The sequence below is a fragment of the Puma concolor genome, chromosome A1, assembly GCF_028749965.1.
Source record: "Puma concolor isolate L17-30 chromosome A1, mPumCon1.1.hap2, whole genome shotgun sequence".
NCBI lineage: Eukaryota > Metazoa > Chordata > Mammalia > Carnivora > Felidae > Puma > Puma concolor.
Genome location: NC_141667.1, coordinates 161038355 through 161181806, shown reverse-complemented (window position 1 = coordinate 161181806; position 143452 = coordinate 161038355). Strand labels below are relative to the sequence as shown.

The 143452-nt window shown below is 49.2% G+C and overlaps 2 protein-coding genes and 1 long non-coding RNA gene across 3 annotated transcripts; 1 reads left to right on the top strand and 2 right to left on the bottom strand.

The window, feature by feature from the left end:
* Positions 1 to 78432: 78432 nt before the first annotated feature.
* On the bottom strand, positions 78433 to 112035 carry ANKRD10 (ankyrin repeat domain 10). The gene is made up of 6 exons (XM_086708371.1): positions 111807 to 112035; positions 108824 to 108976; positions 104549 to 104640; positions 93033 to 93268; positions 83355 to 83450; positions 78433 to 80006 (listed from the first exon to the last, which is right to left on the bottom strand). The coding sequence occupies exons 1-6, from the start codon at positions 112014 to 112016 to the stop codon at positions 79531 to 79533; spliced, it is 1263 nt and encodes a 420-aa protein (XP_086564497.1). The 5' UTR covers positions 112017 to 112035; the 3' UTR covers positions 78433 to 79530.
* An 82-nt stretch (positions 112036 to 112117) lies between these two features.
* LOC147584611 (uncharacterized) lies at positions 112118 to 120034 on the top strand. Its single transcript, XR_015251752.1, has 2 exons — positions 112118 to 112520; positions 117498 to 120034. It is a non-coding gene; the product is annotated as an uncharacterized LOC147584611 (long non-coding RNA).
* A 3679-nt stretch (positions 120035 to 123713) lies between these two features.
* LOC147584610 (uncharacterized) lies at positions 123714 to 142733 on the bottom strand. Its single transcript, XM_086708376.1, has 6 exons — positions 142570 to 142733; positions 139037 to 139099; positions 137595 to 137693; positions 136608 to 136703; positions 126384 to 126464; positions 123714 to 123935 (listed from the first exon to the last, which is right to left on the bottom strand). The coding sequence occupies exons 1-6, from the start codon at positions 142655 to 142657 to the stop codon at positions 123850 to 123852; spliced, it is 513 nt and encodes a 170-aa protein (XP_086564502.1). The 5' UTR covers positions 142658 to 142733; the 3' UTR covers positions 123714 to 123849.
* Positions 142734 to 143452: the final 719 nt, after the last annotated feature.

Here is a 143452-nt window from a genome sequence, read left to right as displayed (position 1 = left end):
GTGTCGATCGCTCTCTGATAAACCCCTTTCCCTACTGCTCTCCACCATCCCGGTCCCGATCACGCACAGAGGTCCTTTCCGAAGATTCTCTTCTCACGAACCTCCTACAACCCTTTTCTACATTCATTCAGATTTTGTCCTAAGTGTTCCCCCTTTAAATATCCAGCCTCGCTTTCCTCACATACAGAGTTGTTTCCACGATTATTTCCAGTAGTCTTAATGACATTTGTTAAAATTATCTACACCTGTGTGTTTGTTCTTAGCTTACCGGTAAAACTTCATGAGGCCTTAGAGTTGGAAAGTTCTGTTTCTTTCTGGACAAATTTTGCAACGGAGATAACACCAACTTAACTTTCAGTAAGTGTAAAAAAAGCCTCATATGTAATGCTGACAATTCTAAAGATGTGTCCAGGTTAATTAAAACGACTTTATATTAGCTTTAATAGCATATGTTTTCCCAGATCATGTGAACTTGTGAAACATTTGAGTTCGTTTCTGTGTTTCTGAGTTGCAGAATGCCCACTTCTTATAAGCGCTTACCTTTAAACCAACTAAACAGAGCTCTTTGCAAGTTAATTTTAGCAATGTCACTGGAGGTCGAGAAGATCTCACATTTACAACGTGTGTGGACGCACACCCAAATACGCAAAACAAGATGCGACAAAAAGGCCCAATTTCCAGATGTCTCCCCTTTACAACACAAATCTCATTGCAAGTTGGTACCATAATTTATAGACCCATTCACTGGCCGTTTTTCTTCGGAGTCTAATGAATATTGTGGCCAAACAGTGTTGCAAAAAAAAAGATTGCTCAGTTTGGGAGAATATGGCCCAAAGGGCTGCCAGCAGAGATATGTGCTCATTTCCCATTTTCCACTTAGAACACGGCGGTTGTGTTCAGCTACCAAAAGCTGCCGCAAACGCACAAACCGACTGAAGCCAGAGCACCCCTGTGAGCGTTGGTTCCTCCCCCAAATGTGGGCCCTCAGCACTGAACCGAACGGCTCCCTGGTTTCTAGTTCCTCCCTCGAAGTCAGGGTTTCGCTGGCTGAACCGTCTGGCTTCCTCATCAGCCTTCTCTTCAGCAAGAAAAGGAGGCTATGAGACCCCGCACCCCTTGTTCGGAGGTAGCTGAATGAAGTCCAAGAGCCAAGGCCAGGAGGCGGGAGAAACCCGCCCAGGTGCCCTTGAGCACCGAGTGCCCACTGAGAGGTCTGCCCAAACTGAAACCAGAAACTCACCTCACCACCAGTTAACTCGAGCGCCCAAGTCAGCGGTGCCCAGGATGGGTGGAACCCGGTCGGTCCCCAGACGCAGAGCCCGGGCGTCAATGGGCTGCTTCACCAGCTGGGGACCGCCAGCCCTGCCAGCTGCCGGCTGGCTCGCCGAACCTGCCCCCGTGCCAGCAGAGACAGTCACTGGGACCACCAGTGTGCAGCTAGGAGAGTGCAGCTAGAAAGGTGGCCAGCAGGGAGCCTGACCCTCGCCAGGAGCACAGTCAGGGCAAGTCACAGGCACAGGAAAGGCCCAGGGGGTCAGCGGACGCGACTTCAGTAACGGAGCAGTCATGACAGCAGGGAGGTTCTGGTTCCTTACATCCGGGACCTCTACCTCTCCTTGATTCCATTTGACATTTCCTATACTCTCTAGTGCATTTCCCCTGAAAATCATCAGTTTCATCCAGGCTGTCACATGTATCCATCTGCTGCTGAAGGTATTGCCTACTTTTATCTCCTCGATGACTATGGTCGTGTAACCTCTCTCCTTTCTAGTGTTGTTTATTGGATGTTGTATTTTGTTTCTTACATCGGGTGGTCAAATAGTAGTCTTTCCAAAGTGACTGTATCTGGTTTTATTGATCAAATCTGTGATTATTTTCATTTTATTGATTTCTGATTAATAGAACTTTCTTCTTTTGTTGAGTTTATTTTGTTGTTTTTCATAGCTTTTGTTATTTATTTATGTTTTCCCCTCCAACTTTATTGAGGTATAATTGACAAATCAAATTCTATGTATTCACATTTTTTTTAAGTTTACTTATTTATTTTGGGGTGCCTGGGTGGCTCAGTTGAGTGTCTGACTTTGGCTCAGATCATGATCTTGTGGTTTGTGAGTTCGAGCCCCACGTCCAGCGCTCTGCTGTCAGCCTGTCAGTGCAGAGCCTGCTTTGGATCCTCTGTCCCTCCCTCCCCTGCTTGTGCTCTCCCCCCAAAAATAAATATTTTTTAAAAGTTTATTTATTTTAAGAGAGTATGAGCATGAGTGGGGGAGGGGCAGAGATTAGAGAGAGAGAGATAGAGAGAATCCCAAGCAGGCTCTGCACTGTCAGCACAGATCCTGATGCTGGGCTTCATCCCATGAACTGTGGGATCATGACCTGAGCTGAAATCAAGAGTCGGATGCTCTGGGCACCTGGGTGGCTCAGTCCGTTGGGCGTCTGACTTTGGCTCAGGTCATGATCTCAGGGTTTGTGGGTTCGCGCCCCGCGCCTGGGTCTATGCTGACAGCTCAGAGCCTGGAGCCTGCTTTGGATTCTGTGTCTCCCCCTCTCTCTGCCCTCCCCTGCTTGCACTCTGTCTGTCTCTCTCTCTCTCTCTGAAAAATAAATAAACATTAAAAAAAAAGTCAGATGCTCAACCAGTTGAGGCACCCAGGCGCTCCTAAATTTGTGTGTATTTAAAGCATACAACCTGATGATCTGACATATGTCCATTTTACAAAATGACCACAATCAGGCTAATTAACACATCTATTACTTCGCGCTTAGTTGTCTTGTGTGTGAGGCTGGAAATGCTTCAGGTCTACTCTCTGGGTGATTTCAAGTACATAACACAGTATTATTGGCTATAATCACCGTGCTGTTCATTAGATGCCCACAGCTTGTTCATCTATAACCTTTGACCAGCGTCTCCCCGTCCCCACCCCCACCCCCGGCCCCCAGCCCCTGGTCCTCACCATTCTGCTCTCCCTTTCTGTGAATTCAACATAAAAACAGTATTCCACATATAAGTAAGATCACACAGGGTCTTGCTCTGCCCCATTTCACTTCACATAATGTCTTCTAGATTCATCCGTGTTGTTGCAGACAGCAGGATTTCCTTCTTGCTTGCGGCCGAGTAATATTCCACTGTGTATAAATACCGCGTCTTCTTTCCCTGTTCATCTGTCGGCAGATGGGTTATTTCCGTATCTTGACGATTGTGAGTAATGCTGCGATGATCATGGGGCCGCAGATGTCTCTTCACGATCCTGGCTTCATTTTTCCTTCAGGTGAATCCCCAGCAGTGGGACTGCTGGTCCACTTCTCGTCCTTCGAGGCCCCTCCACACGAGGGTCCCCTCTGCACATCCGTGCCAGCATTGCCCTCTTGTCTTTGAGATCGTCGCATCCTAAAGGTGTGAGGGTGATCTCTCATGGTGGCTTTGGTTTGCATTTCCCTGATGCTGGTAGGCCTCTGCTAGAAGACATATCTTCTTTGGAAAAATGTCTATCAGATCCTTTGCCCATTAAAAAAAATTTTTTTTTTTTTGCTTTTGAGTTGCCCAAGTTCCTTATATATTTTAATATTACCCCCTTATGAGATATATGGTTTGCAAATATTTCCTCCCATCCTGTAGGTGGCCTTTTCATTTTGTTGATTTCCTTTGTGACACAAGAAGCTTTTTAGTTTGATGTCCTCTCGTGTGTTTCTCTTTGCTTTTGTCGCCTGTGCTTTTGGTGTCGTATCCCCCCAAATAACTGCCAAGACCGACATTGAGGAGTGATACACCCTCTGTATGCCTTTAGTCCTTACTCTGGACCTTGTCCTATATCCCCAGCAAGGCCTGAGGTTAATTCACACCCGTGCCTCCTCTGTAACAATATAAACACCCATGTAGATACACCGTTGCCCGGGATGGCACCATTATTGTCACAAATCAGACATTATCGCTGTTTCGTACGGCCAATATTGTCCAGATCTGCCCTTGCTCCTTCATGCCTTTGCTCACCACAGCTCCCGCGCCTCAGAAGTTCCCCGGGAGGTTTTCTTCCGCCTTAAGTTCTGGCTTTGGGGTTTCCTTTAGCAAAAATCTGTTGGTGGTTTACTCCTTCAGATTCTCTCCGTCTTAGCCATCTGGAGCTCTGATCACACAGGAATCCAAATTCTCATTCTCTTCATGTCTCTACTAAATGCGTTTTCTACCTTGGTCTACGCACATTACATCCCAGATAACTCCTTTGGCTCTATCGTCCAGGTCACGAATTCCCTTGACAGTAATATTGAATCTGATATTTATTCTACATTATTATTATTTAAGTAGGTTCCGTGCCCAGCATGGAGCCCGGCGCGGGGCCTGAAGTCACGACCCCGAGATCAAGACCTGAGCCAAGATCGACAGCCAGACACATCACCAACTGAACCGCCCACGTGCCCCATCCCTATTCTACATTAAATTTTAAATTTCGGGGCGCCTGGGTGGCGCAGTCAGTTAAGCGTCCGACTTCAGCCAGGTCACGATCTCGCGGTCCGTGAGTTCGAGCCCCGCGTCAGGCTCTGGGCTGATGGCTCGGAGCCTGGAGCCTGTTTCCGATTCTGTGTTTCCCTCTCTCTCTGCCCCTCTCCCGTTCATGCTCTGTCTTTCTCTGTCCCAAAAAAAAAAAAAACGTTGAAAAAAAATAAATTTTAAATTTCAATTATAGTTTTCATTTCTGAAACTTCTACTTGGTTATTTGAAAAACTTCCTTGCTCTTTAATCATATCATTAAGCTTTTATTTCGAAATCATTTTAAACATAGTCATTCTATGATGGATAATTCTACATTGTATATAACTCATAGTGCAATACTTGTAGTATCTGAAGTCTTCGAGGATTTTATGCTGCTGTCTGTCATTCTCAGCTGTAGGACCTCGTTCCCTTGTTGTTTTTAAAATTAATTAATGAGCTCATTTCCTTCCGTGACGCAGCTGGTCTCTTTGGGATTTCATCAATAGGAGTCGAGGCTGTGGTTGAAGGTGACGTCTTCCACTGGAAAGTTCGTTTCTTCTGCTGACCCCCAGCAACCTGGAAACCAAGGCCAACAAAAATCTCAGTGTGGGGTTTTTCAAACCATAAAGCTGGTTAAATCCACACCACAAACACACGAGAAAGGGAGGGCATTTTTGCATTTCCGACCACAGTTGACAAAGATAGTTCTCCTTGCTGTCCTGTTCTGCATGGCAAATCTATCCTTGTTCTAGCTTCTGAGCATGGATGATGCTACACTTGCAGCTGGGGTGGGCTCTGGACCAGGGAGACCTGAGAGAGGTGAGGGTCCACTCTGTGCCTTGGGCCCCCCCCCCCCACAGCAAGTAGCCCCAGGCCAGAGCGTTTAGCCTAAGGGGAAAGACATTTGGGGCACCAACAAGGCTTTCTGCTTTCATTTCGGTTTTGGCCTCTGTGGAATTGTTTTAACTTCATGCCATGTCGGCATGCATTTAAAAAGTATTTTCTAACATAGGAATCACTTCAACCTCAGGGCTTTCCAGGAGATCCAGCCTGCCCTATGACTGGAAACAGGCCTTATCAACTCCCTCTGCCCATTAAACCTTGAGTTCCAAGAGACCAGGAATCTTGATTGATTCACTTCCACATCTTGGGCCCTGGCACACATTAGCGTGTGCACAGGAAATACTACTGGAACAAATGCCAGAAACAACCCTTGCAAGTTCAAGTAATTGGTTTGAAATTCGAAGTACAATCCAAGCAATTTCCTTTCTGAAAACCCTTGAGGCTGTAACTCAACACCACAGTGTGGATGAGACAGGACCCTGGGAAGCTGACTATTCACGTGAACTTTGTTTTAATTGAATTAGCTGGGAAGTTGCCCCGTTGTACTTTAATTGGAATCACACGGGTTGGATACAATAGGACAGCAGAGAAGTTTACGTTGCAGACAAATTGCATAGAGGAATCAGATTCCAAAGGTTTAGAAAAATATTCTCAGCCTAAGAATTTTGCAACTTCTGCTGCTTCCCGGTGGTATTCCTCATTTTCTCATTGGTATTTTTTTAAAGTTTATTTATTTATTTTGGGGTGGGGAGAGAGAGAGAGAGAGAGAGAGAATCCCAAGTAGGCTCTGCACTGTCAGCACAGAGCTGGACATGGGGCTCAAACTCACAAACCATGAGATCGTGACCTGAGCCAAAACCAAGAGTCATATGTTTGACTGAGCCACCCAGGCACCCCCCACCCCCACCCCACCACTGGTATCGACATTAGCCACAATCATTGGATTGTCTCACCAAACCACTCTTTCAAATTCAGCCTTCATTCTTCAATTGGCTTTGATGGATTCTGTGTTATCTGTTCTGCGGTTAACATGGGTTCTAAAGAAGGCATATTCCTGACTCAGGAGGCTAATGTTAGTAATTGCAGCATAGTGAAAAGTACGCAGCAATAGAAATCCGTACTGGTCACAGCGGTGGCACAAGGCAGACAGTGGCCACTGAGTTTGGAGCAGCCGGGAGGGTTTCATTGGAGGCTGCAGTGTCGACACTGGGATGGAGCGAGATATGAAAGGTGCAGCCCGGGTCAGGGGGCAGCGTCTGGTGCCCCATCCAGTGTCCCCGCCTCCCTGTCCAGTGTCCCCATCTAGTGTCCCCATCCAGTGTCCCCTGCCTGTAAAGCACCAGGTCCTTACTGCTCATGTGTCCTCAGATTTTAATGGCCCCCAAAGACTCTCAGTTTGCTGTGCCCATCCTCCAGGGCAGTGTTCACCGGCTCTTCCCAGGTGACACTCACCCAGTTGACTGTGTCTCCATTCCTCACTCTTCCTGGATAACCTGGACATTTTTAAGTTCTCTCAATAGTCTCAACGCCCTTCCTCCTATCCTCCTCCCTTCCCTGCTTTCTTAAAGTCCTACAGGGTTTTAATCTGCTCCTTGCTATAGTTCTGTTCTTACAAGAGCAAAGTTAAAACCTAACATTCTGAATGAATGCAAACTCAAAGTGCCATGTCTCTGTTTAGAAATGTGAGTGATACAACTTAATACAAACCGAGAGAAAAGACAACCAAAATACCCAGAACATGTTCCTTTTCCCTCATGAACATGCTTCTTCTCTTTTATCTATCCATCCTCTTTCTTCAACTTGCCTTTGTTATATTCTGAATTAAAATACAGGCTGCATGTTTCCATGAATTCCTTTATCATTTCAGTAGACTCCAAAGTGCATGGTGACCTCCCCAGCACCAGAATTCTACTCTGGGGAGCAGGAAGGAAATATTCGAATACTTATGATTTACTTTTTTTACCAAAAAAAAAATAGCAATTTACAATTGCTATTTTGGGGGATGCGTGGGTGGACCATTTGGTTAAGCATCCGACTTTGGCTCAGGTCATGATCTCACCTTCGTGGGTTTGAGCCCCATATTGGGCTCTGTGCTGATAGGAGCCTGCTTCGGCTTCTGTGTCTCCCTCTCTCTCTGTCCCTCCCCTGCTTGTGCTCTGTCCCTGTCTCTCAAAAATAAATAAAATGTTAAAAAATTAAAGAAAATTGCTGTTTTTCCAGTATCTTTCATGCATGTAACTTATAAATATGCATAGACTAGGGGCACAGGTGCAAACACTGTGTACCGATGGGTGAACAGTGGAGACTGTGTGGAGAACACTGGTTGATTTAATTCTTTTCCCAAGCAAAGATGCTTCTAGCCTTAAAGGTATTCCTCCAGGCATCTGCCTCTGTTTCCTCTGTCACTCCTGCCTAACATAGGTTAGGGTGGAAAATCTGAATCACGAACACAGCCTTATCTTGCTAATATTTTGTTCAGCAATAAACATCTTGCTGTCTTTTTCACTTTATTGTCCAATGCCAAGAATTTCCGGGCTGCTTTGTAAGGATGGATGTTCCTGGTAGGTGGTGGGGAGATGATGTGAGAAAAGCATGAATCGGCAGTTCCTCCCTCAATGGACCGAGGTGGACTCCAAGTGGCCATGGAGACCGGGAGTCTTTCCTGCCTGCCAGTAGTTGGGGCGGGGCCCCCTCCACTTTGCTAACTGGTTCTGTCCAGCCACCACTCATTTGAAAACCTCATAAATGCCTCCATGATTGTTTCAGAGACCAGAGGGTTTAAAATCCCACGTCTACTTTAAAAAGAAGCTTCAACAATTTCAAAGCCCAGTTCTGTTCTCCTTTGCCAGCCCAGTGGGAAATGCACGACTGCATTTTACTTGTTTAATATCAAGTTTGATTTTTTTTATTATGCCTCCTTTTTTCATAATTCAAAATGAATCTCACGCCCCTTCTATTATATAATCTAGAGTTGGTATTCTAGGTTTCTCACTTCATTTGAAGAGTAGTGTGATTGTGATAAAGTTCTGTGAAGGGTTAATGAAACTGCCTTACCCAATTAAGAAAGCTGAATTCCTTAGGTGCGTTTCTAACACAAGTGGATTCTAAATGAGTTGTTTGGTCTTTCAAACAGCTTGAATGTTGCCAAGTTTTATTGGACGAGGAGCAAGCGTGGCCACCCAAGACACGACACACAGATGTGGCAAACTCTAGGGCATATGTGACCCTTAGGGGTCCCTGCCCCCGGCCCCCTCCTCTTCTGGCCCTCACTCCTCCTCCCCCTTGCTGCCACCTACAGGGGAGCCTCTGGGAAACTGTTGTTCTGTCTCCCACTCTCTGTGAATCTCTCTGTTCTCCTCCTACCATTTTGTAAGTCTTCCTTCGATGAAGTTTGTACAGTTTTCAGTCAACCAGTAGACACTTTTCATGACCCACCCACAGGGCCCAGTGCTTGAGGTGTGTGAGTCCTGACAGCGGGGCTCTGGCACCTGGAAGCTGTCTCCATGGGTGCCCCAAGTAGCCAGGCCATGAGTCCCCAGTCTGAGCCACTCAGGCAAGGGTTTTCTGGGGCAACCGCCCTTCTGTGAGGAATTACAGCATGGCGTCTGAAGCCACCCAATGGGGCTGGACCTCCGCCATTTCCCATCTGGATTCCTCACCAAAGACTTAGTGTCTTAACTGAAAATTGGGAGAATGAACAGTAAGATTGTTCATTGGACAAGTTGTCTGCTTAATCTTTTTTTTTTATAGTAGAATGCATAATGTTTATTTTTTTGAAGAAGAAATACGAGTAACAAAAACACACGTGATTGACCTTGGCCATTATTGTTCTAGATCTGACGGCAAACTACAACGCGAATAGTAAAAATAGGAATAGAAATGTATCAAAAATCACTATTCCGTTATTTAAAGGTTTATATATATTTATAATTTTCATTCAAAAGAGCAATGGAATGTTATTTTATTTTGTAAGTTCCCAAGACGTTTGAACTTTTTGCTGGTCTAATGAGTTAAATAGTAAGGAGCAGATTGATATAGTTTTCTTAAAGCAATAAGAGGAAGGGCCTATCCTTGAAGGTCATATATAGTTATTTTGTGGAATATGACTATGTTTGATTTCTATGACCTTGGAGTTTCAAAACAGAGAGTCTCTGATCTCTCGTGTACGTCATAGCAGCCTCTTTCCGATCACACAGGAAGTCCTCCATGTTGCAGGAGTGGAAATGCAGTTAACGGCTGTGGTGTCGTTCCAGACCATTCTACAGGAAGAATCAGTGTCAGTTCATACATATGCCCGCTCCTTCTTCCAAGTGGTTCTGCCACATCTGGAGCACAGGGGTGCAGGTCACAGCCTGGCTTGCTTAGTTCTTGGAACTAAGTTCTTGTTTCTTGGAAGTGGCCATGAGGTCTTTGGAATCTTGTTAGCCTGATGAGCAGAACCGAATGAGTCTGCCCTGCCCAAGAGTTGGTCATGAGTGTGACTAAAAATAGCCACGGCTGTTTCCTTGCAAACCCTGAGAAGTCCAGTATCTTTTAAAGCTGAAGATGCGTTAATTCATCTGATGATCTGTACTTTCTTCTTAGAATTTTTGATTTTTATATTTACGTTTATAGTATTATTAAAAAAAATTTTTTTAATGTTTACTTTTGAGAGAGAGGGAGAGACAGAGCATGAGCGGGGGAGGGGCAGAGAGAGACGGGGACACAGAATCCAAAGCAGGCTCCAGGCTCCGAGCTGTCAGCACAGAGCCCGACGCGGGGCTCAAACCCACAAACTGCGAGATTGTGACCTGAGCTGAGGTCGGATACTTAACCAACTGAGCCATCCAGTTGAAAAAAACGTTGAAAAACGTTGAAAAAACGTTGAAAAACGTTGAAAAAAAAATTAAAAAAAAATTTTTTTTAACATTCATTCATTTTTGAGAGACAGAGAGAGACAGAGTGTGAGCAGCGGAGGGGCAGAGAAAGAGGGAGACACAGTATCAGAAGCAGGCTCTGGGCTCTGAGCTGTCAGCACAGAGCCTGACACGGGGCTCAAACTCATGAACCAGGAGATCATGACCTGAGCTGAAGTCAGATGCTCAACTGACTGAGCCACCCAGGCGCCCCTCCCCCACATTATTTTTAAAGACACAAATGTTTTCTAGATGTCAGCTCTGCTTAATCTAACAGGAGACCATAGCATCTGGTCTTGGTTCTATGAGGCTTGCCCACCCAAGGGCTTCCACTTCCTCACTACTGGTTCTTCTAGGTGTCCAGAGCAGGGAATTCTAGGTTCATGGCCACCATGGGGGAGTGCACCTGCACCTATCTTCTGGGGAGGCACGAATGCACCCCATGGCCCCCCTCCTAAGCCCCCACCTCCAAGAAACTTCTCATCCTCCCTATCTTTTCCTTATGGTCTTACTTTCAGATTTTTTCACCCAAAGAGCACATTTAAATGCAATGAATTTCTGGATCGGGGAAGAGATACCTTTGAGTACGTCGGGGAGAGGATATGACCTTTTACTAGCCTTCAAATGACCTTGCATCGGCTTCTTCAGCCTTGGGTTCCAAGAAGCTCAGGGTCTGCTGGATCCATAGTCAGCTAAGTCCTCTTTAGCTAGAACCTATTTCAGATTTAGTGACCTAACATCTAGCTAGCTAAGTGTAGCTGGCTAGAATTTTATTTTAACCCGCTCAGGGACACTTTCAAGTTACTTCCCCGAAGTCACCCTCTGATGGGGGAGTGGTGAGTGGATACAATCAGTACAGAGGGTGGTTTGCCACTTTCAGGTGCACTTCCCGATTGTCCTACGACATCACTTTCAAAAATCCCCTTGAAATAATCAGAGAGGTCTGGAAAGGTTTACATATAAAGATATGCCTTACAGTTTTAGTTGTAATGTATGTTACTATTTATAATCCGTTAAACAAAAAGTTAGAGGGTGGGTGCCTGATTGGCTCTGTCAGTGGAGCGTGTGACTCTTGATCTTGGGGTTGTGAGTTTGAGCCCCACATTGGATGCAGAGATTACTTAAAAATACGATCTTTATATAAAAAGACCCAAAAACTAAACTAAAAAATAATGTATAGCAGAATCTAATATTACACTGTATCTTAACCAACTGGAGTGAAAATAAAAACGTAAAAATAAAATAAAAGAAACAGACAAAATATTTAAAAATAGTAAAATGATGTAAAAATGTATGCTTCACTGGACAACGGGACTACTCCCCAGCCATTGAGAATTTCTACTTGGAGAAAACTTGAAGATACGGAGAAGTGTACATAATCTAGAATTTTAAAAGATGACAAAACAATATGTAAACATTCACCTCCAGGTGTGTTCTGTACTGAAGCTGTTGTGTGTGACTTGTGCATTTCTGCCCAGAGCCGCACATACGCAATCACAGGGGGGTTTACTTGGCTTGTGCTCCGTATCTGGCCTCGGGATCAGAACTGACCCTTCTGTTCCTGACACCAAGGGGGATTATCATGCCTCACCTCCCGGAGCCGGACCGGGCTGGGCCCCTGGAATGGATCAGGGAGGGAAGAGAAAAACGCGGATGCCAGGTTCCTAAGATCCTAATACAATTAGAGAAACAGAGAAAAACCAGCTTGCTCGGGACTGCACTTAGGTAAACTTCATGACTCAGCATAGATCACACACGGGCGGGTGGTGCACCTGTTGCGCTGGCGGGAAGAGCTAGCTGAACTCTCACCTGAGGGGAGGACAGTCCGCCCAGGACCCTTAATCAGGACTCCAAGTGGGCTGCTCACCACGGGCCTTCCCCCGCCAGAAGGTGGGATGTTACGAGTACCCGATTTGCTGTGTTAACCTTCTTTGTTCTCTGTACTCTCTCCCTCTTGATCTTTACTATAATTGTTCAGTTCCTTATATTCCCTTTCCCTTGTAATTAATAAAATCTTCCTCCACGAAACAGAAAGTGCGGCTGTTGTGAATTACTTATTCAGAACAACGTGGAATGTTTGGTTTCTGCATTCATCTCTCTTTTCTCCTAAAGACCAACTTCAATGACCAAAAAGCAATGAGAATAACATTTTAACCTTCATATGTAAAAGTGTTCGTGACGACCACCTGCATATGTGAGATGATCCATCCGGGTTCATGGCCCCATGAAAGGAACGACTACAGCAGAGAATCTGTACGGGCGCTAATTAGTACTTTCAGACAAATCTGAGAAGACATTTTCCATGCTAAAACGACAAGAGGCCATAAGGAACGGCCACCACTGAAATCTGAGCCAGCAATTCTATCTCTGGGATTTTATCTTATGGATTTACACACTGCAGTCGCTGTGCAATAGCTGTTAAAAGGCCAGCAGCATATTTGCAGCCACAGAAGATTTGGTAGAATGTAAGTATCGACACATTGATAGAATACACAGGTATAATAACAAAAAGAATCACTCTATTGCTCAAATTGTTCTAGCTTGGCTCCCATATCCCTCCGATGCATCCCCGTTCTTTTGTTTTTTGAGCACTCCTTACTTGTTTGCACTACTAGATGCTCCAGGCCCATCCCAGAATCCATTATTTTCCAGGGAGTCTGATTCATTTCATCGGAGGATGATATTCAGACACCAAGAGCTGGTGGTAGCTGTGCCTGTCGCTCCCCGTTATCACTTCTTGTAGGACCTCGTAGCAGATGAAGCTAGGAGATGTATGTATGTACTCTAACCCAGGTATACACATATATCTGTGATGATTTCTGTATTCTGTATCTGTATGTATAGTAGACTGAGCATGAATCCATATTGCTATACAGAAACGATTGGAAGAGTAACTAAAGAGGGAAAGAAGACCCATGTTCCTTGGAGAATAATTCCAAATGATACAGGAAGGTACTCCCCTTCCAGGAGGCGGAGCCCAATCTCCCCCGGCCCCACCCACCCCTGGAGGATCGACTGGATTCAGCGACTTACTTCCCAAGAGTAGAGTCTGGAGACCAGAAAATGGTAGCTTCAATGCCGAGAGGTCTGCGACCCAGGTTAATGTCACCAGTGCCCATTTGTGCTGATGGCGCGTGCCTGATAGGATGTGGGGAGAAAGAAGGACACTTCACCTTCAGTGTCCTCCAGAACAACCCTACAACCCTAGTTTAAACATAGTGAAAACATCAGTCTATCACATACCTGCCAATGCTCCCCACACCGCCCAGGTCATGGAAAACAAGGACAGACTGATGAATTGCCACAGACACATGATGGCTGAACGCCATGGGGGGTCGTGGGTGGGGGTCTCTGCACGGAAGAAGGCCATTCACACAGCAACTGGTGACATCCAGACAAACTCTGGAGCTCGGCTAGTGGAAACATGCCAACTTTAATCTCTGAATGTTGACAAATGTACCGAATTGTGTGAGATGGAGACATGAGCAGATACTGGGGGAGGGGCAGATGGGGCTCTCCCATTTTGCGCCTTTTTCTATAACTCTAAAATTCCGGCAAAATAAAAACTTGTTTAAAAGATAGAAATCTTCATTTCAGACTACACTGAATTAAGAATAGGAATTAAACGAAGCAAAGCATGGTGATTTGTAATTCTTTTTTTAATGTTTATTTATTTGTTTTGAGAGAGAGAGAGATTGAGCACAGGGCAGGGGCAGAGAGAGAGAGAATCCCAAGCAGGCTGCACGCTGTCAGTGCTGACCCCCACGTGGGGCTCAAACCCACAAACCATGAGATCATGACAAGAGCCAAAATCAAGAGCCAGACACTTAACCGACTGAGTCACCCACGCACCCCCAGTGCTTTGTAATTCTAACAGGAACAATATCCAGTGAAGTTATGACAGTTACCAGTCTTAATGAATCATGAACGTACCGTCTCCCTTCCCCTCTCCTCGGTGGGGGATGTGGCGGGTGAGATTATGCATTCACTGGAGCTGGGAGCAGAGAATTCTGGAGGGCCACTCGAGAGTTTGTTAGAGCCACCCAGGGGGGAACATCTGTGAGGCTGCGTCTGCAGGCTTCAGCCAAATAGATGGTCTGGGGGGCCAGGAGGTTTGGTGCAGGGGACCTGAGCAAGTGTGTAATGCACCGAGGTTAATCAGAGCCATATTCCAAACCCGTAGAGGATTACAAATATGAAAAGGGGCAGACAGCTTCCGTTGTATTGAATTAGAGTTAATTCCATCAATACGAACTCATGTCAATTCAGATGTGCCTGCACACGTGCTTCCTAGTTCTGTGCACTCAGGGCTTCGAAGCGATGGGCCCCATGCAACCAAGGTCTCACGGCCAGATCGTGGTTTCTAATACCCTTCTCCGCTAAAAGGAAGCAGGGTTTCTTGAAAAAAGGCCGACTCCAGGCTGCACAGGGAAATGTGTTGTGCCTGGAACGTCTCTTGTGCCGGAAAGTGAGGAAACATCAAAGCTACCGGGAACACGTCAAACGACATGGGAGTCATCTTGAAGAAGCTTCTATGGGCCACATCTGAGTGTCACAATAGGGATGGTAATAGATTACGACCCACTGAGTAAAATAAAGATCTGTGGGTATCATCTGACAGGAACAAGTAAGTAAATACAGCAGAATCCCAACGAATACAAGTAGAAGGAGTGATGGAATTAGAAAACCACCATTTGGCAAAGTCATCATGGTAGCAATTCAGATAAGAATCCTCAGTGATAAAGAGCATACACGGTTTCCAGCACTCGCACGCAATTACCTGTACCGCGGACACAAAGGGACATCGTGCGTCTCCTGATACGCCACACGGAGAACACAGTGTCCTTTTTGCAGTATTCTTACCAAAAATGCACATTCTGAATATAATCAGGAGGAAATAGCAGACAAAGCCAAGTTTAGAAACAGTCCCCAAGTTAACTAGGCTGTTCTACGGCTCTCAAGGTTATTAAAGACCCGTGAAGACTGAGGAGCTGGCCCCGAGTGAGGGACGCTGAGGAGACAGTCACACGCAGTGTGTGGTCCAGGTGGACCGGGAACCTCCAACATTGTGCTGGAGAGTCACATTGACTCGGGTGCCGCAGAAGGGAGTCTGCGGATCAGACGGTGGCATTGCACTGGTGCTGGTTTTACCGTCACGTGGGAGAGTGACCTTATTTTTAGGAAAACACTTCTTAAGTTTTTAGGGGGAATAAGACATTGCATCTGCAACTTACTCTCAGATGGTTCAGAAAATAATAACAGATAAATAGAAGGAGAGAAAGGACGATAAGACAAAAACGGTAAAATGTTAATAACCGGGGAATCAAGGTGAAAGATATATGGGTATTGCCTTTTTTCATACATTTTATACTTTGGAGTCATTCCAAAATAAAATTAAAATTAAAAATTAAAATAGGGGCATCTGGGTGGCTCAGTCGGTTAAGCGTCTGACTCCTGGTTTTGGCTCAGGTCGTGATCCCAAGGTTCATGGGATTGAGCCCTGGGTCGGGCTCTGTGCTGACAGCTCGGAGCCTGCTTGGGATTCTCTCTCTTTCCGTCTTGCTCCATCCCTCCCCATCTCGCTCGCTCATGCTCTCCTTCTCAAATAAACATTTAAAAATTAAAATAGTTAAAATGAATAAAAAAGTTAAATAAAATAAAACTAGTTAAAGAATAGAATAAAAAGTTAAAAACAAAGTAGCTAAATAAAAATAGTTAAAAATAAGTTAAAAAATTAAAAATAAGATTTAAAAGTTTTAAAAAAGCATCACGTTTATAAGGTACAACTAAGAGACGCAAGAGGAAATTCAAATACAACAGGAGTCTTAACTTCACCTTTCATCCACGTGAGATCAAATGGACAGAAAAATGAGTTTTGGGGTATGACAGTCCTGGACAGCAGAATTAATGAGACCTGTTTCATCCTTATATGTTGAACTTTGTATCCTGAAGCAGAATACACCTTCTTTCTCATGTCTACTGACGAGTCACCAATTGGATTATCTTAGTTCTTAATACACCAAGAAGACCTCAATGATAAATCTAGTTCATGATGTTCATCTCCAAGCAGCTGCAGTTTCGTCCAAACAGCCCCAGGATCCTTTCTGCCAACCAGTGTGGGTTACTCACATGCACAGATTACAAACAATTTTTGCCTTTGCGCCATTTTGTCTCTGAAAAAATGCGGAGGTGGGTGGCCGCATGTTTATCCAGAAGTCATTTGATTTTAGGCTGCTGTGTGGATTTGCACCAGGGCAAGGCCAGACTGCTCTCTCAGGGAAATCCCACGTGAACGCCTCCACCATTATGCTGGAGGGTCACACTGTCGCTGGTTTTCATTTTCATTCATGTGTTGGTGTTTCCATTGTGGATGCTTTTTAGGAGTATTTTATTTTACTTTATTTATTTTTTAAATGTTTGTTTGTTTTGAGAAAGAGAGAGCATGAGCAGGGGGAGGGGCAGAGAGGGAGAGAGAGAGAGAATCCCAAGCGGGGTCCCAGCTGTCGGCACGGGGCCTGATGTGGGGCTCCATCCCACGGTTTGCAAGATCATGACCTGAGCTGAAATCAAGAGTTGGATGCTCAACCGACTGATCCCCCAGATGCCCCTTTTCTGAGTATTTTAAAAGGTGTGTTGTTGGTTCTGTCCCCTTAAATTGTAAAAATAAAATCTCTATAATTTCTTGATAAAATGTAAAAATCGACTCGTCATTTTCTATTCTTAGTTGCCTACAGAATAAATGTATGCGTGTATGTATACACATAATAAAAACAAATGCACGATTCTCACTTTTATACTAAGGGAAACTATAAGTGTTACATTAAAGTGCTTTCCCTTACCTTTTGGAAGTCCAGTAGTCATGAGGTGAGTCTGTGGATCCTTGAGGGGCAGGGATGTGAAATGGTTTGAAGAAATTTATTTACTAAGTATTTAAGCGATAAGATTTTGACGGAAGCAGTCTTTGTGACTCTTAGCGGCTGGAAGGTTTGCCATCACGCCACAGCTGTGGCCCTTGCTTTGTTGGGGACGTGCTCACTGACCTCCTACGAGGCTCATTCTGAGGCAGGGTCTACACTGCTTTGGTTACTCTTCTGGGAAGAGTTTAATAGGAATTTTAATGAAAAAATCGGCCTTTGACAGGATTGGAACTCAATGGCTTTTTTTTAAGTTTATTTATTTATTTTGAGAGAGAGAGAGAGAGAGAGAGAGAGAGAGAGAGAGAATCCCAAGCAGGCTCCACACTGTGCAGAATCCAATGCAGGGCTCAAACTCATGAACTGTGAGATCACGGCCTGAGCCTAACTCACGAGTCAGATGCTTAACTGCCTCCGTCCAGGATGCGCTGGGAGACGGCCGGCTCTTCCCCACACCTGGCTCAGCTCTCTTCCCATACCTCAGGGTATTCTCATGTGCACCTTGTTCAGGGGTCCTCGGGTTAATCTTAGGCTGTAGACCTGGGACCTCTAGTTTTTGAGAATGTGGCCGTAAGCTTGGCCACAGCATGGAAGCATTTTTTCTACTGTGAGAGGTTCAGGGGAGCAAGAAAGGCCAACAGGACTCAGGTGTCCAGTTAATGGGGTCCATGCGTGAAGGTAGAAAGGGGTTCGGGGACTCTGAGCAGGAGCGGGAAGGGCGGAGCACCCACGAAGGACAAAGGTGTGGGGAGTGGAGTTGGGGGCATCAATGGTGGGGCTCCCAGGAGAGCAGAGACATAGTCATGCTCTGCTTGAAGGTGACTGACCTCCTGAGGCTTTCCTGTCGACAGTAGAGCTGAGCAGAGAGCCGGGTGGTGGGGGTGGGGCATGGGGGTGAGGAGCCCTTGTGAGAGGAGGGGGTTTCGGTGAGCAGGTGTCAGGGAGGAGTCCCAAGCGTGGTGTGCCTACTCCAAGGTGGCAGAAGTGTTAGCGGGAGAACCTGCTCGGAAGTTGGGGGTGTCCCCTGAGGGGGATTATGTCCCCCACGCATGGAGTTAGTTGTGGACCCTGGCAGGATCCATGGAGCATTTCAAAGCCAGGCAATTCTTTGTATCTATCATCTATCTATCTATCTATCTATCAACTAATCTTGAGAGAGAGAGAGTGACAGCGGGGGAGGGACAGAGAGAGAGAGAGTCCCAAGCAGGCTCCATACTCAGTGCGGAGCCTGACGCGAGGCTCGATCCCACGACCCTGGGATCATGAGATCAAGAGTTGGACGCTCCACCGACTGAGCCCCCCAGGCATCTGTCCTACAGGCAATTCTAAACCGAGCGTCCCTCTTCCTTACAGGATCTGCAAACACGCCTACCTGCTGGGGTGTTGGAGGGAACAGCTGGCCCTGGCTTGTTTCCTTCAAATTCTTAAGCTGTCAAGCCATCAGTTTGCGCTGTGTTTGCCCGGCCTTCCTGCGGTGGTTCTCATGGGGTTCCCGCCATGCGCGGCTGCATCCAGAACTGTTTGGGTGTCTGGAGTGAGGCCAGAGTACTTTCCAAACATTCTCTTCTATGCCTATAGTTACAGGTGGATTCATCTCTTTGTTGCCTGCAGTCTTAGATCTTTGACCAATCAATTTTTTCCTCTAAATTTTATTTACTTATTTAGAGAGAGAGAGAGAGAGAGAGACGACAGAGAGAGAGAATGAGTGGGAGAGGGCAGAGAGAGAGGGGGACAGAGGATCTGAAGCAGACTTTGCACTGACAGCACAGAGCCCCACGTGGCGCTTGAACCCAGAAACCGTGAGATCATGACCTGAGCCAAAGTTGGACACTTAACCGACTGAAAGACCCAGGGGTCCCCAGCAATCACATTTTGAGGAAAGACAGTGGGAATGGAATCTCAGTCTCTGTCCTATGGTTTTAGGCTATAACCTCAGGGGTGTTCTGATTTCTGGAAGTTCCCTGTGAAGAGTGGCCCATTTAGCATTTGCAACCCCAGAAGTGGCATCTCCAAGGCCCACCGGAGGGTGGACAGGTTGGTTAAATCATGGAGCCCAGGAGACTATGCCCTGAGCTGCTGTCTGGGTGGATGGCTAACTTCCCTGTTCTCATGGGTCCAGAAACAATAGCAGGTACATCGCAGGGAGAGCAGGGCAGACAGGATGGGCACCTGAGTTATGGACCTTAGGTGCAGGCCAATAACGGGTTAGTACGAGCGCCAGGGCCCGGGAGGGCAAGAGGAAGGGCAGGGGCTGGTGCGGGCCGAACGGAAGAGATCGAATCAGTAGTGAAACAACGACTGAAAAAGAGAAGCCCACATGGCTTTGTCCCTGAATTCTACCACTCATTTACCAATTCTTCAAAAACTCTTCCAAAAGTTAGAAAAAAGGAAATACTGCCCCCTCCTGCGGCTAGCACTACTGGGACCCACATGCCGTCAGGAGCATGAACACGACGGACTCCCAGGACGCAAGGCCAGCCAACGCTGGCCCCATCGCTGCCCTCCCGGCTCTCTTCTCTGCACTGGATCTGTGTCCTCAGTTTGCTGACCCCACTGGTTTTCTCAGTAACTGAAGCACTGAAGCATTTTATACAAGCCTATTCCCTTCCGCTGTATAGCCCAGCATTGCCTCATTTATTCCATATAATCCTTTACTTTTTAATGTTCACTTATTTTGAGAGGAGGGGGAGGGGCAGAGAGAGGGAGACAGAGAACCCCAAGCAGGCTCCGAGCTGTCAGCACAGAGCCCGCGGCAGGGCTTGAACCCACCAACCGTGAGATCATGACTTGAGCTGAAATCAAGAATCGAGTGCTTAACTGACTGAGCCACTCAGGTGCCCCAATTCCATATAAATCCTTTGTTTTTTCAAGTTAAAAAAATTTGTCTTAATGTTCATTTATATATTGAGAGAGAGAGTGAGCAGGGGAGGGGCAGAGAAGGAGAGAGAGAATCCTAAGCAGGCTCCACACTGTCAGCACAGAGCCTGACTCGGGGCTTGAACTCATGGCCTGGGAGATCATGACCTGAGCTAAAGTCGGGTACTTAACTGAACCACCCAGGCACCCTGCCCTCAAGGTTTTTTTTTTTTTTTTTTTTTTTAATGTTTATTTATTTATTTTTGAAGAGAGAGAAAGAGGGAATCCCACACAGACCCTGTCAGCACAGAGCCCGACCCCTGCTCATCACAAGTGCCCTCCTTACCCATCACCTAGGTAACCCACTGTCCACCCACTTCCCCTATTTCCTCCCATTTTTAACTCTTTATAAAAAGGTGCCCAACTTCTATTTGTTTTATGTCAGAATGCACTTTTTCCTTCCTTTTATCTGGACTTTTCTGTCTCCTTTTTTTTTTAAACATTTTTTTTTTAATGTTTATTTACTTTTGAGAGACAGAGCATGAGCGGGGGAGGGTCAGAGAGAGAGGGAGACACAGAATCTGAAACAGGCTCCAGGCTCCCAGCTGTCGGCACAGAGCCCGACGTGGAGCTTGAACTCATGAACCACGAGATCATGACCTGAGCTGAAGTCCCACGCTTAACCGGCTAAGCCACCCAGGCACCCCCGTCTCCTTTTATAGTTAACTAAACTTGATTCCTTTCTCTCCTTTAATGAGATGCATTGTTCTAAGTTTAGAACTGCCAATTTTATCCTGATACACATTGTTATCTTCCTTTGTAGTAAATTTTTCTCTTTTACATGTGTTGTAAGGTTCTCTTAAACAAAGAGCCCTTTGGGGGTGCTTGTTTCTGCCCTTCTTTCACAGTTGAGGGGGTCCTGTCGGTGGTTAGGGGTGCTGTTCAGTGGTAGGGGGTGCTGCTGGGGGTTAGGGGGTGCTGTTGCTCAGTGGTTGGGGTGGATTTGGAGCTCTGCTCTCAAAGTGTATGAGTGCGGGGCGCGGGCGCAGGAGGGGCAGCGTGGTGGGCACGGTCAGAGCAACTACCTGAGTGGAAAGTGGGGTTTGCCCCAGGGGAGAGCGAAAGGATGACGTGACCCCGGGTCGGTCACACCAGACGGTCCTGCAGCCACAGAGACTAGGCCCTCCAGGAACAGGCAGAAGCACCTATTCAGAAAGGGGGTTGGGTTATGGCAAACAAACAGCATCAAAATACAGTAGAAAACCAAATTGCATCCGGGGGTGGGAGGCCAGCAGAAGATAATGGTGTAAAGGTCAAATTGGCAAATTAAAGCAAATGGAAATATCTGATATTGGCGGGGGCTCAGGTGAACAGGCCCTTTGAAAAACAAAACCCAAAACCCAAGAAAGGGCAAGTTGGTTTAAAATCTCTCCAGGAAAACTCGGCTATCCATCTGGGAAGCCTGAAGCGCTGTCCTATTTGATTCAGCAACTATTTGCCCTACAACCGGGAGCAGAAGCACCGTTGTGACAGCGTCACGTGCACTTGTTAATTTCCCGGCAACCCTGAGAAGGGGGAGTTGCTACCAAGCCCACTCCCCAGTGCACAGCGTGAAGCACAGGGCGGACAGACAGAAGGAGGTGGTCAGAGGGCGCCAAGGGCTGGGGGCCCCGAGCCCCCGGAGCTCCAACAGACCTGGAGTGGGGACAGTAGGAAACTCGGGGCCTCCAGCACCGAGCTGGCGGCAGCTGGGGCAGAGATGCAGGCGAGCAGGAGGCAGGGGCTGGTCACCTGCTGCCCCCACCCCTGCGCTGGGTCCTGCGGGCCCCCGGGAAGCACTGGGTGGTCCGGCCGAGGCCGGTGGTGAACCGTGAGGAGATCCAGACCGCCAGTGGCCGCCGCGAGTCCTGAACTGTCTTCTGGTCCTCCTGGCTTAGCAAGAGACGTTGGTCACACACAGGGGGTTTTCAGGGAAGTAACCGGCCCCAGGCTGTCAGTTATTAGTAGAGGGTTGAGGAATCAAAATCTCAAATCTGATTCTGAATGTTATGTTTTATTCACTGGAGAAATGATCTCTTTTTAAAAGTTTTCTTTTTTTAAGTTTATTTATTTTGAGAGTGAGAGCATGAGCAGGGGAGGGGCAGAGAGAGAGAGAGAATCCCAAGCAGGCTCTGTGCTGTCAGCCAGGAGCCTGACGCAGGGCTCGATCCCAAGACCCTGCGATCATGACCTGAGCTGAAACCAAGAGTCAGATGCTCAATCGACGGAGCCACCCAGGCGCCCCTTTTAATCACATTTTAAAGGTATGGTTGCATTTTGGGAGACTGGAACCAAACCTTGATGAGCCCTTCGATGTGGGGAAGATCGCGGGGAGAATTTCAAAACAAAATAAGCCAGTCAGTTTGCACTTTTGGGTTTGCTTCACCTCCTTTACGAGTTGTACGACGTGAGCCTGCTCCAGGGTTCCCAAACCTTCCTAGCTCGGGGCACTGTTGTAGCCCGTGGTCACCCTGCATGGTGCCCCTCGGCCAAAAGAAATCCCTAATGATTCTGTTTATCAGGGGTAGCGTCCAAACGACTTAGTAAATATTTGTAGCCTCACGACTGGGTAACCATTTGAAAAAATAAAACCCTACAAACCAAAATAAAGTCATTTCACTGAATCCTTAAATAGCCACTATTCCTTGCCTGGTTCTTGCTATTTGCCGAGGCAGCTGTGAGAAACCAGCTGCAGGGAGATCTGATGTCACCTTGGGCCTGTAGCCGCAATCTAGTGTGCGAGTTGTGAACTCCCCCAAGCCAGCAGTCCCTGGGAATATCACTGTGTATCCTTAAGGCACAAAGCACCCTGTGGCACACCAGCATTCCTCAGCGCACAGTTTGGGAACCACTGGAGCAAGCCGTCAAACTTGCAGCCACCGCCTTAGGAAATGTCGCCACTGCAAGGCCTCCTCATCCCTCATTCTGTGACTGTGAACCACTTGTGAATGTGAAAAACACTTCTCAGTGGCAGTGGAGGTCAATCAAAATCCCTCACGTTTTCATTGCTGTGAGTGCACTCGGGGCAAATTAATTTGCTAGGTCTTCCTCCGTGGGTGGAGGATGCCAAGGAACAGTGAAAAGAATATTCTGAGCTTCTCAGCCACGCTTTCCTGTGAGGCCCCATCCTGACGCTGGAGATCTGGCTTCCCCTTGAGAGGGAGCTGGGAAGGAGGGGGTTTTCGGAGGCTCGGAGGCTCAGCGTCTGGATTTGACAGACCCGGGGGGGGGGGGGGGCGGGGAAGCAGATGAACAGGACCCCCTCCCCCCCTCCAACTGAGGACGAGGACAGGTCAGTACTGCTTCCCTGTGACCCGGGATGGCTGTGCCAGACGCATGTGCATTCGCATGTGGTAAAGGGCACTGGGCTCTAGAGAGGGCCACGTTCGGATTTTTCCTGACCGAAAACCCCAGCGGGCCGCTGGGGGGAGGGGTGAAATGTCACGAGCAAGAGCACGATCTTGTGTAGAAGACGGTCTGTGCAAAAACAAAACAAAACAAACAAACAAACAAAACACCGAGTTCCTTGTTTGGGTTTTATTTTTACAAAAGGAGATTCAGTCAGATGGGGCTTTTCCTGTCACATACTCACTTTGAGAAAGAATTAATACTATTTAGATGACTTAAGCCTCAATTGACTACACATCTCTCTTGACCTATGTCCTGAATTTGAACTTTTTCTTATTGGCCAGACCTCTGAGTCCTTTTCAGGCTTGGAAACCCTTCCTCCGATCCCCAAATGTTCCACGATCGCAGGATAAATGTGCCGGCCCGTCTGCCCCAAGTTAGGAGGTAGGGGCTCACCACTGTGAGGGGAGGAGGGACGGCATCCTCGTGTAAGCGCGTCGAGAAAGCCTCCTACAAATTCATGCATTATGATGGCTCCCAGACGGGAGGTAATACATGGGCCACAACACCGGGGAAGGTGGAGAAAGAAAGGGAAGTATCTCTTCGAGTCAAACTGAGAGAGAACGGCCAATTACATACAGGTGGGTCCTTGCTAACCTTCAACGTAAACTATCTTTTTCAGTTTATGTATTTACTTTGAGCGAGAGCATCCCAGGCAGACCCCAAGCTGCCGGCACAGAGCGCGACGCGGGGCTCGAACCCACAAACCGCGAGATCAGCACCTGAGCTGAAGTCGAGGGCTCCACCAACTGAGCCCCCCAGGCGCCCCTATTGTGAACATCCACCTGCCTTTCAGGGAGCACCTGTGTGCACGTCTCTTGGGTGTAGCCCAGAGACACATTTGCTCGGTTTTGCCGATAATGCTGCGTGCGCTTCCTGGAAGTCGTTTTCCCAGCTCAGGCTTTCGCAGCAGTGTATGTGAGTTCCAGTTGCCCTGCTTCCTGGCCGACGCTTGGTGTGTGGCCAGTCGTTTCCCCGGTAGTGTCGCGTCTGTGTGGAAGCTCACGAGAAGAATCAGACGTTAGCCACGTTCGCCCGGCTCTCGCCCAGGGGAGCAAGAACCTCAGGAAGCTGACTTTGCACGTCTCCGTCCTGCTGGCAGGAGAGAAGCTTTGCCGGCAGGGCATGAATTCCGGGGGAAACTGCACTTCCAACCGCAAATGAGTAAGTTGGCATCACTGTTTTTTACACAGTTAGCTCATGAACTTGGCTAACACGAGCTCCTCTTGAGGGATCGGCTGGCCCATAGTGAGTGCCCGGCTCAGAAGAAACAATGTTTATGGACATCAGGATAGTGGTTGCTTCTGGGGGTGGGGTGGCTAATGGTCAGGGAGAGTGCGTGAGGTGAAATTCTTGGTGCTGAGAATGTTCCAGATCTTGACCTGGGAAAAAGTCATTGAATTGTATGCTTAAGATTTACGCACTTTTTATACTGTACTGGGTGTGCGTAGACCTCCATTAAAAAAAGTAACTTAAACTTGGTTTCCTCTTCTTCCCCTGTTGAACAAAGACCTCTTTCAGCTTGGCCAGTGCGATTCTGACCACACGGAGGAATGGGTGGGGCACCAGGACAGAGAAGAGACTGTGTCGTCAGCTCTGAGGGAGGGAGGGGCCCCTCTGGGCAAGAGCTTGAGAGCGCAGGTGGAAGGTGGCAGGTATGAGGTGGTGGGACGCCCTCCCCCCCAGGGCCGAGGGAACCTCCAGGGCCACGCGTGGAGGAACACGAGAGATTCTGTTTTCTGACGTGTCCGCAGAAGGAACAAGTTAAGAAAAAGCTGTTGGTGTCAAATTTACAAGCTGCCGTGTGGGCTTTGGCAGTAACAGAAAACCGTTGCTCAGCCAGACTTTGAAAAATATTCTTTGGTCCCTGAGTAGAAACAGACGTCGTTTGCCCATTACGGAATCAGCTATCCAACCTCCCACACACACTGGCAGCAAGGTGTTCGAACCTCACGAGAGTTTTCTCCCTCCCGGATCAGACCCACCGGCCCTCATCATCCTCTCTGTCATCTGCCTGGCGAGAAGCCTTCCTTCCCGCTGAGCTGTATTCTGTTGCTGGCCCCTTGCTCGCCTGCACCTGCTGGGGAAACGCAGCGGTTCCTCTCCGTGGGTGTCCGAGGGAGGCGCTCTTCACCGAAGGGTCTTTCTCGCTGGGGGTGGGGTTCGGGCTGCCCATCCATCGTTGGACTGCTTCCTCAGCTCCCACTGACCTGATTCCGTCCAGCCTCCTTGCCCAGGTAAACAACGCCTATGCTGGAAACACGCCGGTGTGATACTCTCGGTCACCTGAAAGACCTCGCCTGGGGCCAGCCCTTGGCTACATCGTAAAGCAGACAGAGGTTACCTGCTGGGGCTTCACCTTGGTTCTCGGGTCTTTTCCCCCAGAATGGCCCCTCATTTGCCCTCCCCCCACCCCATCTCTGGCTTGTGCCGGGCACATGCCGTCAGCCTTCCATCACGGGGATTCACTTCCACCTGCTAAAGGCTTTTCACCCGGAACTGTACTTCTTTGACATCTTAATAAGCTGTCTGATAACGAACCACAGGACAAATAATAACACTCTGTTTTGGCAGCTTGAGCTACTATTTTGCTTTGATTTGTGGGAACCGGACCCACAGTGGCTGTTGGTCTTTCCAGATGTTGCTGAGTGCACACCGACCCCCAGCTGGCGTCAAGAAGATGCTCGGACCGTGAGCCTGGCTCCCACGCACCCCGGCAGAGAGCTCACGGGGGCTTCCCAGGGTCTCCCTGGCTGCTCAAGAGCAAAGTCGCGAAAAGAACATGCCCGCGGAGGGGTGCAGGAGAGGGAGGGCCTTCTCATGCAGGCTCCCCAACCGTGGACTAGGGACATGGTCTGCGCTCACAGCTCGGGGCTCGTGATGAGCAGACCTCTAGGTCACGCCCGAGCTCACACCCAGCGGACCCTGGGCGCCGCTCTAGAGCTGCGAGCCACCAAGTGCAGCCCACGGGGTAACAGGGGAACGGTGCCTTCCAGTGCATCGTGATGAGGGAAACGCTGCGTCAGCCCCGGCCTGTGGAGACGTCAAGGTGGCTCATGAAAATGCATAACTAAATTTTAATTTTACTGATTTCCTTTAATCAATTTACAGTTTTATTTAAATAGCCACATGTGGCTGAGGCTACCTTATTGGACATTACAGCTTTGGAGAGTAGGGCAAGCATAATCTGAACTTCTACTAATATTTATTTTCATCTAAAACATAAACAGGGGCACCTGGGGGGCTCAGTCGGTTGAGCGTCCGACTTCAGCTCAGGTCATGAGCTCACAGTCTGTGGGTTCGAGCCCCATGTCGGGCTCTGTGCTGACAGCTCAGAGCCTGGAGCCTGTTTCGGATTCTATGTCTCCCTCTTTCTCTGTCTCTCCCCTGCTCTCACTCTCTCTCAAAAATAAACATTAAAAAATTTTAAAGAGAACATAAAGAAACCAACTTTGCCAGCATTTAATATTCAGAAAGACACTGGGGCCCTCACTGAGTTAGTCTCTCATGTGGTCACAGTCACACGAGTGAGTCTGTGTCCTGGCCAAAAGGTCCCACTCACAGAGGTGTCAGTGGCTCCTCAGCTGCTTTTGTTTGGAGTCTTACAAACAGCCTCCTTATGTCTGTTTAATTGGATTTACAAATCATCTGGTTTGAAGAAGGACTAATCTTGGCGACGTGGAACACTGACTTGCAAAGAATCCCACACAGAACTGCAGACTGGTGACCAGGCTGGTGAAGCAAACGGCAGGATGGCAAAGGTGGCCTCCCCCCCACCCGCCACAGCCCTGGTGGGCCCCTCATGACGCAAAACAATGACACCCACTCAAGCCTCACGAGGCCACAAGGTTCAGAATGGTCCAGAGAGTTTGACTTGTTGATACAGATTCATGCTCACCAAGGGGACCCCTCATCTAAGGGTGTGTCGCATTTTGAAATATCAGCTGATGAATGAACTATTGGGACCTCATCAAGATAAAAAACTTCTGCACTGCAAAGGAAACAATCAGCAAAACTAAAAGGCAACCGACGGAATGGGAAAAGATATTTGCAAATGACATATCAGATAAAGGCTTAATATCCAAAATCTATAAAAAAACTTATCACACTCAACACCCAAGAAGCAAATAATCCAGTGAAGAAATGGGCAAAAGACAAGAATAGACACTTCTCCAAGGAAGACATCCAGATGGCCAACTGACACATGAAAATATGCTCCACATCATTCATCATCAGGGAAATGCAAATCAAAACCACAATGAGACACCACCTCACACCTGTAAGAATGGCTAACATTAACAACTCAGGCAACAACAGATGTTGGTGAAGATGCAGAGAAAGAGGATCTCTTTTGCATTGTTGGTGGCAATGCAAGCTGGTGCAGCCAATCTGGAAAACAGTATGGAGGTTCCTCCAAAAATTAAAAAGAGAACAACCCTACGACCCAGCAATTGCACTACTAGGCATTTATCCACGGGATACAGGTGTGCTGTTTCGAAGGGACACATGCACCCCAATGTTTATAGCAGCACTATTGACAATAGCCAAAGTATGGAAAGAGTCCAAATGTCCATCGATGGATGAATGGATAAAGAAGATGTGGCCTATATATACAATGGAGTATTACTCGGCAATCAAAAAGAATGAAATCTTGCCATTTGCAACTACGTGGATGGAACTGGAGGGTATTATGCTAAGTGAAATTAGTCAGTGAAAGACAAAAATCATATGACTTCACTCATTTGAGGGCTTTAAGAGACAAAACAGATGCACATAAGGGAAGGGAAACAAAAGTAATACAAAAACAGGGAGGGGGACAAAACAGAAGACACTCTTAAATATGGAGAACAGAGGGTTGCTGGAGGGGTTGTGGGAGGGGGGATGGGCTAAATGGGTAACGGGCATTAAGGAATCTGCTCTTGAAACCATTGTTGCACTACATGCTAACTAACTTGGATGTAAATTAAAAAAAATAAAATATCTTAAAAAAAAGAAATATCAGCTGATAATAGTATGAAGTCATCGAAATGAGCAAAGTGCTTGGGGATGAAACGCTTAAAAAATGAAGACAAAATTTTACCATTTTAAAGATCCCACAGTACAGTATGAAATTTCACTAAATATTTGATACATTTCCAGAAGCCTCTTTTGAGATTTTGAACTTAGCAGCCATTTAAGCCAAATACCATTGAGGAAACACTTCCAACTGTGGTTCAAATAGCTGAAATACAAAGAAAATAATAGCGTGGCAAACTAAAATGCATTCCCTTTGTCATAAAACAGTGCTGGAGCGCATGTGGAAAACATCACTGAAGACGGAAAGAAATAGGTTAGACCACATTACACAGTGTGGGAGATTTGCTACACAGCTGGGCGAAAGCGTAGATGTTCCTTTTTTAACTTTTTATTTCAAAATAATCGGATTTACAGAAAAGATGCAAAGCTCTTACAGAGTTCCCACGTACCCTTCACCTCGTCCCTCCAGTGTTAACACTTACCCAGCCACAGTGCAATTGACCGAAACCAGGAAATTAACATGGACACATTCTATGAACCAATCTGCAGTCCTTGTTTGAATTTCTCCAATTTTCCCACCGCTGGCCTTTTCCCAGCGGGATTCCATCAGGATCCCAGCTGTGTTCAGTTGTGGGGTCTCCTCAGACTTATCCACGTGGGACTGTTCCACACTCTTTCTTTGATTTCTTTGCCTTCCATGACCTTGACACTTTTGAAGGATACAGGCTGATTAGATCTCAGATGTCTGCTGTTTTCTCATGAACAGCTGGAGGTCATGTGCCTTCGGCAGAAACGCCAAAGGCGATGCTGGGTTCTCAGCCGCTCATCTCAGGGCTGCACGGACCAGTTTTTCTCGTGGCTGGTGATGTTAACCTTGATCTCCTGGTCAGAGCCCTGGAAAGTTACTGTTGCTCCTCTGATAATTAATAAGTATCTTGTGGGGGAGACACTTTGAGACTCTGCGGATATCTTGTGTCTAAGCAAGGTCTTTGAGACTCTCCGGATATCTTGTGTCTAAGCAAGGTGTCTATGTATCCAGTGCGTCTCGATTCATGGTACCTGCTGTATTCTGTTTCAGCAATTAAATTTTAAAAAGATCTACTGTCTCCTTTGTATCCAAAGAAAGATGTGCTATGGAACATTCACTTTTCACAGTAAATAGCTTTTTATTAAAATAAATTTCAATGGAAAGCCTGTCACCAATCTCACCGACTGAAGTAGAACAGGGAAGGATGTGGGGTGAGGTCACGGTTACTCCAGCACATGGGGACTCGTCCACTGTGCCTGCCAGGGCGAGTTATAGAAACCAAACTCCTGCACCACAAGTCCTACATATGTCCCAGATGCCACCAACACAGCTCTGTTCATTTAGAAGCAAAAATATCAAAGGATATTTACAGTACTTTGTAATGAGGTGGGGAACGACCATGAAACCTTTTTGTACTACACAGAATTACTCTGATTAAATTGTAGCAAGGTAGGGGCACCTGGGCAGCTCAGGCACCACGGACTCTGGATTTTGGCTCAGGTCACAATCCCAGGGTCGTGGGATCAAGCCCAGTGTCAGGCTCTGCGTGGAGGGTGGAGCCTGCTTGGGATTCTCTTCCTCCCTCTGCCCCTCCCCCACTCATGCGCACCTGCGCCTGCTCCAGCTCTCTCTCTTTCTCTCTCTCTCTCAAAAATAAAAACAAAACAACAAAAATTGTAACAAGGTAACTTAAAGGCTGTTGGACTTAAAAATGGATGATATAGTTTTCTTTCACAAAACAACAGCAACGCAACTGCTCAAGACTGGTGAGCTTCCCAGCAGATATTTTTAAAAGGAAAATAAACACTCTTCATTTGAACCGTCAGGATACGGGTGACTTTTAACAATAAGGAGTCAGAATGTAACGGCTTTTTGAAGAAAAAAAAAACTTGACAGACCCTTTTGAAAACAGACGGACTAAATTTTTTATTGTTGCCAAAAATAATGTGTGTCATCTATTAAAATGCTCCTGTCTGCACACTTAAAAAAAATAGAGACATCTTTATCTTGTTTAATAATCTTCCCAACAATGGTGGGTTGTAATCCCCTTTGCTAAAAAATGTTAACTGTGTAGTGCCTTATGGTTAATTTGCATGAACGACTAATTGACATCAGGGAAGATGGAAATTTACTAGCTGAGTTTCAACAGCAACAAAAAAGGGTTCCATCATTGGTGGACAAGATTGAAAAATGAGTAAAACGATTTGGTAACTTCATTCTTTGTTCATCTTTGGATTTGTGCTGCTTTAAGGAGCGTTTTGTACAAGTTTGACAGCCATGAAAATCAAGTATCCAAATAAATAACTGAGAATCAGACCTGCAGATTCTAGGATCTAACATCAGAAGATGTGAAACTAAAAATCTTAGAAATAGTGGAGTGTGCGTTCAATCACATCGCTTCCACTGAAAATCTTATTGTGGGGAATAGGGCTACTTTTGTGAGCATAAAAGGTTTTCTGTACCATAAATAAATAAAGTAAACCAAAATTATTTGAGTGTATTTTGTGTTTAATTCTTAACAGATCCTTTAAATATTTTCATTGCTGCGTATGTTTTATAATACAAAGTCTACGTTAGCAGAGTCGTACTCATACATAGTTTACAAATGCGTATTGATGCATGAGGGAGGGGTGTGGAAATATTTTCACTCACGGGGGTGTGAGATCAACAATGTCAGTGGACCATTGCTCTGAATCTGAGGTGTGACTGTGCTCCGGATGGAACTTCTCACGGGTGTCATCTCATCTGGTTCCCACACCAAGAAGAGGCAAGTCTTACTTGGGAAGTCGTTCTCCCTGGTTGTTGGTTCAAGAAACCTGGGGCTGAGAGAAGGAAGACAGGAAACACACTTGTGTGGTAAAAGCTGTGAGGGATTTGCCAGAACTGAAAACCGGGTCCTGGGCCTGTTCTACCAGCTCCCTGGGTCTCACAGCGGACTCCATGTGACACGGTGTGTCCTAACATGGGGGCTGAAGTCCTCAAATCAGCGCTCATCCTGAAGGCAGCGTCGTGAATGCCTTCGTGGGCCCGGCGTCTAACACATAGACACGGACCCTGGCGTTTGTCTAACAGCACTTGTAAATATATACCAACAAACAGACAAACAAACAAAAAACCTGTCTGCCTTTCCCCAGAGGAGCAAAATCATCCTAATGTGTATACGAGTTATTTGCATATAGTTTGTTCCCTGTGCAAGCTAAAATTATTATTTTTTTTCTTTAAAGTTCATTTTTTATTTATTTTCAGAGAGAGAGAGAGAGCAAATGGGGGAGGGACAGGGAGAGAGGGAGAGAGGACCCCAAGCAGGCTCTGAGATGTCAGCACAGAGCCCAAACTCACGAACTGTGAGATCATGACCTGAGCCAAAATCAAGAGTCAGACGCTTAACCGACTGAGCCCCCCAGACGCCCCTAAGATTATTATGCGTAATAATCACTTTAATTTGCCGAGGACCTTCGCATCCTGGCTCATCCTGCTGCCACAGGCAAGTGTCATCTGGCCTCCACGTTAAGGACGAAGAGATATAGGCAGGCAGAGAGGGGGTGCCCGGCTCGGGGTCACAGCGGGAGGCCGCCAGGCCAGCACCCCCCAGATTTCAGCCTCTGGACCCAAGCTCTGTCCAGCGGAGCCCACGCGGCTCCTAACACTGCAGGGCCCTGGCTGCCCAACTCGATGCACGGCCACATTCAAGGCTCTGCCTTTGGGCGAGTGACGTTTGTCCCGGGGAACTCTCGGAAGGCACCAGTGCACTTGGGGGAGAGGAGTCTGTCACCCCCTGATTAGGCCGAGGTATTATTTATCCTAGTAGATTGCTTCCCAGATGGTGTAGAAAGTGGTCTAGTTTCATCCTTCCGCATGTCGCTGTCCGGTTCTCCCAGCACCACTTGCTGAAGAGACTGTCTTTTATCCATTGGATGCTCTTTGCTGCTTTGCCAAAGATTAGTTGGCCATACTTTTGTGGGTCCAATTCTGGAGGCTTCCCAGATGGTCAAATGAAAGAGATCTTGTGCCAGAGAAAACGGGACACCGTGGACCAGTTCCACACGGCATGGGCGGGGTGGGGAGAGGCAGGGAAGCCTGGGTGGGGCCATCTGTGGGGCTCAGGGGTTTCAAAAGCCATCTCATGAGTGCGGACGTGTTTGGTGTTTGCACCGACCAAAGTGAGGAAGGAAGACAGGTGATTCCGAACCCCCATTTTGTAGACGGATTGACTGAGGCTCAGGAGGGGGAATCAGAGAACTTGCTTGAAGTCACACAACTTGTGAGTGGTGCCTCCAAGACCTAGACCTCCAAGACCTATTCTGAATCGGCTTTTCCTTTTCATCTGTTACCAATACCTCATCTCCATGGTCCTGACGGGGGTGGGGGTGTTCTGCCTCCGAGGGGCTGTTGTGGATGCCTGTGGGGACACTTTGCTCATCTCAGTGGATGCCAGCACCTGGGTATTTAGCAGGCAAGGGCCAGGGATGGTAAGGGTTCCACAAAGTGCAGGCGCTCCCACATAATAAGTGCCTCCTGCACCTTCGTGGAAAATGGTCTTACTACGTGGTTGTCATTATCTGAGCCTAGAATGTAAGTGCTACCACACAGGTGCCGAGCCAGACCGCCGCAGAGATGTGTCACCCCTGCCCCTGTGGGTGGCAGTCGGTTCCCTGGGGCAGGACGCTGGGAAGGTGGATGGGGGGCTCAGCATACATTTCCCCTTTTCACGTTCTCGGGGGTCCTGGGAGCTGCCTCGGCATTGGAAGGACCCGCTCTTTGCCTCTCCGCCCACGTGCAAAAGTACTTTTTAAAAAGCTATCATGGTGTCTTGGGAACTTTTGTAATCAGACGTCCCTGGGCTCGAATCCTAGTTCCTCCCCTTTCTTGGGCAAGTTCCTGAACTTCTGGGCCTTGGTTTCTTTGTGTGTAAAATGGAAAACGCCTGCTTTACTTGGTCGTCCAGAAAGTCAAATGAGATAGTGCATGTGCATAAAGCACAGAGACCTGCTTCTGTCCCACTCTGTTCCCTTCCCTCCTCCCTCTTCTCCCTTCTTTCAGCTGAAGGAACATTCCAGTTTGCTTCCTGTAACTCCACCCTCATTTAAACAAGAGGAGTGTAGGGGCGCCTGGGTGGCTCAGTCGGTTAAGCGTCTGACTTCAGCTCAGGTCATGATCTCCCAGTTGGTGGGTTTGAGCCCTGCATCGGGCTCTGTGCTGACAGCTCGGAGCCTGGAACCTGCTTTGGATCCTGTGTCTCTTTCTCTCTGCCCATCTCCCGCTTGTGCTCTTTCTCAAATATAAATAAATAAATGTAAAAAAAAAATTTAAACGAAAGGAGTGTATTTCTTTTTTTAATTAAAAAATTTTTTAATGCTCATTTATTTTTCAGAGAGAGAGAGAGAGTGCACATGAGCAGGGGAGGGGCAGAGAGAGAGGGAGACACAGAATCCGAAGCAGGCTCCAGGCTCTGAGCTGTCAACACAGAGCCTGACACAGGCCTTGAACCCATGGGCTGAGTCACCCAGGTGTCCCAAGAGGAGTGTATTTAGTATCAAGAATCTCTTTCTTTCTGGAGCTGTCCTTGTCTGCAACAAACAAAAATCAGTAAGTGCATGCCTAGCTTTCTGAGCATCTCAGGGGCGTGGGCTGCTTTAAGATTCCAAGGCAAGCCTCTGCCAGGGGCACAGGCACAGACCACCCATGCGGTCTTACAGGTAAGGCTGGAAGGCGGGCAGACAGGGTGGCCGTGGCTCCAGAGGCCACGTGAAGCTCTATCCAGCCCTGGGAAGCCTGCCCGGCAGTGCTGAGCTGTGGCTGCCCCAGGACCTGGCGTGGAACCCCGGACCCCAGGCGCAGGCAGGGTGGGCAACGGGCTGACTGGCTGAGGGCACGTGGCCTGGAGAGGCAGGCTGCTGTCCAGGGGACCTGAGCACGCCTACTGTCACCTGGATTGCCAGGGCTGAACCCCACTGCCCTCCAGCTTCTGTTACTGAAGGCTGTCCTGAGGCTTCTTCTGGGACAAAGAAGAGAGTGGTGCCCAGAGAAGGAGGACCCTGTGTGGCCAGGGTGTGCAGGGAGCTGTCACCTCCACTGGGAGTCCTGTCACTAAGAGTCCCCGTCATTAAGTCAAGCTCTCGAGGGTGACCAGGCAGAATGATTTCCTCGGGGATGCCCGGCGGGGTCTGCGTCGACCACAACAAAAGAAAGTCGTGCCAACGACAAGCCCCACGCGGGAGTTTTCCCATTTAAACAATTACTTTTAGGCAGAAGTCGTGATGTTCTTTCCAAGGAATGGGCTGTACGACGTGGTCCAAACCACAGTAATTTTCCAAGGGAACACTGGACCGCGGTGCTGCCTCGTGGGCCGGGCCTGGCTCAGACAGAGAAAGAAGAGAAAATGTGCCGTCAAAGTTAAGCTCTGGCATAGCTCAGAAAAAGTAACCCCGAAGCATGGCTGAGCCTCCGTATTGATTTTCCAGGGTCTTTCCAGGGAAAGAAGTCGAGGATTGAGGTGTTTTCCCCCCAAACGAGTCAGAGTTCTTGTCTGTCTTTCACGTACTTGCTGCCATCACTGGTGGCCCGCGGCACAGGCTGCTGGACATCTCAGTGGAGCATGAGCTAAAGGAATCAGCGGGCAGGACCCATCAGGGTCACAGTCTGGCACAGTGTGTCTGAGAACACAGCTGGGACAGAGGGACATCCCAGTCAAGCACGCCGAGCATCCTCTCGCAACCAGAGTCCTGGAGACGCTGGGAGAAGTCCTCAGGTGGACAGATGTCAGCCTGCAAAGCTGGGGTGAGCACTGCCGACTCTCAGTCATGGTGGTGGAAACAGGACGGGGTGAGGGGGGAGCCAACCAAGCTCTGCTCTGCCGTCTTCCGAGGTCACAGCGTGGAAGCGGGTCACCTGACCCCATGCCCCCGGAAGCCAGGGGCAGTGGTGTCACTACGTTCTTGCCGCACGATTGTGGAGAGGGGTGAAGTGTTCCTCATCCAGGTGTGAGACCTCCGACATCTGAGCCTTCTCCTCTGCTTTCCTCTGGCCGGAAGCCGGCGTTGACCATCGGGTGACGGCCATGGCCAGAGCAGAGGGCTGAGCAGTGACTTCCTCCTGCACGGGGCAGAGGAAGGAAAGCTCCGTCCTGGACTGTCCACTTTGAGACTGTTCCACAAGCAGGTGGTGGATGCACATGGTCTCCAGGTCTTTTTGTTGCAATGGCTTAGCTCCACCCTTACCAAGACAGACATGGGTGTTCACTCTATTCCCTTATTGCTTAGCATGGTACTTTATTTTTAAATGTTTGCTTATTTATCTCAAGAGAGAGAGAATGAGCACACAAGCAGGGGAGGGGCAGAGAGAGACGGAGAGAGAGAGAGAATCTCAAGCAGCCTTCACACTGTCAGTGTAGAGCCCTATGTGGGGCTCGAAGTCATGAACCATGAGATCATGACCTGAGCCGAAATCAAGAGTCGGATGCTTAACCGACTGAGCCACCCAGGCACCTGGCATGGTACTTTAGATGTAATGAGAGAGGAAAGTCTTTTTCCTTTAAATTTATTTATTTATTTTGAGAGATAGAGAGCAAGCAGGGGAGAGGCAGAGAGAGAAGGAGAGAGAGAGAATCCCAAGCAGGCTCCACCCTATCAGCGCAGAGCCCGATGGGGGGCTTGAACCCACAAACTGTGAGTTCATGACCTGAGCTGAAACCAAGACTCAAGATGCTCAACTGACCAAGCCACCCAGGTGCCCCTGAGAGGGGAAAGTCTTAATTAATTATTAAGGGTGTGCAGAATCAACGCATTTCTGTGCTCTACCCAAGGAGAAACAAGAACTTACCAAAAAAACAGTCACATAACCAAGAAATTGTTTTGTGTGCAGCCAGTTGGTTCAGTTGAACCAGAAGAATGTCCCTTCACTCGGTACAGCAGGAAATCTCAGCAGACAATGCTCGTGATGAGGAAGATAGAGGATGACGTGGTTGGTCAGATGATAAATGCTTGTCCTGGAGAGACCTGCCACCAGTAGAGTTCTTTTTTAAATTTTTTTTTCTTTTTTTTTCAACGTTTTATTTATTTTTGGGACAGAGAGAGACAGAGCATGAACGGGGGAGGGGCAGAGAGAGAGGGAGACACAGAATCGGAAACAGGCTCCAGGCTCTGAGCCATCAGCCCAGAGCCTGACGCGGGGCTCGAACTCACTGACTGCGAGATCGTGACCTGGCTGAAGTCGGACGCTTAACCGACTGCGCCACCCAGGCGCCCCTGCCACCAGTAGAGTTCTCAGAGGGCCTCAGCTAGTGCTAACTGGAAACAGATGGTGCCACCCCCCGCCCCAAACCCTCCTGTGTCACAGATGAAGGCAGCAAAGACTGGCCACTCCCTCTGATAGTGAAATGACCAGAAGTGGTCATTCTTCCACCACTAGCAAACTGATAACTTATTAAACAGTATCCTCCTGCAGGATTAAAGATTTTGCTTCCAGATAATACCATGTAAACACATGATTGGATGTTTTAATTAATTACAAACCATTAATTCTGGGGGAAAAAAAACAACCTGAACACACCAGGGAATGACCACAAATAGGCCTGTTCTGGAGGGGAGCTGACGTGTGGGTAAAGGACACACCACTGGGAGAGTCTCCTGTTTTCATGGTTTCTAGCCTGAGGTCAGGACCCAGACTGTGCCATCTGGGGCAGCTGAAAGCTGAAAATTGGCAGCCTCTCTTGTTTGAAGAACCAAAGAAGAGTTTGGGACAACCACAGCCTCTGGAAAGAAAGGAAACGTTCTGGAAGGAGAGACACAGAGGGGGAGAAGCCCCAAGTTTTGTGCATAAACTCTGCTCCAATCTCTCACTGACCCCCAAACCAAGTACACACGGAACAAACACAAACAACTCAGATCAGAATAAAAGAACTGAATTGAGATTTGGGCCAATATCCAAGAGACAGCATCGGCAGTTTTAGTTCAACAGAGTGAATCTGTTATTAAAACATAAAGCAAAAAAAAAAAAAAAAAAAAAAAAAAAATCAACACTCTTCAGAGGAATATAACAGAACGCTGGGTCTCCTTGACAAAACATTCACAATTCCCAGGATCCAATCCCAAACTTTACTATTTGAATGGCTCTCATCTGGGGGGCGTTTTGCTGCCAATGGGGACATTTGGCATTCTGGAGAGATATCTGATTGCTGTGACAATGGGGGTTGCTACAGGCAAGGTAGAGACCAGGAATAAACATGGTATGAGGCACAGGACAGTCCCCATGACAAAGAATTAGCTGGTCCAAAGTGTCCATAAGGCTGATGTGTTTGAAATAAAAGGAAAATATGATCCATTCTCAAGAAAATAAAACAGGCACGGGGCGCCTGGGTGGCGCAGTCGGTTAAGCGTCTGACTTCAGCCAGGTCACGATCTCGCGGTCCGTGAGTTCGAGCCCCGCATCGAGCTCTGGGCTGATGGCTCAGAGCCTGGAGCCTGTTTCCGATTCTGTGTCTCCCTCTCTCTCTGCCCCTCCCCCATTCATGCTCTGTCTCTCTCTGTCCCAAAAATAAATAAACCTTGAAAAAAAAAATTAAAAAAAAAAAAAGAAAATAAAACAGGCAGTGAAGGCTCACCTCAAGATAACTGAGATGCTAGAATGAGCAGATAAGCATTTTAAACAGTTATTATAAATATTCTCAATGATATAAAGGGAAATATACTCATGATTAGTTTTTTAAATCTCAGCATAGAAAGAGAAAAAAAAAAGGAATCTAATGGAAATTCTAGAAAAGCAAAAGATAATATCAAAATTTCAGAATTTCTTCTTAAGCCTAGGGTCTTCCTACTCTGCCACCATCTTCCCTCTACCTTCAATTTCAGAATTTTTATCTGAAATTAAAAGTTTACTAAATGAGATTAACGGTAGGATGGCGATGACAGAAAGAAGAGACCGTAATCGCGAGGGCAGACTGATAGAAATTATGTGACGAATGGAGTCAGAAAGAGGCTTATAAATAAATAAATTAAAGTCTAAAGGCCCTGTGGACAAGAGCAAAAGGTCTAGTATATAAGTAATTGGAATCCCAGAAGGAAAAGAGAGAGAGGCACAGGCATATAATTGAAGAACTATGGCTGGATTTTTCTTATGCTTGCTAAAATCGCACGTGAACAAAGTGAAGAAACTCAGCAACCCCCAAGCAGGATAAATACAAAGAAAACCATGTCTGGACACATCCTAGTCAAGGCGGTGGAAACCTGATCCCCCAGGAGGGTGAGCAGGGCTCATCTGTGCACCAGAGGGGCTCTGTGATGCAAGGCCCCCAAGAGGACCTGTGATCTGTGTGGCACATGGCTTTTGGAGCAGACAGTCAGCAAGGTGCTGTCTTGTCCGGGAAGCGGTCACCCTTGTCTGTTTGCTCCTGCTCCCCAACACAGGAGGCATTAGATACCCGGAAGGGCAACTCGTTTTATTTAGAATTCCATGCAATTGGAGAATTGAATGAGGTGTGGACTGCCTCACTCATATACAGAAATTAATAACTTTCACTTATAAAGAAAAATCTGATGGAGTAAGGGATACATTTATGACAACAACAACTCTGCTTGCTGCCAGACACAGAAGAAAACATGTGGATGGAGACAGAGTGGATGTTCGTGGGAAAGAATTCACCTTCTCATAAAGACACCAATTCTCTAGTTTACTTATATAGTGAGCTCGATCCCATTTAAGATATTAGCAGCATTGGGGAATTTTTAAAAAATGGGACGAGTAGATTAAAAGGCTTATAAGGAACACACATGCGATGGGGGCGCCTGGGTGGCTCAGTCGGTTGAGCGTCCGACTTCAGCTCAGCTCATGATCTCGCGGTCCATGAGTTCGAGCCCCGCATTGGGCTCTGTGCTGATGGCTCAGAGCCTGGAGCCTGCTTCAGATTCTGTGTCTCCCTCTCTCTCTCTGCACCTCCCCCGCTCATGGTCTGTCTCCCTCTATCTCAAGTTTGGATAAAACATTAAAAAAAAAAAACAGAAACACATGTGAAACTGCTATGAACTGTTTCTGGAAAGAAAGTGATAACGCTGGTTGCCCCTGGGAGGAAGTGGTGCGCCTGGGTGCCAGAGGCTGACGACTCACTTCACTGTATCTCGCGATGTTTCTTTATCATTTTGAGCTACGTGAAAACAAAACTTTTGAAAAAAATAAAGTTATTTTAAACACTAGTTCGGGGAGATAGTACACCTCTAAGAAAGCCCAGGGAAATACTGAAAAAGAAAAATAATATAATTTCCCATATACTAAAACATGTTATAATGTGCTGTGTGTTCATGAACAGATTGATGGAATGACCTTTAAAGTCCAGAAAACAAATACAATATTATTACATAAGTAAGTAGTATTTCAAATCGGTGAGAAAGTGTGTAATCACCTGAAAAAAAAATTTCCAGCTACCCACCCAAATTTACCAGAGTAAATACCATACGGGTAGAAGATCTGAACATGACTAACGGAATATTATAAATAATAGAAGAAATGTGGGAGGATTATCAAACCATCTCTGATTCGGAAAGACATTTTTAACTCTGACACAAAGTCTGGAGGCCAGAAAAGATCGATACATTTGACCAACCCCGCTCCCCCACCAACCACGGTATATTAGCTGGCAAACACCGCCATAAACAAAGTTCGATGATAATCAATAAATTAGAAGAAATGCTTGTGCCTCAAATAACAGAAAAATGGCTAATATATTTCATGATACGAATTCCTAACAATCAGTCTTTCAAAAGGCCAGGGATTTAATCGGAAGGTGGGAAAAGCATACGAAGAGTTTACGGGGAAAAGCATGGCTGGTTCCTTCGTGCTCAGACTCCCTGCAAGAAGGTGCAAATTGAAACAACGCCGAATTGTGATTTCTTTATTTCGCGGGTTGGCAAGGATGATTACGAACAAGGTTTGCATTCACACCGCGTTCGTGAAAGTGAGGAGGAGACAGGCAGCTTGTACGCGGCTGCGGGGGGCGTGCATTGGAACAGCCGCTGGGAAGCAGTTTTTGAGGGTACCCGGCGCGGTTGAAAGCGCACGAATTGAAAAGCCCGCAGCAATACCCCCTCCGTGCGCAAAACCGCCCCTGCCCGAGCATATTTGGCACGGCATTGTTTGCCAATGAGAAACAATGGAAATGATTTGGTGTCTGTTGGCGGGGGGCCTGGTTAACTAAATAAATGTTGGTGCAGCCACGCGATAGAATACATAAAACCATTTCAAAGAACAGGGACACTCTCCGTGTACTGAAGCGAAACCGTCCCCAACATGCAAAGTAGGAGAATGAAAACCACGTGAGGAGGTGTGTGTCATGTGCCCTCATTTGCAGAAAATATGCTGTAAACGTGTATACGTACTGTGCATATCTACGCGAGTGTGTTTTTCACGCAGAATACGTCGTGTCGTCAGGAAGCCGCTCAGTCTCTGGGCAGAAGGAACAACAGCCTGACAGATGGAGGTGGTGTCAGCACACATGTGAGACATAGTCAAAGAATGACACAGAAATAAATGGAAGGGCAAAGTAAAAGAATTCTAAAATTTTCACTTACTCCTTGAGCGGTGTTTGCTTACCTTGTGTGAAGTGACCAAGTTAGAGAGCGAACATACCAGGCTTAGAGCAAAAGCAAGACCAGGAGACCCGAAATGGAGCCCCGGGTGGAAGTTTTACTGCGAAGCCCGGGGCCCAATCCAGCGCGGCCTGTGGCTCTGGGATGAGGTCCAGCAGAGGGGACGTGGGTGGCCCCCGAGAACCCAGAGACCATGCAGTTCTCTGTCCCAGGTCGGGAAGCTGTCTCTGACGTGTGGCAGATTGGTGGCTATCTCTGCACCCCTGCTGGGGGGCATAGGGCTGGCTGGGGGTCTCTACGCTTGCGGATTCACACCTCAGGATCCTGGCGTCCCTCTGGTCCACACCGCTGTCGGCAGGCCAGGCGCCCAGGGGAGTCCTGGCACCACATCTCTGCTTTCAGGGGGCTTGGGTGCTGGCACCCAGTTCAAGAGAAGCTGTTTTTCACAGCCCGGGAAGGACCAAAGGCCGAATGTGTCACTGGTCTGTTGGTCTCGTGTTTGTCTGTAATGAATGCAGGGTGACTAGGGGAAGGGGTCAGGCTGACTGGCAGAATATTCTAGTGAGGAGAAAGGTTTTCCTCGCATGCATTAATTGCCAATTTGCAAAGAATGTCATCTTGCTCTGATGATTCTGAAGGCACCTTAGGATATCATTAGAAACACGGTTTTATGGGGAGACAAAAGACTGAGTAACAAAACATTTGCCAGGAAGTGGGGTCTCCCGCTTCAGCGTCCTCCGTACGGACTGCGGGGAGTGGCCCCTGCCTGGGCTCACAGCGAGAAGGGGCAGACTTCCTTGTCTCAAAGTCTGTGCTGTGACCAACGCTCCCCAAGGCAGGCCAGCATCGGCCCATCAGTTTTATTTTTATTTTTTAAGTTTATTTATTTATTTAGAGAGAGAGAGATGGAAAGAGAGAGAACCCCAGGCAGGCTCTGTCTGCACTGTCGGCGTGGAGCCCGACTCGGGGCTCGAATCCAGGACGGAGAGATCATGACCTGAGTCGAAATCAAGAGTCTGATGTTTAACCAACTGAGCCACCCAGTCCCTCAATTGAAGGCACAGCATTGTGGATCCCTGGACTGGACGTGCGTGGACGGGCAGCGGTTGCCAAGCTCTGAAACAAAGGAAGCAGGGCTGTTCCTGGCCCTGCCCTGCGGGGGGCCCGGTGGCTCACAGGTGCGGCTCCAGGGCAGCAAGCTGAGTGGCCCTGGCGACAGGGGGCACTTAACAATCTGCTCCCCGAGAAGCTCAACATTCCCCTCTCTGAATCTATGGTATGCAGTTTTATTCATCGCATTTGCCTCACAGGAATTAGTTAATTAAGTGAAATGAGGTTGGAGGAAGTGCTCTGAGCACTGAGAATAACAAAAATACTACCCTGCCTTGGGCGGGTCTCCCCACTTAGCCCGGGCACTGGCCCCTGTGGGAAAGGTGACGATGTCTTCTTAGCGCTCCGCAAAATCCTCCACGTGATCCCTCAACGATTCCCCGAAGTGGGGGTTGGGGTCTCCTCCACGTGGCGGGGGGAAGACTATTTGGGAAGGTCGAGCCATTGTCTGAGCCTCACAGCTGGAGAGCAGTGGCACCCCCATTTGACCCAACACATCTGAGGCCCTTGGGAGTCTCACTGTGACGTTTATCGATAAACAGGGCCACGCACCTTAAGGTGATCAGAACACGCACATCCACTCTTTCCATGGCACTGGCGGTCATAGCCTGTCCCCCTGTGGCCTGGGACAGTGGCACAAACCCTGGGGCCTCCAACAAACACAGCAAAGCCCAGCTCCCTGGCCCTGGTTCTCAGACACAGCCATCTCCACTGAGCAGGGGCTCCGCATCCTCGGGCCTTCTGCTGGTCAGGGGCTGCCTCAGTTAAGAGTCAGCTCAGAGCCTCCAGGCCCATGTGTGGCCTGAGCACGGCCGGCCACCAGCCTTCATGGAGGTCCCTGAGCCTGTGCATTTAAACCCAGCTGGGAAAAACATCCCACGCTCATGGATTGGAAGAATAAATGTTAACATGTCAATACTACCCAAAGCAGTCTACACATTCAATGCAATCCCAATCAAAATTGCACTGGCATTCTTCTCGAAGCTAGAACAAGCAATCCTAAAATTTGTATGGAACCACAAAAGACCCCAAATAGCCAAAGTAATATTGAAGAAGAAGACCAAAGCGGGAGGCATCACAATCCCAGACTTTAGCCTCTACTACAAAGCTGTAATCAACAAGACAGCATGGTATTGGCACAAAAACAGACACATAGACCAATGGAATAGAATAGAGCCTCCAGAATTGGACCCACAAAAGTACGGCCAACTAATCTTTGACAAAGCAGGAAAGAGCATCCAGTGGAAAAAAGACAGTCTCTTCAGCAAGTGGTGTTGGAAGAACTGGACGGCAACATGCAGAAGAGTGAACCTGGACCACTTTCTTACACCTGACACAAAAATAAACTCAAAATGGATGAAAGACCTAAATGTGAGACAGGAAACCATCAAAACCCTAGGGGAGAAAACAGGCAACAACTTCTCTGACCTCAGCCACAGCAATTTCTTACTCAACACATCTCCAAAGGCAAGGGAATTAAAAGCAAAAATGAACTATTGGGATCTCATCAAAATAAAAAGGAAACAATCAACAAAACTAAAAGGCAACTGACAGAATGGGAAAGGATATTTGCAAATGACATATCAGATAAGGGTTAGTATCCAAAATCTATAAAGAACTCACCAAACTCCACACCCAAAAACAAATAATCCAGTGAAGAAATGGGCAGAAAACATGACTAGACACTTTTCCAAAGAAGACACCCAGATGGCCAATAGACACATGAAAAGATGCTCAATGTCACTCCTCATCAGGGAAATACAAATCAAAGCCACACTGAGATACCACCTCATACCAGTCAGAGTGGCTAAAATGAACAAGTCAGGAGACTATAGATGCTGGCGAGGATGTGGAGAAACGGGAACCCTCTTGCACTGTTGGTGGGAATGCAAACTGGTGCAGCTACTCTGGAAAACAGTGTGGAGGTTCCTCAAGAAATTAAAAATAGATCTACCCTATGACCCAGCAATAGCACTGCTAGGAATTTACCCAAGGGATACAGGAGTGCTGATGCATAGGGGCACTCGTACCCCAATGTTTATAGCAGCACTCTCAACGATAGCCAAATTATGGAAAGAGTCTAAGTGTCCATCAACTGATGAATGGATAAAGAATATGTGGTTTATATACACAATGGAATACTACTTGGCAATGAGAAAGAATGAAATCATGCCATTTTCTGCAACGTGGATGGAACTGGAGGGTATTATGCTGAGTGAAATAAGTCAGAGAAGGACTGATATCATATGTTTTCACGCATACGTGGATCTTGAGAAACTTAACAGAAGACCATGTGGGAAAGGGAAGGGGAAAAATAGTTTCAAACAGAAAGGGAGGCAAACCCTAAGAGACTCTTCAATACAGAGAAGAAAGTGAGGGTGGACGGAGGGGTGGGGGAGAGGGAAAGTGGGTGATGGGCATTGAAGAGGGCATTTGTTGGGATGAGCCCTGGGTGGTGTAAGCCAACTTGACAATGAATTATATTAAAAAAATAAACCCGGCTGGCTTTTTGAGGTGTTGATTCTTCTTTACCCAGAGTTCCCCTCCATGCTCACATTTACCCATTTTCCCTCATTCCAGGCCATTCCATTCCATTCCATTCCGTTCTATTCCATTCCATTCCACTTTATTCCATTCCATTCCGTTCGATTCTGTTACTTTCCCTTTCGTTCCATTCCATTCTGTTCCATTCCACTTTGTTCCATTCTGTTCTGTTCCACTCCCTTCCATTCCATTCCACTTTATTCCATCCCATCCCATCCCATCCCATTCCACCATGCTATGCTATTCTCATTCCTGTTTTGATAAGGACTGAGGTGAACAACCAACTAGTGAGATTTTCTTCCTCTGGTAGGGATGCTCTCAGCTCCCCTTTGTGCTCTGTTCTCTTGCCTCTGCCTCCTGGAGTTTGTTCTTCCACAGAGGCCACTGTGACAGTGCTCTTCCAGTAGCACACATTTGCTGTCCCCCCTGTCCTGCAGTTTAAGGGCAGATAAAGGGATCAGGCCCAGAGGAATATCCAGAATCTGAAACAAAATGGGCCCAGGGCCAATAGGGGAGGTGCAGTCACAGGTGGGGAGTAGGGGGGAGGCAAATTGGAAGCTAGGTAGGGGGAGGGTCAGCTGGGGGAGGCCAAGGCAGGCAGCTGGGGGGCAGCAGCGCAGAGGCAGGAAGAGCTGACAGTACAAGGGGGGGCTGAGAGCCGGGGAGCCCTGAGAGGCACCCCTCTTACAATAAGCCCCTCGGGGCAGGATTACCCCATGGCTCTCCAGGGTGTCTTCTCGGTGGTTCCTTCTCTTTAATTCTAAACACTCCTGCCTCTAGAGTAGAATATTCCCAGAAGCTCAAAGGACCAACTGTCTTACAGGTGTGGAAACTGAGGCTCAGAGAGATAAAGCAACCGTCCAGGGTCACCCAGCTTGGCACATCTGGGACTTGACGGCGGGTCTCCCAGCTCCTGGCACCCATGGGTTCCACCGCAGTGCCGGGCTGCCCCCCGCACAGAGGGATGGCTTCCATAGGGGTGGGACTCCTTTTCTTCCGCTGTGTGCAAAGTGCCACAGCTTGACGGCCTGAAAATAACACACCACTGGTCACAGTTTCTGTAGGTTGGAAGCCTGGGCACGGCTTTGGGGGTGCTGGCCACTCTGGCCACTATGTTTCCTTAGTTTCTCCTTTTTCCCCTTGCCGTCAGAGGTCTTTTGTTCCCAACCCCATGGGAAGTGGCTGCGGGCCCCTGGGCTCAGACAGCACCCCCGCTGCATTGCATGCCGGGACGGACTCCGGGAGGAAGTCCACAGGGTAACAAGTGCATTTTTACAACATCACTCAATAGCCCCCTTCCCATAGGGGACTTTCGATCAGTTCTTACTGGGAAGTCTTTAGGGCATGTCATAGTTAAGTAGCCAAGTGGCCGTCCAGAAAGGTCAAAGGACAGAAGGACTAGTAAATGTGCTGCTTGGCGGAACTTTTGTGGCCTTGCTGGTAAAAGGGAGGGGAGAGCTTTATTTCTGAGTGTTGTGTGTTCTTTCCCTGTGGCCACAACAGTGTGAACGCATCCATTTCGATTTACTTAAGGAACAGTACTGCTCGAGGAAATGACAGAATAACATTCCAAGCAACATTTTTCAATCTGTTTAACCTAGCACTTGAAATGAAATTCTCAAGGCAGAGGAGGGAACGATACAAAAACAAGAAAACTGGTCTATGCAGGAGCATTTCCATAATGCAGTCACACCAAAAACTGCCCGAGTGACAAAGCTTTGCAGTGTGGACAGCCCAGAATAAATGGCGGACTCGCCTGTCTCCTGAAGGAATCTTATTTGTGCTTGTTTTCCCCATTTATGTAGCCAGAGAAGTGACATCTGATTAAAAAGCAACAAAAAACCCCATACCTAAGCATGTCAGAAATAGCTGTTTTGACAAGTATAAAATAAAAATACTGAATGTTGGGGTGCCCGGGTGGCTCAGTCGGTTGAGTGACCAATTCTTGATCCCAGGGTCATGGGATCGAGCCCGAGTTGGGCTCCGCACTAAGCATGGAGACCAAGATTCTCTCTCTCCTTCCGCCCCTCTGCCCAACTCACGCTCTCATTGTCTCTCTTAAAAAAACAAAACAAAAACCCCACACCTAAATGTTGAGAGAACAAAGTTTTTGCATTTAATTGTAAACAATTTCGTTTTGTCTTTACTGGATCTAGAACAATGACACGTCTCCATTCTCTGAGTTGCCCGTTCAGGTGTCTGGGGATGGGTAGATCCGGGGACACAGGTTAGTGCTGACTAGCCCTGGGCGGGTGGGGGGGGGGGTGCTCCTGCTTTGGCGGAGGTGGTCCATTCCGATGGATTTCCTGGCTCACGGCAGGGGGAGGGGCGGGAAGCCCCTTCCTCTCCCCAGGGAATTGGGGACTGGCTGTGGTTTTGCTTTTAATTCTCACACAGAGTTATCAGTGACTTCCCCTAATTACCACACCCAGATTAATTGAAGTTTCATATTGTTTTAAGTAGCATATATATTCTTTTCTCAGGAATATCCCCAATGTTAATTCTGCATCCAATTCCCTTCCTTTGGGATGTGGGCTGCTGGGGGGCGGGGGTGGTCAGCGGGTGGCCAGGAAGGGGATAAGGACAGCATTGCTGCCCCCTGCTGGTGGAGGCAGACATCGTAAAGCCAGTGCAAAGACCACAGGGGTTCACATCCCAGGGGTACCTTCCCCACGCGCCACACAGCTCGTCACATGCAGATGCTGGGGTTTTTCTGGAGCACCTGACATTTGAAGTGAATACTTTCTGGATACACCACTCTAGAGCATTACCGCTAGATTCAGGCTGGTTTCAAGCAGGTTTTACTTTTTCCTTCCTGCATACCAGGTATCAAACATTTACTGAAAAGTTTGTTTTTCCTGGATACCTGACATTGTAACCATTCCAAATGTATTATTTTGTTCTTTCCCGCGTATTCATGTTTATTAGAGTATATTTATTTTTGAAGTTTACTTATTTATTTTGAGAGAGAGACAGAGAGAGAAGAGTGCAGGGGAGGGGCATAGAGAGAGGGAGAAAGAGAATCCCAAGCAGGCTGCACACTGTCGGCACAGAGCCTGATGCAGGGTTGGATCCCACAAACTGTGAGACAGTGACCTGAGCCGAAATCAAGAGTTGGACGTTTAACCAACGGAGCCACCCAGGCGCCCCTAGACTATACTTACTGATTAATCTGTTTAAAGCAAATCCTGAGGCTGGTTTAGGACGAGCTCCTGCAACAGATTGCCTATGATGAACAGGAGTGGAGATTTAATCTGACAGTCGTGGTGGTGAATGTGATTTTCTCCCTGTTGGGACTGGGCACGGTCACAGTGGTGAGGGATGGCGCTCGGACTGAGCAGCCCCGGCGAGCGCTGGAGCCCTGCAGCCTCTTTGGCAATTGTGCGGGATGTAAGCAGAGGTCCAGGCTTCTCAGATCTCAGCCCCGAAGGGGGGCTCCTGTCGGACCACGGCTCACCTTCTTCCCGGGGTGCCCTGGCTGACGTCAGTCACACTTGGAAGGAGATCTGCTTTCCAAGTGGTTGGTTTCTCCAAGCGAGTTTTCACGCCAATGGGGAAGAGCCCCCAGTCATTCATCCCTGTGACTGTCAGACCCCAGCAGGTACAGCTTCAGCTTTTTGGGATGGGGGGGGAGGAGGGCATGAGGGTTCACCCAGACGATAACGGCTTCCGATCCTTGGCAATAAGCCAACCACACACGTTAGCAGACGCCTCTTTATATTGTGTCCCCAGTGGAAGATGGGTGTGCAAAGGCTGATGGTGACTTTGACAATGTGGGGTCTGGGGATTCACCCATTCAGATGGGGACTCTCAAACCCCGAGGCTAGCTGGGACTAACGGAGGAGCCAGGCTCTGGCATCTCACTGCCACCTCTTGCAGGGGAGGGCCAGTTAAAGGCCATAAAGCCTATGAACGTGCCAAAAACATTAAAAAATAAAAATTTGATTTACATGAACATTATCTTCCTTCCTCCTTTACGTGGATAGTACTACAGACACTACTGAGACCAAATCTAAATGAGCAAACGTGAACCGGGAGGGAGTTTACGACCTGATGGAAAGAGGGGTGAGGTCGGGCCGAGGGGCGCTGCTGGCCTGTGACACGCCTGCACTGGCTCCCACTTTCCCGCGTGGGGCATCAGGAGGGTCAGGTCTAGGGACAGCGTCCTGCCCAAAGCAAGGCCGGGGTCCCACAACACCTTTGCCGCCAGCCAGCAGTTGCTCCGGGCTCAACACTGCCCTGCCCGCTTGGGGGGTGCACGTGCCCCCGGGGAGGCTCCCCAGCGAGGCCCTGGAGGCTCAAGTGTGGCCTCGCCAGCTCCACCCCTCCAGACCCAGGGGCCTGAGGGCAGAGGCCCCTCACCTGCAGAGGCACCCAGGCCTGGCCGGTCCTCTGTCTCTAGAACACCCCAGTCCCTCCGGGAGGCCTCGGGAGGGACATCAGCCCACAGTGCCCCCTCCTGCCAGACACCCTCCCCTGCTGCAGGGCTGCACGCACCCCGCTCCCCACTCCCCCCGGCAAGCCAGCCTCAGAGGAAGACACTGTAGCCCCTTCAGGCAAAGCGCTTGCGGCCCTGGTCAGAAGGTGCCCCTGTGCGCGAAGGGGACTTTTTCTAGACTGGAGGCTCCATGGGGGCCGGCACCGTGTCGCCTTGTGCGTTCTGGTGTCGCCAGCACGGGGACAGTGTGGACCCACGCCAGGTGCTGGCTGAATACTGAGGGTGCGCGCCCAGGTGGGGAGGGGTGGAGTCTGTGCGCCCTGGCGCTCCCTTTGCTCTGCCAGTTTCCAAGCCTGCAAAGCCCACCCCCTGCTCGCCCGGCCAGGGCTCCACACGGCGATGCTCAGAGGACCGCAGGGCCCCAAACCTTTGGGTTTCCGGCTGGCGATTGCCGGAAGGGAATTTTTCAGGTTGACAGAGACAAGGATCAGGTTTCATGGCTCGTGACTAATTGCGTGAAGGTATTTACGCTTCCAGCCGATTCGCTGATCCAACGGGAGTCTCACTCGACACCTCATTAGAAATGAAAACCAGTAGAAAATACACTCGGTCTGAGGATGGCAGCTTGGGACGGTGACGGGTCTCCGAGCTGTTATTTCTTACAGCTGCCACACCCACAAGGCCATCGCTGTGGGGCACCAGAGTCACCCCAGCGAGACGTCTCTGGCATGTCACCTGCCCTTTACTTCCCAGAGTCCAGACGCTGGTCTGTTGCTGATGCAAAGGAGCCTGCTCCTCCCCTGCCTCAGAGGCCTGATGGTCGGGCGAGCCTGCCGGCAGGGCCCGGGGGAACAAGGTGCCTCACGTCAGCTGGCAGGAGCCACCACAGGCTGTTGTCCCATCTGAGGACTGTGCCTGTGGTCCAGCGGTGGTAGTTGTCCAGCGTCAGGACACCAGGCCGTGGGTCCAAACCCATGCCCCCTCCCCCACCGAAAACAGTGACGTGGGACAAGTTACTTCTCTCTGCTCCCGATCTCTGAAACCACTGCTCGCGGTTGCGGTCAGGATGAAATGAGTTAGTATGGTAAGGCCGTGGAACGCAGTCTGCACAGAATGGCACGGAATAGGCAGTGGCCACTGGCTCATCCACCCCCTAGGTGAGCACACCGGGCTTTGACAGGGTCACAGATTCACCCAAGGCTACGCCTGCGTGCCAGGAGGCAGCATCGAGGCTCTAACTCTGTCTTCACATACCCCGTGGTCGGTCAGACCCCGCAGATCTCCCCACCCCGCCCAGTAGACATCCACAGGCGCAGCCTGGACGCGTCCTCTAATCTGCTGCACGTCCTGCGAGCGAAATGGCAGGGCTGGGGGAGCCAGGAGGTGCGGAGTCTTTAACACACAAGGCAACAGGTCCAGCTGGAATCTTAACAATATTTAGACCGGGAATTGGCTGGACTGCCTCGACCCAAAATTAGGTTGTTTTCAGATGAGTGCATCATTCTGGAATGTTTTCATAAAGGTCACAGGGACACAAAACAGAGAGAGGGCTTTTTTCTTTATATTTCTTCTATTTTTCTGTCTTCCAAGCTTTGTGACATCATCCACTATAGTGGATTCAATAGTGTCTCGCTCAAAGTCACGTCTACCCAGAATCTCAGGATGTGACTTTACAAGGAAACAGGGTTTTTACAGGTGAAATTAGTTAAGATGAGGTCATGCTGCATAGACTGGGCCCCACGTCCAATGACAGGTCCCTACCAGAGGAGAGGACGCAGAGGGAGATGGCCAGGGACAATGGAGGCAGGGATGGGAATGTGTCACAAGCCAAGGCCACCAAGAAGTACCGGGCCACCAGGAGCTGGAGAGGTAGGAAGGACCTCCCAGAGCCTTCAGAGGGAATTCGGCCCTGCAACACCGTGGTCTCAAGCTTCTGGCTGCAGGGCTGTGAGCCGCCAATCCGGTTGTTGGAGCGGCCTGGCGTGTGGCACTTTGCTCCGCGCTGGGCGCGCTCAGACCCGCACCAGGACTGCCAGAAGGTTGTGGAAGACCCAAGGTGCTTGCTGCTCAGAATTGTCTCCTCGGGCTGCCACTCACCGGGCTGGGTGAGACGGGACGGAGGCCACCGGCTTCTCAGCATTTCCCTCTCCCGTTCGTCAAACCCTGCGACGCCAGTTTTTTTTCGTTCAGAGAAAGGGCCAGAAAATCAAGTGTCAGAGCCCCCAGCTGACTCCTGCCAGGCAGACACCGGCCATGGGGCACCTCCACTGTAGGCAACGGTCATCTGGGGACGCGCACTCGGCATCCACTGGGAGTCGGGGACCCGGAGGCACACTGATGCAGGGCATTTGAGCCCGCCAGGCTCCCCGCCGTCCCGGGGCCTCGCTCATTCTCTCTGCTGCCCGTCACCGCGTCTCACGCTGAATGAGGCGCCTGGTAACCACCCACTGAGCTGAACACAGAAAGTTAGGTGAGTCCCGAACTACGCACGGCACACACACAGGGATAGTGTCCTGCTTCCTCACTTCCGGTGGGGCCCCAGTGCACCGCCCCACCCTCGTCCCCGGCCAGACCCCTTTTCAGGTCCTTCTCCCCATGCAGCCCTGCCCAACCCACCACCATCAGGGGCTCTGAGTCCCCTCCCCCCACCACTGTTGGGGTGAGAAGGGCTCCACGTCCCCTCCCCACACCGCCATGGGGTGGGGGGCTCCGTGTCCCCTCCACCCACCGCCATGGGGGCTCCAGGTCCCCTCTGCCCATCGCCATCAGGGGCTCCCTATCCCCTTCCCCCTAGGGGCAGTAGGTGCTACCAGACCCTGCCTGCAAGGGGCTCCCGGGACCCGTCCTCCTGGGCTGCAGCAATGGTTCATGGCTATGGACAAGAGCCTGGTGTCCTGGCCCTGCCACTGTGGGACCCCCTAAGCCCCAGGCTTCCCTGGCAGTTGGAGCCCCAGAAGGGCCACAGGACGGAAGCTGAGCTGCTGGGGACACAGTGAGGGAAGAGGGGGCAGCCTTCCCGAGGGGCTGTCCCACCCCAAAAGTGTGTCACCATTTCCTGTAACAACCCAGGTGGAGTTTGGCTCTGGGGCTTGAGTGACAGGGATGGGTGTGAGCGCATGGTCCCCTGACCCCGCGGAAAATGTGTCCAGCCACAGGGCCCAGGGTGCGGGGTGACAGAGGGCCGTGGCAGGCGGAACAGAGCACAGCATTCCCAGGACAAGCAAGACAGCACGGGGACAAGATCACAGAGTGCGTTGTGGGCAGAGGTGCTGGGTTCAGGGGAGAGAAGACAGGGTCTGAACGGACGAGCGTCTGCCGAGATGGCCAAAGAGCTCCCCTCGGGCGTGCTCAGGAGAGTCCCTCCCAGTGGTGCGGTGGCTGAGAGGACCTGGGTCCTCCGGGAACCACGGCAGCACTGGGTTTAGGGGGTCACACGTGCCACCTGCAAAGGCTGAGTTGGTTACGGGCGAACTGTGTCCCCCAAAGGGTATGTCAAAGCCCTACCCCCGGGACCCCATGGGCGTGACCTTTTGCGAAGACAGGCTCTTTGCACATGTGATGACGGGAACGTGGGGTCTGCATGAGGGGCTTGTGCAGTGCTGGTGTCCTTGGAAGAGGGGATGCCATGTGAAGACAGACCACGGGGAGAACGCCCGGGGAAGACCGAGGAAGATGCTGGGGTGATGCATCTACGAGCCAGGGAACAAGGCCCGCTGGCCACCCCAGAAGGCAGAGGAAGGACTCTGCGAGTCTCAGGGAGCGAGCCCCAAGACCATGGGTCACCCCGAAACCAGGGGTGTGCACCAGGTGCCCTGGGCAGACGCCAGGCCTCAAGGCTTCCGGGGGCCTGCAGCTCCTGCCACCCCCTCCCCCACCCGTCCTTCAGCTGAGCCCTCGGGGCCGAGGGGGGCTGGGGCGGGTCCCCGCCCGGAGGACGCTCTCTGTCCCTCCAGGATTCTTCCACTCACTCCCATCTAGTGTCTGCTTCGGGACGAGGCTCAAGGGCCAGGATTTTGCCACTTTTGTCTCCGGTTTAGGAGGGATCCCCCCCTCCACCGCTGCTCACATGTGGGACAATGGCATGAGGGACAGACAGCGGAAGGCACCAGTCCATGCCGGGTGCCACCGTCCTCCAACCTCCACACCATCTGGTGTCACTCAGGCAACTCAGAGCACCTGGCGCAGCTGGTGGAGCTGGGGTGCTCCGAAACCCCACTCACACTCCGGCACCTTCCACGGGAGTCTGGGGCCACTTTCAGAGACGCCGCCAACCCCTACTCCTCAGGTGTAAGCATAGCCCTGTGGCAGCCAAGCACCTGTCCTGCTGGGAGTCTAACCACACGGTGGGGGAGGGGCCCCAGCCCAGAACAGCCGGGTGGCGGGTCAGCTGAGGGCAGTGTGCCGCAGCCTAGGGAAGGCACCCACACCCGCACACGGGGGCTCACGCTGCTCAGGGTGTCCGTCACCAGGCCGGGGTTGGAGGGCGGGGTGACAGCATTCAACGTGGTGACATTCCCTCCCATGGTTGTCAGGCCCGTCCCCACGGATGGCACCAGAGCCCCAGGGAGGGACGAAGACCTGGGCTCCCCCGCACAGGTCCCACCAGAGGGCATTTTATTAGCACAGATCCTACAAGCTGTCAATAGTATTCCCCCTGGTAGTGTGACATGTGACAGATACGAAATAATGGTACATGGCGTCTGGAAGCAGTCTCGCAGAAAGTGGGCCATTTGGCTAAAATGACATATAATAGGAACAGAGACACCGCCATTTATCTACACGCTTTTGTCTACACCTACATAAGCTTCTTCAATTGTTTGATGAAGGATCCGAGAACCAAAATGATGGGGAAAAGGTAAAAACATTTATTTAAGCACAGATTTTCATCTCCGACCCAAGTGCAAATAAAATCGCTCCAGGGGCGCCTGGGTGGCTCAGTCAGTTAAGCATCCGACTTCGCCTCAGGTCATGACCTCGAGGTTCATGGGTTAGAGTCCTTCATGCTCTGTGCTGACAGCTCGGAGCCTGGAGCCTGCTTCAGATTCTGTGTCTCCATCGCTCTCTGCCCCTCCCCCTCTCACGCTGTGTGTGTGTGTGTGTGTGTGTGTGTGTGTGTGTGTGTGTCTCTCTCCAAAATAAATAAATGTTAAAAAATTAAAAGAAAATCACTCCAGCGACATCATGTTTCAGGGCCAAGCACCGCACGCGGTTCACCTTCTCTGTCACATCGAGTGCAAAGCATTTTGCCAGAAACGTCTGTAACCTAAGATCCAACGATGACAGCTCAATTACGTTATTAGCCTTGCAGTGAAAAACAGAAATAATGGTTCGGAGAAAGTGTTCCAAATTACAGACCCTCCGTGGTGGACCAAAGCTTATTAGGACATTTTCTTCTAAAGACAAGGTAGTTCGGGCGCCTGGGTGGCTCAGTCAGTTGAGCATCCGACTTCAGCTCAGGTCATGATCTCACAGTTGGTGGGTTTGAGCCCCACATCAGGCTGTGTGCTGACAGCTCTGAGCCTGGAACCTGCTTCAGATTCTGTGTCTCCCTCTCTCTCTGCCCCTTCCCCGCTCATGTTCTGTCTCTGTCTCTCAAAAATGAATAAACGTTAAAAAAACTAAAAAAAAAAAAAAAAAAAAAAAAAGACAAGGTAGTTCAAGACCGCCGTGGAGCTGTTTCAACCAATCAGGCTGGGGGCTCTTGGAAGTCTCCTGGCTGGCGGAGAGGAGGTGTGCAGCTGCCGGAAAACACTGCTTCTCTGGTGTGTGTGTGTGTTGTGCGGCTCTGTGTGTCTTATGCGTTGTGGGTCTTGTGTTCTACGTGTGTTGTGTATATGTGTGTTGCGCATATAGTATGTTGTATGTGTGTGTGCGTGTTTGGGTGGCTCCTGCGTGTCCGGGTGTGTGCTGTGTGTGTGTGTACATGTGTGTGCACGCATCTAAGCGAGGTGGGGACAGGCACACACGTGTCTTAGAAAGTTCGGTCAAGAATCGTTTCCAGAACCCAGGTCAGCTCCCCGCCCACTCTTTCAGCTTATGGACGTGTTGCCTAATTTACTCATCGCTGGGCAGAAAGGCAGAAATTTGAGAGTTTTAAAAAATGTTTACTTATTTTAGAGAGAGAGCAAGAGAGTGGGGGAAGGGGCAGAGAGAGAGGGAGAGGGAGAATCCTAACCCATGCTATCAGCTTGGAGCCCGACATGGAGCTCGACCCCACGGACCCTGAGATCGTAACCTGAGCTGAAATCAAGAGTTGGACGCTTAACCGACTGAGCCACCCGGGGGCCCCAGAAACCGGAGACTTTTAAATCCTCATAAAAGCGGTGCAGTCGTGGCTAACGAGGCAGTCAGTGTGCCCCGAGGGCAGAACGCTGCAGATGTGCCCACATGTTTGGGCGACCCCAAACATGGCCACCTTGGAGCTGTGGCCCTCCACCCCCAGCCTCCCGAAGGGCCCCCTCCTGGTGGAGGAGGGGCGGGGCAAGGAGGCTGAGCAGAGTGTGCTGACACCTACTTCCCTGGCACCAAGATTCAACCTTTGAGGAAAAGTCGTACATGATAAGACAGTTCCAAGGACAAAGAGCGCTGGAGCCCCGAGACTCGTCTTTGAACTGCAACTTTGGATTCTACAACCACAAGAGGCCCGATGTTGGTCCCAATCCCCCGCCCTCCTGCCGTCCCTGCTTCATGGACCTCTAGAGCAAGATGGGGTTTTAGTTATGAAGTATACAGCAAGTCCTATTTGGGGTCACCTCTGTAAATGTGTCCTGCTGCAGTCACATGGGAGCGAGCGTTTTCGAAGGATCCGTCAGGAGCTGGTGTCTGTTTCCCGGCCACTGGTCCCGGCACCAAGAATGTGTTCCCATCCTCCGCCCCGACACAAGACCTTTGGCTACCCCAGTGACCTGCCTCAAACTGATCACGACCAAAGTGACAGCTGAGCTGGCCTGTGGTCCGGCGTGGGTGATGGGCGGGGCTGCTGGCCGGTGCGGGTCCCGAATCTGGTCGCTCTGTGTACATCAACTTAGCTCCCTCCCTGGAAACTGGCCACCGCACTTCCATTTAGGTTTGATTTCCCTAGTCTCGAAGGCGTTCGGTCTGCAGGGTGTCCCTCGCGTCCCCTGTGGGTTGGAGTCTTTCCCCAGCTAATCTCTTTCCCCTCCAGATGTAAGCACGCCCTGCATCTCGAACCCCCCATGCACACACGCAGTACACATACGCAAGCATGCAGTGCACACAGACTCACAGGCACACACACACAGCACACCCACGTACACACTCACACCTGCACGCAGTGCACACACGGACACACACGCACACACACGTACACACACACATGCATACAGTGCACACACACATCCATGCAGTGCACACACTTACACACTCAGTGCAACACGCATACACCCACACATGCAGTGCACACACATGCATGCAGTGCACACACACGCACACACGCAGTGCACACACATACACATTCATGCACACACACGCAGTGCGCACACACACATATACACGTGTACACTCACACTCACACACACACACGCAGTGCACACACGTACACACTCATGCATGCACATACACACAGGCACCCCTCCCCATGTGATCTTTCTGGCCACCGTCCCACCCAGGTCCCGTGAGAGCTGACCATGACACCAGCAGCCTGAACTCACCCTTTTCCCTTCAGCTTGTGTTGTCAGCCTCAGCCTGCTGCCCCCCCGCTCCGCTACCCCACTGCTGTGAGCGTCCCCTTCGCTCCCAGGTTGGGTGGACGCTTTTCCACTTCTTACCCTCTTTCCTGGAACCCCTCTCGCGGGTCCCACGTGCTCCCACTCCCGGTTTCCACGGGACACGTCTGCTCGTGTGTCTTCCCACCAGACTCCCACCCGCTGCCCTTCCTCTGGCCGTCCTTCAGGGGAGGGATGCTTCTCTTCTCTTCTCTGTGTGCCCCACCCCGGGGGAGCGCACCCACGCCTCTACACCTGGCGCCGACAACACCTAAACCTAGTGCCTTCTCAGGTCTTCTCGGGTCCCAGACTAACGTTCTCACTCATTCACTCATCAACTGGACGTTTCCACGTGGATGTCCTGCTGTGGGTTCAACTGTGTCCCCCAGAGCCCCGGTTCCCACCATAGAGAGGGAGCAGGCTGCCTCAGCTTGGAGGGGACCCCACCAGCAGCCAGGGCCCTGGGTGCCCCACTGTCTCCACCCGGAGGAGTCGGGGAGGTGCCGTGGGAGGCGCCATGGACCAAGTGGGAGGTCCCGGGGAAGAGGCTTCCTGCGTGCGGGGTGATCAGTCTCGGGAGGCAGAACCAGGCAAGCTCCCCCCACACCCAGCCGGCTCCCGGCCCTGGTGTTCACGCCCTGCTCCACGGGGGCCCCCACTGGCCTCCTGGCAACTCCACCCCTCCCTGGGGGGAGGTGCAGGGGCGCTGGCACCCTCCTCGGACCCTCCCTGTGACCTGGCATTTCTTGAGGCCACAGGCTTCCACTGGACAGGACCTGTGGTCCAGGAAGGGTTCCCTGAGCACCAAGCACGGGGGGTGGTGGTGGTGCGGAGGCCGGGGGGGGGGGTGCTGGGCCACCGCAGGAGCCCAGAGGACGCAGGCTACTCCAGTCTACACCCCGGCAAACCACGAGGGCCTGTGGCTCCTCCAGGGAGTGACTCTGCACGTACTTGTCAAACACAGTCTGTACCTTTACGGCAGAAGGAACGGTCCTCCCGGGAGCCGTGGCCGGTCCTCCGCTGAGTAAACACCGGGACCCTCTCCTAACACTGGGAAGGATCCAGCTCCGTGTGCCCGGCTTGGGGGAACTGTCACACCACAGAGGCACTGCACCAGCTTTGCGCAGGCTTTACGTTTTCACGGGGTGGTGACCGCTTACTGGAAAATGCGCAAATCACCGGCGGTGGCTTGGGGAACGACCACAGAGTGAATACCTGTGAAACTACCGTCCTCGTCAGGAAACCGCATCACCCCAGAACACCCCGTCCTCCCTCTCAGTCACTCGGCTTAGATCAAAAAGGAAACAAAACGAAAAAGAATTATTTTATGAGACAGTCCGAAATATATGAAAGAAATAAGATAAAAATAAGACCAAACCAATACAAAAGAACAGGCAGGTGCAAACACCAAAGAAGCCGGCAAAGTGGACCTTAAGGCCCGAAGCAGAGGCAGCAGGGGATACACGCGCCCTCACAGCCCGAGGCTTGAGGGGGGCTCAGGAATAGGACTGCTCGTGAAGGTGGGGGGCGTCTCAGCCGCGGGCATGACAGTCGGGGGCTGGCGACCACAGGGCTGTTCCTTCCCCGAGTTTGGAAGGTGTCAGGGAGGGAGTGGCTCCTGACGCAGGAGGGAATCAGCCGAAGGGCTGCCACAAGAGGCAAAGCCACGGAAATGAGCAAGGGCATGAAGGTGGGGCCTCCACCCTCCAACGTGCCCGGCCCACCGCTGGCCGAGACTGACCCGAGGCCGTCCAGGGGAGCCGGCAGGGGCGGGGTCTGGGGGGAAACAAGGTAGCATCCGGGCATCGGCCGTGCAAAGGGGCGTGTAGCAAAGTTAAAAAGAACAGTCCACTTAAAAAGGTAAAACAGTCGATGTGCCAGAACACACGGAAGGCAAATGCATCAAAAATACAAGGCGAAAAGGGGCGCCTGGGGGGGCTTAGTCGGTTGAGTGTCCAACTTCCGCTCAGGTCATGATCTCACGGCTCGTGAGTTCGAGCCCCGCGTTGGGCTCTGTGCTGACGGCTCAGAGCCTGGAGCCTGCTTTGGATTCCATCTCCCTCTCTCTCTGCCCCTGCCCCGCTCGTGCTCTCTTTTTCTCTCAAAAATAAAAACATTAAAAAAATTTAAAAATAAATAAAAAATACAAGAAGAATTTGTTAGAATCGTAATCCCAGCAGGAAGCTTTGATACCCCTCTCTCAGAATCAGACCCTTCAAGGAGGGAATGAATGAACAGACATTCAGGATTCAAATAAGAATTAACTGTGTGTGTGTGTATGTGCGTGCGTGGATTACACATTCTTTTCTTAGGACAGTACAAATTTCCCCAAATTTCTTCCTGTTCTTGGTAGTCCCGGGGGCCAGGAGTTTTTTCATAAATTATGAAAAGTAGAGTTCTTACAGATAGTCCTCCCTGATCTGGAAATTAATAATATGAAACGAAGACACTCATCCCCTTGGAAATTTGAAAAACATTTTTAAAGATGATTCTCAGATCAAAAGACATGTGACTGGTAAGTGATTAGTTACGTAGAAATCAATAAAATAAGCACATTTCATCTAAAGATGAAGTTAAAGTCATAGCCAGAAGAAAACTTATAGTTTTACCCATAATTAGTCTTACTGTTGAACAAGAAAGTGTGAAAAGAACAAGTTAAGCATTCAACAGAAGAAACCAGAACAGAATAAGGATAAAATTAAAAGTGATAAAATTGAAATTAATGAAGTAGAATACAAAACAAATTAACTAATAAATAATACCAAAAGCTGGTTGTTTAAAAAATATATTTGGGGGGTCATCTGGGTGGCTTAGTTGGCTAAGCGTCCGATTTCGGCTCAGGTCATGATCTCACAGATTATGGGTTCAAGCCCTGCATCGGGCTCTATGCTGACAGCTCAGAGCCTGGAGCCTGCTTTGGATTCTGTATCTCCCTCTCTCTCTGCCCTTCCCCTGCTCGTGCTCCCTCTCTGTCTCAAAAATAAATAAACATTATAAAATACACACACACACACACACACACACACACAGACACAGACACACACACACACACACACAAGAAAGCCAGGCTCCTGGTGAGCCTTTAGGAAAAGTGATGGGCAACACAGACACCCGGATTTTGGAGGTAGACAGCAGACAAAGGAGACGGAAATGACCGTAAAAATTGTTTGCACAACTTCTGTTAATCAACTTTAAAGTATGGATGAAATCTGTGACTTTGTAGAAACATTCACCCACAAGGTGCGAGTGGCCTGAACAGGCCGATGGCCTCTGAGTCCTACAGTGAGAACAGCCAAGACGCGCCCCTAAAAAAAGATGCAAAGTTGCCAGAGCCAGACAGCTTTTCAAGTGATTTTACCAAATATCCAGGGAACACGTAATCCCTATTTACACAAACTGTTCTAGAACAGAGACAAATAGAGACAAACGACCCGTTGTTTCATAAAACCTTCACGAGGGCCCTAATAATGATGCTCCCCCCCCACCCCCTATGCTCCCAGTTACAGACATTCCTTCTGGATGAGCGCAGATGTGAGCACACCAAGCAGAAATACTGGCAACTGAGCTCGGCAGCATACTAGAAACATAAGCTGTGGTCAAGCTGGGCTTATCCCAAGAATATGGGGATGCTTCGTCATTAAGAGATCTGTGGACACGAGTCATTACACCCCGCATACCAAAGGAGAAAAATCACGTGATTTTATCATTATGGGACCAAAAGGCGCTTGATAAAATCCAGCCCATTTCCTAACCAGAAACTCGATGCAAACAGAAATTGAAGAGAGCTTTAAAAAATAGAACGATGGCTATTTTCCAGAAACCAACAACAGATATGATCTTAAGCGATGAAATACTGAAGGCATTAAGGACAGAAACAATTTAGAAATGCCATTGTGTAACATTGCCTCAGACAGTTCAATCAAAGCAATAAAGGAAGCAAACCGAGTACGTAGATTCTGCCCAAGAAAAGCCAAACTAGCATTAGTTTTACTTTTTTTTTAAGTGGCTAAAATTTAACACTGTTTTTTCCAGCTTTGTTGAGGTACAACTAGTACGTAAAAATGCACACAATTAACGTGTCTACAATCTGGTGAGTCTGGACATATGTATACACTCATGTTACTCTCACCGCAATCAAAGTGACAAACATATTCATTCTCTCAAAAAATTTCCTTGTGTATCTTCTTTGCTTCTTGTTTTGGTCATAACACTTAACCTGAAAGCTACCTTCGTAACCAATTTCTAGGACCACAGTATCTTCTCGCTAGCTATAGGTACGTAAAACAGCAGGTCTCTACTCTGTACTCTTGGAACCACTACCCCCCACCTTGCCCTTCCCCTGCCCCTTGCTAACCAGCCTTCTGGTGTCTACACCTGTACATCCGACTATTCTAGATGCCTCACGTAAGAGGAACAAGCAGTATTTGTTCTAGACGCCTTCTGTGTCTGGGTTATTTCCCTTAGGTAGCACCTTCCAGGTCCAGCCACATTGTTGCCAGTGGTAGGACCCTCCCCCCCGCCCCGCCCACCGCCTCTTATGCCAGGCTGAATAATATTCCAGTGCACATACATTCCACATTTTCTTTTTTTTTTTTTCAACGTTTTTTATTTATTTTTGGGACAGAGAGAGACAGAGCATGAACGGGGGAGGGGCAGAGAGAGAGGGAGACACAGAATCGGAAACAGGCTCCAGGCTCCGAGCCGTCAGCCCAGAGCCTGACGCGGGGCTCGAACCCACGGACCGCGAGATCGTGACCTGGCTGAAGTCGGACGCTTAACCGACTGCGCCACCCAGGCGCCCCCACATTTTCTTTATCCGCTCATTTGTCGATGGACACTGGGGCTGCTTCCATATCCTGGCTATTGCAAACAGCACTGGGTCGAGCATGAGAGTGAAGTATGTCTTTGAGAGATCCTTATCTCATTTCCTTTGCATATATACCCACAAGTGGGATAGGTGGATCGCGAGGCAGGTCCACTTTTAATTTTCTGAGGAGCCTCCATCCACGTTGTTTTCCGTGGTGGCTGCACCAGTTTCCAAGGGTTTCACTTTCTCCACATCTTTGCCAATGCCTTTTTTTTTTTTTTTTTTTTTTTTGGAAACATTGGTCATCCTAACAGTGTGAGGTGATATCTCACTGGAGTTTTGATTCGCATTTCTTGACGATTAATGGAAAACGTTAGGCATCTTTTCACCCACCTGTTGGAGACTTGTTTGTCTTCTCTGGAGAAACGTCTATTCAGGTCCTTTGCCCATTTTTTAATTGGGTTATTTGGCTTTTTGTTATTAAGTTGTAGCAGCTCCTTATGTATTTTGGAAATTAACCTCTCATCAGATATATGGTTTGCAAATACTTTCCTCCCATTCTGTATGTTGCCTTCTCCCTTGGAGTCTCCTCTGTGGTGCAGCTTTTTAGATGTGCCTTCACTCGTCCGTTTTTGCTTTGGGTGTCAGATCTCAGAAACCATCGCTGGAACATCAGGGAGCTTTTCCCCTTTTTTTCTTCTAGGAGCTTTATAGTTTTGGATCTTACATTCAAGCCTTTAATCCATTTTGAGTGCAAATTTTTGTGCCTGGTGTAAGATAAGGTATGAGTAGAAAACTGAAAAGCCTCACCAAAAAAGGGTTAGGAGAACTCAGCAAGCTGACTGGATAGGAGTCAAATTTATACAATAAAAAATGCTCTTGTATGGGCATTGTTAGAAAACGAAATGGAAGGGAAAAATCACATCATAATGGTAGAACAAATTGAGAAACATCCAGGAATGAGTATGGCACACATCTATGTCATGTGTGTATACAAAAAAACAGCATTACTTGGGGCGCCTGGGTGGCTCAGTCAGTTGTGTCCGACTTCGGCTTAGGGCATGATCTCACGGTCTGTGAGTTCGAGCCCCGCATTGGGCTCTGTGCTGACAGCTCGGAGCCTGGAGCCTGCTTCATATTCCGTGTCTCCCTCTCTCTCTGCCCCTCCCCCACTCACACTTTTTCCCTTTCTCAAAAGTAAATAAATATTTAAAAAAATAGCATTACCAAAGACCCAAATAAAACAGAACACAGTACCATGAAAATGCCAGTCCTTTTTAAATTAACACAGAAGTGCATCAATTCTAATGTTCAGCAGGAAGAATTAATGTACGGGGTAGTAAGAACATCACAGAAAACAGTGGGGAACTGCCACAAACACAGTGGAACAAACAGAGAGAGGAACAGAACAGAGCCCAGAGGCTTCTCCAAGCACACGCGGGAATTCACTAGATGAGCAGGTGGCTTCAAAACTGAAAAGAAGCTGTTCATACAAACTGGGGGGAGTAGTACCTACACATTCAGGTATATTTAGAAGAAAATACAAGTTGGGGTGCCTGGGTGGTTCAGCTGGTTGAGCGTCCGACTCTTGCTTTTGGCTCAGGTCATGATCTCAGGGTTCATGAGTTCAAGCCCCGTGTCGGGCTCTGTGCTGACAGTGTGGAGTCTGCTTGGGATTCTCTCTCTCTCTCTGCCCTTCATCTCTTCATGCTGTCCCTCTCTCTCTCTCTCTCTCTCTCTCATTCAAACTAACTAAACTTAAAAAAAAAAAGAAAGGATCATAAAAGAATTAAAAGGCTAACAGAATATTTTTGAAATTCTGTGGTTGGGAAAGCAATTTTACAGAAGAGATTAAATTCAGAAACCATCAAGGAGGAGAACAGATTTGACAAAAATGTTCTGTGGGTTAACGACACTAGAACAAAATTTAAGAACAAGGGACAGAAAGGCAAAACGATGGGGCATGCATTGACAAGTTCTGACCGTATACAAAAGGTTGTATCAACCGATAAAAACAGCAATCCAGCAGAAAAATGGACAGAGCATACAAAGAAGTCACAGGAAAATAATTTAGATGACAAATAAGCATATAAAGATCATAACTGAGGGCTACCTGGGTGGCCCAGTCGGTTAAGCGTCTGACTTTGGCTCAGGTCGTGATCTCACAGTTCGTGAGTTCGAGCCCCATGTCGGGCTCCATGCTGACGGCTCGGAGCCTGGAGCTGCTTCCAATTCTGTGTCTCCCTCTCTCTCTGCCCCTCCCCTGCTCATGCTCTCTCTCTCTCTGTCTCTCAAAAATAAATAAATGTTAAAAAATTTTTTTTTAAATAAAAGATTGTAACTGAAACGTCTCTGTATTGAGATTGGCTTAAAACTATCGTCAAACCCCTTGTTTAAATTATGTTGAAAATGTTTTGTCCCATAAAAAGATATTGAAACTTTAAGAAATTGATTCTGAAAACTCGGTCGGAAGCACTTCATGCTGTGGGGCAGCCACAGTCACTCACCCCTGATCCATGTTATCTCACTTTTCCTTTTTGGTCCAAGTCTGACGGGCACTAACCACCATTCTTATTTTTTAAAGTTTGCATATCTTTATTCAATATGCAGATGGGTCAGCTGAGTTGTCCTATATCTTTAAGGGTACACTTTTTTTTATATGTTTATTTATCTATTTTGAGAGACAAAGGGATAGAGGCACGAACGGAGGAGGGGCAGAAAGAGAGAGAATCCCAAGCAGGCTCCTTGCTGATGTGGCGCAGAGTCACAAACTGCGAGACCGTGACCTGAGCCGAAATCAAGAGTCGGACTGAGCCACCCAGGCCCCAGGGTACCCTCTCGATTTGGGGGGAAACACATGCTGTCATCTTTCACAAATAAAATAAGTTTCAGAGAAAACGCTCTGTTCTTTACGCACAGAAATTAGAAGCAGGGTTGGAGGAGTGGGCTGGAGACTTCCCGGGTGTCCCTGCACCAGATTGGATGGTCTGACCTACACTGCATTTTAAATTCTTTTTAAGTGTGTTTCTAGCTGTGCGCCCCCTGGGCTGCCTCTCTCAAGGTGAGATGAATTATTCCCTTTCCAGTTTCAAAAATAGCCACTAATATTTTAAACATCATCGTTGTTGCTCTAAAAAGCCACACACAGTCAGGGGGCCACCTTAATTAAAACTGGTTTCCAGGACTGATATCTGCAGTAATTTGAATAGAATGATGAAATCAAAGGCAGGCCGGGCTGTGGTGGGCACGGGATGGGGGTTGTCAGAGAAGCCTCAGCTTCCCCGAGGCCTTCTGGGCAGAGCCGTGGCCAGAGGGACACTCCCCACTGGTGGGTCTCGTCCTTGACTCCACTCCTGGAAGCAAAGTCTCCTGGCTCCATCCGGCCCCAGACTTCCTATGAAATGCTAATTCTTCCGTCATCCTGTTCCGCTCTCTATGTGCAGTTTTCAGTGTCTCTTTAAAAGAGATTGTTATAACTTGGCTGTATACACGTTTTTCATTAGACAGATGAGCCAACTGTGTCTGGGGAGGGATGAGGAATTCGCAGCCTCTTTGTCAGCCGTAAATATCTACGTTATGCCCATCAGCCCGTGTCACTCAGTTTCAACAACAAACGCCAGGCAGGTGTGGGGCAGGACGTGCCGCGTTCCCGGTATCTGAGAAAGGGAGATTCTGCTGTCACCTTCTCCGGGAACCCCACAGGCATAAACCTAAGCCTTCGCTTAAAACCGCCTTCTGCAGTCTGCACCAAAATTACCTCCCCCACGCCTCTGTGCCCAACCCCTCCCCTGCACAAACACTTAAGTAAAAAATCCTGTCTCCTTTTGGAGACTGAGTTGGCCAGGCGTGTCCAGAGCCCTGCAGATATTCATAAACCATGACCCAATTACTTTACTTCCAGGATTCTATCTTAAGGAGGTGATACTGAATCTGGAGAAAGCCACACACTCGAAGATATAAATGCGTCATCGTTTAGGCAGCAAGATGGGATTATCCGGCCTCCTCTCCCTTCTGAGGCAGGGCACACACTCACCCGTCTACTACGGATATGGGTCACACCAAACAAGGAAGACGGTCGGTCCCCAACTAATGACGGTTCTACTGTGTGATGATGCACACCGATCCCCGTCCAGGACAGGCCGTGCTGGGTGTGGGATTTGGGTCTTGTGCTGGGCTGCTGAGCCGCGGTTCTGTCCTTCCTGCTGATGCTGGGCACAGAGTCTCGAGGACAAGCAGCCCCCGTCTCCCCGTACGACCAGGCTGTGTGCCACTCCTGGTACAGACTTCAGTACCTTCCACCGGACGCCCCACCAGACATGTGACTTCCACCAGACTGTCACATAGGCTCTGGGCTGGATGATCTGCCCGACTGCCGGCTGACGGCAGCATGCTGAGCACGCACAGGCCGGGCCACGCTCTGCTGTTCCGCAGGGCAGGCGTGTGGAATGCATTTGCGACTTCCCGTTTTTCCCCACCAGGACGTAATGTCCACGGGAGACGGAACTGTCCCCAGTGCACTGACTCCATTTTACCACACGGTCTTCCTCGGCTTAGGATGGGGTGAATTCCAGTGTTTTGTGACGACAAACAATATCACCGTGGTCACTGCTGTTCGTACGTTTTGTGTGCGCGGGGGACTGTTTTCTGCCCAAAACTCCTCCCGCCAGGGGCCTGCGGTTGAAGGCTCCGAACACTTTAATTGGTAATAGATGCTGACACACTGTTCTCAAAGCAACAGTCTGCAGCCCTCACCTGCCGGACAGCAGCCCCTTGCCACACCTTCAGTGCCGTGCACCCAAACGTCTCAGCATGGATCTAACGGTTACACGCAACTCGTAACCAGGTAAAGAGCACAGAACCCTCCACACTTAGTTACGCTTTCCAGACACAAACATTCCTGCGTCTTACTTCCATAAACAACAATTTCTTTGTCTTCTATGATTTTTTTAAGTGTTTATTTTTGAGAGAGAGAGAGAGACAGAGAGACAGAGCATGAGGAGAGGAGGGGCAGAGGGAGAGGGAGACACGGAATCCGAAGCAGGCTCCAGGCTCTGAGCTGTCGGCACAGAGCCCGACGCGGGGCTCAAACTCACAAACTGTGAGATCGTGACCGGAGTCGAAGTCAGACGCTCAACCGGCTGAGCCACCCAGGCGCCCCGAAACACACATCTATTTTAAGTCACTCTGATTTGGTGGTTTTGGGTTATACACACCCCAATCTAATCCTACGTGATATACTGCCATTATAACCTCAAACAGTGTGCGTGAGTTTCTGTTGTTCTCTGCTCCGCTCCTCCTTCCCAAGGGGATACTGTTGGCTTCCCGTCAAGCACCTGCACCCCTCCCCATCACGCCCACGTGCCATTCTCTTTACAGCTACAGCTGAGCAGTCGATGCCTTGCCCACAAGCTGAGTCCAAAGACACATGGACACCAACGCACCACTACGAACTTTGTTTTTCGAGTAGTGTCTGGAGAGCAAGCATCCTTAGCCCCGCACCAGGTAAGAAAGTCAGTGCTTCTTTCCACTGTACCCCACACCCATCACCCGTTACGAGATAACCTGAGACTCTGGTCCCACAGTCAGATAATGATGTGTTGTATTGATACAAACAACAGCTATATGGACCACGTTAAACATTCCTTGTTTCCTCACTCATACTGTTGCTATCATGGATTCTTTGGGGGGTAAGGGATCTGGTGAAGTTAGGGTGACCGATTCACCCTGGTTTGGGATTGTCTTTGCTTTAGCATTAGAAGTCCTGTTACCTTGGTTGGTAACAGGGTTCTAGGTTCAACACCACTTTCCTTTCAAACCTTTGGAGTAATTTTTCATTAGTGGGAACGTCCATTACCTTACTGGAAGGCGTGCCTGGCCGTCCCCCACGTGACAGGGTCCCCAGGGCAGGTTCCTACACCTCACTCTCCTCGACCTGAGGGCCAGGTCCATGGCCACCTGAGGCACATCCTGCAAATGTTAGCAGTTTTTACAGAACCCACCTGATTTTTTGGAATAGTCTTACATTACAGGAAACTTGCAAAGATACTACAGACCCCATATGACACCTCTATTATTAACATCTTGTATTAGTGTGGTACGTCTGTTAGAATTAAGAAACCGACACTGACACAGAGTATAATGAAGTTCTCTACTTTATTCAAGATTTCCTTAGTTTTTTTAAAGTTTATTTACTTGAGAGAGAGGGAGCGCACATGAGCAGGGGAGGGGCAGAGAGAGAGAGAGAGAGAGAGAGAGAGAGAGAGAGAGAGAGGATCCCAAGCAGGCTCTGTGCCACCAGCACAGAGTTCCAGCTGGGGCTCGAACGCACAGACCGTGAGATCATGACCTGAGTCGTAATCCAGAGTGAGATGCTTAACCGACTGAGCCACTGAGGCGCCCCCAGATTTCCTTAACTTTTAGCGAATGCCCTTTTTCTGTTCCTGGGTCCCGCGTTACGTTACTTGTGTCCCCTTATGCTCCTGGCTGAGAGTTTCCCAGACTTTGCTCTGACCACATCGACAACCCTATGCCCACTGTGCACCTGCTGGCATGCCCTCCCGTTCGGCCAGTGAGGTCACGACTCTTGTGTCAACGAAACCGCAGAAGTGAGTGAACACCGGGGAGGTCTGTGAGCAAGCATGACTCACCGAGGTAAATTCTAGGTAAACAAACAAACAAACCTGTTTTGCCTGGTCGGGACAAAATACCCCCCCCCCCCCCCCCCCGGCCCAGTGCTTGTCCACGTCTACATCTGGCCCCTCTGCCTGTCGCACGGAGTACTGGCTGTCAGCCGCTGGGGCTGAACCCTTCGCGCTTTAAAACCATCGTCTGGTGCCACTCGTATGGTTCTGTCTTCTCCCTCTTCCCGCTGCTCTTGTCTGGAGCGTCAGGTGTGATGGTGTGACTTCCCCGTCCCCGTGGGCCCCAGAGAGCAGCGCCCAGGAGACGTCAGGTTCAGGGTCCCGTCCGCGGCCACGGAAGCCGTCACGCATCAGAGAGGCTCTCATCGACCGCGACTGCGCGTGGCAGACGTCACCTCGACAAATCCGCGTCTTGCTTCAAAGCCTCTATTCCGTCTGGAACTAAGAGTGGCTTGTTGTAGCCTGACAGGCTGGGAGGCTGGGGGGATTTCATGTTTCTGGAAGGCGGGCCTCCAGCGCAGGCGGGAGCGACCCCGCAGGGTCTGTCGGAAGAAATCACTGGACAGGACGGTCACCAGGTGGGAGCTGTCGGCTAGATTAGCAGTCAGCACCCGTCCCCAAGGCTCCGGTTAGGTGTCCCCCTGCCAGCCTGGCCACGGGCCTGTCTCCCCTCCACGAGCCAGGAGCCACCTCGGCCCCCTTGGTCACAGGATCTCGCCACCGCTACTCCCCGGGAGGCCCACGGGTGGCGGAGAGGGCAGTGGGCCCCGTGAGTGGCCTGCACACGGTCTGCTCTCCCCGTGAAGCCCCTCGAGAGCACGTCGAACGCTGCATTTTAATCCTGCTTCCCTGCCTGCTGGCACAGGCCCCTGCCGCCGGGACGGGACTGGTCTCTCCCACACTTCCCTCCTCCTTCCCTTCCGGAGACAATTTCAAATCTACTCAAACGAGGCAAGGGTCACTGTTGGGCACTGAAACTTAATGTGCTATTTGGTGTCACAGCCCGTGTTGTTTCGCCCACAAAACTGGCTTAGATTATTGTGAACGGTAGGAACTGTCAGAAGAGCCTCGGCGGCAAGCGGCAGAAACGAGGGATCTTGCAGCAGAGGGAGCAGGACCGGCTGCCGGTGCATCCCAGCTGCCCCTCTGGTGGCGTTTCTACAAACACGTTGATCAAATTCCCTGGTGGTGGCGCCGTGGCGGTCACAGGTGGTAGGGAGCGAGACCCGTCATTTTCCGAGTTGCGGGGACCCTGCTGCTCAGGGAGCGGGGAGAGGCCGAGCTGTTCCGACCCCACCTTCCTTACCTTGTCCTGAAAACGGGTTTCACCTGAATGTATTTGTTTCAGCTGTGCCCCCCAAACAGCAGGGGCAGGGGAGAAGTCCACGTCTCGGTGGCCCCCTCCCCTGTCCCTGACTCTCACGAAGGTGGTGTCCCACTCCTGTCCCCGCGGCTCCGTGCTCCTGCCACACCCACACTCGTGCCCACAGACAACACATGATCGTCGTGTTCTGAAGCTGGGATACCCGGACTCGTAGCGTGCACGCCACTCCGCGGCACGGGCCCCTCACACGGCTTCACGTTAGACACCGCCCCCCCCCCCCCCCCCCCCCCCCGCCGCACTCTGGCGCAGCCTTTCAGGCCCACACACTCGTTCGTGCAGCCTGCCCCCACAGCTGGGAGTTTATCTCGTGTCTGCTGGTACGCAGCGTCCAAGATGCCCGGGGACCCGAGTCCTTCCGTTCACACCCTTCCCCTTCGGGGTGGGCTCCACGTACCGACTTGCTTCCGAGTCTGGCAAACAGTCTCCCACACCCTCCTTTACCCACCTGGGGGGAAGGCGGCTGCTGTGACGTGAGAGGCCCACATGGCGGGGACGCAGTTAGGCCACGGCCCACGGCCCAGGGGGAGCCGGAGCACCCTGACCATGAGGGAGCCAGGAGGCGGAGCACGGATGCTCCATGTGGTTCCCACGCGGCCGCGCCGCCCTGGTGCCTGTTGCTCCAAGGCTCGGAGCTTTGGGACTGCGTGTTACACAGCAGCAGGCGACTGACACCACACACGGTGAGAACCCAGGGACGTCCCAGAGCACCGCCAGATCTGGGTTTCCATGTCGTCTTTACCGCAACTGTCAAGGAGTGGCGTGCGAACATCCTGCGTTAGAAACACGGCCGGCCAGGCATTAAGACTCCGCAGTGACTCTCATACCAGGAATTTTTCATCTGCGCAAGATTACCGTAACCCTGCCTGCATTCTCAGTGCCCCTCGCTGTTTCATTTCGTGAGCACCTGCCAGTCCTGAGCGCCACACTCTGGTTAGACGTTGACTCCTGCTCTCTGCAGTGGCCGGGCTCCAGAGCTGCAAACCCTGCGTCAGCACGTGCTGACCCGCTGCTCTAGGGGGGTGGGGGGGGCGGGGCGCGGGGGATGCGATCAGGTCCCTGCGAGCGTCTGGTCCCAACATCTTCCCCAACCATCAACTCGTAACCTTGTTTCACGTGTGTCTCTGTTTAAAGACACCCCGCTTGCCACACGTTGTTGGTGCGTAACCGCTGACCCCGCAGACACCAGCAGGGCACCTCACGCCCTGCTGAAGGAAGCATAATCTCTGCAAGGCGCAGCTCAGCCTCCCTGCACCAGGGGCGCTCGGCCCGACCCCTGTGGCCACTTCACAGTGAAGCCACCAGCCAAAAGCATAGACACGTGAAAAACGTGGCACAAAACGCACTGGGAAGAGGACCCCCGACCCCCCCCCCCCCCACAGAGTCTGAGCGCTGGGACACGGGGCGCAGAACACGGTCTCACGGTCTCTGCTGGCGCCGAGGGCGCTACGACGGGACTGGACGAAAGATCTGCACGGAGCCCCGAGGGCTGATTTGGGGTCTGGACACACTTCAGCAAGTAGGTGATTTCCCAAGTTGGGAGTCTGCAAACATGAGGGCCGGCTGCACAGACACCTGCCTGAGTCTGGGTCCCACGATAAGGCGGTGCCTCGATCGGCCGCTTCCCGGCTTGCCCCAACAGCACGTGTCCTCTTTCTGGCTCGTGGTCCAGACAGGGCACCGCACCAGCCCAGGCCCACCCTTCCACACCGTGGGGATAACCAACCGGACCCCAAGCATCTCCCCTGCACGGCGGGCACGGCCTGAGCTTTGCCTGTGCGGGCACTGGGGGAACATGGTGGGGAGGGTGGGGAGGGGGTCTCGCCCTGGCTGGGTGTGCATTTTTGCACATTCCAGCACCTGCCACACACCCGCGGTAGCGTGTGTGCGGAGGCTGTGGGCGCGTGCATGGGCGTCGTGCCCCACGTCAGTCCTCAGTGACACTGCTGCCTCGGCCAGGGCCTGGTGACCACCTTGCCACGACCCTCCTGGGGGCTGCGACCCCCTGGGGACCCCGCCAGCCTTGGCCGGCCCTCATCGGGCCCGGAACCGTCGTCACCCGGGGGGCTGTGACCACAGCTCCTGCCCACGAGGCCCGAACTGCAAAGCACCCCTTTGCGAATGCCTGCGGCCTGGGTCTCCTCCCTCAGCCCCGCGGGGCCCTGTCACAGCTCCCTTCCCGTCCCTGTAATTACCCTCCTGTCCTAGTTCAGGGGTTTTCAGAGCAAGCGTTGCTCTGAGTCTCTGTCCCTCCTGATCACCTGGGCGGCCTCTTTACCCCTTTCGACTTGGGGTGCTTCCCGATTTCCCATCTCAGTCTCCCTTCTGAATCACCCCCAGAATCTTGAATCCCTAACTTCAGAATTACCTGACAGAGAGGTTATACAAAGTCTGTTTCAGGACGGTTTCTAAGACCTAACCAAATCTTAGTTTCCCACCCTACGAAACCCCTGAACGAAGCCGCAGAGGCCTGCGTCACCGGTGACAGAGAAAAATAAGACGCTGTAAACATCCCACTGACCCGGGTCAGGTTCACTGGTCTGAGTTCTTTCTCAGCAGTGACCTCGGGGCCTCGCAGAGAGGAGGTCCGGCCAACACACCCCAGTAAGTCTTCACGTCTGTTCCCAACGTCTCCTGACTCATCCCAGCTCCCTCTCTGCACGCCCCCTGCCCTCACCCCCCTGGGCCCCGCCGGCTGTCCTCCTGAAGGCAGAGCTGCCAGTGAAGACCGTGGCCTCTGGACCCTTCTGTTTCCCTCAGCGCCCACACCGCGGCCTCCCTCCCACCACACGCCCTGTCCGTCTGACCCTTCGTGACTCAGTCACAGCTCGGACGGTGTCACCGTCTGCCCAGATTCTCGTCGCGGACCAAGTCTAACGCGAGCTCTCCCCCTGCCCGGTGTCACTTGGGCTCGTGGTCACCGAGTGGGGGAAACCAGGCCCGTGGAGCCGCACCACGTGTCCGGACACCCCCTGGCCCTCCTGCTCCCCCACACAGCCCCCCAGGGTGAAGGTCCCCACCCGCCTCCCGTCCTCACTCACAGAGCCCATCTGGAAGCATCCCCTCCTTCCTGTCTTCCCATCTGCAGACTCTCCAGGAGGCACGGCCCCTTCTTCCTGTGGACTCCTTCTTGGTTCTCCATTGCAGGAGAACTCTTCAGAAATTTCCTAGTTTCCGTCTCCAATTAATCTACTCCCATTCTCTGCCTCCTCATTATGAAAACATTCGCTCTACAGACAAGCTAGAGAATGCCCAGGCACACCTGTCTAGATTCCCAGTATCTATCATTTAGTCCCTGAGGTCTCACTGCCCCAAACATCAGGGCATCGTACACCCAACACGGGGCTCGAACTCATGACCCCGAGATCTGGTCGGAAGCTCTACCGACCGAGCCAGCCAGGTGCCCCTCTTCCAGCAGTTCTTAAACTGTGACCTGCAGGCCCTTGGGGACCCTGGGGCATTTCCGGGCACCCCAGATGTCATAACCGTACAACCAAGGAGGCAGGACTTCTTCCCGTGTTGACAAGTACGTTGATGGTTCACAAAAAATGCTACCAGTCTCAGCAACAATTTCCCAGCTACTATTCTATTTTTCAGCACTGCAGTTTTTAAAAAGCCAATTCCACTTAAGAATGTCCTTGACACAGTGAAAATAATTTTATTAAGCTCTCGACCGCCAAGTACGTATTCTGCGTGATGGAACAGAATAAAGGATTTCTGCCGCACGGTGGGGGCGGTCTCTAGGAAAAGCACGTATCTGTGTCACAGTGTAACTAGTTGCTTTTTTCTGGAAACATCGTTTTGACTTGAAAGCATGATTGAGAAACTCCAGTTACTAAGACCTGGGTGTCTGACAGATAACGTTCTGTGGAATTTCACCAGGTGACCCTAGCCACTTCAAGAGAAACGACTGAGTCTGAAGAGGAAGTTTGAGCTTTCGAGCAAAAATTAGAATTTCCAAACTTGTATCCACCACCGTGCACTTGACAGTTTCCAGCTGTGAACTTTTATGAGACTGTTATTGATATTAAGGTGATTTTTTTATAATAAATACAGTGTTTCAGCATTTGGAAGATCTGCAAAACTCAGTTAAAGAGTATTTTCCAGCCCCCTGGGTGGCTCAGTCAGTTGAGCATCTGACTTTGGCTCAGGTCGTGATCTCACGGTTCGTGGGTTTGAGCCGCGCATCAGGCTCTGTGCTGACAGCTCAGAGCCTGGAGCCTGCTTCGGATTCTGTGTCTCCCTCTCCCTCTCTGCGCCTCCCTGATTCACACTCTTGACTCTCTTAAAAATAAATGTAAAAAAAAAAAAAAAGAAAGAAAGAAAGAAATTCACTGATATGGTCTGATTCAACACTGCAACTAACCCTGAAGAAACGACCACTGTAGAGTTCTGGTGTATCAATTACCTGTTTGAGGCCATATTTTCTTTACATACTTCAACCAAAACATTTATTTAAACCTTTCTCTTTCAAATGTTTTATAGTTTTCAGTGTAGGGTTTTGAGTATCTTTTTCTTAAATACAATTAACGTACAGTGTTACATTAGTTTCAGGTGTACAATGGGATTCAGCAATTCTATACATTTCTCAGTGCTCATCAAGGTAAGTGTGCTCTTCATTCCCTTTATCCGTCTCGTCCATACCGATCCACCTCCCCTGTTAACCACCAGTTTGTTCTCTGTACTTAAGTCTGGTTTTGGTTGGTCTCTTTTGTTTTGCTTCTTAAATTCTACATACGAATGAGATCATATGGTATCTGTCTTTCTCTAACTTATTTCACCCAGCATTATACCCTCTAGGTCCATCCATGTCATGGCAAATGGCAAAACTTCATTCTATTTTATGACTGAACAATATTCCACTGTATATATATACATATACACACCACCTCTTCTCTATCCTTCATGTATCGATGGGCACTTGGGCTGCTTCCATATCTTGGCTGTTGCAAATAGTGCTGCAGTAAACACAGGGGGCATGTATCCTTTCGAATTAGTGGTTTCATTTTTTAGGGGGGTTAATAGTAGTGGAATTACTGGGTCATATGGTCATTCTGTTTTTAATTTTTGAAGAACCTTCATATTTTCATGGTGGCTGCAGCGATTTGCATTCCCACCAAGAAGTTCATTTTTTTCCACCTCCTCGCCAACACTTGTTTCTTGTGTTTATTTTAGCCATTCCAACAGGTGTGAGGTGATATCTCAGTGTGATTTGGATGTGTATCTCCCTGACGATGAGGGATGTTGAACATCTTTTCATGTGTCTGTTGGCCACCTATAGGCCTACTCTGACGCTCTATCCATTTTTTTTAAACTTGAAGTTTGTTTATTTGAGAGCGAGCGAGCACAGGAGTAGGGAAAGGACAGAGAGGAGAGAGAGAATTCCAAGCAGGCTCTGCACTGTCAGTGTGGAGCCCAATGCGAGACGCAAACTCATGAACCATGAGATCATGACCTGAGTGGAAATCAAGAGTCAGACACTTACCTGACTGAGCCACCCAGGTGCCCCTCCTCTGTCCATTTTTTAAAAAAAATTTTTTTTTCAACGTTTATTTATTTTTGGGACAGAGAGAGACAGAGCATGAACGGGGGAGGGGCAGAGAGAGAGGGAGACACAGAATGGGAAACAGGCTCCAGGCTCTGAGCCATCAGCCCAGAGCCCGACGCGGGGCTCGAACTCACGGACCGCGAGATCGTGACCTGGCTGAAGTCGGACGCTTAACCGACTGCGCCACCCAGGCGCCCCCTCCTCTGTCCATTTTTAACTAGGCTGTTTTGTTTTGTGTAGAGTTATGTAAGTTCTTTATATATTTTGGATACTAATCCCTTGCCAAATATATCAGTTGCAAATATCTTCTCCCAGCCAGCTGATTGCCTTGTTTTATGGTGGCTTCCTTTGCTGTGGTAAAGCTTTTTTTTTTTTTTTTTTTTTTCTTGGTGTAGTCCTAATAGTTTAACTTTGCTTTTATTTCCCTTGCCAGAGGAGACATATATAGAAAAATGTTTCCAAGGCTGATGTCAAAGAAATGACTGCCTTTGTTTTCTTCTAAGATTTTTATGGCTTCAGGTCTTACATTTAGCTCATTTTGAATTTATTTTTGTGTGTGGTGTGATAAAGTGGTCCATTTTCATTCTTTTGCACATAACGATGCAGTTTTCCCAACACCAGTATCTGAAGAGACTTTCCCCATCATACAGTCTTGCCTCTTTTGCTGTAGATAACTGACTATATAAGCATAGGTTTACTTTTGGGCTCTCTGTTCCGTTGATCTGTGTCTATTTTTGGGCCACTACCATACTGTTTTGATTACTATAGTTCTATGATAGAACTTGAAGTCCAGAATTTTGATGCCTCATTTTGTTCTTTTTTTCAAGATTGCTTTGGCTATTTGAAGTCCTTTGGGGTTCCAAACAAATTTTTAGTATTATTTGTTCTAGCCCTGTGAAAAATGCTGGTGGTATGTTGACAGGGATTGCATTAAATGTGTAGATTGCTTTGGGTAGTGCAGACATTTTAACAAGATTTGTTCTTCCAATCCATGAGCATGGGATGTTGTCCCATCTGTTTGTGTCTCCTTCAATTAGTTTCACCAGTATAGTTTTCAGAGTATAGAGCTTTCAAGTCCTTGGTTAAATGTTATTCCTAGGTATTTTATCATATTGGGTGCAATTGTAAGTGGGATTTTCTTAATGTCTCTTTTTTGCTATTTCATTAATGTATTTCATTATGTATAGATTTCTGCTTATTAATTTTGTATTCTGCAACCTTACTGAATTCATTCATCAGTGCTAGTTTTCTGGTGGAGTCTTTAGGGCTTTCTGTATATATATCATGTCATCTGCAAACAGATTTTCTTTCCATAGTTCAACCAAAACATTCACTTGAACCTTTTGTTTTTTCTCTGAAATGTTTTACAGTTTTCAGTGTGGAGGTCTTGAATATCTTTTAAGATATATCCCTAGGTATTTTATGGTTTTTGGTGTTACTGTAAATGGACTTTTTAAAGTCTAATTTACCGGGGCGCCTGGGTGGCTTGGGTCGGTTAAGCGTCCGACTTCGGCTCAGGTCATGATCTCACGGTCCGTGAGTTCAAGCCCCGCGTCAGGCTCTGTGCTGACAGCTCAAAGCCTGGAGCCTGTTTCGGATTCTGTGTCTCCCTCTCTCTCTGCCCCTCCCCTGTTCATGCTCTGTCTCTCTCTGTCTCAAAAATAAATAAACGTTAAAAAAAAATTAAAAAAAAAAAAGTCTAATTTACCAATTGTTTGCCACTAGTATTTAAGTATACAAGCACCTAACAGGGTCTTCAGACCAAAAAAAGTTAAGAACCAGTTAACTATTATAATAGTTTAGGATGCACTTAATTTTGGTGAGACATGCAGAGCAAAATTTAAGCTTATTCTTGGTCAATGTTAAAATGATGTCCATATGTTTTTAAAGTACTAGATCATTCTTTGTCTTCTTAAAGTCTTAATTTAAAAAAATTTCCTGGGAATGCAAGCTGGTGCAGCTACTCAGGAAAACAGTGTGGAGGTTCCTCAAAAAACTAAAAATAGAACTACCCTATGACCCAGCAATTGCACTACTAGGCATTTATCCACGGGATACAGATGTGCTGTTTCAAAGGGGCACATGCACCCCCATGTTTATAGCAGCACTATCAACAATAGCCAAAGTATGGAAAGAGCTCAAATGTCCATCAATGGATGAATGGATAAAGAAGATGTGGTCTATATATACAATGGAGTATTACTCGGCAATCAAAAAGAATGAAATCTTGCCATTTGCAACTACGTGGATAGAACTGGAGGGTACTATGCTAAGTGAAATTAGTCCGTGAAAGACAAAAATCATATGACTTCACTCATATGAGGACTTCAAGATCCAAACAGATGAACATAAGGGAAGGGAAGCAAAAATAATATAAAAACAGGGAGGGGAGGGATAAAACACAAGAGACTCATAAATATGGAGAACAAACTGAGGGTTGCTGGAGGGGTTGTGGGAGAGGGGAGGGCCTAAATGGGGGATGGGCACTAAGGAATCTACTCTTGAAATCATTGTTGCGCCATATGCTAACTTGGATGTAAATTATAAAAAACAATAAAATTAAAAATTAAAAAAAAATTCCCCCAAATATATACAAAGTACACAGAACAATGAACATTTACATACCCAGTGTCAATATCAGCTCACATCCAGGCTTGTTTGAGGTTTGTCTCCACTCACTTTACCACTCCTGTTTCAGTTTTTTTAATGTTTTATTTTATTTTTGAGACAGAGAGAAACAGATATGAATGAGGGAGGGTCAGAGAGAGAGGGAGACACAGAATCTGAAGCAGGCTCCAGGCTCTGGCTGTCAGCACAGAGCCCGACAGACGGCTTGAACTCGTGAACTGAGAGATCATGACCTGAGCTGAAGTCGGACACTTAACCGACTGAGCCGCCCAGGAGCCTCTTGGGTTGCTGTCTTTTATGAAAATAAGCACGCAGGGACATTACTGTTGGCTGACAGCAATTTAGACCCCTAAGAGCCACCTAGTGAGACCAAGTATCCATACAACTAGAGCACACATGTTAACAAATCAAACAGTGGTAAGAAATAGCTACATGGGCAGGATCAGGGGAGTCAAGTAAAATCTTACAAGCAAAATAAAAGGCAATACTGAACTTGAACCTCCCTTCCTGTTTCCTGCACAGATGCGCCCTACGGGCCCTCACACCTTGGAAAGAAAGAACACCCTAGGAACAACTCGAGTGTGAGAGTTTTTTATTCAATTTGTAAAGAACAGTTTAAAAACAACATGTTAGTTACACTCTTAGAACATTGGTTTGTTCATCTGACATTTTCTCGATCTTCACCAATTTTTATTACAAAAATCAGAAAAGTAAAAATTCATTACAATATTTGCACAGTGTGACCACTAGTTGCCTAAACAAAAGCTAATTTCTATAAAACCATAAACTTAGTGCAGTTTTATTAAGAGAGATCCGAAATTCTCTCAGTTGACTGGATATACATAGTGGTATACATTTTAAAGCAGAAAACCCCAAAAAACAAAAATGAGGAAAAAAGAAAATATAAGTCAAAAAGTCAGTTAAACATTCTGACCTGGCAGTTCCTACAAAGAGTAATTTCCACTACCTATAAAGGAAACCGTTATCTGTGGGAAAAGGTGTAGAGACAAAGCAAGAAATGTGGAATAATATCATAGGTCAGTCCCGGGCTGCATGTATTTTCAATGAAATCCAGGGCAGGGAGCCACGGCTTTAAAGAAGGGGCCGCTCACACCCCCGAACCACTACGTGTGGCTCTAAGCAAGACCTCGCCACACGGCAAGTCGCAAAGTTTCCATGAAAAGACTGAAAAATCAAACGTTCTCTTCAAGAAATCTTTGTAAGGCTATACTTTGCATAGGGAAAGAGTGGTCTTCTGTCACAAATTCTACAGGAAAGAGTAAAAGCAAGCTCTTCAAAATCACTATGTGCAAGGAGTTGAATCACCAGGCACCTCATTTTCTGGCCCCAATTTATGTTGATCAGATGTAATTTAATTTGACTGAAGGAATAATGGCAATTAAGGTGACGGTATTCAAAAGAAAACACTGCGGCTGGCGGGAGAAAAATTAGACTCCAGAAGAGGCTCACCATCCTGTGAAAGAAACAGCTATGCACTTAATAAGCCCTACGCGTGCATACAATAGGGACTCGGGAGGAGCTTTTCCAATAAAAGCTTATTTTTTCCAGAAAGCTAAAGTATAAAAAAATAGCACAAGTCGCAGCATTCCCTCAAATCGATGCCACTTCAGGACTGAGCTGGCTGCTGCAGGGGGGTGGGGGCGAGTGCGTCTCTAAGAGCCGTGGTACAGGTGCATGGCCCCCAGGGCGCCGCTGCCGTGTCTGTCTCCCCCCTTCGCGGAGCCGGGGCGCTCTGCCACGCTGTGGAGCTCGGGGATGCTTTCGGCAGTGTCCCCAAAGCCATGGTAGTGCCCATAGTGCAGACTCTCATCGATGTCCTCCACCCACGAAGGTCTATTAGCTACGCAGCTACTCGGACTCCCGTTCAGGTGCAGAGAGCCGCACATCTCCGCGTTAACGCTCACGGTCTTTTCCGGTTCCTCGGTCCCATTAATACAAACAGAACCCTGACTACTCGGAAAAGGCCGTCCTGGCACTAATCCGTTGCTAATTCCATTAGATCCTGTCAAGCACTGGTCATTCCTGCTTTCCATCCCACTGAGCTGTGTCGTGGAGGGGAAGTCCAAGTGTCCATTGATGGCACATCCGTTTGTCAATGTATTCGACACGGAGCTACTGTTTTTCACATCTGCATTAAGAAATACACCTGTCACCAAAATTCAGAACCAGGGGGGGAAGGAGAAAGTGCAAAAAATGTTTCACTGCTGCTACAATTGTAAAGGGTTTATTTAGCTTTTGTTTTTTCTCTCAAACAGACCGGTTCCTTCGCCGAAGTAGAAAACTGTGCACTGGCAGACTTAAAAATAGAACACAACAGTGCCACTTGCCTGGTAAGATAGGAAACATTTATGAATTTCAGTAGCATCGAGTAGCTGAGTTTAAAAACCTAAGCTGACAAATAACACGGCACGAAAAATACCAGCAGTACTGAAAAGCTGTCAAAAAAAAAAACCTGTTCTCATTTTAAGACTACTTTCAGAAAGAAGTTTTAAAAATCACCCGAGAAAAAAGTCCAGCAGAACTAAACGGAAGGATTTCCACGGAGCTAAAATAAAACCCCACACCTCTGCAGCTCTTAAGGGAAAAAGAGAAGGGTCCGTGAAGCCGGGCCTGGGGCAGCTCCTGGGACCAGGCGAGACAGTGGCGCAGAGCTCCGTGGAGGCCGCCCGCCTCTCAAGCCGGGGAGGTGGACGCAAGAGGTCACGTCTTAGCGCCACTCGCATCCACCTGGCACTTCTGCGAGATGCCACACGGCGGCGCAGGCACAGCGCAGAGTGGCGACGAGAGAACGAGTCGCTAAGTGTTTTCCCGCGTCCGCCCTGGGGCCAGCGGCACAGTGGCACTGACTGGCGGGCTCCTCCAAGTTCAGCATTTACAGGGACAACGGGGTCCAAGGCTTCACCTAATTGGACTGCTGTAAAAAATCACTTACGGTGGAAAAACGTTGATTGTTTAGACATCCATTAAGAGGAGGATGCCTTATGGGGGGAGGGGGGAAGAGTCAGTCACAACACGTGCGGACCCACGGGAAGAGCCAGTACGAGGTATTTTTCGGTACGAGGAGACTCAAGACTACCATTTGTGTTCGTGGGGATTCGCTCAACAGCACAGAGGATCATCTACGATCAGGTCTTGCTTGTGACACTGAATTTAATCTCAATGGCCTGGGCTATTAAAGAAAGGTATTAAATACAGAGGAGAGGAGTCCCACTGCCTTCCCAGCGAGGACGCGTCTCTGCCCCCCAGCAGGGCTTGCTGTCCGCTGCGCCACCTGCCATCTGTGAGCCTCTGACTGGCGTCTGGACACCAGGCTTCTGTGTGATCCACAAATCTTCCCGCCAACAAAAAGATCACGGCTTGTTCAGTGAACAAAAACACCTTCCAAACATTCCATTAACCATCCATTTTTTCTGGCAATTTAAGTGATAATCATAGTTTGGAAACTGCTATAATTCTTCAGAGGATAAGGGATTATTATTTTTTTTTTTTTCAAATTAAATGGCAGCTTTTCCATTTAGTAAACACTCAAGGCCAGAGAACAAGTGTCTCAAGAACCTAATAAAAAATGAAACAAGATATTCCCAGAGAAACATTTATATCAGTTATTTTTCAAAAATAAAGTATAGACAACATTTCCTGGGTGGTCAAACTCCCGACTATGATGGCAACCTTGACAGTGATTAGGACAAATAACGATGCACTTTTCACAAAGATGGATAGTACGTTTCCAGGTGACTGGACCTGAAAAGGTAAACGAGCATGACCTTGGAAATCCAAGTTACCCAGACGCACTGTTCCCATGTAGCGTTCCCCGTGTGTGTGTGTGTGTGTGTGTGTGTGTGTGTGTGTGTGTGTGTGTGTGTGTGTGTGTGTTGTTTCTCTTCGGTGCCTAGTTAGTGTAAATTAGCTCCATTAATGCAATCTCAAAATCGAGGCCAGTTGATAATCTCACGTCGTCACGGAGTATCTAATAAAACTGAGCCTGAAACTAGCAGGTATCCCAGAGACTGGCTGAGCTGTGACCCCCGCATGGCCGGGACTGTGTCCTCCTGGCCGTCCTCACTTGGCTCCAGGCGCCCCTTGGGGCCCGCGCTCCTGCTCCCCGTCTGCCCACCCACCGTGGGGGATCCCTGGCAGCCCAGTACCCTGTGTGTGTGCCGGCACACAGTGCCATAAGCTGAGGGGAAACGTGGCACCTGCTCCGTTGGATGAGCTGGGCTTGAAACGAAGCGTGGCCTTTTCAATCTACGCCCAAGCCTGGCATTAAGTTCAGCCCGAAAACCCAGGGAATTAGTGCGTGAAGAGTAAAGAGTGATTACTCCTGCCTTTTTGAAAGCATGTAGCAATGCCATTTATTTATTTACTTATTTTTTTGAAGAGCTTTGAGTTTTGTTTTTCGTCTTTGGCCAAGGTCTTTAAATGTGTTATCCAATCAAAATTCCCCTTAGAAAATCTACCCACTGAATTCTTTGGCAAAAAGGCGAATCCACCCGTAACAACCCTGTACGCTTCTAGAAAGATGTGCACATTTCCCTCTCATTTTAGTAAATAGAAATGATTTCTTCATGTACGTCTGGGAAACCGTACACATAATCTCCTACCCCGCTGAAGAATTTAGCACAGAGATACACTAACAAAGCCTTAAAAACCAACCAAGCAACCAACCAGTATCTCCTTCTAAACGTATCAACACAGGAGGAAACAGCTAACGTGTTTTCAGGGTCACCTGAAGAATGGCAGAGCAAAGTGTTAACTGAAAGGATGAATCTCGAGAGATTCCAAATGCTAAAAAGAAATGGAGCCTTCGACTTTTAAAAACTGAAAATGACTATCAACCGTTTGAACATGTTAACACTCTGGGCACGCAAAACGTGTTTCGTGAGGCGCGGTGTTCAGCGACGCCCCAGAAGCCAGAGCAACCGGGAGCGGCGAGCAGGAGAGTCCACAGCGGCATGACCGGTCACGAGTGAGAACCACGCGTCGGCTGGAGCTCCTTGTCTACAGCGGGTCACGCTCCCCGCCCTTTATCCCGCTGAGATTACCGGCAACGGACGCCCGTCCAGTGCATTCACCCAAAGGTCACATGTCAGAAAGGGACGCATGCAAAACCCAGGAGAATTAAACAAGGCACGTTAAGCAAAAGTTTCAAATCAAAATAGGAAGATTGCACTTAACAGCTTTCACAGCTATACAACGTGCACCCAAAACACTCGTATCCTTGTTGTCTACAAACTCGCCCAAGATATGCACACGGCAGAACATTCTTTAAAATGCTGGACAACAGAGTGCAAACGTTGTGAGAGAAACTCATGTTAGAAATAATATGCATACTGGTTCTTGCAACGACAAGGGGTCTGCATTGCGGACACAGTATATATTTCTATTTCTTTTGGTCCGACAGAACCACCCTCCTGCTGTGTGGTGTCTTCGACCATGGGGCTGTTGCCGCAGCTAACAGGAAACTGTCCACCCCCACCTGTTACAGCAGCACACTCTCTGTCGACGAGCATTCTGTCCGCATCGTCTTCTGTCTCGCCATTCTCCAGCGGCACGCAGTAGTCCGAGCTCTGAGCTGCACAGAACACAAAGGCGATTTTAGATCCCCGGACCTAAGAGCCTTCAAGATAATCCTGTTGCCTCAAGAGCACTAGCTGCTGTGAAACTGCCAACAACTTGGTGATCCACAGACGGCTGATAAATCAAGTACACTCCTGGGAAACCCCCTTTTCCATAATAAAGAACATCTCCTCAAGTGTGCGGTTTCAATGAAAAGTCACGGGATTCCAGGTACTCATTCTACGTATGCTCGATGGTACAAATTCTCCTTTAAGACTGTCACCTGGACAAAATACAACAGGTGTACAACCCAGAGATATTTCTAAATAGGTTTTTAAGGTCAGCATATTCTATTATGCCCCCAAATGTTCTTTCAGTTGTGTTTCATAAATACTAAGATAATTCTTGAATAGCATCAACCATTAAAACTATCTTCAAATTTCAAAACAAAAAGGGGCGCCTGGGTGGCGCAGTCGGTTAAGCATCCGACTTCATCCAGGTCACGATCTCGCGGTCAGTGAGTTCGAGCCCCGCATCGGGCTCTGGGCTGATGGCTCAGAGCCTGGAGCCTGTTTCCCATTCTGTGTCTCCCTCTCTCTCTGCCCCTCCCCCATTCATGCTCTCTCTCTGTCCCAAAAATGAATAAACGTTGGAAAAAAAAATTTCAAAACAAAAATCACTAATTTCAGTAGCAGAAAATGAGGTTAAAGTCAAGACTCAATAGTGTCCTGGTGAGGCACAGGCCTGTGCACCAACACACGATAAAACTGAAAACAAACCTTAAGAGTCTTAGTTTCAAGACATTTGAGAGGAAGTTACAAATGCACATTCCTCAGAAAATGATCATTCTCTGTGTCTTGGAGAAAAACTAGCGTGCACGTTCAATCGTGTCTCCTCCAAGTATCGCCTTTACGCACACTTCCCCTAGGAACCCCGTTGACAGGAACAGTCACGGTCACTGGACATTTGGCTTTCTAGTCTTCATAAGTATGTGCTGTTATAAAAATGGACCCCAAAGTCACTTTTATGCCTTGCCTTCTTATTCATTGACCATGGCATGAACGCATCTCATCAACTAAGTTCAAAAGAATTCATTAAAGTCGAATAGTCATCCACTGCATGGCGGTGTTATAATTCACCCACCACCAAATCCCCACCACTGTCTGGCTTTGCTTCAGCTTTCTTTCCTGTCATGAACACCATAATCAACATCCTTATAGACACAGCTCTGTGTCCATTTCTGGTTCTTTAGTCAGAGAAATACTGAGAATTATTGAGTCCAAGGATATACAACAAACAGTAACTTTCAGAACTAAATATTTCTTTCAAATAAACATTTAAAAACTGACACGAACTCTGCAGCTCTAATTACTACTAATTCTAGAGGCACATGAGTCATTTTCAATATACATAACAGGAATGAGCATCAGGGCACCTGGGGGGCTCAGTTGGTCAAGCATGTGACTTCGGCTCAGGTCATGATCTCGCGGTTCGTGGGTTTGAGCCCCGCGTCGGGCTCTATGCTGTCAGCTCGGAGCCTGGAGCCTGCTTTGGAATCTGTGTCTCCCTCTCTCTCTGGCCCTCCCCTGCTCATGCTCTCTCTCAAAAATGAACATTAAAAAAAAAAAAAAGAAAGAAAGAAATGAGCATCAAGGCCCCTGGGTGGCTCAGTCAGTTAGGTGTCTGACTTTGGCTCCGTCATGATCTTGCCATCTGTGGGTTGGAGCCCCATGTCAGACTCTGCTGACAGCTCAGAGCCTAGAGCCTGCTTGGGGTTCTCTCTCTCCCTCTGTTCTCTGCCTCTTCCCTGCTCACACTCTGTCTCTCAAAAATGAATAAACATTAAAAAAAAAAAAAAAAAACAGGAATGAGCATGCCACGTCTAGATTCTTACTAACCCTAACCCAAACTATGGAGACCAAAGATAATAATGTATGGTCTTCATGAAAGAGGCACACATTCTGAGTGGTGAGTATGTGGGCAAAACAGAAAGTGAACAGTGTGGTTTGTGTAGCTGGGCAAAAACCTGAGCGAATAGGCACGGGGCCAAGAGAACTCCACAAGAGAGGTGCTTGCAAACCAGAGGCGTTAAATGGTGGGTCTCAGTCTTTCCCACTGAGAGCTTTCCTTCCTCCTCTAAGGGCCTACGTCAGCGACAGGCAAGGCTCTACCTTCACTGTGAAACAAGGTACTTTCAGGAAATCAGCGGTAAACAGGCCACCTTCAAAAGCCGGGTGGGTGGCCCGGGCATCTGGGGTGCAAGTTGACGAAGTAAGTCCTCATGACCTTCAGGGAGACCTCAGCTAGTTACTTGGGGGATGAGGAGTGTGCAGTGGGCGGGCTCTGCCCCTTCCTCTCCTATGCCTGAGAAGTCAGGCAGGTGCTCAGGTGGCTGGAGGAGAACTGTGCGGGCCAGCACGGCAAAGCCACAAGTGTCCTTGCAAACAGGAAGGAAGATTCCACTGGGATACAACACAGCTTTTGGTATGCATACTTGTAACGTCCGCTCTTCAGAATGCAGGGGCCAGAGTCCCTCCAGAAAAGTGACAGCTAGGCTATCTGTACAATTTCAGGTTTCTGAAAAGCAGGTTTAAAAAAAAAAAAACAAAACTGACAGAGGACAAAAAAAAACAACAACAACAAAAAAAGAAAAAAACCCCCAAACAACGAAACAACAGTGCTTCATAAAAGCAGGGAAATTTGTCTCCTCATCCCCTAAGCCCAGGGCCTGGAAGAGCGCCCATCTCAGTGCATGAAGCCCACGGGCTAGCCTGGAATGGCTCCGACACAGCAATCCAACAAAAAGTCTCAATAGTAAGCAGAGTAGCTAGTAATGAAGCCGGGAGAATTCCCTCCGATGAGACCGGCTGTAAAGTGGAGTGGGACACGAGGGCACACCTGCCACTAGGGGGCCAGAAGGGCCGCTGGCAAAGGAGTCTGGGGACATCCGAGGGAAAACTGTGTCCAAGGGGAGGGGCCAGGGCCCGATGCCACCTCACAGCAAAAACGACTCCCTGAACCTGAGACCCAGGCTCCGCACTAGGGACTACTCGGCAACGGTCCCATCTCACAGGCGTCACTTTGTGAATGCTGATAGTACCTCATTAACACGGCAGGAGAAAAATGAAACAGACCAAGGGCTTGCGTATTTTAGTAGGCAAGGAACTCTTTAATGTGGGCAGCAGGTGCCGATGCAGCCAGCCTAGAATTTTCATTCTTTACAGACAATCTTTGTAGTGCATTGTTCCCGTAGAATGTCTGCAAGGATTTTTAACTCCTTGGCTGATAATCCGGCTGGTCCAGAACCCTGCGTAGTACTATTTTATACTTCATTTATTTCTAGCACCTCTAAGTAGGAAGTGCATTAAACTCAGAGTGCACTCAGAGGAAGTGCATTAAACTTGCAACTTGCTTTTTAAAACTGTATTTTAGAAACCATGATGTTAATATTGGACTCTCAGAATTTTAAGAGCACTGGATCTGACTTCACTCTTTTCTCCCACACGTACCCACTTTGTCTTTGCCAGAGGAACCGATGAAATATTCCACATTGTATCTGAGAAAGGTGGACTTACAGAAATTTCAGAAAAAACAAAATGTCTTTTTTCCAAGTTACCCATTTTGATCTTATTTACACTTTGGAAAAGAAGAGACTCCCTTCCATTTTCCTACTGACCTCCACAGTTAAAAGGAAAAAACTTACTGAACATTTTATTAAAAAATGTCCTTACCTTTTACTTGGTCAAAGCAGGCATTTGAGAAGATTCTAGAACACGTTAGATGTTGAATAGTTGTGATAGAAAACTGGCTAGGCTTCACTCAAAATAAACCCTCCCAGCTTCCTTCCTGCAGAAGCAAGTCCTAACCAAGTGTGACCATTGAACACAGAAATCTGCCTTTGTACTTCCATCTAAAATCCCTAAAGCCAGTTCTTAGCAAGGCTCTAAAACTACAGATTTATTTTATGACCAAGCCATTTGAAAACATGGGAAAGATACTATACTTTGCTTTTGGAAACCAGGCAACACCTATCTGTTGCATTACAGAAACCGTGCCATCGAGGAAGCTGGCTGCTGCGCTGGCTGTCAAGTCTGGAAGGTGCGCACTTACTGTGCAACCAGCATGCCACCTGTACAGACATGTAGGACATGTACACAAAAACTAGATTTATTTTTTATTATTTTTAAAAGTAAGCTCTATGCCCAACATGGGGCTCGAACCCAACGAGCCTGAGATCAAGTGTCCACGCTCCACTGACTGAGCCAGCTGGGCGCCACCAAAAACAAGATTTCAATTGCCAAGGGCACTGAAGGACTTACCCAGGGCTCACAAAAATAAGCCTAACCTGGCTTAACTTTAAAAGCAGAGAAATCTCTTAAAAGGCAAAAACCAATCTGTACAGTCACATACTTCTAAGATGTGAGGACTTCTAGAGGGGGCTCAGTCGGTTAAGCGTCTGATTTCAGCTGAGGTCATGATCAGGTCATGAGTTCGAGCCCTGCGTTGGGCTCTGTGCTGACAGCTCAGAGCCTGGAGCCTGCTTCAGATCCTGTGTCTCCCTCTCTCTCTGCCCCTCCCCTCCCCACACTCTCTCAAAAAAAAAAAAAAAGTGAGTGCCCCAGCTGGCTAGTGGGGTGCTAACCCCTCCCCCCGACACCTTCCACACAGGTGAGACCACCTGATGTGCAAATACTGCCAAGCTGTTCACACAACGGACTTCAGTGAGGTTGGGGGCAGGGCATGGACTAGTGATCTCCTTCCTCTGTGCATCTTTCAGGTGCCAGTGCTGGGGGGGTCCCAGGTCCACCTCACCCCCCTGCGGTCTTCCCCTTGGAACCAGGAGCTCTGACCACCAGGGAAGCCATCAGTGCCCCTTTAACAAAGCCAGGAAGGAAATGTCCCCTTGGTAGTTTCCCACCAGCCCTAATTAATCAGAACTATTCTTGATTCCACTACAGAGCACATTTTACTCAAATAATTACTTTTTAAAAGAAAGGTGCTATTAACATCAGAGCAGTACTAAGGCCAAAGTGAGGGTGGTTCTACTGTGAGGTGACCTTTCATAGGACTTTAGCTCCTGCCACGGCCCCAAGTCAGGCCCTGGGGGAAAGTCAGGAGGGCAGGGGAGCGGAGACATCAAGGGCACGGAGCAGCAGTGATGGTTCTGGAAACACTGAGGTGGGACTTGGGATTTTGTTAAAAGGACAGGGAAGGGAAGGTGCATGAGAAGAGACAGTTCTGAAGAAGGTGCGCCAGGACGGAGTCCCGCTGGTTCCTGCCACAGCCGTGGCTCGGGAGGTCTGAATTCGGGAGTGCGCATCACAGAAACCTCCTGGTGTCGAAGTGGGACTCATTCACATTGCAGGTACATGACACTAAGTCTTTAGGGACTAAGACGAAACAATCACCTGTTATTCAAACCAGTGTTCTCCTCCTCTGGTCAAACAACGGAAGACAAGTAGTCCTTTTCTGCAAACATGAGGACGCTTAGCACACCTGATGTCATGTGTATGTATAGGACAGACAGAATCAAATGAGGAAGCAAATTACAGATTTACTCCCGGGGAGGCATTTGATTTCCTGAATTTCAGGCTCAAATCACTTAGATGTATCATGTAACAAATCACACCCTCTCCTTTCCCCGCTGCCCCTCTTTAAGTGTGGTCCAGACAGATAATTAAAAGGTGGAGACTCTTCAATGTCAAATACACCCTGGGCACGAGTGTACTGAGAAACTTCTCATTGCTGATTTTTTTTTTAAACTAGGCTCCACACCCAGCACAGGCCTTGAACTCACGACCCTGAGATCAAGAGTCACATGCTCTGACTGACCCAGTGAAGGGACCCCCTCATTGCTAATTTTAAACTGAGTCATAGTACTGTAGACACTCTCCCTAAAAGGTATTTTTATAAACTACTTAATACATTGAGATTCTAAAATCAGTAATATATCTTTGATTAAAAAACAAAACCGTGAAGTCAATTTAACGAGAGATCTGGTATCACCACGGCCTACTTCCTATGGCAATGGTTTCCAATTATAGAACCCTGGGCTACTGGGCCAGTGTATAACTCACACCGCCTTGCCCAACTCAGACTCCGGGATTGCACCCAAAACACTTCCTGATTAAAACAACGTGGAAGCTTCTCTCCCGGATGGGACTGGCGTTCTTTTCCAACCAGTCTCCCTGGTAAGTTTGGCCGAGTTTCCGAGGACTACACACATCTGAGAAACTGTACTGAATGTTATTCCTGAAGATTAACAGAAAAGCTAACAAACCTGAACCGTTAGAGCAGCTGTAATTGAAGGCCATCTGCCACTCCATCTTGGGCGAATGGCTGATAAATGGGGCGGCGGGGACACCTCAAAACCCACTTACATACTGATGCTTCCTTAATACAACCCCAAATGAATAAAATCCCTTCTAAGGCCAAATACTTTTAATCGAAATCAGCTGTTTAAACGACTTTGGATTTTACTTCGCCCTCCATAGTTCACGGCCGCGTCCACCAGGTCTGTGCTCTGAGCAGTAGACACTGGCGTCAACGGTCGAAGCTGGGCACCTCCCCTGGGACCACCTTTGTCGTGCACTTGTTCCCACAGGGCAGTTTATGTGGCCACATGGAAAGGCTGAGGCATTCTTAACCCTTCAAGTCCTTTTCCATCGGTAATTTCCAAGGGAGAACCACACCAATAACCTTAAAATACTTGAAAATTGTTTATTGAAAGCAGAGACAGAGGCTACTTTCTGTGGAGAAAAGTAGAGAACTTTCAGACTCAGGATTCCAAAGTTAAAAAAAAAAGTTAAAAAATAAAATTTACAAGGCACATCTTTAAAAGCTGGCTGAGCCAGAAAAATTTCTGGAAGTACCTGCTTTTATGAACATAGATTGCACACCAAAACACAAGTATGTGTAATCCTTAAGTTGTAGAAAGACGGAATGGACTGAGTTTTATTAATAAGGTCCAAGCTATGCATTTATACAGAAAAGATATTCCTGGCACCTATTTAAAAAAAAAAGAAAAAAGAAAAATAAAAAAAGCAGCAGCCAAACTTATACTGAGGGTGGGAGGGGGGAGAGGGAGAGAGACAATTTTAAACTCTTTTAAATACTTTTACATGTGAAGTTATTCAAAAAGGCATTTTATATCATGTATTGCATATGGAAAAAAACACTTATTTTTACTCTGGCATGAAAATCAAAAACTTGTCTACAAAATGAATAATTCAGAGTGAGCAAAAATTTAAGCCCACACATTTAAAGAGCAAATCAAAACAAGACGCCAGAAATTAAATGAAAAGTAACTTGAACAGATCTTGAATTGCATAATAAAACCCAATCAAAGAATGGAAATGGCTATATAGCTACCGAAGGCAAAAAGAACCTCACTTAGAAAATCCAGGCAGCTGGGGAAACATCTTTAGTAGTGGAGACACCCCCGCTGACAGTGAGTATGTAAGAATAAAATGCAAAAAATCCCATCTCTTTCCTCAGAGGAAAGACGGGCAGGGGATGGCATGGGATGGAGGCACCTGCCTGTGCTCCGGACAGAAATCCATGCACACACATGCTCGAGTGACACGTGGGCCATCCTCAGGACCACCACCGCTTGCAGGGCTGCGGTGTCCCAAGCGCCAGGTGCACAGAACTGCGATACGGCTCAGCACACAGCTGAGCACACGCGAGAGGAGCGGCGAAGTCAGGGCATCTGGAGTCGAGCCGAGATTTCTCCTGTGGTGGTGACAGAACAGGACCACTCCGGGTGTGTGCAGCAGAGCCCGACCGTGGGGCTGTATCCCCGAAGCACCAGGCTCCGGCCGCGTCTGCCTCCGAGCTGGCACCCGGCTGAGCAGGAACGGGCAGTTCGGGAAAGCCGCACGGGGAGTTTGGTGGGCAAAATGTGAGCCCCTAACCCTGGTCAAGCAAAACAAGTCCGTGTCTGGAAGAGGGAAATAAAAGCCCCTGAACATCGCATGATTCTTCAAACCCAATCCGTGTTTGGAAACAAGGTTTAGGAAACTTAAATTCAAGTTCCAGGAATCCTGGAAAGTCTTTTCAGGATACTTCAACAATGAGATACTGGCCGATTCAACTGACCCAAAAACCCTGACACTGGTTTTACGAACTCCTCAGGTACATTTCTGAGCCTTATTAGAATGTTAAGTGATGTCCTTAGGTACTAAACAGAATTTAAGATTTATCCTACATGACTCTCGCTTGAGGGCACAATGAAGCTAACACTTTATATCATTCCAAAATATTAAACCAGGCATTTAATAGAATGAAAAGGACTATATTTAAAAAGCGGTTGCTCTTAAAGGGCCTTTAAAATACATTAGAAAGAATATTGGGACGTGGCACAAATGAATGACAATACTGGACAACACTTCACCATTAAAAACACCACTTCTCAAGTTTAGACACACCTTCCTGTTGTGCTTAGGACTGTTATAGCACCTTTCTAGAAAGCATGTATAATTATAAAAGTTACGAATTTGGTAAAACATTTAGGCTCATGCATTCATTCCTACAAAAAAAGTCACAGACTTCACGATAAGCATTTAAAAGTAGATAATACAACTTTATCAGCTTTATAGTAAAAAAAAACAAAAACAAAAACAAAAAAACCCAAAACCAAACCCGTTTTCATCTGGACACAGTCCAGTTCAACTAAAAAGGTGCAGGATCATATGCTGACCCACACCAAATTTAGTCAATGCAGACCTCCGGCCACTCAGGGTTCCTCATACTACCCTTGGAGAGGTGATCTGTTCTCAGTCAAAGGGCACAACTTTGCATTTCTGCTCAGCAAGTCTTATCTAAGTTCATAATTTCAAGATGACTACTTTTCGTTGCCATCTCTAAATCTCTAAGTTCATTAAATATTCTTACCAAGCTATGAATCTATCTTGTAAGATAGCTTATAGGCAGGAATCTACACACAATTTTGTTTCCTAGACCAAGGGGAGGGTTTTCATCTCCCAGGGACTGGGTGACTGCTTATTTGCAAACTCCACCAGAATTATCTGAAGACAAAAAGGTGGGAGAATACTTACAACTAAAATAACTTACCTTAGAGACTTCTCCTCACCGTCCACCTGACACCCCAGGTCTTGCTGTGACACACACACCACCCTGTGGGGCGTGGGGACCGGCTGTGGCCAGGGCACAGCACGGGTGAGGCAGGGGGGCAAACCTCTACCTGCTCAGATGTCAAACTGTGTTTTGCACCCAGACCAACAATGTCAGTCACAAGCTCAGGAACATTCACAGGAAATAAAAAAAAAAATCAGGCACAGTGGCAGATTTTTTTAATAGTTATATTTCAAACAGGTACAAGAAACGAGAAAAATCTTTCTAACTCATGGCAGGTGGGCCTGGGTGTGCAGAAAGTTACACCGGCACATCCACACCTGGGCTGTCGACATTCCCTCTCATCCGCTCCTGGGAAAATCACCACCACTGCACCAGGACCCTCGGGGCACACTGCCCCTCAAGTGAAGGTCTCATCTGGAAGGCGCTTCCAGCCGTAAAAAAGAAAACGTGTTACAGAAAGCAGGAGCGTCTGCCCCCCTCGCCCACCAAGGGGTCTCACCTTCGGTCCTAGCCTTCTTTACTCCAAAGGGTTCCGGGTCTTCCAAGCATCTCTTGCGATGTGCTCCCACACTAGTATGATTAGGAAATATGTTCTGCTGGCCCCCATTTAAGGTGCCATTATTATAGAAACGGTTCAGATGACAATTCTGCAGGTTCGAGAGAAACTGGGTGCACTCTTGGAAACCCTGGGTGTGGGCAATGTCTGCTGCAGTCAGGCCACTGGCGTTCCTCAGGCTGTGTGACACAAAACACCGAGTTACACCCCGTCGGCGTCCTCGCCTGCTCTCTGCCCCTGCCGACCTGACTACCTCACGGGGCAGCGAGAAAATACACGTTACGGCGAGGCTCCCTTACAGGGAGCTCCTCGCCCCAGCTGCGTAACTAACTTCTCTCTTAAGCACGTCTGATTATGAAGCACGATTTGGGAGATAGGCATTTCAAAATCAATACGCTAAACTTTAAAAAGGCATCTTCCTATTCAACTTCTCAAAATCATTTTTTATGTCAGTCTGAAGAACCTAAATTTATGCCAACTTCAGACTTACCCTGAAGCAGAATTCTATATTATCTGCACTTAAGTTTAATAATCCATTCCTTTAGCTTCAGTAAAATCATAACAAACAAACATGTACTGAAATTGTCCATGGCATTCTAACAATCGGCTCTCTCAAAAGAGTGCACTGACAAGCCAGATTTTATGCTAACGTGTGACACTGTAAGTGGAAGTTTAGAAGGCTGTCCTGACATTAAAATCACTTCTCCGCGTGGCCGGAGACGTGAAGTGCTAAGTTCCCGTGTGTTTCAGGTCGGTTTCTGGCCCTGCCTGGAGCACCCCACAACACGTGCACGGGCCTCCCGGCGGAAGGCCCTCCGAAGGGCCCGCGGCATCTCTCATGGCGGAGGGGGGATTTTCCACAGCAGCTCCCATCAGACTCAAGTACGAAGTGGTGGCAGAGCGTCATGTGAACAATCTCAATGACACAAACAGGAAGGAACCACCTGTGAAGCTCAATTAGGAAAGAATAAATATGAGAGGAACAAAAGCAACTCCCTGTTGAGGTTCCCCCGAAAGACCAGAAAAACACGCACTCTGTGAAGTCAACCTGTGAACGAGCGAAACAGGCCGACAAACCGAGAACAGAGGCCCCACACCGCCTACTCCTCCACAGAGCGAGGCCACGGGCCCGGTACAGGCGGACCGGATGCGTGAGGCTTGCTTCCCAGGCTAACGTCTGTGCAGAGACACCAGAGTGAAAACCACAGATCCGGGACGCACAGGGGTTCCCACCGAGCCTTGTACCCATACTTCCAGCCATCATACTCCCGGAGCTCCAACCTCAGGAATGAAAAAAATCTGTCTATTTTGGAATCATAACCTGTCTCCACTCTAAAGCATAAGATAAAGAAACGTGTTACAGTTTGAAGAAAGGAGAAAGCCCAAACTTGGGTTGAACACAAATAAAAGACACAAGACTCGAGAATCCCAGAACCAGCAATGTTTTCTTAAAAGTGTGTAAGGCAGTTGTGTGCAGGGCTAACGGGGACTAAAACTGACTTCTTGATTTCATGGCTGTAAATTCTGATGAGTGCTATTCTACAGTTTGGTATTATTTTTAATATATGAATTCAATAGAAAAGAAACGCCGAAGATTGGACAGTGTGGTTACGTTAATCTCACACACATAAAATGATCAGACGCTTGGTTTTTGAAATCACGTTATTGATGTAAAAAAGTTAAAATGAGTGTTTGGCTGGATGGTTTTCTGAAACGGTGTATTTCATCTCTAGGAGCTATCCCAAGTGCAGAGAGTCCGAAAAGGTCTACTCTATCAAAAATGTGAACAGAATAGGTAGCTACATGGAAGGAAACATCTAACTCCTCAAAATTTGAAAAAACGTAGCCCTAGAACATATGCCAAAGTTTATAAAATGATCACTCCTGTAAAGAAACACAGACTTGCTCTCCAAAATCATAAACGGAAATGAGAAGCTGCTGCCTGAAATCAGGACAGACGATGTCGGCAGGAAAGATCCGAGTGAGGAAGAAAAGCACACAAGTTTCTGGATGGTTCATTCGCCACCCAGGACTTCACCGAGGAAAGCGGAGACGCTTAAGGAGACTCCAGTTGCTGAAGAGAACAGTTTCCCAGACACGCTCAAGGGCTTCACTTTCCTCTCAGAAACACAACACCAGGCTGGACTGGGGTTAGAACAGAGAGCGTACTGCTTTCCCAGGAAACAACCTGAACACAAGTAAGCGGCAAATCAGCACCAACATCCAGAGAGGAGGCCACGGAGCCTGCAGACGCCTGAGAGCAGGAGCGCGCAGAGACCTGAGCAGGAAGGCACGATCTCCTCCCCCGCAAACGCAGTCACTCGCCCGCACACCACGTTTCCAGATGGCAGGAGGGATCACCTTCAAACCTCAAAAGGACCGTAGCCAACTCACGCCATGTGCTCCCCATGTGGGACCCCACGTGCGGACCAAGCAGGGAAGAACGAGCAGCCACGGGTCTGGACTGATGCTGGTTCCGCACACGCTTCTGTGGGGCCAGGAGTCAGAGTGATGTGAAAGGGAGAGAAGACGTGCTAGAAGATGTTAAGGACAGAACCTGGGACACACGGTGACTGTGGAAGAACTGACCGGGAGAGAACAACTTTGGCACGATCCCTATGGTATTACCAGAAATGGGGACGTTCACCATCTTTACTTTGTTCCCACTGAGCTACAGAAGATTCCAACTACAGCAGACCCTTGGACAATGAGGGGATGGGGTGCCTCCCGCCCACCCCCCCCACCCCCCGCCCGGGTGCAGTGGAAAACTCACACTAACTCTGACTCGCCCAGAATTTAACTACTGATAGCCTACTGTTGTCCAGAAGCCTTACTGAAAACACGAAGAGTTGAGGAACACCTATTTTGTATGTCATATGTATGATGTGTTGTATTCCTACCATAAAGCCAGAAAAAAACACATTAAGGAAATTGTAAGGAAAATACACGTACAGTATGTACTGTATTTATCAAAAACAAATCCACGTGTGAACGGCCGTGCACAGTTTGAGGGTCAACTGTATATTCCTTCTTCTGTTACCAAGGACTGAATGTATACAACACATGGTTTATTTAACAGCATTTATACTCCTCTTGGGCAAAAGGGTCCGTTTATACCTGAGTCTGGTACCCAACAGAATCCCGTTTATCTGCCTTCACTCTTCCATTCTGAACTCTGTCAAATGTTCAAGTCCCTAATCCTGCTCTGCTTACATTTAAGAGCGCGGCTTCTCCACGGCAGAGCACACATTACACAAACTGCCTGGGAAGGAACGCGGGCTCCCTGATGCTGGGCAGGTGCTTTCTCTAGAAATGGCTGGACGGTAAATACTGCAGGCTCCACAGGCCACACCCTTGCTCACAACCACTCAGGCCTGTCCTCGTGGCCTGAAAGCAGCCTTGAACAATACGTACACCGTAGAGCACGTCTACGTTCCAGTGAAATTTTCCTGATGGACATTAAAATGAGAATTTCATATAAATTTAACTTGTCACAGAATAATGGTTCTTCTCCTGATTTTTGTTCAACCATTTAAGAATGTAAAAATCATTCTTAGTTTACGGGCCATACAAAAACCAGCAGCACAGTAGACCCACTGAGTTAACATCTGACCAGTGGACGGTACTACTAACTAGTCCCCTATTTTTATAAAACACGTCTGACCATGCGTTCGTTCCTCAAAGCTGTCTTTCCAGTAATTTTATGTACTATCCAAGCAAACGAAAAAACTTTTTTTAAAAAAAGTTGTCAAATTGATTACACCACAAAATGTTAAAGGGAAACTTTAAAAGCATGTGAAAGCCCAAGAGAGCATGTGGAAAGAAGTAAGACCATCATTCCTACTCCATCTGAGTGTTTTGTTAGATGTTCTGGTGTCTTGCGATCAGGCAATATGCTTACTATGAAGGAGACGAAAACGGTCTCTGTAAGTCTGAATTCCACAACCATTTTTCATAGTTTCATAAAGAGGGAACTTTCACATGTCCTACAGAGGCTGGAACCCACATGGGGTTTCCATCAAAGACTAGAATAAATGATCACTAAACGGAAGAGTTCTCAAGGCCTGAAATTTTAACGAAAGAGGCTCATGTCTTCAAATCCTTTCTTCATATATGCTTTCCCACTTGTTCAAGCACGTTTCAAGTTTGATGTTTTAAGAGTTGAAACAGTAATCCTGGTTAAAATGTACCACCAATTCACCGAGCCTTTAAACCTCTGTGTTGCAAGGTCATGTAGGTACTCCACCTAAGCTCTCTCTGCTATGTTCCTGACTGTCAGTGCAAGCCAGGCATGGACCAGGACTGCATGCTGGCAGGTGGCTACTCTCACCTCCCAGTGCAGCACTGGGTCTGATCCCACGCTCTCTGAAAGCCAAGACTTCCCCCTCTGGTCCACAGGTGTTCAGGCCACGTGGGGCTATATAGCCATGTGCACTGCTGACCCCCTAACAAGTTCAAGTGAGGCACTGATACAGATGTTAATCAGAACTGCTGTCTACACACGCTAGTCCAGAGGGAAAGTACCACTATCTGGAAAATTATTTAAATATACTCTCAAAAGCTGTATTCTGCATGAAAACTGGGGTGGTCCTGAAAGCACACGTTACTGTTAGCCTCATCTTGAAAACAACACATACTCTCGGCATCTCCACGTTGATGCACTTGGGTGAACGTAGATGACGTGTGACCTAAAATTCACCTCTGTCCATTTCTGCAGACAAGAACCCCTGTGGACATGCTGTCATGTCATTCTAAAAGCTCTCCATTCACCCTCTGATTCCAGTTGAAAAATCTCCGAAAACGGGCAGAGATTTGAAAGATGAGACATCAATCAACTTGATGCTCAGGTCAGTTTGTTGAACTTTCAAAGTTAATTTCCTTTTAAAAAGAGTGGACAGGACCGGATTTTTAGGCTGGTGAGACCAGTCTGCTAAAATTTCTTACGGCAGCCACGCCGACAGTGCCTGAACCTGCAGATTCTGGTTCCTGTGACGCTCACCGCGACCGTGAAAAGCGATCTTTGAGCAGGCCACCGGCTTCCTCCCGGGAGGGCGGGGAGGGAGTCCTGGTACTCGTTTAAAATCGCAACACAGGGGCGCCTGGGTGGCTCAGTCGGTTAAACGTCTGACTTCAGCTCAGGTCATGATCTCACGGTCCGTGAATTCGAGCCCCGCGTCGGGCTCTGTGCTGACAGCTCAGAGCCTGGAGCCCGTTTCAGATTCTGTGTCTCCCTCTCTCTCTGACCCTCCCCTGTTCATGCTCTGTCTCACTCTGTCTCAAAAATAAATAAACGTTAAAAAAAAAAAATTTAAAATCGCAACACAGAAATACGAAAGACATCAAATCATCTTCACTGTGAATTATTTGTTCTGCTGAGTAACTGGCAAAATAAAGTGCTATTTTTTTTAAACTCTACTGAACTTAAGAGGTAAATGCTTGGAGACTGTATTTCCTGCAGTAAAGTTCTGAACGGAATATTAACACTTACTGTACTGAAGGATGTCTCCCCAAAGCATTTAAAAAAAAAACTCCACCCTGCTGCCAGCTGGTCCTCCGTCTATTTTCCACTTACAGTGTCACACCATGGGAATGTACGAGAAGCCGTTCTAGCAACAACAGTTTTCGCTTTAATTTGAAAAACCACGGATCAGGAAATCACTGAAATAGAATTTTTAGAATCTGAGCTGTCACATCACCTTTAGGATGTTTTCTTTTTGTTAATGCCATGTGACAATACAAAAATAACCACAATTTTTATATAAATAGTATTTCTGTTAAAATTCTGATCTCAACTTAACTATTGTTAGTTACAAATAAAAGGTAGGTATCATAAATTAGGGTAAGCAGAGCATGCAAATCTACAGAGTCTATGTCTGAGTTCCTAGATTAGCATGAAAACCAATCACCGCAACAAATACCTCAACATATGCCTCGTGTGGAGAGAGGAGGCCACACTGAGCGCTCACTGCCACAACCGTAAGGTTTTCGGAGAGGCCCCTGTGGCAGTTTCAGTGGTTTCTATATGGAGTGCTCCCCCTTTCTAGGGTTACTTGAAAAATCAAGTCAATTCGAATTACGTAGCTGGAAAACATTGACACGCGTAGTTTTTACAGATTCAGAACCTTCTTTGTGATTTAAAACGGGCAATGGTTCATAACACAGGAAACTTAAAATATTTGCAGGCAACATTTGGATTAAAAATACATATACATACATGAGGTGCAGAAGCACATGTACTGAGCGTAAGCCACTGGCGTGTGACCACCTTGATTGACCAAGAGCTGCCGCTCCCCAGCACTGCCTCCTGAATTACCGCTAGTAAGTACTGTGTAGCATGGAGCCAATTTAAATATGCCAACAGTTCAGCAAAAGTTTAACAGTACGGACTAAAACCGTTAACTCACGATTCTGGTTACTTTAAAATTTGGTATGCTGTATCTCAAATACATTAGTAACTATTCCTAGATGGAAATAAGCAAATACATGGAATCGTTAAAAAAAAAAAAAAAAAAAAGATAAAAAAAAGCATCACTAAATGTCCATTTGTACAGACAACATTAGCAAACATCTAAAATTTCTTCAGCAAAAGAAAAACATGTGTATTTTTAACCCTTTGGTATCCAAACTCTTAAATTTTGAAGACTTTCTTAAATACAGTCTTCAAGTAACAATAGGAAGAAACTTTTTTAAAGTATTTACCTGAATAAATTTGGTGCCAAGTTTTCATTTCAAGGTCAATATTACTGAGGATAGTTTTATACTGCAACTGAATCCCAATTATGTTTCCATACATTAAAGGATGAGAGCATCATTCAAAGAGTCAGATAAAATTAACTTAATATGCTCCCACTGTAATTTAGCAAAGGAAAAAGATCTCTGACTATAGAAATCATCAGTTATTTGAAAGCACTATTTATAAAGGCAGTAATTACACAATTATCAAAATCTAGGTGCTAGTCAAGGTATTATGAGATTAATCAAACTTCTAAACTAAGTCTGTCGACAACTCTACAATACTGTCAGTCCACCTCTGCTCCCGTCTGGCAGGAGCTATCTCAGGAAGGATTTCATCCACGGTGTCTGTAGCACCTCAGCAAAAGGGGAAAGAGCCAGCAGAGAGCAAGATCAGACCAGTTGACCGCAGGGACAATGAGCTAGGGGAGGCAAGAGCAGGAGGGGAGCAGGACTGGAATGCAGAGGATACAAAATCAGAAACTAATTCAGAGTTCCAATTCTGGTAAATTTCATAGACTGTTATTCTTTTTTTTTTTTTTTTCAACGTTTATTTATTTTTTGGGACAGAGAGAGACAGAGCATGAATGAGAGAGGGAGACACAGAATCGGAAACAGGCTCCAGGCTCTGAGCCATCAGCCCAGAGCCCGACGCGGGGCTCGAACTCACGGACCGCGAGATCGTGACCTGGCTGAAGTCGGACGCTTAACCGACTGCGCCACCCAGGCGCCCCCATAGACTGTTATTCTTAAGGGCAAATAAGTGAACAAATGAATAGAAACCACAAATTTCAAACATGAATGAATGGCTAATAAAATAATTCTGGGCAAGAGTTGCAAACAAACTTGCCACAAGGAACATCCAATCTGTTCATCACACGTAAATGCCCTAAGGGGAATTCTGCTTCCAGACAGGGCTCTACAGGCAAGGACGCAGGCTGGGTCACATAGATATGACCACCACTTAGGAGCCAAACTAAACCAACTGAATTTCAGTTAAGGACGTCTGGAAGTTCGGTAGTATGTATACAGTTTTTGTAACATTAAACAAAAACCTATCAAGACCACAGTGCAGACTTTTGTTCCTACAGCCGACTGTGCCTGTTTTCTAAATTAGGCAAGAGAGATTTTTTTAGAGTGAGTCACTGAACTTGCTTACATAAGGCTATTGGTGCTTCTCCAGTTATCTGATGACCACAGTTAAGTTCCTCTTGGGATCAAAACAATTAAGTTAAAATATACGTAGCCCATTAGAAGGTCTGGTCACCATGGAATCAGTGGCCTCCCCGGAAACGCTCTCTTATCCGAAGCCACGGAGACCCTGCCATGACCTAATTACACACTAGTGCCCGTATGTCATGGCATGGAAAGGACCAGCAAATGTGCCTGAGACCCAAGCACATCTAGATGCACTCGAAGCCCCGCAGAGTCCCTTCAGGTCTACTCAGAGGCAGGAAAAAAGCTATCTCAATATGTGGTTGACACGGAAAGGTTTTCCACTTTACCTCTCAAGAAAACACTGGTGCCAAAATACTGAAAGTAAAGATAATCCAAGGCTTGAAATGTCAGTTTACAACATCAGCAGTAAGAAGGTGTCCTTAATTATCCACAGGCAGTCGGCAAGTTTTCAAGTCTGTCTCCAAAATCACATGAAGACTTAATCTTATACTATTACTTATTTGAGTGTCGAAAAGAAAAATGGGGCAGTGACTGTTCACATGCCCTCCATGTGGGCAGCGTTCAGGTTTGGCCTGCAAGACAAAGTCAACTGTCAGGTAAGCAAGGCTGGGGACAGGGACAAGTAACTGACGTATGGACACCCCACACCTGACATACTGGAGGAGGATGGGGCTGAGGACAATCTGCAGAGATGCTGGTAATTTAAAGTCCACACACACGCAGTGTGCTCACAGAACTGCCACTTACTCCCGTGTTATTTTTCTTTTTGGACGTAAACAGTGGTAAATAACAATGACCATCATCTAAGCCAGATAACAAAACCTCACGAGAAAAAGAAAACTTGGCACCAAAACTCAAGATGTAAAATAAGAAAAGGAAAAAAAAAAAACTCCATCAACATACTCACGTGTGGTGCTAGAAAATGTAACACACGATGCACAGCAGCTGACATGCGTTATCTTACAGATGCGGCCTATATTGACAAGTAAGTTATAGAACAAACCATTCTAGCCACAGACGCCTGGTACGCTTGCCCTCACCATTATCTACCCAATGACCAAAAAAGCAGCAACTTAAGACTGTGGCCACTTTATGCAGCTGATACATAAAAAAAAAAAAAAAAAAAAGTAGGAATTAATAACAAAATTAATAATTACCACCAAGTGTGACAAAATACTGACATGAGACAGCTTTTAATCTATTCGCAGGAAAAGGAAAAGTTTATATCATCTCCTAAATATCATAGCATGTAGTATGAAGAATTAAGAATCTGGCCCATTCTGAACTGGAAAAAACATAAGTAACTTTAGGTAAGTAAATTAATACTGTCCCCCGTGACTGTCTTTAAAAAAACCAAACAAACAAAAGGCATTTTATTTGCCACGACTACTCTTTACCATGAGGAGCATTACAGGAAACAAGTAAAATAGATCTAAGTACCATAATTTGGGGGACACAAACTGTTATTTGTTGGTAGGCTGTGTTACACTTTATAGTTTAGTGTGCAAAACAGATATCAAAAAGCAATTTACAAATTAGCTTACTAGCAAAACTGGCAATTTATCCAGATGTTAAACTAAATAACCACATAAACAACAGCAATAAATAATGATTACTTGTGTGCTCTGTCTCCAGGCCAAAGACTTAGAATTTTAAGAATCGCTTTTGGCTAGGTGGCTCAGTCTAAATATTTCTTCTAAAAACCATCTGAAGGTTCAGGCAAGGGAGATCACCATAATGCAGGGTCTCGAGGGAGAGGCTCTTATACTGAGAAGGAAAAACAGACTGGCACTCGAGGCTGTGCTCAGTCACACTTGGTGGAAAAGAGACACTCGAGGGTCCTGTAACCAAGGACAGAATTATAAATAAAAGGTTCTCATTTTAAAAAGACACCTATTAAAAAAAAGATATTATTTACGATAAATATTTATTGGCTCAAAGGATTAAGCTATTCACTGAAATGAAGAAAACTAACATCTTAGTAATAAAATGTTCAGGATCGATTAGACTATAGTTTAGAAAAATAAGTCGTTAAAGAGGTCAACTTCTAATTATTCATTATTTCAATAAATGACAAGTGATTTAATCATTTATTTTATGACTCTGTATTTCATAATCAAAGCTTCTGTTATTAAAGATTTTAGTTTTTAATCTAAACACAGCTAAGAAAACTATGAATATAACTTCACTGTGAAGCAATCCAATGAGCATCGTCTCAAATTGTATAATATATATTCATATTATCAATTGTTTCTACATTACCTTAAGTCATAATTACATATGAAGTCACGAGGTTCCCTGCAACGTAACAGTTAACACAGGGCATATTTATCATACTAAATTTCTATGTAAGTAAAAATTCCAAGCCCAAACTAATGACTTGGCTTAATAATATAATACTTAATGAAACAGAAGCTCAGACACTAGGAGTCTAACGACAGCCCCTGAGATTACAGCCTATAATAGGCTTCGCATTAATCTATATGGTTTTGCTGTCCAGGATCTAATTTCAATAAATGTATTACAACACAGAGTCAAAACAATGAAGTGGAAACCAAAGGGTTAAACTAAGTTAGTTTTGTGGGTTTATTTCTCCCAAAGTCTAAATTTTCACATTTCCAATTAGAATAAAGTGGTTTGTAATTAATTCTTATGAGATATTCTAGACAGGGTAAAACAAAAAAGCTGATATTATAGTTATTTTGGTTATTACAGCTCTATAGCTTACACTCAACATTTAAGGGTGAAAACCGCATCCATTTTGTTAATGCTGTGAACTGCAGAAGAAAAATTTTTACAATATAAATCTTTAAGAGAAAGTTAATACAAATGAATTTAATATCTAAACTAAATGCCCACTGCCATGACTAGCTAATGATGTTTGCATATAAGATCACATCTTCAAATTAATACACTCAAATATTAACACTGTTCTATCAAACCATAAGTAAACTAGCTGATGTAAACTGGGAGAAAACACGATTGCAATAATGTCATCAGCGTGAAGAACTCAGAATGAGTCTCGAGTCTTTAACGTATATGGTTCCATTTTATGAGAAGTTATAAATCATTAAAAGTCAAAATAGGCTTTGACTCACATCTGCTAAAGATGAGAAAATCACAACTTAGAAAAGCAAACTGTCTGCAAGAATTTTGGGACCGGAGAGGCTGGAAAAGATTCTCTAACCCAATCCAAGGCCCCCATTTTGAAATTAACACTGGCAAAAAGAAGTCTGAAGACTTGCCCATGGTGACACAACTAGTTGGTGGCCAAGTCAACAATGCCAGGTTCCAAATTTAAGGAGTTAACTGCCATTTCCACCCTGGCATCCTGTCGTGGCAACAGTTCTGCGGCTGCTGTGATGAAGCTCCCTCTGCTAATCGTCAACCCGCAGTGAAGCCTCGCTAACACCAACTGGTCTACAAAGCACAGTTCCATTGCTAATATAAACACAAACTTGAGGACTGCTGCTTGCCCTCAGTGGTGCTTTCTGGAAGCACAGCGCCCTGACTACATCTTCGGGGGAGGAATGTGCGGAGGCACTTACTCGACGTGAGCCCCGTTAGCCACCAGGGCGCTGACGCAGTCCAGGCTCCCAGAGCGGGCCGCCTTGTGAATGGGGGTCTCGCCCTCACAGTCCTGAAACAAGAAAGAGCACACGCAAAATATCAGCTCCAACAAGACTCTGACATTTGGAATAAAATACGTGCCTCATTCACCTCTGAAACCAAGCAACATGGTGAGTCAAAGCGCAAGCAGGGCACAAAGAAATGTGGCTAGAGATGCGGGAGGGAAAACACAGTCCGCCAGGGAAGGGGCAGGTTCGCCTTGATTCCTCGGTCAGCAGGGACGGCACGTACGTGCAGGACAGAAGTTTAGAAATGATCTTATGCTAGATCTTAGCACAAATGTGTCGTATGTAAAACCCCAAACAACCATCCTCTAACAGGTTAAAGAGAAAAGAGTAACCAAGGCCAAGAACACAGGACATAATGTCAAACGTCTGGTCTGGTCCACGTCTACCACAGGGCTGGCCTGAGCTGGGGCATCACCAGTGGCTCCTTTGCATTTTCTGCCTTGAACTTGAATTCAGACCGTGATGGCGGAGGCTAAAGGGTCAGGAATGAGGAGAGAGAGAGAACACAGGGCCGCACACAGCCAGCTTCACATCCAAACTCAGGATGCGTGTGATGGGCAACTTTGTCCAAGGACCGGGAGAAAGTCTGTGTCAGAGAGATTCACGCTGGAGACAGCAGAGAGAGACCAGACCCTGGGGAAGGACTGTGAGGAGGAGTTAGTTCACAGTTCACACTGTATGAATGGGAAGAAATCCAAAACACAATTTCATTCATAGGTTCTCGGGTACAGAGGAGGTAGAGAAAGATACAGCAGACAGAGAAGGAAGTCGTTTCTGTTGTAGGACTTCCTGGCGGGGAAATGCTGACCAAGTCCTCACACTTCACCGTCCCTGGAAGCTGAACTTGGCAGCAGACGACCGCACGTAACAAAGGGGGGGCCGCTGTGCACCTGGCGTGGCGCTCAGAGAGCAGCTCATTCACCAGCGAGACACAGCAGGGGGCCACTTCTTCCGGTGTACACGGGCTTGCACATGGGCTCGCAGGGGACACTCCAGGGTGCGGGGCGGTAGCTTATTTTCCAGAAAGATGTGCTGTGAAAGACTCCGGTGTGCAGTGGGGAGAAAAAGTATGCACATTACTTTAAAAAAAAGAAAAAAAGAAAAAAAAGCTCAAAGGGGGTGTATAGTTCTAAACAGAACAAGCCCATTTTTGAAGCAAAAAACACAGAATCTCATGTGGCTACACAGGAAACCATCTAGTGAATGGAGACCCTTAATAAAGCAGAAACCCATCTCTATCCTCCCAGAAAGGTGGGAAGGGGGGATGGGAGGCACATGACAAGGACAAATAAAGATGACACAGAGGTATGGCCAGGAAGAGTGGAATGGAGATGTGGGAGGGGGCGGGGGGGGGGGGTCGTGCCACCCCTGACTCCCTCCCCCAAGAAAACAGGAAAGGGTTTTTTCAGCTCTCTTTGCAGCAAGGAGAAAAGGCAAAGGTTTGCTCTATTACTTCAAGACGGCAGGACAGCAACAGACAGGACAGAGCAAACCAGCTCCTGCTCTGTGCCCTGCGAGGACAGCACCGTCCAGCCGGGCAGGAAGAGCAGACACCACAGAGAAGTGCAGCCAGAGAGGAAGACTGAAGAGCCATTTTAAGGCTACTCAAGGCTCAGGTTCAGGCCAGTCACATTCCAAAAATATCAAATATGGTGTCGTCTGATTCCGGAACTATTGTGGGCAAACTGAGTAAGAGAGGAAAGTGGGAGAGGTGCCAGGAGTGCAAAGATAGATGAGTCACCTTGCATTCTAAAGAAAGAAAAGTCTAGTTCTAATCCAATTACAAGAAACTAAAAGGGGTATCAAATTCCACCAAAGTTCTAGGAAGACATTAAAGGCATGGCCTGTAAATAATACGAAAAGTGATGCCCGTGGGTAGTCCACACAAAAGTGACCAAGAACAAATCCCCTGAAAACTTGCCTCACTCCCTCTCTGGGTAAATGCACGACTCTGAGCCTTCAGACAGGACATCTGAGTCCAGTAACCCCATGTGCCAAGTTCACAGATAGCAAAGGAAGTCTCTGTGAAACTCGAGAAAAATGAATTTAGAACAGGTAGGAACTAATATGCCACAAGATTAGGTTAGAAGATGGGTCAAAACGGGGGCATCCAATTTTGGCCTAGGTCACGATCTCGAGGTTTGTGGGTTTGAGCCCGACGTCAGGCTCTGTGCAAACAGCTCAGAACCTGGAGCCTGTTCCACACTGTCTGTCTCTCTCTCTCTCTCTCTCTGCCCCTCCCCTGCTCATGCTCTAAGATAAACATTAAAAAAGAAAAAAAAAAAAGATGGGTCAAAACTAATAAAACAGTTGTAAGAAGAAATGCTAGGGGAGGTTCAAATCCACTACACACACAAACAGAAAACTTTAGAGAACCCTGGACCTGATTTTCTGACCGTCTGTGTGGGAGATGAGAAAGTGTCTACCTTAGGGTGAGTCAACACTTGCTGGGGGTGGCTAACGAAAGGGCTGTGTGACCTCAGAGGTCGCTGGGTGCCTGTCCCAGCAGGCCAGCCGCTAATCCAGAGCAAGCCGGCATCTGAGACTCAGCCCGCAGCCTAACACATGCGTAACATGGGAGACCACAACTGAGACCCTTTCAAGAACAAGGGCAGGACGCTGGTAACCCCAGGTGACCACCTCGGAAGGGAGAGGACTTGAGGGGAGCGACAGGGAGTGAGGTCTGGGGACTCCTGTCCTGGGAGCAGGACGCCGGAGGGTGTCCACACAGGACTATCTAGAGCAGTCCTGTCGTCCAGGGTAAGGACTGCACTGCTGTAACATGTTACCTGAAAACGGACTCTTCTAGATTTAAAAATATCTGAAAGGCAACGCCAATTTCTTTAGATTTTCTTCAGATCTCTGTAAATTAGATGCTATGTCACAACTGAATGAAAATTAACCCAATGTTTTAAATTCCACATTAACATTAGTTATTAATCACTACCATTTGTGGATGATCCACATTCTGTCGACAAGGAGACTGAGCCACAGAACAAGGAGCTGCCCCAGGCCAGAGAGTGGGGGAGGTGGCCACCCCCAGGGTTCTGCCAGGAGGTTGGGGAGGAGAGAAACAGCACCGGGACAGGCAGGTTGGGACAGGCGACTCCTGGCGCCATAACCGTGTGGAGCAGACAGCCAGAGCCTCTGGTAAGAGCAGCGGCATGTGCGGTCACCCCCTGTCCCCCATCCCTGCTCTACAGCACCGATACAAAAGCCTTTCCTCAATCATGGGCTTGGAGGTGTGCAGCTGAGTTACTGAGAAGAGAGGGCTCACAAGCTGTTACACCTGCTTCCCATCAAGGGATGAATCTTCAGACAGAAACGCGGAGAAGAAATAAAAATGGTTTTGCACACAGTAGGCCCCTGATGATGATTAGTAGAAAAAACATATAAAACCAGGGTAAAGAGAAAACTAGGAAGGCATAAAGGCATCCCCACAGAGCCTGAGGCACAAGCCCCTTAGATGAACTGACCCTCAGGGCAGGGTCTCCCCCTGGGACCACTTTGGTCAGACTAGCCTGAGTCGTCTACACCTGTTCACCCACAAGTCCCCAGTAAGCAAAACTCTCTCCTTGAGGTTTTTTCAAGGAAGTGAAAGGAGTAGTGAGAACACACCATGAAGTACACGCACGTGCACACTCATGCTTGCACACTTCAACACACAATCCCTGCACGCCTGCTGTCCGGGTGACCACACGACACCTGCTACTTAACTGCGTCCAATCTCCACCCCCAACTGCTCCCTGAAGCAGTCCTGACTCAACGCTGGTCGGCTCGCTCACCATAACTTAACCACGCACAAGATTTAATAGCCACTTCTTCGCCAGCACGGGTGTGTTTCACAAGGATCTGTGCACATGAAGCGAAGGCAGCTGTGAGCAGGGGAGCCAGGAAACCCGGGCTCCAGGCCAGACTCCTTCAGTCACCAGCTGTAACTGGGGGCAAATCACCTGGGGTCACCAAGGCTCTAAGTCCCCGAGCAGGTGAAAGCACTCTGTAAACAGAAAGCCCTGCTCTGTGAAGGGCCTATTATCCACAAGTAACTCAATAAACAGAAATTCCAGTTAGCCCAAAGGTTAAGATATCAAACTCTAATTAAGGCCTCACTTTAAAACTCAACACCATGTAATTACAAGTAGAAAAAGAAAATAAAAACCAAGTTAATCACCGGCACTCCCTTACCGGTTTGTTAATGCTGGCTCCAGCTTGGATCAACCAGATGAGGCACTGAGGGTGTCCCCCAAAAGCGGCGATGTGGGCTGGGGTCTGTGCGTAGCGCGTCGTGGACACGTCCAGAGTGGCCCCAGCTCTCACCAACTGGATCAGGCAGTCCAACTTTGAAAACAGCAGAAGGGAGATGACACGCGTAAGTGTCGTACACTATTAAACACCACACACGCCATTTCAATTCTATGATGCAGATAAGTGGCATTTTTTTGTTACCATTTTTTTTTCCGTTTAAGGGAACACAAGCCGTTCCTTTGCAATACAAATTGTAAAAAAGCATTTAAAAGTTATTTCTCCTTGTCCTGGTAAAAAAAAGTTCGTACGCAGGAAGAAAAGTAAAAACTATTGATGTCACACAAACTTAAATATCTGCACATGTCCATACGATGCAGCTTCGGGGACTCGGGTGAGAGGCCCATCCTCCAGACAAGTCAGGAACAAGATGTGCAGAGTGAGAGGTGGCACTCAGTCCCCCACCCCCGCCCGGGGGAGAAAAGGGCCTCACGAGTGACTAGGAGACCACACTCCACAGCCAGGCGCCCATATCATCCTAGCTCATCACACTCAACAGATGTGCAACACATGCCTACCGCAAGCCGGGCCTGCGGTCCCAGATGGCCTGCGGTCCGCAGACTCACACTGACACCCCCCCCCCACCCCCCGTGTGTCCTCAGACCGAGGGGCCGGCTCCCTTTACCCTCTTGAGGCACAGGGCAGAGCTCACAAAAGAGCTCTCCCTGCCAACGGCTGTATTCCGGGAGACAGCCCTCAGAGAAGGACAAACGGCCACACCCCAACCTCACCCCACAGCTCTTATCGTCTTTCTGCGACTTAAGTTCAGGTCACCGTGATCACCCTGTGCAGGAGATGAGCCCTCATACTTTGGAGCACCCAGATTTAAAACACGCTCTCTCGGTCTTCTAGGAACTGAAAATCTGGGAGTGACGGCTCATAAAGAGACACACCGTTGGTATACTTTCACACACCGGCTTTATTGATGGACCCAGTGAAAAGTGACAGTGCCAACAGAGACAAACAGGTGTCAAACCCCAAAAACGGCAGAAACAAGGATGAAAATCAGCTGGTGTGCCAAAACCGGTTAATCCCGTAACATCAAGAGCTCCTTAGACTTAACTCTGTCACCTATGCGTTCACTTTGGCAAACTGGGTTTGGAATGCTGGAAAGATACTGTTCCATGCGACAACTTATAAAAGCAAAGTGTAATTAGGGATTTTAAATAATGCCTAGTTCTAGAGGAAAAAATAAGCCTCACAAAAGGTCAGGCAGCGTGCATAATTGGCACACTGATAGGAACACCAGCTTGAAAGTTGGGAATAGTTCATAACGTGCAGGCCTGAGCACAGCAGAGGCTTAAATGTACAAAAAGCAGGGAAGCTGCAGGCGATGGGGCAGGAGGGACTGGACTGAGAACCCGGAGCCCTGACTCCTGGCCTCATTTCTGCCCCAACAGCTTTCTCACACTGAAGTAACTAACTGCCTCCAGCTATATTTGGTATCCAAGGTTAACCGACAGGAGGTGGAGACTTTCAAAAAGTGAATTCAGTGGGTTTTACTTCTTACTGCTCATAAAATATACATAACACGCAACTTACAATTTTTAAAGCATGTTCAAGCCCTTATAGCTACTTGTATTCCCTAGAGATACCTAGGGGCATCCGTGGGTTGGTAAATAAATACTCTGAATGAATGTCTGTAAGGCTGTTTTAAACACCGTCCGGAATGTACCAGATTGTCATGCTCAACTGGAGAATAAATCAACAGGGGAGCCTTTTCGAAAAACGCTGTCCTTGCCTGTTACGGGGTAGTCTTCCCCCAAAACACTGAGGGACAAAAGACGTGGAGAACCAACGCTCCGAGTTACCCACCATGTAAACATAAAGCAGAGCAAGACGCACTGGACAGTGGACAGAGCCTCAGATGGGGACACACAGGGCTGGGGGGGTTTGGGGGAGAAGGGCCAGAGAGGCTCCTGTACTTGCGCCTGCTATCAGGTACGGACGGGGCGCTGGCACGGGGACCCCCAGCGGGCACGCTCTTCCAGACCCGGCTGGGGTCCTAACCGCTGTCCTAACCCAAACCCCCTCTCGTTTCCTCCACCAAAACCACTCTGACTCTCCCATTTCGTGAATCACAAGCGCTGTCCCAGGAGATACACCTGTACTGTGAATGTAGCCGCAAGGAAAGCAGCCTCACCGACAAAAACACGTCCCTGAAAGGAAATAACTCACTTCACGTCACTGCACGCTTCTCCACAAAACCCTTTCTCCATTTCGGCCCCGGCTCCTCGCTTCACGGGGAAAGCATTTTTTTTACACGTCCGGAATTCTGGTACATCAATCTCTACCATTAAAGCGCTGAAATGCAGCGTGGACCTCAATCGCTGACTCGCCCTGAGCTGATGATTACGAAACGACGGAGAAGGGGACGCAGAGGACCCCCCCGCCCGGAGGACTCCCAGCAGCCCGGTGCAGCCCCACACCAGCCCCGGGTCCAGACAGCTCGCGCCCCGCGGGTGTCCGCCCCCATGGCGCCGGCAGCACGGCTCGCAGCTGACCGCGGAGGCGCGAGCTGCCCAGCCCGCCGCAGCCACCAACAGCCTCCGCCAGGCGCGGCGCCCCCGCGAAGCCGGCGCCGTTTGAAACTTGCGCCGCCGCACATGCGCCCGGGGCCCCTCGGGGCGCCGTCGCCTCGGGGCCCCGTGCTTCCGCCTCGCGCTCCCGGCACGCCCTGCGCCCCCCTTGGGGCCCCGACCGTCCGCGCCGCCGCACATGCGCCCGGGACCCCTCGGGGCGCGGGCGCCGCCAAGACCCCGCTTCCGCCCCGCGCTCCCGGCACGCCCCGCGCCTCAGCCCCCACCTTCCCCGACCCACCACGGGAAAGCTGCGGAAAATGGCGCCTTAAAGCGCCCGCGCCCACCTTGCCGAAGTGCGCGGCCCAGTGCACGGGCGTCCAGCCGTAGAAGGAGTCTTCGGCGGCCAGGTGGGCGCGCGGCGTCTGCTGCAACAGAGAACAGAGCGCGGCCAGGTCCCCGTCGCGGCAGGCGCGGTGCAGCGGGAAGCGGAGCGACAACAGCTCCTCGCTGGAGAAGCCCGCCTCCACGCCTGCGCCCGCTCCTGCCGTCGACATGGTCCGTCACCGGAGAGCGCGGGCTAGCTGGCCGAGAGGACGCGCGGGTGAGGACCCGAGAGGCCGTCGCCTGAGCACAAAGGAGCGAGAGTGCCGCCGCCGCCGCCGCGTCCCGCCGGCTGCCGAGCCGAGCCCAGCCGAGCGCGTACAGGGGGCGGGGCGGGGGCGGGGCCTACCGCGGGCAGGTCTGAGGCCCGTGCCCGCGGACGCCGGGTCTGAAGGTGGGGCCTGCAGTGCCAGGGGGCGGGGCCTGGTGGGGCCAGGGCTGACTCCTGGAGCAAGAGCGGGCCAGGGAGCAGGGGGCGTGGCCTAAGCGGAGGCGGAGCCTGGAGAGCAGGCGAAGTGGCCTGGAGCAGGGGGCGGTGCCCAGCTGGTCCTGGGTAGCGGGCCTGGACCAGGAGGCCGGCCGGGAGTGGGGCGGAGCCTGGGGAGTCCGTGATGAGGCCGGGGGCAGAGGGCGGGGCCTAGTGGGGTCCCGGATGCGGCAGACGCCTGGAGCGGGAGGTAGGTCGAGAGAGGGCGGGGCCTGGGAGCGGGCGACGAGCCCGGGGGCAGGGGGCGGGGCCTAGCGCGGTCGGAATGAGGCTGATGCTCCGAGCCCGAGGCTGGCAGGAACCTGGAGCAGGGGGCTGGGAATGGGGAACCTGGAGCCGGGAACGGAGGGAGGGGACTCGGGAACCCGGAACGGGGACTTGGGATCCGGGAACGGGGAGTGCGGGGGCGGAGAGCCCGGGGGCCCGGACTGGGAGGCGGGGAGCGGGGAGCTGCGCCGAGGCGGATCCCCGGCCGCGCGGGTGGGGTCGGCTCTCAGCCGCGTGCCCCACCCAGACCCCAGGCCCCGCAGTCCAGACCAGCCTCCGCCCGGCTCTGTCCTCTCCAGGCGCCTGCCTGTCGGGCGAGCTTCGAGAGCAGCCAGCAAAACCCTGGAAAATCCTGTCAGTGACAATCACAATGAGAATCACAGTTTTCTTAACAGATTTTTTCCTCTTATGAGTAATACGTGAATATCAATAATTTCACTATCGAGGAATAACTACTATCAACGTTTATGGGTAGTTCCTTACAGTACCTTTACCACATAGTTTCGTTATATATATTATTTTTCCTTGTATATATTGCCTTTTTTCCTTTTTTTTTTTTTTTTTTTTACAGAATTCTGAATCACAGTAATTCAACTTTAAGTAGGTAACCAGATGTCTGGGAAAATAATAGTGCATGAGCTAGCACCTGGCAGCATTAGTTAATAAGAAATTAGGCACCTCGTGCCTAACAAAGGAAATTGTTAATTTATGGTATAAACGTACAACACATTCCTCTATTCGTTAAACAAACATGTTGATTACCATGCGAATGGAGCACTTTGGGAGGTGCCCCAGATGCAGTGAGGGAAAGCAGCAGTATATCAATTCAGGGGGTGATTAGTAATGCATGGGAAATATGAATGAGGCAGGTTCTGTTTCCTTTCCAGGAATTTATAATCTAGTAGATGAGGCAGGGAAGAATATTTCAGTAGGCGAAACAGTACCTTTTTTGTTTGGACCAGAAAGGTAGAACTATGCTGTAAACTCATTGCAAGCTTGAATTCTGGAGCAGACAGAATTCAACCATTTTTCTTTTCATACACCAGGCTGATTTTAATCTCATTATGTCTGTAAGATGTGCACCATAATGACTTCCATCCTTCCTGGGAAAGCAGCACCCCATTTTGTAAGATGCCTTGTCATCTGTAATAACTAGAGGGAGGGATTACTTATGCCTCTTTATAGTGCCTGCTGCAGTGGACAGAACTGAGACACAGATAAGCTGAGAACTTGCACAAGGACAAACGGTGTGCCTGGGGCAGAGCTGAGAATAATTGCCAGACCTAGTTTCCAATCCAGTTAGATTTTTTTAACTTTGGAATATATTTTGCATAAAGAGCCTTAAGGCCTAGGAAAATAAAGTAGGTTATAGTGGCACCATACTTAGAATGCCGTCTTTCCTCAATTAAGGTTACTTTCTGGTTTTCAGAGTTGCTAGGAGTATGTAGATATTTATTTATTTTTATGTACATATTTAAGTAGCTGAAATAGATCGTCAACCTAGATATGATGATGGGTCCCTAAGATAGCCTGCATGATAATTGTGGATGGAACAGTTATAAAGGGTGTCCAATGAGTACTCCAAATTCCAGTGTTCTGGTTGGTTGGTCCCAAGTTTTGCCCAACTCATTATTACCAATTATGGATTTTCTTTGGGATTCTTGTTTTTACAAAGCTCTGGGGCAAAGGGAGGAAACCAGATTCATCACTCATGTGCTTTGATTTATTTGACAAAGCAACCATAAATAAGTGACAGAACATTCTCTTCTTGACCAAACTACTCTGTCTCCCCCCAAATTTTGACTAGGCTTAAATGTTCGGATTTGTGTATTTGTCTCTGCATTGTCCAGTTTTAGCAAGACTCCTGCTAAGTTGGTTGAGCTAGAATTCCCATCCCCCATATCAGATCGTCTTTGATATCTAATCAGTTTCTTCACCCCCCAGCCACCCCCAAGTGGTGTTGGCTCAACCCAGCCTGCCTTCAGCAAGAATCCTGCTGGGTCAGTTTAGCCAGAACCTGATGGTTAGCTGACCCTGCTGTTTTGTCGTAGTAATTTTCCACCCTCCATCGCCCACCCAGGGTAAAGAAGTTGCCCATGCTGTTCTCAGAGCCGAGTCTGATCTCTCTCCCCACTGCAAGCAAAAGTGGGGTCCTGGTTCCCACTTGCTGTAGCCTCCTCGGAGTACAGTCCACCTTACTATGCTTTAACACGTCTCACTAAACGATGTTTTTGACTAATAATCTTTTTCTTTAACATAAGCAAACTTGTGTATTTGAAGAGGTGATTCGGAAATATGAAAGAAAAGAGGAAGACCCAAAATCCCAAAGTATCAAAATAAGATAACACAACCCCCCCCCCCACCCCCACCCCGCACTTAGGATTGCATTGTGTGAGAATTGCTTAAATGGGCTCAGGTGAAGGCTCGACGCCTCAGGTGAAGGGCTCGGGTGAAGGCACGTCCCAGTCAGAGGTGCGCAGAACTGCCCACACGCTGTGGAGACATCAGTGGGGCTGTTTTCACACTTGGAACAGGACATGGTCAACGCCGTGTCATGGGAGGGGAGACTGCAGAAGAAAGCAGGACCCAGGCTATGCACCACGCTAAGACACTGGCCTTCATTACTGCAAGTGAGAGGCTTTGCTGTGATGCCAGGTGATGGGTGAGGGCTCAGAGGAAGACCCACATCCGATTTGCAGCTGGCTGTGTGTGGGTAGCCCACTGGAACGGTGCCCTCAGCCTGGGCTGCAAAGTGGGAGCACAGCCTTACTGTTCTCTCTTGTCCATGACCCCCCATCAACCTCCCTCCATGGGGCTAGATCCATCTTTTAAGAAGGCAAATACACTTAAAATTGGACACCGAGCAGTGTCTCGGTCTGTTCCAGCCTGCAAAACAAAGTACCACAGACGGGGGGGTTTAAACAACAAACTGGAAGACTGCGAGTCTGAGATCAGGATGCTAGCAGGGACCCTCTTCCTGGATCACAGGTGACATCTTCTTTCTGTGAACCCACTCAGTGCAGAGGGAACCACCTCTCTGGTGTCTCTTCTCTGCGGGGCACTGACCCCATCATAGACGTTATCCCACCCTAACCACCTCCCAAAGGCCCCACCTCCAGATAGCATCACGTTGGCGTGAATTTCGGGGACACAGGCATTCAGTCCATAGCAAACGACTTCCCAGACTCCTGTCATTCAGATACCACTTCCACGTGGATTTTTACCACTTCTGCGTGGACTTTTGTATCCACAGAGGATCTGTGCTATTAATAATTTTCTTAAAATAACTTAATTTTTTGGAATTACTGACTTTACATTCTCTTTATTAAGAAAACACCAATGAGTTTATGGTGCCAACTACATTTTCCTCATTTAAGCAAATCCACAATAAAATAACACATGTTCACATGCTTCCCAAATCAGTTCCCATGGTTGGTGGTGCTACACCACACTTTGGAAATTGCTCCTTGGGAGCAAAATCCCAGATCTGTTCCTTGGCCTGTTGACATGCCTACAGCCAGGGCCTGCCTGCCTCTCTGGACTTGTCTGTCCTCCTCACAGGCTGTCCAGGGAGCCCTTGAAACCAAGGGTGCTTCTGCTGAAGGCTCCCACCCCATTCCCAGCGCTTCTTTCCCCTGTTGTGACCAAATCATGCCTCCCTGAGTGCTTTAGAATGTGACCTGATTTGGAAATGGAATCATTGTAGATGTAACTAGTTAAGATGAAGTCATAGTGGGGTAGGCCAGCCCCAAACCCAGTGTGACTGGTGTCCTTATAAAAAGGGGCATCTGGACACAGATGCACACATGGGGAGAACACCATGAGGCAGAGATGGAGGGGTGCAGCAGAAGTCAAAGAACCCCAAGGATGGCCAGCAACACCAGAGGCAGGGGTACACCTGGGGCAGGTCCCCTGTCACGACCTCCTTGGGAGGTCCAGCCCTGCCCACACCCGGCCTCCAGAGCGAGAGGGCTTAATTCAGGTTGCCCAAGCCCGGTTTGCTGGGCTTGATTGTGGCAGCCTCAGGACACTTGCCCAGGACACAGGCTTTGCTGGGGAGGCTCCCCCACTGCCCCCTGCCCCCTGCCCACAATCCAATCCAAGTGCCTCTCCTTCCAGAAGCCTCCACCAGGCAACAGCTGGAGCCTCCTTCCCCTCTACTCCAGGGTTCCCAGGTGTCTGGCATTTTAGTTTCCTCCCACCCTTGGATGAAAACATTCAAAAACCCAGCAAGTAAATGTTACTCATTTTTAGTCATAAAAACTTGATTGTTAACAGGCCTTTTCTGAGATGGCCTCTCCACTTCCAACAGGCCTCTTGACGAGTAGAAACATGCTCCAAGCTTGCTTCTGGTGGCTCCAGGTGGGAAGGCAGAGAGAGGTGGCCTCTCTCTGCTCTGAAAGGGAGCCCCCAGGCAGGGCCCAGAGCTTGCTCTGCAAACCAGTGTCCTGTTGAATAAAGTACTGGATGGATGCCTTTCTCTCTCGCACCCTCCACCTCTGTCTCTATGTCTGTCTGTCTCTCCATATTTCCATCATTGTCTCTCTGTCTCTGTCTCTTACTCTCCATCATCACTGTATCTTTCCTGTGAGGACAGAGCCCCACCCATGCTGAGCCTACAATACAAATTTGTTGAGTGACAGGAGGCTAAAGGCTGAAACTCAGATCAGTTGGCAGCTCCTTGTCAGGAAGGGGAGACCTGCTGTGGACCAAGGATGTCAGTTATTGAGCATCAAGATTCTGGAATCTTACTGATTGTCCTGCATCTTACTCCTGTCTTGTGAAAAAAGTGATTAGTGCTGTAATGGGAAAAATTCAATTTTTTTTCCTTCTGATGTAGAAAAAAAACCAGTTCTTCCTCACTGTGTTTCTTCCCCATGTGTTTCCTTTGCCTTCACAGAGAACACTTCGCTTCTGATGCTTGTGGTCACCAAATGCGTGGAGGTTTTTTCCCCCACACAATTCTCTCCAACACCAGCTCAAGTCTGACACCATCAACCCGGAGATGGGACCAGACCCCACAGGTTAAGGGCTCAGCCCCACAGGACTGCCCCAACCTCCACTTCAGCTGCCACTGCCCCTGTGCTTCTGACTGACTCACTACAGACGGGAGGCTCCCACGAGCCCCTCCTAAGGTTAGTTTGCTAAAGCAGCTCACATAACTCAAGGGAACACTTAGAAGTTTATTAAAGGACATGAAAAAAAACCCCACAAATCAACATCCAGGTGAAGGGATGACAGGAAAAGGTCAGGAAGGGGCTCAAATCCACAAACTGTGAGATCATGACCTGAGCCAAAACCAAGAGTCGGATGCTTAACCAACTGAGCCACCCAGGCGCCCCAATGACTTCAACCGAACAAAAAGGACCAGAAATGAAGTAAAAGATAAGCTATAGGTCCACGGAAATAGACTGCAAGTCATTTAACAAAGGACTTATATTCAGCATATACAAAGAACTTCTACAAATCAAGAAGAAAGACATGAACAACAAAAATGGGCAAAGATATGAATAGGCAATTCACTGGAAGGAAACACGAATATCCAATAACCAAGACATTCAGTAACCAGTGATTTCTCCTGTCCTGCTGAATGGATTAATCCTGTCCACCGGCAAAAATTTGCATGCATGCTCTACCTTAGGACAACAGCTCTCTTTCCCATATGTATCTTTCCAGCGACTGTGCATATTTCTATTTCCCTTCTTCCCTAATGTCAAAGAATTTATATATAGTTGACACTTGAGCAATGGATCTTGGGCACTGACCACCACCACACAGCTGAAAATCCACATGTGACATTGACTGCCCCCCTCTGCAACTTTACTACTAATAGCCTACTGCTGATCAGAAGCTTAACCAGTAACATAAACAACACAGATTTTGTGTCCTATGTACTATATACTTTATTCTTACGATAAAGTAAGCCAGAGAAAAGAAAACCTTCTTAAGAAAATCACAAGGAGGAGGAAATACATTTACAGTGCTGTGCTGCAAAAGACCTGTATGTAAGTGCACCAGTGCAGTTCAAGCCTGTGGTGTTCAAGGGTCAGCTGTAGTTTTTGCCTTGCACTCCAGCAGGGCATCAGTCCCCAGCAGTCCTGTGGAATAGCTCCTGGCAAACTCATCACAGCCTCCGGGTTTGCCAACCCACAGTCTCTGCTAATCTTGTGTTTCAGGGTGTGGAGTGGCTGGGCAGCTGGCTCCTCTTGGGAACATGATGTCCTGGCTTCTGTGACTCTGCAGCTTTCCTGTGCAACCTCCAAAATGCTCAAGGGCCCCAGGCCTCAGTCCTAGGCCCTTTACTCTCTTTACTTTCTTCCTGGGCAATCACATCGAATCCCATACCTTCAAGTACTGTTTACATACTGATGATTCCTAAATTCATGTCTCCGGCCTGGACCTTTCCTGCAGCCCAGACTCATAAACCCAGCAGCTTAGTCCTTATCTCCATTAGGATCTCTCCTAGACAACTCCACTGATGCCCCAAATGGAATTCCTGAGTCACCCCTACACCTGTTACTCCCACTCACCACCCCACCCCCACTCTCTGTCTCTGTGAAAGACCCAGACATGTCTACCCAGGGGCTCAAGTCCAGCACCCAGGGGCCAACGCTATGCTCACAGTAGATCTCGGTGGCTCTACCTCAAATATGTCTTCAGTGCACACACTTCTTTCCATCCCTACCACCCCAAGCCATGCTTTCCTGCTTAAACCAGTGTGACTGCCTCTTGGCTTTTCTTGTTCAGGATATAAATCCAACAATGGCTCCGGCTTAAAACCTGCCAATATCTTTCCACTAATAGTAAAAGAATATCCACATGGCACAGACTTGAATGTCGTTAGTAAGATTGTGGAACTGAATTTAACACTTTATTTATATTTTAAAAATGTTTTAATGTTTATTTATTTTGAGAGAGAGAGACAGAGAGAGAGTGCTTGTGCAAGTGGGGGAGGGGCAGAGAGAGAGGGAGAGAGAATCCGAAGCAGACTCCATGCCATCAGTGCACAGCCCAACGTGGGGCTCAATCTCATGAACCATGAAATGATAACCTGACTTGAAATCAAGAGTCAGACACTTAACCAACTGAGCCACCCAATCCCCTCAATTTGACACTTTATTTAATTTTAACTTATTTAGATTTGGATTTAAAAGCAATTATTGGCAAAAATTTAAGAGTCTAAACAATTTAAAATCAACTTGGATATGAGTACCTGCTCTTTCTACTGTAACCATTGTGAAATGTAAACGCAGATCAAATATTCCCAGGGAAAATGTAGCACTCCCATTGAGACATGCCGTACCTGTAAAATGGACCCCGAATTGGTAAGAGTAAAAGAATACAAAATTCTTCATGAATGATTTTTAATATGGAGTGCATATTCAATTTGTAACATTTTGGATACGTTGGGTTAAATAAATTATATCGGTCAAATGATTTTCACCTGTTTATTTTTACTTTTTTTTTTAGCGTGGCTCATGGAAAAGTCTTCCTTATATACGTAATTCTCACATTTTGTTTCTATTGGTCAGCTTGGCATGTATTATCTATCCATAAATCAATGTAAGTAGTTAGTTTTTTTTTTTTGTTTGTTTTTTTCTCTTCTGGGGAATACCAGCAGTTTCTTTGTCTGAGTGCTGGGCTTGACCTCAGGCCTATTTTGAAGAAAGGAATGAATATCTTTGAAGAGTAGGATCACCAGCAGATGGTAAATGCTCCTGAGGACTTGGGAGGAATGAGAGCCTGAGCCCAGGCCAACCAACTGCTCTGCCCCACGGTGGGCACCTTCTCCCCTCCTCCAGGCGGCACGGGCAGCATCCTGGACTGTTCACACGGTGTTTCTCTTTCTCTTCCTCCCTCTCTTTTTGCTAAGTATGTGTGGTTGAAATTATATAAGCTAAATGCAAGTAAGTTAAATATGCATGGGATATGAGGCAACTTTCAGTTTAAAATAACTATAATGTAATCTTGTAACTGTTTATACTTCTAAACAGAAGTATAAATAGACATACCTATTTTCACCCTATAAATCGATGTGAGAAATGGTTTTTCACCTGTGAGTTTCTGGGGGGTGAGATGTTAGGGACAAATATTTTTTAATATGTCTATAGTACTTGACTTTTTAATGTTTATTTTTGAGAGCGAGAGAGACAGAGCACGAGTGGGGGAGGGGCAGAGAGAGGGGGAGACACAGAATCCAAAGCAGGCTCCAGGCTCTGAGCTGTCGGTACAGAGCCTGACGTGGGGCTCGAACTCACAAGCCGTGAGATCATGACCTGAGCCGAAATCGGATGCTCAACCGACTGAGCCACCCAGGCTCCCCAAGTACCTGACTTTTTAAATGAGCATTTTCCGGTGGGGTGATTAATGGTTCTTATAACAAAGTCTAGACATTACAGAAATACATAAAGTAGATAGTGAGATGAAGGTCCCTCATAATTCCACCCCAGTGATGGTCACACGTGTTGTATATGTTTACACACACACACAAATATAAGTATTGTTACACATTAATCTACCCATGGTGTTTCCGGTAAAATAGACTCCTCTTACCCACAGTGTCTGCACCTAAAATTGGTAAATTTTAGGCAGCTTTCCATGCTGGCGGTAGGCATCCCTGCCGCCCTTTCTAAAAGCCACGTGGTTTGCCCGTGTGTGTCTGAGCATGATTTATCTTCCTATCCTTTATAGATGAATGCATCTTTTTTTTTCTTTTTTCCAATTATGAGAGATGTTGCAGTGAATACATTTATATACAGTTCTTGGCATACTTGCCCAGTTTTCTGAGATGGAATCCTGGTCGATTTTCTGCACAGTTTAATGGCTTTACATACATTTCCAAGTTACCATTCAGAAAATGTGGGCAAATTTACACTCCCACCAACGATGTTTGAGCCTGCCTGTTTCCTCACACCTTGGCCAATACTAGGTATTAATCATATTTTTAACTTGAGGAAATCTGATATACAGAAGCGATTCATCCAGCAAGTATGTACGTCATTAACTTACAATTCTAAAAATATGAATGAGACTGCTACGGAGGGTCTATGTGTTTTAGGTTCCTGTGTGTTACGTATTCCTGCCGAGTTGCCAATTGGTTTGCTTGGGTTATTTGTAAATGTTCTGTTAATTTATTATTAAAAAAAATTTTTTTAACATTTATTTATTTTTGAGAGAGGGAGGGAGAGAGAGAGAGAGAGAGAGCGCGCTAAGAAGGGGCAGAGAGAGAGGGAGACACAGAATCTGAAGCAGGTTCCAGGCACCAAGATGTCAGCACAGAGCCCGATGTGGGGCTTGAACCCACAAACCGTGAGATTATGACTTGAGCGCTCAACGAACACAGCCACCCAGGCACCTCTGTTCTGCTAATTTATAAGAGCCTTTTATATTTAAGAATACTGACTCTGTCATGTTCCAGGGTTGTCTTGGCTATTTTAATGTCTCCCTTTCCTTGGCCAGACTCGTCTGCTTTATGCAGTCAAGTCTGACCACGTATTTTTCTTCATAGTTGCTGTCCTTGGAGTTGTGCTAAGAAAAGAATGCTGAGATTATGACAATATCCCTGTGCTAGCGATCGACTTATTGTGCTTCTGCTGTGGCGTCCACTCTGTCACAGTGGGTGGGACGTCCTGACGGGTTTTTGGTTGCCATAGACGCAGCGCCCAGCTTCAGGAGTCGGGGCTGCTGGAGGGCACGTGACAAGGGACACCGCCCGTCCTGGTCTGGGAGGGCCCTGTTTGTTCCTTCACCCTTGCTCTGCGGGGTCTGTGGCAGTAGGACGATGGGCACACACAGAGGGACAGGCCAGCCTCGCAGCTCCTCCCAGACCCCCGCGGACCATCTTTCTTGCCGCCCTGCACCTGGGGCCGACTGGTTGGGCACCTTCTCAGGGACAGGCCCTTCTGAGTCTGAGGGTACCCTCCCTCAGCCCTGGGGTCCCCTTCACTGCTTTCTCTCCACCTTCACCCTTGCTCCCCAACCACGTGGACTGTTGTAGTTCAAGTTCCTCTGTTTAAATGACTGGCTGGACCCAGACTGGCACCGTTGCCTCCTGTGTTCTCCCAGGCTTTGGGGTGCTGATATCCTTGATATTTACATCTTGAACCCATCCTGGGCGGCGTGTGTTAAAGCTCTGACTTTGTACTTTCCCAGGGGGCTCGTGCACTGTCCCCAAACCTCCCGTGTGTCTCTGCATTGACCGTCTGTCGTGTGCACCACACATCACGACTCTCAGGATTTCTGGACACCCCACTCTGTTCCGCTGAGGTTCTGTCTGTTCCTGAGCCACAAGTCTAGAGCCCGTAGCTTCATAACACACCACTTGCCAGACCCCCTCTCATGTCTGTGTTCCGAGAGGACATCTCAACAACCACCACCCACTCCCTTTCTCCCCAACATAGATGATCTCGGTCCACAACAACGTTTAAAGATAGCAATACAAAGACCGACGTCCTGGAAAACTAAAAATTCTAACTTCCCAGGAGCAGAAAGGAATAAATGAAGGCGCGCGACGGTTGGGGATTATCCCCAAGAGCCTGCTGTATAAAACCCGACGTGTTGTGCACCTTCCCAAGCCACGGCTCTTGCACCCAAAACACACATGACGACTACTTATTTTAATTTGCAGAATTAACGTCCCAAATGCAGCTTCAAACCAGGAAATGATGCACCGAGACTGGTTTGGAACAACAGGAGCAGCCCCCTCCGCTCTGCAGAGAACCGGACGGGGCAAAGCGGCAGAAGCCCCATCGTGGAATCGCACGTGGGGGCCTCACTCTCACCCTCACCCTCCTCCAGAGGCCTGTATCGTCCTTCTCTCCTCCTTCACTGGTTACTCAGAAGATGTGGGGTCTTCCCCTCCCGGCCAGGGCTAACCGGCCCTCCCCGTGCTCTTGACCTCAGGCTGCCACCTGTGGGGGGTGGACCCTGGGCATATATATCCTGCGGGTTCTGTTTCTCTGGGGAATCCCGATGGGTCCATAGGCTGTGAGGTTACGTTTCTTCAAAGTTCATCCTGTTAGACAACAGTAAGGTTTGGACACTCATTTTTCAGGCTCAATTAGACTTTCATTTTTTGGTGGGAGTATAAGGGAAAAAAAACCACATCACCTCTAAGTTAATATTTAAATGTGTTCATTTTATTTGGCACTCCTTGAATAAAGAGATTCTTCTTTATAGAAAATAGTGATTCTATTTTATTTTTCCTCCTAGTGGCAGGGTGAGTGGATGTCCCCTCAGGCGGTCTTGGCTTCTCAGTTCCGGCTCCATTTCCCCTTGTGGTGTTTGGCTCCTTTGAACAAACGCCTGTGCTTCTGCAGTCCTTGCTTGAGAGTGTTGCCTGTTTGGAAAGAGGAGATTTTCTTGAGAAATCCTCTGTGTTCCTAGGAAGCTGGTTTCACACCCTCCTGTGGTTCGCTCACACGGGTGTGTACTGGGCTGAGCCCTGGACTGAGAGACTGAGGGGCACCTGACCTACCACAAGAGACTTCCTTGGGGTCATCCCGGGTGTGGCCCTCCCCCAGGTCCAGGGCGGTGGGAATGTGTGTGGGCACCTCAGTCTGCCCCCGGCACTCCCGTGGGACAGGTGCTCTGAGCACCCCACTTAAGAGAACAAAGAAGCTGAGGCTTAGGATGTGCTGTCCCCTGCCCTGGGTCACCCTAAGTCGACACAGCTTTTTGGGAGTCAGTTGGGGATCTGAACCCAGGTCAGGCCGACTCCAAATCCTGCACTCTGAGCTGCTGTCCAGCCCGTGGCAGGGAGCCTGACCCTATGTGCACTGAGTGTGCACATAGATGAGCCACTCAGTGAGGGGGACTGTCCTCAGTTTCCCAAAGGAGCCATGAGAGGAGGGAGTCTGGGTGGGGGGAATGGGCTTGCAGGGATGCAGAGGACAGCAGGGGGCAAGCCAGAGCCCCGAGAGGTCAGGGCGAACTCGGAGGCACTGTTTGCAGGAGGGAGAGGGGGAAGGTGTGGGTTCGGGTGAGGGTGGCAGTGGGCCAGGTGGGGAGAGCCCTGGCAGGATCTTGGGGAGCCCAGGCCAGGACACAGAGAGGGGAGGAGCTGTGGGGAGGCGGTCGCGGAGGGAGGACCGGGTGGGGGCCAGGCCGCACCCTTTAATGCCTCACTGCCACGGCCTTCTGCCTCCAAACCCAGTGAGGGCTCCTCTGGGCACTACTGGGCTGGGCTGGGGGTGTCCCCTCCCCTCCCCTCCCCTCGGGGGCACCCCCTGTGGACGCAGTCCTGTGATGTCAGGCTCTGGGAGATCAAGGACCTCGGTCCCTCCCGTGCACGCACTGCTGGGCCCCCAGCCTTGGCACCAGAGGAGTGCCCGCCACCCATCCCCCAGACAGGCAGGCCCAGGGCCAACGCGCAGGACGTGCAACGTGGAAAGGTCCTGCCTTAGACACTGGAGCCATAGGGATGTTCCTGTTTTCAACGACAGAACTCTCAGGGCCCGGGGACTGGGGATTTGGCAAAGTCTCCCTGACACCTGACTAAAGCAGCAGAAAGTGGCTGGATGTCAGTACCGGTCGGTCGGTAAGTTTGTGGCGGGCGGGGCAACCGCTCACCCCCCTTTCAACCCCCGACTGCACTGGGCTGTCCCACTGGGGGGAGGTGCAGACTGTGGGGGGCCTGCAATTTCGGGGCCCCAGGGCTGGCTCTGGCCCCGCACAGAGTGGCTCCTGGCTGCTTGGTGACCAGTCACACAATGCGAGGTCTCTAGTGACCCATCTGTGGTTCCACCCTGCTGGGCATTTAAACAAAGGACAAAATAGCAGGCTGGCTGCAAGAGGATGACGGGGGTGGGGGGGTGGGGGGGGGTGGGGGGTGGGGTTTGAAGGAGCGGCTGACCGCAAGACGCCGGACCCAGAAGTGTCCCAGCAGGCTGGAGCGGAGGGCGATCTAACCTTCCCCTGGAATGTGGGTGCCTCGAGGGCAGGGGTCCGTGTCCACGGTGCTCAGTCCCCAGAACTGGGAAGGGTGTGGGCCCGTGGTAGGTGCCCAGTGAGCACTGATGGAGGCGAATGAAGGTGGCCAGGTGTAAGTGTTTGGTCCTGCACTTGGCTCTACGAGGACCCAACTAATGGGGCTGCACCGAGGCCCGTTTACAAACCCCCGGAAGTCTTCGCTAACACTAGCTTGAAATGTGGGCGTGATGCGCCCCCAAACCCGGCGGTCTCAGGGTGCATGGACCGGTGTGTGGTAGAAAGAACGCAGGAGGTGCTGATTTGAACCGTCTACGGGACTACAGAGTCTACCTGGGAGAGGCCAGGAGAGGACTGGCCTGGAGAAGAGGCTCAGGAGTGTTCTGGAAAGTTCCAGGAAGAAGCATGGGGCCGGGGCAGAAGCCACCAGAGGAAATTCGTGGACCAACTTCAGCGATTAGGAAGTTGTCTAAAGGGCAGGGGTGGGAGGAGTGGGGAGGGCGGAGGGCGGGGGCGCTCAAAGGTGTGGGACTCCCCGGGTGGGAGGCTTGGGGACCTTGTGGGCCTGGTCCTGTGGCATGTGGTGGTGGGCCCACAGGTCCCAGGGACAGCTGAGAAGGGAGGGGACACCCACACGTGGCCTAGGACTTGTGGAATTTGGACTCAATGGGCCAGGAGTCCTGCACTGACAACACATAAAACCCGCGGGGGTCCCTGCCAGTCTGCCCAGGGACTGAGTCACCTGCCCCTCCAGAGAGCTGTCCCCTGGAGCAGACGGTTTACTTCTCTCCACGGCGGGGGCAGGAGCAGCCGTCCTCCACACTTATCTGTCACCAAGATGGCCCCAAGTTCCGTTTACCTAAAGCTCTTCGAAGGCTGTCAATGACTTTTTCCAGAACTGATTGGCTTTTAATCTGATAAAGTGTCTCTTTCTCCTCTTCTGTGGGAAAAATTAAGCACAATGATCAAGATTTAACACACAACTGTGGTCTAATTCCAAACTCCTGTTTTTCCTTTCAACCAGGCTGTCTGGAGCTCAGCTGGGGCTCTGGGCCTGTCCCCTGCACTGCCTCCTCAGGGCCCGTGGCCCCGTGGTTCGTGGCCCTGCACGGACCTTTCATTCCCTCCCGTCAGCTCAGAAAGGGGCCGGGATGGTCAACACACACACTCCGTCTGTTCGTCAACCAGCTCACAATGGGGCTGCATGTGCCGCTTTCCTTTACCATCCCCCATGTTGTGCAATGTCTCTTAGCACGTGACAGGTGTCATCACGAAGTCAAACATAAGACTGTGCTACAGAAGATCAGCCATTGGGAAATGGAGAAATTCCACCGGCAGTCCCACCATGGCGCTTAGTGGGAGAGAAGGGCTCCAGCCCAGGAAGGAGAGCCCGTCAGTTTCCAAGAGGTGCCCTGCCGTGGCGGCCAGAATTTCACATTAGAGATTCATTCCTTGGAGCCTACTTTAAACCCTCTTTGCCGCGCTGTCCCCAGGTGTGGCGTAGGAGGACCACGTTGTGGTGTCTATACTTTTTTGTCTCTGGGGCAGTCGGTGGTGGAGCTCAGCATAGCCCTGAGCAATGAGTCCTCAACACATGGGGTTGCTTGACCACCCCGCTGAGAGCCCGCCCGTGTGCCCGCCGGGGGCGGGGGCTGGAGCTCCAGGAAATGCCTCGCCTGTGGCCACAGGCCCAGGATGCACACCTGCTCCCAGGGGGGACTGTGTGTTGCGTGGGCTTGGAGAGAAGGGACGCCTGGGGGTGCCCAGCTACGCTGAGCCGCAGGGGCCCCGAAAGTTTCCCGGGAGCGGGTATCGGACCGTCTTTGATCTGCACGGTCATTTCTAGTGTCTCAGCCTAAGACCCTAGTCCTCAGGGAGGTGTTCTGATAGGACGCTGTCACGCATGCTCCTGGAGGGGCCACCCCAGCGTGGCAGGGCCCCACTGAGGCTTGTGGAGACCACCTGCCATGTGTCCCACTGTGGGAGTTACAAGGCATGTCCCCACCTTCCCGCATGGGACCCTCCGCCTGCTCCCCGCTGAGACAGCAGGGTGAAGGAGACCACAGCCGCAGGCCAGCTGGGGCAGGTGGGGCAGAACCCGGGCTGTCCCAGGTCCCCCTCCTTTTCCAGCTCCTTGCGTCCCAGTGATGCCTCTGGGCAGAGGGGTTGGGGGCACAGCGACCTTGCGTAGCCCATCTATGCAGGTGCTGTTGCTGTGATTTGAAAGGAGACTTTCAGAGTCCCCCCTCTCTCTGGCTTCCCAGGATGAGTGGTGGGGCTCCCCTCTCGCCCACCGTCACCCCCACTCCCAGCCTTCCCTGCTGGGGGCCCTGGTGCCCCTATGCTTCCCTCTCCTTCATTCCCTCTGTCCCATTGGTTGCCAACATCTTAAGAAACTTTCCTACAGGGAGGAAGAGAAATCAGATGGATTCTGATGTTTGTAACATGTGGGTATTCTAAGTGGGGACCCAGAGCAGGAGCCCTGCCTGGGCCCGAGGGTGCTGTGGCTCCCGGGCGGGCAGGTGGCCTTCGTCCTGCTCCTGGGCCATGGGGTGGACTCTGGGCGTGCAGCCAAAGGGCACCCGAGGCTGGTTCGTTTCCTGGGAGGTGTGGTGGCTGCAGATTTTCAAACCACCTGCCAAGTGTGGCTGGTGGACCTGAGAGTCAGCCCCACCCGACCTGGGCCCCGGCCCAGCCCTCTGCCCAAAGGGCCGGAGCTCCACCATTAGAGATCCATTCCTTTGAAAGACTCCCCTTGCCAAACTTTGCCTGCTCAAACACTAATAAACAGCAACAGAACAGCCCCCTGCATGTTGGGGGCCAATGGCAGCCATCCTAGGCCATCGTGGGACACACCACTGACCTGACAATCAGACTCAGAATGATCCCGTGTGTTCCTTATTCCCCGGGGAGGAGACAACTGAAGTACCTAAGTGTCCCAGTGAGGTCATTGGTTGAAAGGGGAAAAGGGAAGAGGAGGGCCCCAAGGAAAGGAGGGCACACGCACAGAAAAGGACGTTAAAGCTGTTGATGTTATCCCAGAGCCGATGACAGATTTCAGGAGGTGGGCACGGCCCAGGATAGGCAGCCTGAGCCTGAACAGGCCGCCGCCTCCACCTGGTCCACCTCCACTGTCGTGCTCTGGGACAGGGGCTGCCTAACCCTCCGGGTCGGCTTTCCCAGATCAAGCAGATGGCTCAGGCCTGAGGACAGAGGAGCTCGAGGTGAGGCGGTAAGGGTCAGGTGGGAGGTCACCGGGGAGGAAGGGTCACTTTATCCTGCCTCAGGCTGCATTTCTGTTAGCATTTTCTCGTGGCTGGAAGGTCTGCATTTCATGGAATTTAAAAAAACAAAAACTCTACGTGGGAATTCTGGCGCCCTCTTGCTAGCGTGAGCCCCCCACCCAACCCAAACCTTTGCACGAAGTCACACGGGAGCCACCTGAGGCTCCTGGAAAGAGATCACACGCAGGAGGTTGTGGAGGTGTGGATTTCACGCGTCTGTGTTTGTTGCCTTCCTGGCTTCGACCCGGGTGTCAGCCCAGTGCGCTGGGACGCAGTGGCAAGGGCCCCGGAGCTCTGATAGAAACTCCATGTTTCTGGCCTCAGGGAGAGGAACCCCTGGGAGCAGAGCGTGCATGAGGGGGCTCGGGAGGGGAGAACGCCGGAAAGACGGCTTTCCTGATTCGGGGTGTGAAACCCCACCCGTCTCAGCCTCCCCCTTTAGCTGGTGGATACACAGGACCCTCAAACCAGCAGAGAAGAGACAGACTCAAACCACCACTCCCAAATGGCAAGATCAAGTACACTGTGGAAGCCTAACCAGGTGGGATGGCTTGCTAAAATAAGAACATTAATGTTCTCCAGAGGGTTCAATCGAAAACAGCGTAATACTTACAATGCCCAGGAATAAACACGCCATAATTTAATGTATAGAGAATCAGAAAAATATCACCAAATTTCAAGGGAAAATGTAATTGACAATACCAGCTTCTAGATGACTCAGATGTAGAATTATAGGCAAAGACTTTAAAGCAGCTATTATAAACATGCTCCATGAGGTATAGAAAAGCACTAGAAGTGAGTGAAAAGATATTCTCTGAGAATAGCAGGGAAATAACTATGGTAAAGAATCGAAGGAGAATTACAGAGCTAAGATATACAACACCTGAAATGAAAATTTTACTGATGGGCTCAACAGTAGACAGAGATACTGTGGAGGAGCGAGCGAGAGAAGTTATACAAATGGAAAGGGAAAGGAAAATATGTAAAAAATGAACAGAGTCTCAAAGACCCACGGGACAACATCACAAGGTATAATGCATGTGTGTAATTTGAGTCCTGGAAGAATAGGAGAAAAATTTTGGAGCAGAAAAAATATTTAAAGAAAAATATCCAAATAGTCATATAGATATTTAAATTTTTAAATTTTTTTTAACGTTTATTTATTTTTGGGACAGAGAGAGACAGAGCATGAATGGGGGAGGGGCAGAGAGAGAGGGAGACACAGAATCAGAAGCAGGCTCCAGGCTCTGAGCCATCAGCCCAGAGCCCGACGCGGGGCTCGAACTCACGGACCGCGAGATCGTGACCTGAGCTGAAGTTGGACGCTTAACCCACTGAGCCACCCAGGCGCCCCTAAATTTTTTAATTTATCAGAAACTTTTCCAAAAGATGCAAAGTAATGGTTTTACTGGTGAATTCTATCAAACATACAAGGAAGAAATGATACCAACCTTACTCAAACTTTTACAGGAAATAAGAGGCATTACTGCCTGACTCATTAAATGGGGTTAGCTTAACTTTAACCAGAATTTGACAGTAATGTTACAAAAAAAATAAATGAAAAAATTACAAACCAATATTTCTTATGAACATAGATGCAAAACCCTTAGCGATATTTGGACATAAGTGAAAAATACTGAGCAAATATTTGCAAGTTAAGTAGCACAAAACTGAAAAGGATAATACGTCATGACCAAGTAGGTCTTATCCCAGGAATGCAAGGTTGGTTTAGCAACTAAAAATCAATGTAATTCATGATTGTAACATAATAAAGAAAAAGAAGTGTCCAATCATTTAAATATATGCAGAAAAAGTGTTGGACAAAAGCCATAATAAAACCCCTCAGCAAAATAAGAAGTGAGAAACTTTCTCAGGCAGATGACGTGCATTTACGAGAAACCTACAGCCAACCTCATTCTTAATGAGAAAGGACTGAACTGCTTCCTCCTGAGGCCTGGAAGGTGAAGGCGCTCCCTTTCTCCACTTCTTTTTAAGACCTTACTCCTATAGTATCGGTGTGAGTCAGGGGTCCAAGACAGTTTCTAGTTCATTTCCGCGTGGCCCCCAGCAGAAGCCGGTCATCACATACACACCTCCACCTGCCCCCAGAGCAAGCGCTTGCTCTGGTCTCCTGTCCCGCTCCCTGTCCCAGGTGAGCCCTGTGGAAAAGAGCTGAAGAACAGAATTAAGATCCTGAGTCTGGGGCCCAGCTACGCAAAACTGACCTACAGCCCACACTTGGCCTTTAAGAATTAGCAAAACATTGGCTGATTTCTTCTTACCCACTTGCATGGTGGCCACCTGTCTTTCCCATGCTCCGTCAAAGCTGACACGGACCTGTGTCCCGTCCCTCCATGGAGATGCTCATCCCTTGTGGGAATTCAGCCCACCTGGTCGTCTTTTGACTTCGGCTCTCTGCTGGGCTCAAGAGAAGTCGTGGTTTTGTTGGTTATTTGCCTTTTTGTCATTGTTAGGGTGCAAACAATGTTCTTGGCAGCTTTCTTCCTAAATAGAAAAGTCCTAATGTGTGCTTATTCTATACTTTGAGGTTGTTCTGTTACGTGATATTTTTAGTGTGTGTGTCTCCTCACACGTTCCGCAGGTGAACCGGAGGCTCACCTCTGGGAGGGCAGTGGGCTAAGAACATCACATGCAGCCCGGTGGAGGGTATGTTCCTTTGCTTCTACCAAGCGTCTCAGCAGTGTCAATGCCAGACCCTAAAACTATGTTTCTCAGCCTGATGTGCGGAAAGGACTGATTCAAACCATAACCCCCCATGAGCCTGTGTTTATAAATTTTCAGGCAATGTCAATAGGCAGTTGACTAACTGGAGGAAGATATATATTAGTGACATACATCGCAGACAAAAGACTAATATCCTTAACATATAAAGAATTCTTAAAAACTAAGATATAGGGGCACCTGGGTGGCTCAGTTGGTTAAGGGTCCAACTTCGACTCAGGTCATGATCTCACAGTTTGTGAGTTTGAGCCCCATGTTGGGCTTTGTGCTGACAGTGTGGAACCTGCTTGGGATTCTCTCTCTCCCTCTCTCTCTGCCCCTCCTCTGCTCTTTCTCTCTCAAAAATAAATAAACATTTAAAAAATTAAGGTATAGAAAAATGAGAAAAAGGTATGAACAGATCACAAAAATACATTAAAATGACCCATAAACAGGGGCACCTGGGCTCAGTTGGTTAAGCATTGGACTTTGGCTCAGGTCATGATCTCGTGGTCTGGGGTTTAAGCCCCACATCAGACCCTGTGCTAACAACTCAAAGCCTGGAGCCTGCTTTGGATTCTGTGTCTCCCTCTTTCTCTGTTCCTCCTCTACTCACACTGTCTCTCTCTCTCTCAAAAATAAATAAATATTTTTTAAAAATGACCCATAAACATTTGAGAAGCTGTTCCAACTCATTTATCTGATCGTCAAAGTTGTAAAAGTAGGAAGACTTACTGTCACCAAGGCTGCAGGGGAACAGGCCCTCACACACACCGCCGGTGGGAGCACAAACGGGCACAGCCTCCTGTGGGTTATTGGTGGTTCAAATGTGACCACATACACACTCCTGATTTCACTCAGCAGACCATGCGTAGACGTCTACCCTGAAGATGCACATCCAACAACATGAAAAGACATGTGTGAAGCGTACCCACTGCAGCACTGTTGGAGAAGTGTTGGAAACAACCTGAAAGCCCATGGGCAGGAGAGCGGTTGGATAAGCTGTACTCTGTCCACACGATGCAGATCTAGACAAGTGTAAAAACCAGGAATGAGGAAGCTTCTGTAAACAGACGTGGAATAATTTATAGCACAGATTGTTAGGTTAAGAGAGGGAAGTGCCAGGTATCCATACTGTGCTACCTTTCACGCACAGAAAAAGAGTTATAAGAAAATACACATGATCAGACCTCAGTGAAGTGGCTTAAAAACATTTAACACACGATATAAAACAGTAAACTGAGTAATCTTTTACCAAAAAAGGGTCATATACATGTACCTGCTCATTTGTGCCCAAGGAAGCACGGGAAGGATAAGGCAGAAAATGATGAGGCTGATCCCTGTGGGACGTGAGGCAGCGGGTGGACAGAAGCAGGGTGGCACCAATGTTAGGGGCACAGCGGAAGTGGAATTCTTAGATGCAAGACTTTTTGTATTAGAATCATGGCTATATACTTCAAAAGAAGGAAGTGACATCAACCACAATGAAAAGGGACCCAAAGCAGAATAGTACAAGTCAGTAACTAGGAGGGCGGGAAGAAAAGAGCCTGACGAGGAAGTTTGGAAGGAAGTACCTGACGACATATTCTAAGGCTTAACATGAAAGGCGGTATACAAATCTTGCCTGCTAGTTAGTAAATCTGTTCTTCGCAGGGTGGGGCTACACCAGCAATTCTTGGGCTACTTCTGTGTTTTCTGGGACTGAGCAAATGCACGGACTCTGGTGGGACAGGAGGCCCAGGATTCTCACAGACAAAAGGAAGGAGGTAGGATGAGCCTCACGGGCAGGTCTGGGACCAGTGGAATGAGTCTGAATTCAGGATGCCCAACATCTGAGCAGATAGGTGTGGAAACACAGATATGTGCCCACACACATCTGTCTTGGCTCTGTCCACTGGGGAGCCTGGAAACAACACCCCACCAGAGCAGCAAACACATCCAACTCTGACTTTGGCTTCTAACTACCCCTCTCCAGCATGGGGGAGCAGGGCTCTATGCAGACCTGGCTGCTCCCAGGGCTGGGGCAGGGAAAGTGTGCAAGAGCAATGCCAATGTGTCGAGCTCCAAATAAGAAAACCAAAGAAACAAAATGCACAATAGTAGTGGTTTGTAACTCATTGAATAAAGTAAAGACCAGTATGTTACACGGATCTAAACATAATGGAATCAACAAGTAGATAAAGTCCTTTTAAGAAAGTACAGCTCTTCCTTGCAAATGTAGAAGGAATGGTAGAACTAGAAAATCACCTTTTGACAAATACTATAGTGATAATTCTTGCAGTTAAGAGGTGATGGATGCTGGGGCACCTGGGGGGCTCAGTTGGTTCAATGGCTGCCTCTTGATTTGGGCTCATGTCATGATCTCATGTTTCATGGGATTGAGCCCCATGTTGGGCTCTGCTCGGAGGACGGAACCTGCTTGGGATTCTCTCTCTCTCTCCCTCCCCTGTCCACACGCATGTATGCATGAGTGTGTGCTCTCTCTCTCTCAAAATAAATAAACAATTTTTAAAAAGGAACAATGGATGCTAAATTAGTGGTGAAAATATGGTGAAAAGCAGGGTATTTTTACAGTCTGAAAGTATCTCCCCCCAAAATACTAATTGTTTACACATGGAAAAAAAAATCAAGTTGATTATGGAGACACCGGGTATACAGTACCTTGAATAAGTGATCAAAGTGAACACCCCCCACCCCGGGTAATGAGATAGTCTACATCATGCACATCCTCATGGGACACACGAAGGAAGACATAACATCACTTCTTTAACATTCTTGCCCCGAAGGCAACCTGAATCTAGTCGTGGGGAGAATTCAGACAAACCCAAATTGAAAGAGATTGTATTAAGTAGCTGGCCAGTACTCCCCAAAGTCATGAAAGACAGAGACCGGGTAACCCCCCAGGCGGGAACGACAGATGTGACGTCACCGGTAGCTGCCATGAGGAATCTGAATGGATCCTGGAGCCAAAAAATGGCATTGGGAAGATAATTGACAAAATTTGGACCAGGTCTGTAGGTTACCGGGCAGGACTGCATCAGCGTGGACTTCCCGGTTTTAGTAATTGTACTCGAGTTACGTAAGACGTTACCACTGGGGAAAGCTGGGTGGAAGGAACACGGGAAACTCTACCACTTTCCTAGGTTGTAAATCTAAACTGGTTTCACAATGGAGCCGTTTTAGACGTTGCATCCTGCACATTTCACCCATCCCGTTGCTTTCCTGTTACCAGACACACGAGCCTCGCTCCCGCACACGCCACGGCAACACCTGCCTCCCTGTACAAGTCGCCAGAGACAGTCGCCCGTCTGCACCAGTTTGCAAACAGAGATCTTTATTGAGGTGGACCATCATTAAGTTTGCTGAGAACGTGGCACTCCGGGCGCTCAGCGGTTTGGGTCTTGTCCCCTGGGTGGGTAGTGAGGGCGCCTTAGGTCCGGGGTGGTGGGGGTGGGTGGGGGGAGACAGCTATGGTGTCCCCCCACCCCAAAGAGGACAGTGCTCCTCCAGGGATGGCTGGCTCAGAGACTCTTCTGCACCCAGTGGAAATGTCCCTCCTAGGCTGACCGGCGGGTCTGGCACCACGCCTTCTTGCCCCCTCAGTCAGTCCTGCCTGGGGCTGGCTCCCAATCTACCTCCAGCCTGCCACCTGATACGGGCAGTCTCTGAGCCGAGCCGTGCCTCAGTTTCTCCATCGGAACAGCACTCTTGAGCCAAGGGGGGCACAGACAACTTCTGCCGCACGAAGCTGTTGCTGACACAGGGAGAAGGCCTTTATGTTAAACGGTGGCGTTTGCCTGGAACCCGGGGAAGGCTGGGGTGCGTCCCAGCAGCAGAGGGGCGGTGTGGGGAGGGTGGGGTTCTCTGCCGAGCCCTCAGGCGAGTTTCAGGGTGCAGCCCGGGATGGGCACAGGGGTGGCCTTCAGCGTCGTCTGCAGCTGTCCGTACATGCACCATGAGTCTGGGAATTGCACGGTCCCTCTGAGGGTGGGCCTGGGCCCCAGGACCCTGGAGGGCTGGTGGCTTCTCTGATGCCCCCACCCCAGACTCAGTCCCTTCCCCCTGGCTCTCATTCTCACTGGCTCAGGTTTTCCTGTCCATTCTTATTTCCTCCTGCTTCTCCAGTGAGCCTGATGGGTGTGATGCAGGGAGAGTGTGTCCCTGAAGCCGCTCCGGGTCACGGTGGTCCTTCAGTGGAGACACACCCATCCTTCAGTATAGACCCTTCCTTAACTTCTCCTATCTGCAGCCCCCCTGCAACAAAGGCTTCTGGCTGTATTCATGCCCATTAGGCACTTTGAGTCAGTCAGTGGGTGGGACAACCCAGAGGGGCTAGAAATGTTCCTTGCCATGAAAATCCTACTCTCGTTCTATCCTTCCAAACACCAGAGGCTGGTTCCCTGGGGAAGAGTCTCTGTGGAATGGACTGAAATGTAGGTTTCAGGGCCCGGCCTGCAGATATGCTCATCTCCCCTCCACTGTGCCTGGTACACAGGACCTGGTCCCTCCTCTAGGGCCCGCCACAACCCTTCACGGGCCAGGCATCCCACGAGCTACATGGGCACCTTTCTTTTGTGTCATCTTTAGGGTGAGGAAAAGATCTGTCACCCCATGGGGGGCTAGCTCCTCAGCCTCAGAGCCTGAACATGGAGTTAATTTCAGCAACCTTGGCCGTTGGAGGGACACTTTCCCTCACTCCGGGGAACCTCCCTGGTGGCGGGGCGACACTGGCTCTCCCTGCCCAGCCCCTGACCCCCAGGGAGGGGCAGGTACCCAGCTGACGTGTGGGAGGGGCGGGCAGTGTGGCGGCCCTTCCTCCTGGCTAGTGGCCACCCACCTGCCGGGACCTTCCTGCCAGGCTCTGCTTCTCCAGGGTCAGGACCACGGGCAGGGGTGGTGGGCAGGCGGTTCCTCGACGAAGACGGGAAATGAGCCCCACTGGAGTGAAGCAGCCTCAATCTCTCTCCAGCCACGCTTTCATCCTCCGTGACGGGGACGTCCCCGTGTACATCTGCCTGGCTCCTCTGTCCTCCCCACCACCTTCTCCTAAGGCAGGGGCATTACCGGGTTGCATTTACCATCAAAGAAAGGCCTTTTTTCTTTCCCAGAAGAGAATTTCTTTTTATGATGCTTCTTATTAATATTCATCTTATAATCCGTTTGAGTATAGGTTTCTTTGATGAAGACCATGAAAAAATAAGGAAAAGATTTTTTGGTTACATACACGTGAACATTTGGGTCCACACTGTATCTTACGGAACGCTAACAGTTGTCAAGGTCTACTGAGAACGTGCCTTGGAAAGTTGACATGTACCGGAGTCAGGCGTCATCTGACCACCTTGAACCCAGCAGTTTGGGCCCCAGCAGATGCTGGGTGGTGTTCGTCCCAGGAACCGGAATTCACATCTGGGCGCACAATTGCAAGAAAGTGCTGAACTTCCCGGCTGCTGAATGCAGTTCACGCACTGCTTGTGGATTTCTGCTCCGGGCCTCCCCTTAGCAACTGTCAGCCAAATACTGGGTCTTGGTTCTCAGCGAGCTGTTTCACTGATCGACACGCACCCCGGACACCACGGAACCGCCCTTTGGAAAAGCGCCTTCTCTCCCCACGTTCACTACTAGCGGTGTGGCCTCGGGTAGGTTCTTCAGACCTTTGTTCTGTCCCGCGTGCAATGGGGTCAATGTCACTGCCTGCGCTCTCAGAACCCTTAGCTATGTGTCAGTGAGCGGGTGCTCGCAAGTCCCCGTTTCCATGTGTCCCCCCCCCCCCCGTTCCCACAGTAGCTAAGCCGCCTTTGCATCCTAAGCACAAGAGCCTGCTTGTGTGTGCACCCCGAGACCACCCCAAAATAAGAGGAACTCGTCTCCGCCAGCCTCGGCTTGGCCGCCTCAATCTCGGGAAGGTTACAGAGAAGGTTCCGGACACCTGTTTCTTGCACACCGCCATTTGCTTTTGCCCCAGAAGTAAGCTGGCCTTAAAGAATGTAAACTGGTAGGATTGTGTCTTCACAACCACAGACCTCTAGGAGTACACGCAATCACAGGTGTAAAAAATGTATACTTGCTTTTTTTCTTCATAATCGTTGTTGATTTTGGTAGTGGTCTTTGTGTCATAAGCAATGATGAATTACTTGGATCCAATATCTCTTGGACTAGAATTTCATCTTGGGAAAAGCACATAAGGACACGTCAGAACCAGCGGAGCAGGACAGGTACCCTCTTGTTCTACCTGGACCGAAGGCAGTCTGTGAAGCGGGACTAGAAACTGGAACTCAAGGGGCACCGTGGAGACGGACGGGGGTGGGCTCTCTAAAGAGCCCTGTCTGGGGTGGGAGACCACTGACCCCCTCAACAGCTCCTGAAAACCTGAGGGCGTCCAGATGCCCTGGACAATAAACTTTGTTCCCCAAAGACACGAGGCTAGAAAGCCTGGCCCAGGTGCCGTCTCACCTCTACTCTCTGCCCCTCTCTCCTTCTGTCCCCTCTGAGACTTTCCCCAAGCCGTCCCCTTGGAGGCACACGGTCTTTCCTGATTTCTGCAGAACGCAGCATTGTTTTCTCTCTCCCTCTACGTCTCCCTGACAGCTCCTAGGAAGCTTCTAATGTAAGTGCACTGGGTTTTGCATCAGACAGATGGGACCCACGTCCTGGGTTCGCTCTCACTGGATCACAACCCAGGCAGCTTCCACTTGGACCCTCAGTTTTCTCCTCTGTAAAATGGGTCTGTCTCATCTCATCAGGCATGTTATGAGGGTCACATAAAGCCGTGTATGTGGAAAGCCCTTAGTACAGTCGGGGACTGAGATGGAGGCCTCCCTCAGGGCTCCCCTAAGCTGTCTGTCCCCCTGCATGCACCTCCCCCCAGCTGTCCTGGGCCAGCACCTCCCCCAGGGTCCCTGCCCCCAGCCACCTCTTTTCCACCCTGAGCTCTCCCCGCCCCACCCACCTGAGTCTCTGCCGCACGCACGTGGCGGTGGCCTGGCGGATGCCCTGCTACAGGGAGCTCTGAATGGGCAGCCCCTGCTGTTCTCACGCGGTGGCCTGACTTATTTCCAGAGACGCGGATGCCTTACTCTCCCGCCCCCATCCGGGGGAAGTATGGGGTGGGTGGAGAGGGAGCCTCAGCTCCCCTTCTGGGCTTAGTTGATCAGAAATCCCAGTGACTCATCCTTTCTTTCTCCACAGTGGCTGGGACTTTGGGGGGTCGGCCCATGGGATGGAGGGGGTGCTGGTGTCAGGACTATCGTCCTGCGGGGCCTGGGACGGTCAGAGCCCCCAGGAAACTTGGGAGGGTTTGTCTCCACCACTCGCGGACCTGCTGGTGCCCCATTCTTGTTGGAAAGTTCACCTGACGAGGCCTCGCCCTTCCAGGTCTGGCTAAGCTCACACCTGTGTGGGGCCACAGGCGTGTGATTGTAGCTTCAAACCAAATCGCATGTCTCCACCTTGTGTGACGAGCCACGCCTCCAAATACAGACCAGACATTTGATACAAGGAGTTTCCTTACCAAATAGTGCAGCCACGTTGTCATCAAAATTTTTTAAATTTGGTGGCAGTACCGTACGTGGACCTAGAAAAGAAATAGAAAAGTTAACAGTTTAACAATTCATTGAATTTGCACTGATCTCTCTCTCTCTGTGGCGCCCACCAGCCCGCTGCAGGGGGGAGAGGCCTGCAAGGGGTTCCCAGGACTGGGTTCTCATCTGGAAAGTGGCGGGCAAGGTGGCCGTGTGGTGGACGTGCCCTGTGCTCTGACTCCTGCCGCGTGGGGCAGTGCTCTCTGGCACCGTCCCTCAGAAGGGAACACGCGTCCTGGCACAGGGATGACTGCCCTTGCACGTGCTCCGCGGACAGCCAACCAAGAGGGACGCACACGTCCTTTCTGAAGGGCTCCAGAGGCCGGTGCCTCTGGGAGCTTAGGGACGTGATTTGGGGAACGGTGGGGGTTCTCTGGTCGGGAGGGGGTCCCAGAGAGACTGGCCACCGGCTCTCTCCCCTTCAGAAGCAGAGTGATTCCAGGTGGTCTGTTTACAGGGAAGGCACGGGGTCTCAGGGGTGAGCCGGCCGGGCCAGACGGCAGACTTCTGTGGGATCCCTGGACGCCCGACCCCCAGCCTCCCCGGCCTCGCTGGCGGCCCGGCAGTGCTTGGAGTGAGGGTTTCCGCACGGCGGCACCAGCCGGGGGCTCCCTACTACTCCTTTTGCTCAGAGCTGAGTGTCCTCATCCATTTCCTCGACTCAGGGTCAAGGTCAGCCTCCCCTCCCGCCCCCGGGGAGGGGAGAGGGCACGCCCGGGACCCGCTGGGCAGCGCCACCTTGCCCGGCTGCACAGAGCTCGCAGGCGTCTGCAGACTCTCGTTCCAACAGTAAACCAGTGACGACGCTGATTTTCAAATGGTTTTAATGACGGACAATCTGCATACCAATGGCCTCATCTGCACGCGGGGCTTAGAACAATGCGGAAATCTCTGCAAGGAGGTCTGCACGGAGATGACAATCGCTTCCCAGTGTGCTGACCTCCCGGCAACGAGGCAAACAAAAGTACAGTTCGCCGAGGATGAGGCATTAATGAGTCATTAAGAATGGGCACAGCTGCGTCGAGCGAGCACTTTGTCAAAAATACTCTTTTCATTCTGTGTCTGTCCCGTGATTATAATGGGAGTATTGTGCCAGTCAGGCAGCAAGCGTGTGCAGAAAAATATTTATGCTCTAGAATACCCGCACGGTTTTCAAAGTGCATTGTCAACGGTGGCGGCTGTGGCGTGTTTCGCCTGTTGTCACCTCCGACTGACAGTCTCTCGGCTTCAAACCGCCGGGCGCCGGAGTTACCAGGATCCCTGACTACTCCTCCATATTTGCACAGTGCGCATCCCGGACACCGGGAAGGGCTCGCTGCTGACCTCTGCGGCTGTGCTCTGGTTAATTTGGGGAAAACAAGGCAAACCAGGCCCATGGCTGCTGTTCCCATCTCTCCTCGTGGTCAGGGCGACTCACGGCCAACAGCACCAGTGCCCTCGGAGGCGGTAAGCCTCCGGGGGGTGGGGGACTTCAACCATCCCCGTTTTGACTGCCAACTTTCTAATAGATGAAGTTCTCATTTCCAGTTTCTCCCTTAAGCAAGACTCGGAGGGCAAAGCCTCCTCCGATGGGAATGGAAACTGCCTGAGCCGGCCGGAGCCCACACGTGATGGACCCCATGACAATGATGCACATGACCCTTCCTGTCCATCCGCCTGTGCCCTGGCCTCTGTCCCACATCTCTGCAGATAAACCTGGAAGGGTCTTTGCATTTGGAGACAGGCTTGGGGACGCCAGTCCGTGCTGTCTTCTGGCTGTCGGCCTCACCGAAATGAACTCCTTTCTCGTGTCACCATCACTGTCTCCACCTTTGGATTTTGTCAGCGGCCGGAGCTGGTCTGCTTGGGACCCCCGGAGACGGGTACTCCCGCGCCCCTGCGCCCCAGCCTCAAGCCCATAAGGAAACCCACTGTTTCCTTTCAGAAAATGATTTAGAGACTGCCCTCAACTGGTCTTTCAAGCCGGGAAGACCATGGCGGTCACCTAAGGGTGTCCCTGTCTGGACAGGAGACCAGGTCAGGGAGGGGCGGGCTGGCTTAGGGCTGGAGGAGTGCTCTGTCCCTGGGCACTGGGAGCACCTCCCGAGGGCACTGGCACGTGACAGTCTGAGCAGGAAGGAGCAGCCTGGAGGGACGCGCCCTCCCTTGGGGGACACACGGCCCCACCTGTTACAGCCCCGTCCGCACCCACGGCGTCGCAAAGGACACTGTCTTTGGGAAGCGCCTCAGAGCTCAGTTTGCTGAAGAAAAGGAAGTTGGGGATGTTCAGTCCTTTCAGGACCACCTGACTTCTGGCCCGACTGCAGCCAGCTGGCCCGTCCCCCCCTGGGATGTGTGGGCGTGGCAAGGGTGGGAGGGGACACAGAACTGGCTCGGGCAGCACCCATGGTCCTGCTCTCAGAGAAGCCCCCCAAACCCTGTGAGTGAGCCTTCAGGGTCCACTCGGCCATCCTGGGAGCTGGGGCTGGGGGACCATCTCGGCCCCGTTCCTTCCATCTGTGGTGACCTGTGCGGCAGGTGTAAGAGTGGCCGGGTGGCCTGAGAATAGAGCTTCCTGGCAGGAAGTGGGGTAGGGGGGTCACGGAGCACCTCCTCCTTGCCATCCTTTGCTGGGGAGTCACAGAGTCCCATCCCGTCCCGGCCGGCCCGTCCCCGCTCAGATCCTCCATGCGGAAGGGGCCAGCATGGGAGGGCGGGGGCCAGAGGCACGCGGGGGCCGTCCTGGGTGTGATGGGCACCCTCCCTGACAAGGGCATTCGGGGACCACGGCGGATCGGGTGCAGCCGGGATGAGCTGCTGTGCAGGCTTCGTTAATTTTGTCCGGGTCTTCACGACACCGGCGTGTAAGGGACAACCGCCTCACGTTAGCAAGAAAAGGTTTACGTGAAGCAGTAAGACCATTTGGACAGGACTACAAGGTCCCGGGGACAGCAGCAGTGTGTGTGTGCAGGAAGTGCAGGGTGGTGGACGGTGGGGGGCGGCAGGGTCTCTGTGCTGCCCCTCGACTTTCGGGAGGTTAGAAATTGTCTTTGTTTCCTTAGTTTAGGGGGAGAGGGAGAGAGAGAGAGAGCAAGCATGTGCATGAGCAGGGGAGAGAGGCAGAGAGGGGGGAGAGAGAAAACCCCCAGCAGGCTCCACACTCAGCACGGAGCCCAATGCGGGGCTGGATCCCATGACCCTGGGGTCAAGACCTGGGCCCAAATCAAGAGTTGGCCGCTCAACCGACTGAACCCCCAGGCGCCCTAGAAATCATCTGTGATAAAAAGTGAAAATACATCGCATACGCTCCTTCCCCATGGAGTTCTGGAGTTTGAAAAGGACTTTCAAGGTAGAAGAGTGTTCAACTCGCTTCACTCTCTCCCAGAAATGGATGGGAAACTGGGGAGGTGGGGAGGGGCCTGACTCAGCCCCAGGGAGACGTGCGTTTCCCACCCACCCAACAGCCACCCACCTGTGACTGTACCTGAAGTCGTGTTGATGGGCTGGGGCTCCGTGTGGCACCAGCAGGACAGCAGCAGGACAAACAGGGTCACTCCTCTGTCTCCTGCCATGTTCCCTCCGGCTGAAGGAGGAAGACCATGCCCTGAAGACCTTGGTCTCCAGGATACCCTGGAATGTCCAGAGTCCTGTGACATCACGGCAGGAAGTACACAGGGCCCCGCCCCTTATGCAGGAGGGTGGTGTCCAGGGCCCTGTGACGTCACGCAGGAAGTGAGTGGCGTACTGCCCCGTGTGCGGGGAGGGCCGTGTCCGGGGACGTGTGACGTCAGGGCAGGAAGTGAGCTAGGCCCTCCTGTGTACAGAGAGGGTGGTGTCCATGGACCTGTGACGCTACGGCGGGAAGTGAACCAGATCCTGCCACGTGTGCCGGGAAGGGAGTGTCATGCTTAGGGTCTGTGCCCTGGGAAGGCGTGGGAGATTGGCTGGGCCTTGGGGAGCCCATCTACTTACACCTGTTTTGGGCTCCGCTTCCTTCTTCAGTCCTGCATATCCTTCATCTGTGTCCACCCCGCCCCTGGACGCCCGTTAGGAACGCATTCTCTGCGCCCAGCTCTGATCTCCTCAATTAGAATCTGAGTCTGCCCCAGATCCCAGGGAGATACCTGTGCACAAGAAATTTGGGAAGCCCTGGGCTACAGCGGTGGTCACTCTGGCCCTTGTAGGTGGAAGAAAGTATTCCTTGACTCTTTTGTGGTTCCTGGCTGTGTCTGAAAATGAAACCGAAAGTCACAGGTTAATAGGAGAAAGATTTATTCAAGATAGATTTTGTGTGAAGACACAAAGACACAGAAGACGGCATATGGAAATGAAGTCAAGACAGTTTTGTAATGCCCCCAATTTCAAAT

Excerpts from the sequence above, each read along its gene's own strand:
- ANKRD10 (XM_086708371.1), bottom strand. The coding sequence starts at position 112,016 with ATGTCGACGGCAGGAGCGGGCGCAGGCGTGGAGGCGGGCTTCTCCAGC. Across the intron at positions 93,269-104,548 it reads GCTAACGGGGCTCACGTCGA|CCTGAGGAACGCCAGTGGCC; the intron begins GTAAGTGCCTCC and ends TGTGTCACACAG. Across the intron at positions 80,007-83,354 it reads AGAGTGTGCTGCTGTAACAG|ATGTGAAAAACAGTAGCTCC; the intron begins GTGGGGGTGGAC and ends TTCTTAATGCAG.
- LOC147584610 (XM_086708376.1), bottom strand. The coding sequence starts at position 142,657 with ATGGCAGGAGACAGAGGAGTGACCCTGTTTGTCCTGCTGCTGTCCTGC. Across the intron at positions 136,704-137,594 it reads AACGATTATGAAGAAAAAAA|AAACCTATACTCAAACGGAT; the intron begins GCAAGTATACAT and ends TCTTCATCAAAG. Across the intron at positions 126,465-136,607 it reads AAAAAGGCCTTTCTTTGATG|AAGAGGAGAAAGAGACACTT; the intron begins GTAAATGCAACC and ends TTTTTCCCACAG.